This window comes from Phyllobates terribilis, unplaced genomic scaffold, assembly GCF_046119375.1.
Source record: "Phyllobates terribilis strain yellow unplaced genomic scaffold, ASM4611937v1 Scaffold_3__8_contigs__length_932513732, whole genome shotgun sequence".
In the NCBI taxonomy this organism is placed as follows: Eukaryota; Metazoa; Chordata; class Amphibia; order Anura; family Dendrobatidae; genus Phyllobates; species Phyllobates terribilis.
In genome coordinates, this window is record NW_027362763.1 from 922,482,512 (window position 1) to 922,626,690 (window position 144,179).

The following is a 144,179-nucleotide window of genomic DNA, read 5'->3' on the forward strand; positions in this document are numbered from 1 at the left end:
CCAATGAACTCGGCTCACCTCATGCACGTCACTGACAGCGTGGGAAAATTCTCACGCTGAAGCGGTGAGTGCAGGAGAATTCTCCCACGCTGTCAGTGACGTGCATAAGGTGAGCTCATGTCCAATGAACTCAGCTCACCTCCTGCACGTCACTGACAGCGTGGGAGAATTCTCCTGCACTCAGCGCTTCAGCGTGAGAATTCTCCCACGCTGAAGCGCTGACTGCAGGAGAATTTTCCCACGCTGTCAGTGACGTGCATAAGGTGAGCTCATGTCCAATGAACTCAGCTCACCTCCTGCACATCACTGACAGCGTGGGAGAATTCTCCTGCACTCAGCGCTTCAGTGTGAGAATTCTCCCACGCTGAAGCGCTGAGTGCAGGAGAATTTTCCCACGCTGTCAGTGACGTGCATGAGGTGAGCCGAGTTCATTGGACATTAACTCGGCTCATCTGGATGCCCTCACAGAGAGACACTGTGGAGCGCAAGCAAGCCTGCGCTTCTCAGTGTCTGCGGGATGACAGGCTGGATGGCAGCGTTCTGCTGCGGTCCAGCCTGTCATCTCGATGTAGCAGAGCTGAAGCTGTCATGGGAACCATGGAAAGGTAAGGATGATGTTGCTTTATTATTTTTCTTTTATTTCAGGAGATCGTTGGCTTCAGCTGGAATGGGCGTGATGGTAAGTATGGTTTAATTTAGAACAATAAAGAATTGTGTGTTTATTTCAATTAAAGGACTTTTTTCTGGGTGTTGTGTTTTTTTTAAATACTTTACTAGAAATTCATGGTGGTCATGTCTAATATTGGCGTGACCCCATGAATTTCGGGCTTAGGGCCAGCTGATAATGCCAAGCTGGCCCTAACCCCTTTATTACCCAATGAGCCACCGCATCAGGGCCCTGGATGAGTTGGGTACAGCGCCAGAAGATGGCGCTTCTATGAACGCGCCATTTTCCGGGGTGGCTGCGGACTGCAATTTGCAGCGGGAGTGGCCCAGAAAGCTTGGGCCTCCCTGCGCTGCGGATTCCAGCCCCCAGCTGCCTAGTTGTACCTGGCTGGACACAAAAACAGGGCGAAGCCCCACGTCAATTTTCTTTAAATTATTTCATGAAATAATTAAGAAAAAAGGGCTTCCCTATATTGTTGTGTCCGGCCAGGTACAAATAGGCAGCTGGTGGTTGGGGGCAGCCCGTTCCTGCCTGCTGTACCTGGCTGGACACAAATATAGTGCGAAGCCCCACGTCAATTTTTTTTAAATTATTTCATGAATTTCCTGAAATAATTTAAAAAAATTGAAGTGGGGCTTCGCACTATATTTGTGTCCAGCCAGGTACAGCAGGCAGGAACGGGCTGCCCCCATCCACCAGCTGCCTATTTGTACCTGGCCGGACACAACAATATAGGGAAGCCCTTTTTTTCTTAATTATTTCATGAATTTCATGAAATAATTAAAAAAAATTGAAGTGGGGCTTCGCACTATATTTGTGTCCAGCCAGGTACAGCAGGCAGGAACGGGCTGCCCCCATCCACCAGCTGCCTATTTGTACCTGGCCGGACACAACAATATAGGGAAGCCCTTTTTTTCTTATTTCATGAATTTCATGAAATAATTAAAAAAAATTGAAGTGGGGCTTCGCACTATATTTGTGTCCAGCCAGGTACAGCAGGCAGGAACGGGCTGCCCCCAACCACCAGCTGCCTATTTGTACCTGGCCGGACACAACAATATAGGGAAGGCCTTTTTTTCTTAATTATTTCATGAATTTCATGAAATAATTAAAAAAAAAGTACGTGGGGCTTCGCCCTATTTTTGTGTCCAGCCAGGTACAACTAGGCAGCTGGGGGCTGGAATCTGCAGCGCAGGGAGGCCCAAGCTTTCTGGGCCCCCCCCCGCTACAAATTGCAGTCCGCAGCCACCCCGGAAAATGGCGCGTTCATAGAAGCGACATCTTCTGGCGCTGTACCCAACTCATCCAGGGCCCTGGTGCGGTGGCTCACTGGGTAATAAAGGGGTTAGGGCCAGCTTGGTATTATCAGCTGGCCCCAAGCCCAAAATTCATGGGGTCACGCCAGTATTAGACATGACCGCCATGAATTTCTAGTAAAGTATTTAAAAAAAACACAACACCCAGAATAAAGTCCTTTAATTGAAATAAAGACACAATTCTTTATTGTTCTAAATTAAACCATACTTACCATCACGCCCATTCCAGCTGAAGCCAACGATCTCCTGCAATAAAAGAAAAATAATAAACCAACCTCATCCTTACCTTTCCATGGTTCCCACGACAGCTTCAGCTCTGCTACATCGAGATGACTGGCTGGACCGCAGCAGAACGCTGCCATCCAGCCTGTCATGCCGCAGACACTGAGAAGAGCAGGCATGCTTGCGCTCCTCACTGTCTCGCTGTGACGGCATAAAGATGAGCCGAGGTCATGTCCAATGAACTCGGCTCACCTCATGCACGTCACTGACAGCGTGGGAAAATTCTCACGCTGAAGTGCTGAGTGCAGGAGAATTCTCCCACGCTGTCAGTGATGTGCATGAGGTGAGCTCATGTCCAATGAACTCAGCTCACCTCCTGCACGTCACTGACAGCGTGGGAAAATTCTCCTGCAATCAGCGCTTCAGCGTGAGAATTTTCCCACGCTGTCAGTGACGTGCATGAGGTGAGCCGAGTTCATTGGACATGAACTCGGCTCATCTGTATGTCGTCACAGAGAGACGCTGAGCAGCGCAAGCAAGCCTGCTCTTCTCAGTGTCTGCGGGATGACAGGCTGGATGGCAGCGTTCTGCTGCAGTCCAGCCTGTCATCTCGATGTAGCAGAGCTGAAGCTGTCGTGGGAACCATGGAAAGGTAAGGATGAGGTTGCTTTATTATTTTTCTTTTATTGCAGGAGATCGTTGGCTTCAGCTGGAATGGGCGTGATGGTAAGTATGGTTTAATTTAGAACAATAAAGGATTGTGTCTTTTTTTCAATTAAAGGACTTTATTCTGGGTGTTTGTGTTTTTTTTAACTTTGACTATGGGGTTAGTAATGGGGGTGTCTTATAGACGCCTCTCCATTACTAACCTGGGCTTGATGTCAGCTGGCATTATAAGCTGACATCAACCCCAACCCTATTACCCCCTGCCACCGCACCAGGGCAGCGTGGAAGAGCGAGGCTAAGTGCCAGAATTGGCGCATCCTATGAATGCGCCATTTCTGGGGCGGCTGACGGCTGGTGTTTCTAGCCTGGGAGGGGGCCAATATTCATGGCTCCCTTCCTGGGCTATTAATATCAGCCCCCAGCTGTCTGCCTAGCCTTTGCTAGCTATTAAATTAGGGGGAACCCCACGTCATTTTTTTTGGGGGGTCCCCCATTTTAATAGCTAGTAAAGGCTATGTATTCAGCTGGGGGCTGATATTAGTAGCCTGGGAAGCTCCGTGGGTATTACCCCCTTCCCAGGCTTCAAACATCTGCCCCAGCCGTCTGCTTAACCTCCGCTAGAGCCTAAAATTAAGGGGACCCCCACGCCAATTTTTTTAATAATAAATCCTTTATTTTAATACTAAATGACAAGTACAGTAACCAACACTATCACTGTACTTCATATATATGTGACTGACATGTTTCTATCTATCTAATCTATGTGTGATGCTCTATCTTTCTGTTCTAAATTGTCGGGTACCGCTGCTGAATTGCCGGCCGGCTTTTTTAAAGAGACAGTGCATGAAAACACTATTATTTTTTTAAATAAATCCTTTACACTAAATGACAAGTACAGTAAGCAACACTATCACTGTACTTATTATATATGTGACTGACATGTTTCTATCTATCTAATCTATGTGTGAAGCTCTATTCTTTCTGTTCTAAATTGTCGGGTACAGATGCTGAATTGCCGGCCGGCTTTTTTAAAGAGACGGTGCATGAAAACACTAATATTTTTTTAAATAAATCCTTTACACTAAATGACAAGTGCAGTAACCAACACTGTCACTGTGCTTCTTATATGTGTGACTGACATGTTTCTATCTATCTAATCTATGTGTGATGCTCTATTCCTTCTTGTCTAAATTGTCGGGTACCGGTGTATGCCGCTGCTGAATTTGCCGGCCGGCTTTTTTAAAGAGAGTGTCTTCTGAGCAGTTTGTCAGCTTTTGGACACCTTTGCAGGTGTTTTCTATGTGTTTCTATGTGTTTTTGTTTGCCTGCCATTGGTTTTAACGGTGTTCGACGGTGTTCTAAGGTGTTCGACGAACAGTTCGACGAACAGTTCCTCGAACATCCCGGTGTTCGACGAACCGAACCGAACCCGAACACTACGGGGGTGGCTCAACACTAATAGGGAGTTGGGGATTTGGTCAGGATTAATGATGTTCTCAATGTTGTGAAATACAGGCAAATACTTATCTATCATGTAATACCATCAGGGAGGCATCTGATTGGCTCCAAATTTATTCTGCAGCAAGATAACATCCCCTAAAGCCAATGTCATTAAGAAACATCTTCAGCATAAAGAAGAACAAGGAGTCCAGGAAGTGATGTTATGGCTGTCACAGAGCTCTGATGTCAGAATCATTGAATCTGTCTGGGATTACATGAAAACACAAAAGGATGTGCACAAACCTACACCCACAAGAACTGTGGTTCGTTCTTCAAGATGTTTGGCAAAACCTTTGTGATGCAGTGAGGGGAATTATATGCGAGGGACGGTTTGTATCCCCCAGGATGCGCATAGAGGCATATTGAACCCGCTGGAGTGCATTACAATCACAGACATAGCTGTGGTTGCAGTGCAGAATAAAAGTAAGCTTTGACTTGGTCAAGCTATTTGACCAAAGCAGATTTAGTAAAACCCGGCATGGGCTTTTATTATAGGAGTGGACTACAGGATGGCAGTGGGGCGGTTCACTCCCTCCAGCCCGGGTCTTACAAGTGGCTCATGTCCACAGATTTTATTTAAAAACCTGCAGCAAAGGTTTGGATGTGTCAGTATTTGGCTTGCAAACTACAGAACAGGAGGCTCTGTGCTATAGAGGCCTGTGTGAAGTGAAAACAGAGCCCCAGGAAGGCAAAGCTTCTGACACTCCTATTAAAGAACAAGAATATTGACTACTCTCCACGCCCATGGGAGTGGGGAGTAGTGAATATTTATGCTCTTTAATAGTGGGCACACGTGACCACCGAGCCACTGCAGGAGCTGAGGCTGATGCTGACATGCTGACACTGTGCACCCACTATTAAAGACAATGAATATTCAGTGCTCCACACACCCATGGGCATTGGGAGCAGTGAATATAAATTTTCTTTCACAGCGGGCACAGTGTAGACTGCGCAGGGATCTCCTGCTTCCTGTGCCCTGATCCTCCGCCACTGCCGCTCCCACCCGCACCCTCCACCATCCACAGCCAAAGTATAATATAGTACATTCGGACTAGAAGACGCACCCACCACTTTACGCCAACATTTTGGAGGAAAAAAGTGCGTCTTATAGCCCAAAAAATATGATAATTTAGGCTGTGTGCCCACGATGCGTTTTTTAAGAGTTTCCGCAGCGGCAAAAACGCTGCAGAAACGCTTAAATAACGCATGGTAGAAGGCCTGCCATGTTCCCCAATGATAATCCGCATGTACTGTGCACATGCTGCAGAAATTTCCTCTGCGGATTAACATTGCGGAAAAAAACGCAGCACTACAAATTATTTTGCGGAAGTGCTGCGTTTTTGCCGCCATTGACTTGCATTAGAACGCATGGATTACGCATCACTGTATATGTAGATGCGCATTCCATGCGTTCTAATGTGTGGATGGTACCCAGGTCTAGAGAAGAGGAGACTCTCCTCTGGACCTGGGTACCATAGAAAACTGTAAAAAAAAAAAGAATAAAATAAAAAATAAATATATACTTACCTCTGGCGGCCCCCGATGCGCTCCTCCTTGCTTGCCGACAGTTCACGATGGACTTAAAGACCTGCACTGACGTCATAGTCATGTGACGGGTCACGCGACGCTGACGTCGGCAGGTCCTTCAGTGTAACGCGATCTGCCGGCAGCCAGGACGGAGTGAAGCAAGACTGCGGGGGCTATCGGAAGGTTAGTATAGATTTATTTTTTATTTTTTGACATTCTCTCGGGTCACACTATATAAATCCATGCTGTTTGCATGGATTTATATAGTGTGACCAAGTTGACAAGCACTTTCCAAGTAATGCTAAAATCGCTTGGAAAGCGCTTGTCAACCCGCATGCGGAAATGCATGTGAAGAACGCTTCACATCCGCATGCGTTTTTTCTGCCAGGGGAGAAGCAGAAACGCTCAGGAAAAATATGGAGCATTTCTTCATCATGGGGACATAGCCTCATGGACATCTATGGTTTGATTTCTTTGTGTGAATTGGATAAGTTGTCACTGACATCTGGTTATAATTTCATGTTAATCGTACCCTTATCAATATATTTACTTAGAAAATTGGGTGACAATTGTTCAATACTTTTTTCACCCGCTGTATATATACAGTACAGACCAAAAGTTTGGACACACCTTTTCATTTAAAGATTTTTCTGTATTTTCATGACTATGAAAATTGTACATTCACACTGAAGGCATCAAAACTATGAATTAACACATGTGGAATTATATAATAACAAAAAAATGTGAAACAACTGAAAATATGTCTTATATTCTAGGTTCTTCAAAGTAGCCACCTTTTGCTTTGATGACTGCTTTGCACACTCTTGGCATTCTCTTGATGAGCTTCAAGAGGTAGTCACCGGAAATGGTCTTCCAACAATCTTGAAGGAGTTCCTAGAGATGCTTAGCACTTGTTGGCCCTTTTGCCTTCACTCTGCGGTCCAGCTCACCACAAACCATCTCGATTGGGTTCAGGTCTGGTGACTGTGGAGGCCAGGTCATCTGGCGTAGCACCCCATCACTCTCCTTCTTGGTCAAATAGCCCTTACACAGCCTGGAGCCTGGAGGTGTGTTTGGGGTCATTGTCCTGTTGAAAAATAAATGATGGTCCAACAAAACGCAAACCGGATGGAATAGCATGCCTCTGCAAGATGCTGTGGTAGCCATGCTGGTTCATTATGCCTCCAATTTAGAATAAATCCCCAACAGTGTCACCAGCAAAGCACCCCCACACCATCACACCTCCTCCTCCATGCTTCACGGTGGGAACCAGGCATGTAGAGTCCATCCGTTCACCTTTTCTGCGTCGCACAAACACACGGTGGTTGGAACCAAAGATCTCAAATTTGGACTCATCTGACCAAAGCACAGATTTCCACTGGTCTAATGTCCATTCCTTGTGTTCTTTAGCCCAAACAAGTCTCTTCTGCTTGTTGCCTGTCCTTAGCAGTGGTTTCCTAGCAGCTATTTTACCATGAAGGCCTGCTGCACAAAGTCTCCTCTTAACAGTTGTTGCAGAGATGTGTCTGCTACTAGAACTCTGTGTGGCATTGACCTGGTCTCTAATCTGAGCTGCTGTTAACCTGCGATTTCTGAGGCTGGTGACTCGGATAAACTTACCCTCAGAAGCAGAGGTGACTCTTGGTCTTCCTTTACTGGGGCGGTCCTCATGTGAGCCAGTTTCTTTGTAGCGCTTGATGGTTTTTGCAACTGCACTTGGGGATACTTTCAAAGTTTTCCCAATTTTTCGGACTGACTGACCTTCATTTCTTAAAGTAATGATGGCCACGCGTTTTTCTTTACTTAGCTGCTTTTTTCTTGCCATAATACAAATTCTAACAGTCTATTCAGTAGGACTATCAGCTGTGTATCCACCAGACTTCTGCACAACACAACTGATGGTCCCAACCCCATTTATAAGGCAAGAAATCCCACTTATTAAACCTGACAGGGCACACCTGTGAAGTGAAAACCATTTCCGGTGACTACCTCTTGAAGCTCATCAAGAGAATGCCAAGAGTGTGCAAAGCAGTCATCAAAGCAAAAGGTGGCTACTTTGAAGTACCTAGAATATAAGACATATTTTCAGTTGTTTCACACTTTTTTGTTAAGTATATAATTCCACATGAGTTAATTCATAGTTTTGATGCCTTCAGTGTGAATGTACAATTTTCATAGTCATGAAAATACAGAAAAATCTTTAAATGAGAAGGTGTGTCCAAACTTTTGGTCTGTACTGTATAGATATATATATATATCTATACAGTGGTGGCCAAAAGTATTGGCACCTCTGCAATTCTGTCAGAAAATGCTCAGTTTCTTCCTGAAAATGATTGCAATCACAAATTCTTTAGTATTATTATCTTCATTTAATTTGTCTTCAATGAAAAAACACAAAAAGAATTGTCCTAAAGCCAAATTGGATACAATTCCACACCAAACCTAAAAAAGGGGGTGGACAAAAGTATTGGCACTGTTTGAAAAATCATGTGATGCTTCTCTAATTCGTGTAATTAACAGCACCTGTAACTTACCTGTGGCACCTAACAGGTGTTGGCAATAACTAAATCACACTTGCAGCCAGTTAACATGGATTAAAGTTGACTCAACCTCTGTCCTGTGTCCTTGTGTGTACCACATTGAGCATGGAGAAAAGAAAGAAGACCAAAGAACTGTCTGAGGACTTGAGAAACCAAATTGTGAGGAAGCATGAGCAATCTCAAGGCTACAAGTCCATCTCCAAAGACCTGAATGTTCCTGTGTCTTCCGTGCGCAGTGTGGTCAAGAAGTTTAAAGCCCATGGCACTGTGGCTAACCTCCCTAGATGTGGACGGAAAAGAAAAATTGACGAGAGATTTCAACACAAGATTGTGCGGATGGTGGATAAAGAACCTCGACTAACATCCAAACAAGTTCAAGCTGCCCTGCAGTCCGAGGGTACAACAGTGTCAACCCGTACTATCTGTCGGCGTCTGAATGAAAAGGGACTGTATGGTAGGATACCCAGGAAGACCCCACTTCTTACCCCGAGACATAAAAAAGCCAGGCTGGAGTTTGCCAAAACTTACCTGAGAAAGCCTAAAACGTTTTGGAAGAATGTTCTCTGGTCAGATGAGACAAAAGTAGAGCTTTTTGGCAAAAAGCATCAACATAGAGTGTACAAGAAAAAAAAAGAGGCATTCAAAGAAAAGAACACGGCCCCTACAGTCAAACATGGCGGAGGTTCCCTGATGTTTTGGGGTTGCTTTGCTGCCTCTGGCACTGGACTGCTTGACCGTGTGCATGGCATTATGAAGTCTGAAGACTACCAACAAATTTTGCAGCATAATGTTGGGCCCAGTGTGTGAAAGCTGGGTCTCCCTCAGAGGTCATGGGTCTTCCAGCAGGACAATGACCCAAAACACACTTCCAAAAGCACTATAAAATGGTTTGAGAGAAAGCACTGGAGACTTCTAAGGTGGCCAGTAATGAGTCCAGACCTGAATCCCATAGAACACATGTGGAGAGATCTCAAAATGGCAGTTTGGAGAAGGCACCCTTCAAATATCAGGGACTTGGAGCAGTTTGCCAAAGAAGAATGGTCTACAATTCCAGCAGAGCATTGTAAGAAACTCATTGATGGTTATCGGAAGCGGTTGTTCGCAGTTATTTTGGCTAAAGGTTGTGCAACCAAGTATTAGGCTGAGGGTGCCAATACTTTTGTCTGGCCCATTTTTGGAGTTTTGTGTGAAATGATCAATGATTTGATTTTTGCTTCATTCTCTTTTGTGTTTTTTCCTTGCAAGCAAATTAAATGAAGATAATAATACCAAAGAATTTGTGATTGCAATCATTTTCAGGAAGAAATTGAGTATTATCTGACAGAATTGCAGGGGTGCCAATACTTTTGGCCACCACTGTATATATGTATGTATATACATATATATATAGATATATATACACAGTACATAGATTATATGGTACAGTACTATATGTATATATATCTATTTATATATATACGTATATATATATATATGTTCATATCGCCCGCTATCTGTCAGTGTCCCCTAAGGTTCAGTCGTAGGGCTCCTGCTCTTCTCCATTTACGCCTTCGGCCTGGAATAGCTCATAGAGTCTCACAGCTTTCTGTATCACCTCTATGCTGATGACACCGATCTATCTCTCTATCACCTCCTTACTAACCAGTATACCAAAACTATTTCATCCTTCTTCTCTGTTAAATTTCTAAAACTTAACATGGATAAAACCAAATATATCATCTTTCCCTCATCTCACTCAAGCCCCCCACCTGACCTATCCATCAAAGTCAATGGCTGCCCATTCTCCCTGGACTTTAATCTCTCCTTCAAACAACATATCCAAGCCCTTTCCCCTTCCTGCCGACTCCAACTCAAAAATATCTTCCGGATCAGCACACTCCCTTATTAGTTTAGTTTTCCAACCCCTGCTGTCTATTAGTTTAGTTTTCCATGTTCTGGTGTGTATTTGTTTCGTTCTCCAACCCATCCATGCCCACCCCCCCGGGTTAATGTCTGGTGACGAGGGTTTGGATTCTGCTCAGACCCTACTTCGTCTGATTCCAGATCAACTTAAAAGCTACACATGCTTTCCCCCTCTTGAGTCTGTGAAGCTTTGGATCAGACCTCTGATGCCCCGAAATAGAATGTGTGGACAGCTCTGCAGGCTCACTCATCTGTGGTTCCCCACAGTCAGTAAGATGGTTGGAGAGTTGTGACATGGGCGAAAATAAGGTTAATTGGGGTGCCACCTCTGAAGACTGTACTGTGTGTGATGTTAAGGTTGAGGAAGAGGAGCAGAGGCCACTTGATGCAGCACTTGTCATCTACTGAAGCAAATGTTCTTTCTGGCCCTCATCTACAAAGCATTTTGCTGTCTTGGCATCATAGACTTGGCCCTATCTTGGATCTCCTCATACCTAACTGACCGGATATTCAGTGTCTCCCATTCACACACCACATCCTCATCTCGCCCCTATGTGTCGGTGTCCCCCAAGGTTCAGTTCTACGACCCTTGCTCTTCTCCATCTACACCTTCGGCCTGGGACAGCTCATCGGCTTTCAGTATCACCTCTATGCTGATGACACACAGATCTACCTCTCTGGACCTGATATCACCTCCTTACTAACCAGAATCCCACAATGCGTGTCCGCTTTTTCATCTTTCTTCTATGCGAGATTTCTAAAACATAACATGGATAAAACCAAATTCATCATCTTTCCCTCATCTCACTCAAACCCCCCACCTGACCTATCCATCAAAGTCAATGGCTGCCCATTCTCCCTGGACTTTAATCTCTCCTTCAAACAACATATCCAAGCCCTTTCCCCTTCCTGCCGACTCCAACTCAAAAATATCTTCCGGATCCGCACACTCCTCAACCATGGATCTTCAAAAACACTACTGCATGCCCACATCATGTTATGCCTTGACTACTGCAACCTCCTGTGCTGTGCCTTCCTTCTAACACTCTCGCACCCCTCTAATCTATCCTAAACTCTGCTGCCTGACTAAATGACAGCTGAATGCATTCTGTAACAAATATATTGTGGGCCAGGAGTCTGTGTCAGACTTTAGTCTGTGTCCATTACCTTAAGTGTGTCCATTAGCTGAAGTGTGAGAAACATGAATTAATCCTGAATAATATGATGCATGCAGACTGTACCTTACCTGCCACCACCGCACTCTAATAAGCAACTCTGTTTATCCATTCCTCTTACAGGTACGTGACCCAACTTTCCCATCCTGATTTCCATGCAGACCTCTCTATACCTCTCTGCTCCTATTTACTAATGGTATGTTCTTCAAGTTATACCAGCTACCCCCCACTTTCATTTATGACCTTGTTTACTTAGCCTTTGAGTATCCAGCATCTGGTTCAGCCTTAATCAGCTGATCAAGATGAGCACACACCACTCCCTCTGGTTCACAGCTGAATGCATTTTGTTACAAATATATTGTGGGCCAGGAGTCTGTGTCAGACTTTAGTTTGTGTCCATTACCTTAAGTGTGGCCATTAGCTGAAGTGTGAGAAACATTAATTAATCCTGAATTGGTACTGAAGGGAACTGGATACTAAATCACAGTAAACAATGTTTGTGTTTGTTTTCACTCTCACTTCCTTAATCCTTCACTTCTTACAACCACCCCTAATCCCTACACCTGGTACGGAATTCTTCATCTCTCCCTCCATTCTCTCCATCCATCTCACCTCCTCCTCAGAGCTATTCCTCAACATGCAATCCTTTGCCTCCAAACACAGACAGCCATCTCATGCCCTCTCCTGCTCCCACCTAACACTTTCTTTGCTCCTCCTCACTGCCGGCGACATCTCTACACATCCCGGCCCTCCTCACCACAAACCTACAATCACTTCCACCTCCTACCCACGATCTATCCCGAACCCTTCTAACCTTATACCCATCCGCCCAGCCCCCGCTTCCCCAGTCGCCCTAACAGGAGCTCTATGGAACGCTCGCTCTGTCTGCAACAAACTTTCCTATATTCACGATCTCTTCATCACTAACAAGCTTTCCTTCCTCGGCATCACTGAAACCTGGCTCACTCCGACACGCCCTCTCCTGCTGCACTTTCATACGGCGGATTCCACCTCTCCCATACCCCCGCCCCACCGGCAAGCACGGTGGAGGAATAGGTTTCCTCCTCTTAGATAATTGCTTCTTCACCCATATCCCACTGCCACCCTCAATTACTCTCCCCTCTTTTGAAGTGCACTGCGTGCGCATCTACTCCACCTCCAACCTCCAACTGGCTGTCATCTACAGCCCCCCAGGATCAGCCACCACTTTCTTTGACCACTTCACCACTTGGCTACTTCATTTCCTCTCTGTTGACATCCCCACTATCCTCATGGGTGACTTCAACATCCCCATTGACACTTCCCTCTCAGCTGCCTCAAAGCTTCTATCCCTCACTTACTCCTTCGGTCTTACCCAGTGGTCTTCCACACCCACCCACAAAGACGGCCACACGCTGGACCTCATCTTCACCCGCCTCTGTTCCCTATCTAACCTCTCTAACTCACCTCTCCCTCTCTCTGACCACAACCTACTTACAGTCTTTACCCTCTCCTCTCCAGGGCAACAATCCCCAGTCCACAAACTTGCATACCCTCGCAGAAATCTCAAACACCTTGACCTACACTCACTCTCTGAATCCCTTCTCCCTCTTACAGACATTAGTTCCTTAGTAGTGTTGAGCGAACAAGCTCGACACTGCTCGGTACTCGCCCAAGCATCACGCTACTCGGGATGTTCAGCGAGCACCGAGCATTTCCGGGTTACTCGGGCGGGAGCTCAGGTCTCCGCCCTGCATGTTTGGCGCTCTATACAGAGCCAATGAACATGCAGGGATTGCCAGCCAGTCACTGTAATGCCGCAGCCAGGTTGGTTGTGGGCATTACATTGATTGGCTGGCCACACAGCGTCACCTCGAGTATTTAAAACCTGGCGCCGCCATCTTGGACACAGACGGCTGGGATCAGACAGTGTAGGGACAGCGCTGCTGATTTAGGGAGAGATATATACTGCGAAATAGTTAGTGTAGGGTCTGTAAAGGCTGCCAGATCAAACAAACAGTCCTTCTCAGGACTAATATGCATCCGAGATATCAGGCAGGCAGGCAGGCTGTATAGGAGACGCAGTGGTTATACCAGCAAACGCTGCATTACAGTCCTGTGTGCGCCTGTTGCTGAAATTGCTAGTTCAGACACAAATATATCTGTTGAAAATAGTCTGGTGTAGGCCAGAGAAACAGAAGTGTGGTTTTGCAGTTCCACAGTTCAAACCTCTGTATTATCCACTTTTGGGCCATTTGTATCTAAAAAAAAAACAGTTTGAGTGTGTTGCTCACTGTTAAGCCGCAAATATATATATTTAAAAAAGTCAGGTATACACAAGTAAATTATAACTGTGGTTTTGTTGTTCCACAGTAAAAAATCTCTATTATCCTGCTTTTGGCATTTTTTGCCGTAAAAAAAAAACTAATAGTGTCTCCCTGATTTTTCAGACACAAATATATCTGTTGAAAATAGTCTGGTGTAGGCCAGAGAAACAGAAGTGTGGTTTTGCAGTTCCACGGTTCAAACCTCTGTATTATTCATTTTTGGGCCATTTGTATCTAAAAAAAAACAGTTTGAGTGTGTCGCTCACTGTTCAGCCGCAAATATACATATTTAAAAAAGTCAGGTATACACCAGTAAATTATAACTGTGGTTTTGCCGTTCCATGGTAAAAAATCTCTATTATCCAGCTTTTGTTATTTTTTCCGCAAAGAAAAACAGTAATAGTTTCTCCCTGATTGTTCAGATTGTTTAAAAGAGTCGGGTGTAGGCCAGAGAAATAGAACTGTGGTTTTCCTCTTCCACGGTTCTAATCTACTTTATATTACCCTTTTTCCATTGATAGTGCGAGTGTAAGCTATTTTACTTCCTTTACAATGGGCAAGGCACGTGGCAAGGGACGTGGAAGTGGACGTTCTGGTGATGGTTCATGCAGAGGACGGGGCCGTGGCCAAGGTGAAAATGTGCCACAACCAACAGCCACATCTTCTCGCTCCCACTTCTTGACCGAATTACTAGGGAAGCACAGAACAACACCAGTATTGTGAACTGATCAGTGTGAACAGGTTATTAATTGGATAGCAGATAATACTTCCAGTTACCTGGGCACCACCACCTCCGGTCTGTCTTCCACACGGTCAAATCTTAGTAGCCGTGAGTCTCGACCGTATACTCCTCCTCACCCTGATGCTCCTTCCTCCCACCATGCCGAGTGTCATCAGACAGCAACTGATCCCACACTTGGACACTCTGAAGAGCTGATCCATTTCCAGATTTGAGCCCCTCGCCTGCTCCGCTTGAAGTGGTGGAAGAGGAGATCTGTCACAAGAGGTGGACGATGAAGAGACACAATTGCCAGGAAGCGAGGAGGAAGATCGTGGTGCACAAGTGGTAGAGGAGGAGATGGTGGATGATCTAGTAACTGACCCAAAGTGGCAGGAGGACATGCAGAGCGAGGCCAGCAGCACACAGGGTGAGGGAGGCAGAGTATCCCAACAGGCAGGAAGAAGCAGTATGGTGGCCGCACACAGAAGGCAGGCAACAGTTCCCCGTAACACCAGCACGAGGGACGTTGCCAGTACAACCTGTAGGTCTTCCAGAGTCTGGAATTTTTTTAAAGACTCTGCTGATAACCCCAAAAAGGCCATTTGTACCACCTGCCATGCCAGCATCAGCAGGGGTGACAAAACTACCAGCCTGACCACCACCAGCATGATCAGGCACATGGCAGCAAAGCACCCGACTTTGTGGGGCGAACCCCAGGGTCCACGACCAGTGTCAGCGGGTGTCACCACTGTTTCTTCCGCTGTTGTGCGTGCAATAGAACCCCCTGTTGTGTGTGCAAGGCAATCCCCTGTTCATACTGCATGCAAAGATGCCCCCTCCTCTCAGTCTTCACTTGTTATGGCAGTTTCTCAAGAAACAGCATCAACGTCCATGTCCACGTCCCACCGCAGCGTTCAATTGTACATATCCCAGACCTATGAACGAAAGTGGAAATTTGCAGCTAACGCCCACAGGCCACAGTCCTAAATTCACACATTTCACGACTGCTTGCGTTGGAAATGCTGCCTTTTAGGCTGGTGGAGACGGAATCCTTCCGCAACCTTATGGTGGTGGCCGTCCCTCGGTACTCGGTCCCCAGCCGACACTATTTTGCCCAGTGTGCCATCCCCGCACTACACAAGTACGTGTCCCAAAACATCTGCCGTGCCCTCAACAACGCAGTTACTTGGAGAGTCCGCCTGACAACGGACACGTGGACAAGTGCTTGTAGCCAGGGACGGTACATCTCCCTGATGGCACGCTGGGTAAACATAGTGGAAGCCGGGACCCAGTAGGACCTTGGGACGGAACACATCCTCCCCACACCGAGGATTGCAGGCCCTATGTCAGTCAGAGTTGCCCCCACAGTGTACAGCTCCTGCGCATCATCCTCCTCCTCCTCCTCATGTTCAGCCTCCATCTCAGATATCACCACATCAGTTACAAGCTGGAAGCATTGCAGTACTGCCTCCGCCAAGCGGCAACAGGCTGTGCTAAAAACTCATATGCTTAGGTGAGAAACCTCACACTGCTTGTGAGTTGTGGACAGCTGTGAAAGAGCAGGCACATCTGTGGCTGAGACCGCTGAACCTACATCCAGGCATGGTCATGTGTGACAATGGCCGTAACCTGGTGGCGGCTCTGAGGCGAGGCGAGATCACAAACGTACCATGCCTGGCTCATGTGCTTAACCTCGTGGTTCAGCGGTTTCTTAAATTGTACCCCGAGTTGCCAGATCTGCTCGTCAAAGTACGCTCATTTTCGCAAGTTTCCGCCGCCCTTGCTGTGTTTCCGCAGCGTTTACAGCTTCCGTCACACCGACTGGTGTGTGATGTCCCCACACGTTGGAACTCTACCCTCCACATGTTGCAAAGGATTTGTGAGCAGAAGAGAGCAGTTGTGGAGTACCAGCTGCAACAAGGCCGTCGATATTCAGGTCAGACTCCACACATAAGACCTCAGGAGTGGACCTGGATGTCTGACATGTGTACCATCTTGACAAACTTTGAGGAGTCCACCAAGATGGTGAGTGGCGATGACGCCATCATTAGCATCAGCATTCCACTTGTCTGTCTTTTGCAACGCTCTCTGCAGAGAATTAAAGAGGAGGCATTGCAGCCAGAGAATGATGCGATGGATCAAGAAGCCGTAGCGGTCGATTACGCACAGCCCAGCCTCATCTCATCCCAACATGCATTGGGGGACAATGAGGGAGAGGAGGAGGAGTAGGAGGAAGAACAGGAGCTTGTATCATGCGCTGTAGACCGTAGTACCTGTACAACTGTCATACTGTTGGTTCAGCGTGGGTGACCTGAGGACAGGGGGGAGGAAGAGGAGGAGGAGGAGAGGATGGTCAGTCGTCATCTTGGTGAAGACACGAAAGTCTTGCCCGTTACCCGTCTGGCACGCATGGCTGACTTTATGTTACGCTGCCTTAACCGTGACCCTCGCATTGTCAAAATGTTGGGTGACAGTCATTACTGGTTGGTGACACTTTTAGACCCCCGCTACAAGGAGAACTTTCACTCTCTTATTCCTGAGGTGGAGAGGTCTACAAAAATGGGGCAGTACCAGAAGGCCCTTGCTGCAGAACTGTTAAAAAAATTCCCATCTGAACACGCTAGCGGCAGAGGTCACAGTTCGTTGCCCAACCAAGGCGTACATGCAAGAGAGACCCAACTCCAATCCAGCAGAGGCAGGGGAACACTGTCAACGTTCTGGGACAGTTTTCTCAGACCCTCCCTTCGGACAGACCCTGAGGCGCGGGGTACTCTCACAAGGAGTGGAAAGTTTCAAAAGATGGTGAGGGAGTACCTTGCTGACCGTACCAGCGTCCTCCGTGATTCCTCTGTGCTTTTTAATTATTGGGTATCCAAGCTGGACACTTGGAATGAACTCGCTCTGTATGCCTTGGAGGTCCTGGCCTGCCCTGCCGCTAGCGTGTTATCGGAGCGTGTTTTTAGTGCCGCTGGGGGAATTATAACTGATAAGCGCACTCGCCTGTCAACTGACAATGCTGACAAGCTGACCCTTATCAAAATGAACAAGGCCTGGATAGGGCCAGACTTCTCATCACCACCAAATGACTGCAGAGTAACATAAAGTCAAATACACTGTGTTATTTTGGGAGGTTTATTCACATGCACAGATTCACACCCACACATGGGTATACGCTTCCTCATTTTGGCTGTTTTATGTTCTTCTCCTTATCCTCAGCCTCCACCACCACTATACGACCAGGGTGACCATGGTATGTGTTGCCATTATTGAAAATTCCTCCATCCTTGTTTTTGTCAGCTTTTGCTTGGAAGGCATAAGCAAAGACTGTGGGAGACCCACTACCCAATAATGGGAATAATATTTTTAAGATGCTGTACTGTATGGCTCTTGTAAGGGGCATTAAAACCGTCCTGCTAAGCTACTGCGACTTCCACCACTTTTCCAAGGCGCATTATATCCGTCTTGTTAAGCTACTGGGACCTCCATGTCTCTTCCGAGGGGCATTAAAAGCGTCTTGTTAAACCACTCTGAACTCCACAGCTCTTCCAAGGGGCATTGAAATGTTGTTTTTAATTAACTCTAACCTCCACGACTCTTTGAACGGGCATTGCATTTCCTCCTAATTTTTGGCAGCTTTTGCTTGGAAGGCATAAGCAAAGACTATGGGAGACCCACTCCCCAATAATGGGAATAATGTTTGTAATATGCTGTACTGCATGGCTCTTGTAAGGGGCATTGAAAGTTCCTCCATCCTACTTTTTGGCAGCTTTTGCTTGGAAGGCATAAGCAAAGACTATGGGAGACTCACACCCCAATAATGGGAATAATGTTTGTAATATGCTGTACTTTATGGCTCTTGTAAGGGGCATTGCAAGTTCCTCCGTCCTAATTTTTGGCAGATTTTGCTTGGAAGGAAGGCATAAGCAAAGAATATTGGAGACCCACTCCCCAATAATGGGAATAATGTTTTTAAGATGCTGTACTGTATGGTTCTTGTAAGGGGCATTGAAACCATCTTGTTAAGCTACTGGGACCTCCACGTCTCTTCCGAGGGGCATTAAAACCGTCTTGTTAAGCTACTGTGACCTCCACGTCTCTTCCGAGGGGCATTAAAACCGTCTTGTTAAGCTACTGTGACCTCTACCACTTTTCCAAGGGGCATTAAAACCATCTTGTTAGGCTACTGCGACCTCCACCACTTTTCCAAGGGGCATTAAAACCGTCTTGTTAAGCTACTGGGATCTCCACGTCTCTTCCGAGGGGCATTAAAACCATCTTGTTAAGCTACTGTGACCTCCACAACTTTTCCAAGGGGCATTAAAACCGTCTTGTTAAGCTACTGGGACCTCCACGTCTCTTCCGAGGGGCATTAAAACCGTCTTCTTAAACCACTCTGAACTCCAAAGCTCTTCCAAGGGGCATTGAAATATTGTTTTTAATTACCTCTAACCTCCACGAGTCTTCCAACGGGCATTGCATTTCCTCCTAATTTTAGTCAGCTTTTGCTTTTCAATGCAAAGGTGAAAACTAAGGGAGACCCACTCCCCAATAATGGGTAGAAGATTTTTAGTACGCTGTAATCCACATCTGTTTCAAGGGGCATTGCAGTTCCTCATAATTTTTGGAAAGCCTTCCATTCACTGCTTAGGCCAACAGTGTACAGGAGACCCAGTTGCTATAAATGGAAAAAATGGTTTAGTTAAGGCCCTCTGACCTCCGTGTCATTTCCAAGGGGCATTGGAGTGCCTCGAAATTTCTGGTAGGCATTGCACTCACTGTATGCCCTATAACTGTGCAGCTGAACTGCTCCTTTTGTTACAGAAACATATCCTACAAGACATATGTGGTTGACTGGCCTGATATTGATGTGAATGGTCCCTGTTCCTCCTGCTCTTTCTCCTTTGCCACCACCTCATCCATCATTTATCACCTGAAGCTTTGTTTTAACGGGAGTCATAGAACTGGGATAGTAGCAGGAAAACATCCAGCAATCTTCGGAGGAGGTAGGATATGCGCCAAAACGCTGACCACCTCAGGCCTAGCCGCTACTTCATACATGCACTTACATTCCAAGAAAACAAAGCAGATGCTATCTTCTATCATCATCATCATGTTCCTCACCTTGGCACTCTCAACTCCCCTGATGGAGAAGCCAGGGCCCACCGGAGGAGTCTGGTTCTCTGGTGGGCTCGTCCAATGCTGCCCTAAAGCAGGCGAGGCTAAGAAAAGTGTGTGGGAAGGTGACAGGAGAAATAGGGGCGGCTGGGGACCGTTTATGGACACCCGGCTGCCCCCAGGCGGCTGGTGACCGTGTGTGGACACCCGGCCGCCGGGCGGCTGGGGACTGAGTATGGATACCTGGCCGCCAACGCAGCCATGACGTGGTGGCCAGATTCCGCCTCCACATGCCTAAAAGGCCCAATTTAAAGTGCAAGGAAGCAGTATGGTATTGCAGCCTGGGGGTGGGTGGGTGGCAGGCTGCATACCTGCGCTTGCATTGCAAGGAATGTGAGAGGTACAATTGAACACTGCCCTGGGACAAGGACTTGAACGGGGATAGTTGCAAGTCTGCAACGACAGGTGCAGGGTGGGAGGCATCTTCGCATGCACCATGAACAGGGGTTTGGCATGCACAAACTGCAGCGGAATAGGCTGTCCTTCCCACTAAATGCACTGGAGGGGCACAGGTAATGTTTTGGTATGCGCGCTTAATCTTATGTATAAGGCGCACCTGGACAAATAGGGGCGGCTGGGGACCGAGTATGGATACCTCGCTGCCGAAGCAGCCATGAGGTAGTGGCCAGCTTCGGGCTCCTCCAAACTGAAAGGCCCCATTTCAAGTGCAAGCTAGTAGTATGGTATTGCAGCCTGGGGGTGGGTGGGTGGCAGGCTGCACACTTACGCTTGCATTCCAAGAAAGCCAAGCAGATGCTAACTTCTATCATCATCATCATGCTCCTCACCTTGGCACTCTCAACTCATCTGATGGAGAAGCTAGGGCCCACCGGAGGAGTCTCTGGTTGTCTGGTGGGCTCGTCCAATGATGCCCTAAAGCAGGCCAGGCTAAGAAAAGTGTGGGGAAGGTTTCTGGGACAAATAGTGGCGGCTGGGGAGTGAGTATGGAGACCTCGCCGCCGACGCAGCCATGAGGTAGTGGCCAGCTTGGGCCTCCTCCAAACTAAAAGGCCCTATTTCAAGTGCATGCTAGCAGTATAGTATTTCAGCCTGCAGTTGGGTGGGTGGGTGGTTGGCTGCATATTTGCGCTTGCATTGCAAGGAATGGGGGAGGTACAATTGAACACTGCCCTGGGACAAGGACTTGCACAGGGATAGTTGCAAGTCTGCATCTTCTGATGCGGCAAGGATGACTTCTGATGGGCACACTTTTAGGCAGTGACCTGGATGTCAGAGATGCTTCCAGTGGTCTTCCCCATGCTGTTCCCATGTCTTTTCAGCACTGTATGCATGTATCACACAGCACATGGCCAGATAAGGTTGTAAAATGTTAAAATGACATTTCCCGGTGAATGCATTTGTCACGGTTGAAAGTAATACAAAAGTGCAAAAACGCATAAAAATGCTATTTGTGAACATAGCCCAAGGTGTGGAGGAGTATTTTTTTGGGGGTTATTTATTTTACCTTATACACAAGTCTTTACCCTGGAAAGGAACTTCCTTAACATATATCCCAGGAAAGCAGTTTCAGTTTCGTTTTTAAACGTTTTATTGTGAGCCCTTAAATGTGGCTTAATACCTCTGACCACGTTGTTGACAGCAGTGACCTGGGGGTCAGAAATGCTTCCTGGGGCGATCCCCATGCTGTCCCCATGTCATTTGAGCACTGTCACTATCGTTTTGGGCACTTGTTAGGCTTTTAAAAGACTGCCGGGGGTGCGCCGCAAAAATGCTCTGTTCTCCCATAGACTAACATTGGGCTCATTGCTCGGGTCGAGCACCCTAGTATCACGGCGAGCTCGGCCCGTGCTTCGAGCACCCGCTCACTCAACACTATTCCTTAAATGATGCAGATGTTGCTGCCACTTTATACAACACCACAACAGCTGCAGCTCTCGATTCAGTTGCCCCCCTCACACATACCAAAGCTCGCACAATCAACAGACAACCCTGGCACACCAGCCTAACTAAAGAACTGCGACGGGCCTCCAGGGTTGCTGAGCGTAGATGGAAAAGGTCCCACTCCAATGAGAACTTCATCGCATTCAAACAGTCCCTCACTACCTTCAAGTCCACACTCACTGCAGCAAAACAAACATATTTCTCATCTCTCATGTCCTCCCTGTCTCACAACCCCAAACAACTATTCAACACCTTCAATTCTCTCCTCCGTCCCCCAGTGCCTCCTCCCTCTCCTCTTATTTCAGCCGAAGACTTTGCCTCATTCTTCAAGCAGAAGATTGTGTAATGTAGCGGCTTGCGGCATTACTGTAATGGTCCAGGATGTGTTTTGGCTGACCATGTAACTCCCCCTCAGGTGACTGGTCACATGACTGTGACATAGCACAGGTCCTGTGCACACAAAAGGTCTGATCACATGACTGTGACATCAGCACAGGTCCTGTGTGCATTGGAAGATAAATAAACCCTGGTAGATTTGAGACAGGGTGTGTAAGGCGTGAGGCCTGTTCCCGTGTGGGACACCGCTAGAGTGTGAGGCCTAGTGAGGCCAATTGAAGCCTGGTAAAGCCTGAAAGGCGGAGGCTGGATCCTTAGGTGTAAGCGATCCCAGTAGCCTTGGAGGGCCAGAGGCTGGGAAGGCAAGAGTCCTGGAAGGCAAAGGCTGGATGTGAGGTGAGATCACATACCAGTAGCCTTTGAAGGAACGAGGGCTGGAGACCCCCATCCGGGAAGCCGTAAAGCCACAGTGGTGGCAGAACAAGTCAGAAGCAGCTAAAACCCGGCAAAGGTAAAACACTGTGTTATATGGACATTGATAAGTGACTTTGCTGGAGGCTGATACTGGAGCCAAGTGGGCCTGTCTGCCACTTGAAAGGCTCCTGGAGATTATATGTAATATGTCGGCGAGCCACTGAGTTGGACTCGGTTATAGCAGTTATGTTGTATAATAAACTGCTGGAGTGTGAAAACTGGAAAAACGTGGCTGGTGTGCTTTAATTGACCCGGTGCAGCGAGTATCCCCCAGTATGATGACTAGCGCTGCCTTACAATTGACACCATCAGATAAAGCTTTTGCCTAAAGCCCCCACAGCCCCTCCTCACACCTACTCAACCCTCCTCCTCCAAAACCACATTCTCCACCATTACGGAAGATTCTTTACTCTCCAAATCACACCTCACCACCTGTAAACTTGACCCAATCCCGTCCCACCTCATCCCAAACCTTACCACTATCTTCATCCCACCCCTAGCCCACCTCTTCAACCTGTCACTAACAACTGGTGTCTTCCCCTCATGCTTCAAACATGCCTCAATCACACCAATCCTCAAAAAGCCCTCCCTTGACCCATCCTCTCTGACTAGCTATCGCCCCATATCACTTCTTCCCTATGCCTCAAAACTACTGGAACAACACGTCCATTCTGAAATGTCCTCCCACCTCTCCTCCTGCTCCCTCTTCGACTGCCTACAATCTGGTTTCCGACCGCACGATTCTACTCAAACTGCACTGACTAAAGTCACCAACGACCTACTAACCGCCAAATATAAGGGCCACTACTCTGTCCTCCTCCTCCTAGACTTGTCATCTGCCTTCGACACAGTGGACCATTCCCTCTTACTACAAACTCTCTCATCTCTCGACAGCACAGACTTGGCCCTATCCTGAATCTCCTCATACCTAACAGACAGGACATTCAGTGTCTCTCACTCACAGACCACCTCCTCATCTCGCCCCCTATCTGTCGGTGTCCCCCAAGGTTCAGTTCTAGGACCCCTGCTCTTCTCCATCTACACCTTAGGCCTGGGACAACTCATAGATTCTCATGGCTTTCATTATCACCTCTATGCTGATGACACACAGATCTACCTCTCTGGACCTGATATCACCTCCTTACTAACCAAAATCCCACAATGGCTGTCTGCTACTTCATCCTTCTTCTCTGCTAGATTTCTAAAACTTAACATGGACAAAGCAGAATTCATCATCTTTCCGCCAGCTCATTCAACCCCCCCAACTAACCTATCCATCATAGTCAATGGCTGCCCACTCTACTCAGTCCCACAGGCTTGCAGCCTTGGGGTAACCCTGGACTCTGAACTCTCCTTCAAACCACATATCCAAGCCCTTTCCACTTCCTGCCAACTCCAACTCAAAAATATCTCCCGGATCCGCACATTCCTCAACCATGAATCTGCAAAGACACTAGTGCACGCCCTCATCATCTTCCGCCTTGACTACTGCAACCTCCTGCTCTGTTGCTTCCCTTCCAACACTCTCGCACCCCTCCAATCCAACCTAAACTCTGCTGCCCGACTAGTCCACCTGTCCCCCCGCTATTCCCCGGCCTCTCCTCTCTGTCAATCTCTTCACTGGCTCCCCATTGCCCAGAGACTCTAGTTCAAAACCCTAACCATGACATACAAAGCCATTCACAACCTGTCTCCTCCATATATCTCTGACCTAGTCTCCCGCTACATACCCGCACGCAACCTCCGATCCTCACAAGATCTCCTTCTCTACTCCCCTCTAATCTCCTCCTCCCACAATCGCATACAAGATTTCTCCCCTGCTTCACCCCTACTCTGGAACTCTCTACCCCAACACATCAGACTCTCATCAACCATTGAAATCTTCAAAAAGAGCCTGAAGACCCACCTCTTTCGAGAAGCCTACAACCTGCAGTAACCACCACTCCACCAATAACGCTGCACGACCAGCTCTACCCTCACCTACTGTATCCTCACCCATCCCTTGTAGACTGTGAGCCCTCATGGGCAGGGTCCTCCCTCCTCCTGTACCAGTCGCCCTCACATTGTGTTCAAGATTATTGTAATTGGTCTTGTATGTATACCCCTTCTTCACATGTAAAGTGCCATGGAATAAATGGCGCTATAATAATAAATAATAATAATAATCCACCTGTCCCACCGCTATTCCTCAGCCTCTCCTCTGTCAATCCCTGCACTGGCTCCCCATTGCCCAGAGACTCCAGTTCAAAACCCTAACTTTGGCATACAGAGCCATCCACAACCTGTCTCCTCCATACATCTGTGACCTAGTCTCTCGGTACTTACCTTCGATCTTCACAAAATCTCCTTCTCTGCTCCCCTCTTATCTCCTTTTCATCCAATCGCATACAAGATTTCTCCCGTGCATCTCCCCTACTCTTGATCTCTCTACCCCAACACATCAGACTCTCACCTACTGTGGAAACCTTCAAAAGGAATCTGAAGACCCATCTCTTCGGACAAATCTACAACCTGCAGTAACCCTCACCCCACCATACCGCTGCGCAACCACCTCTACCCTCACCTACTGTATCCTCCCCTATCCCTTGTAGATTGTGAGCCCTTGCGGGCTGGGCCCTCTCTTCTCCTGCACCAGTCACAACTCGTTTTTGTTCAAGATTATTGTAATTGTTTTTGCTGTATATAGCCCCCTTTTCACTTGTAAAGCGCCATGGAATAAATGGCGCAATAATAATAAATAATAATAATATATGTTATGGAATTCATGGAAATTATGAGATTGATTGTCATGTAAATGAAATTTTATGAAAATGATTAAACAGTGGAAACACAATCTTCAAAACATCTCAATTAATTCAGTTTCAAGAATGAGAATCTTGTGCAGAAATCCATGTTCTCACACATCTTTTCATGTTATCAATGTGGTTATTAATAGCTATCTAAGGAATGTTCTCCCCGCTGAATGCACTTGGCCATGCAAATAATCAAGATTCACTGCTGGAGCTCCCTATGTAATTGCCGACCAATGACATCTCTAATGTGATCATTGGAAGACAACTCTGGAGACGCGGCAGGCCATTGTAGCACGTTTAGGCCATGCAGGCTGCTCACAGCAGCATGAGTAACATGAAAATAAGATTTAAAATACTGATCAAAATCGTTCTACACTGTGTGCAGAATTATTAGGCAAGTTGTATTTTAGAGGATTAGTTTTATTATTGATCAACAACTATGTTCTCAATCAACCCAAAAGACTCATAAATATCCAAGCTTAATATTCTTGGAAGTTGGAGTGGGTTTTTTTTAGATTTGGCTATCTTAGGAGGATATCTGTTTGTGCAGGTAACTATTACTGTGTAGAATTATTAGGCAACTTAATAAAAACCAAATATAATCCCATCTCACTTGTTTATTTTCACCAGTTAAACCAATATCAGTGCACAAAATTTAGAAATAAACATTTCTGACATGCAAAAACAAAAAACAAAAAAATTAGTGATAAATATAGCCACCTTTCTTTATGATGACACTCAACAGCCTTCCATCCATAGATTCTGTCAGTTGCTTGATATGTTTTCTCTCAACATTGCATGCAGCAGCCACCACAGCCTCCCAGACACTGTTCCCAGAGGTGTACTGTTTTCCCTCCATGTAGATCTCACATTTTATAATGGACCACAGGTTCTCTATGGGGTTCAGATCAGGTGAACAAGGGGGCCATGTCATTATTTTTTCTTCGTTTAGACCTTTACTGGCCAGCCACGCTGTGGAGTAGTTGGATGCATGTGATGGAGCATTGTCCTGCATGAAAATCATGTTTTTCTTGAACGATACCGACTTCTTCCTGTGCCACGGCTTGAAGAAGTTGTCTTCCAGAAACTGGCAGTAGGTCTGGGAGCTGAGCTTCACTCCATCTTCAACCCGAAAAGGTCCCACAAGTTCATCTTTGATGATACCAGCCCATACCAGTACCCCACCTCCACCTTGCTGGCATCTGAGTCGGAGTGAAGCTCTCTGCCCTTTACTGATCCAGCCTCTGGCCCATCCATCTGGCCCATCAAGAGTCACTCTCATTTCATCAGTCTATAAAACCTTTGAAATATCAGTCTTGAGATATTTCTTGGCCCATTCTTGACGTTTTATCTTATGTTTCTTGTTCAAAGGTGGTCGTTTTTTAGCCTTCCTTAACTTGGCCATGTCCCTGAGTATTGCACACCTTGTGCTTTTTGATACTCCAGTAACGTTGCAGCTCTGAAATATGGCAAAACTGGTGGCGAATGGCATCTTGGCAGCTTCACGCTTGATTTTCCTCAATTCATGGGCAGTTATTTTGCGCCTTTTTTGGCCAACACGCTTCTTGCGACCCTGTTGGCTATTTGCCATGATATGCTTGATTGTTCGGTGATCACGCTTCAAAAGTTTGGAAATTTCAAGACTGCTGCATCCCTCTGCAAAACATCTCACAATTTTGGACTTTCAAAGCCCATCAAATCTCTCTTCTGACCCATTTTGCCAAAGGAAAGGAAGTTGCCTAATAATTAAGCACACCTTATATAGAGGGTTGATGTCATTAGTCAACACCCCTCCTCATTACAGAGATGACCATCACCAGATTTACTTAATTGGTGGTTGGCTCTCAAGCCTATGCAGCTTAGAGTAGGACAACATGTATAAAAAGTATCATGTGATCAAAATACTCATTTGCCTAATAATTCTGCACACAGTGTATAGTTGAAAAAAATCCTGATGTTTGAATGAAGCTTAACTTTGGATAAAATCGCCACTAACCCCTGTAACATTTTAATTCATTTTTATACTGTTTTGCATGCTTGTTTATGAATGCTATTTATATTAAATTCACTTATAAATCTCATGCTGTAAAACTAATGCTCTGTTTTCCAGAAAATTGAATATATAGTACTAATTTGTTATTCTTTTTTCTTTCATGTACACGTTAAAGTATAGTGAAGTTTTAGATTGACCTTTATATATAGTACTCTTGTAACAATAGAAAATGTGTACATGCTGGGCATAAGAAGAGCACCCAATATAAAGAAGTATATTAATTTGGAAAATGCAGATGTCACTATTAACTACATGCAATCTGGAAGTTGCAAGACCATATTGAACCTTTCTTGTACGATATGTGAGAGAGCATGCTACAGTATGTGTGGTCTAGGCTAAAGATGCCCTATGGATCAAAGATGAAGCTGAAAAAAGGAACACCATCTGTGCTCATTTTACACAATATAATATATTATAATCTGTTCTGCTTATTTAATCACTTGCATGCTATCAGAAACTTTAGGTGCCTTAAAATTATAAATGACTACATTTTATCAGAGCTGAAGAGACATTTAAAAATAAACCATTCACGCCACTTTCAGACAGCAGTATTTTGCATCAGAATATGCATACCAATATCAGGTGTGAATTCAGCTTAAAACATGTAGAATGAAGATATTTCTATTAGGGCTCACTCACACGACCGTATAACACTGCCGAGAGCTATCCAATGTTTTACCATGCACGCCTAAAAAGTTGCTTAAAAAGATGGACGCTGCCAGATCATAGGTCAGAAATAGTCCAAACTGACCCAATTTGCCTCATTATAGGGAATATTCTACCAGAGGTTCTGTCTGAATCATGTCTTTCACAGATTTACATGGCAGCCCCGGTTTAAGCGCTCAGTGTAAACGCAGGATAAATGTGAGCTGAGCCTTACTGTGATCTTTGGGAGGCAGAATGAACAAATCAACAGCAGATGAAGAATTGGTTTTATTTTATTTTTTTTGCATTGGAATAATAATAAGTTCCACAATTGGATGTGTTTAAATAAAATGTTCCTGTGCTTAGATAATCTTATAAATGTGCCCCTGTGTAATTGCCGTGTCTGACCCTGTACGGAACACGGTCTGATCATACCACATCTCCTGGGCAGGGGAAGAAGGAGAAGAGTATACAGACATTACAGCAGGGGATCGTAGCTAGTGTTGAGCAATACCTTCCGATATCGGGAAATATCGGATCGGATTGGATCGGACAGATAGCCAAAAAATATCGGATATCGCCGATTCCGATACCAGAAACCAATGCAAGTCAATGGAAAACAAATATCGGAATGAAAATAAACCCTTTCTTTCCTTGTAAGTTAATTCTACATGAAGGAAAACAACTAAGAATAATGTAGAATGTATTACATGAAAAGCCGGCAATTCAGCAGCGGCATACACCGGTACCCGACAATTTAGAACAGAAAGAATAGAGCATCACACATAGATTAGATAGATAGAAACATGTCAGTCACATATATATGAAGTACAGTGACAGTGTTGCTTACTGTACTTGTCATTTAGTGTTAAAGGATTTATTAAAAAAAATAATAGTGTTTTCATGCACCGTCTCTTTAAAAAAGCTTGCCAGCAATTCAGCATCGGTACCCGACAATTTAGAACAGAAAGAATAGAGCATCACACATAGATTAGATAGATAGAAACATGTCAGTCACATATATAAGAAGTACAGGGATAGTGTTGATTACTGTACTTGTCATTTAGTGTTAAAATAAAGGATTTATTTAAAAAAAAATTGGCGTGGGGTTCCCCCATAATTTTAGTCTCTAGCGGAGGTTAAGCAGACGGCTGGGGCAGATGTTTGAAGCCTGGGAAGGGGGTAATACCCATGGAGCTTCCCAGGCTACTAATATCATCCCCCAGCTGAATACCTAGCCTTTACTAGCTATTAAAATGGGGACCCCCAAAAGAATGATGTGGGGTCCCCCCTATTTTAATAGCTAGCAAAGGCTAGGCAGACAGCTGGGGGCTGATATTAATAGTCCAGGAAGGGTGCCATGAATATTGTCCCCCTCCCAAGCTAGAAACACCAGCCATCAGCTGCCCCAGAAATGGCGCATCCATAGGATGCGCCAATTCTGGCACTTAGCCTCGCTCTTCCCACTGCCCTGTAGTGGTGGCAGTGGGGTAATAGGGCTAGGGTTGATGTCAGCTTATAATGCCAGCTGACATCAAGCCCAGGTTAGTAATGGAGAGGCGTCTATAAGACATCCCCATTACTAACCCCATAGTCAAAGTTAAAAAAAACACAACACCCAGAATAAACTTCTTTAATTAAAATAAACACACAATTCTTTATTGTTCTAAATTAAACCATACTTACCATCACGCCCATTCCAGCTGAAGCCAAAGTCTTCTGCAATAAAAGTAAAATAATAAAGCAAACTCATCCTTACCTTTCCATGGTTCCCAGGATGGCTCCAGCTCTGCTACATTCACATGACAGGCTGGATCGCAGCCGAAAGCTGCCATCAAGCTTGCCATGCTGGAAGACACTGAGAAGTGCAGGCATGCTTGCACTCCTCAGTGTCTGGCTGTGACGGCATCCAGATGAGCCGAGTTCATGTCCAATTTTCCCACGCTGTCAGTGACGTGCATGAGGTGAGCTGAGTTCATTGGACATGATCTCAGCTCATCTGGATGCCGTCACAGCCAGACACTGAGGAGCGCAAGCATGCCTGCGCTTCTCAGTGTCTGCGGCATGGCAAGCTTGATGGCAGCTTTCGGCTGCGATCCAGCCTGTCATGTGAATGTAGCAGAGCTGAAGCCATCCTGGGAACCATGGAAAGGTAAGGATGAGGTTGCTTTATTATTTTACTTTTATTGCAGAAGACATTGGCTTCAGCAGGAATGGGTGTGATGGCAAGTATGGTTTAATTTAGAACATTAAAAAATTGTGTGTTTATTTCAATTAAAGGACTTTATTCTGGGTGTTGTGTTTTTTTTAAATACTTTACTAGAAATTCATGGCGGTCACGTCTAATATTGTCGTGACCCCATGAATTTAGGGCTTAGGGGCAGCTGATAATACCAAGCTGGCCCTAACCCCTTTATTACCCAGTGAGCCACCACACCAGGGCCCTGGATGAGTTGGGTACAGCGCCAGAAGATGGCGCTTCTATGAACGCGCCATTTTCTGGGGTGGCTGCGGACTGCAATTTGCAGCGGAGGAGGGGGGCCAGAAAGCTTGGGCCTCCCTGCGCTGCGGATTCCAGCCCCCAGCTGTCTAGTTGTACCTGGCTGGACACAAAAATAGGATGAAGCCCCACGTATTTTTTTTTTAAATTATTTCATGAAATTCAAGAAATAATTAAAAAAAAAATGCCATGAGCACAGGAGAATTCTCTCACGCTGGGATGGCATTCTGATGACACACTGGATCGCAGCTGAGTGCTGCCATCCAGCTTGTCATCCTTCAGAGACACTGCAGAGCACAGGCATTATGGGAACTTCCGATTCCGGTATTCGATATTCTGAAAGTATCGGAACTCAGTATCGGAACTCCGATACCGTGAATATCGGTCAATACCCGATATTTCAGTATCGGAATGCTCAACACTAATCGTAGCTGATTCTTTTTTTGAGGTAAAAAAATTTCCCTGCCTGTTTTTAAACAATGTTTTACATCAAAGAAAGAATCAGCTGCAATCCTCTGCTGAAACTTCTGTATACTATTTTGCTTCCTCCCCTGCCCAAGAGATGTGGTATAATCAGACCATGCTCCTGTACGGTAAGACACAGACATTACACAGCATACAGCAGGGGCACATTTATAAGATTATCTCAGCACAGTAACATTTTATTTAAATACATCCAACTGTGGAAGTTATTATTATTCCAAGATCTACTGAATAAAATTAACTTCTGTTCATGGAAAAACCCCTTTAAGCTATGTGCCCATGATGCAGAAATGCTCTGGATTTTTCCTGAGCGTTTCTGCATCTCCCTGGCAGAAAAAACGTATGCGGATTTTACATGCGTTTTTCCTGCCAGAGACAAGCAGAAGTGAAGCGTTTTTCACATGCATTTCCGCATGCGGGTTGTCAAGCGCTTTCCAAGCGATTTTAGCATTACTTGGAAAGTGCTTGACAACTTGGTCACACAATATAAATCCATGCAACCAGCATGTATTTATATAGTGTGACAGTAAAAGAATGGTAAAAAATAAAAAATAAATATTATACTTACCTTCTGATGACCCCCGGTGTCCTTATCTGATCTGTCCGGTGTCCCCGATGTCAGCGGTCGCGTGACCCGTCACATGACTAAATGACGTCATGGCAGGTCCTTTTACACCATCGCAAGCTGCCGGCGAGCCAGGACGGATCGCTATGGAGACTGGGGGCCATCAGAAGGTGAGTATAATGTATATTTTTTATTTTATTCTTTTTTTTTCAGGTACTATGGTACCTGTGTCTGGAGGAGAGTCTCCTCTTCTCCAAACCCGGGTACCATCTGCACATTGAACCGCATGATATTAGCATGTGCACTTGTAGTGATGCGGATATTATGCGATTCAATGCAAGTCAATGGCGGCGAAAACGCCTCGATTCCACAAAATAATTGGTAGTGCTGCGGATTTTTACACAATGATAATCTGCCGTGGAAATTTCCGCAGCATGTGCACAGCACATGCGGATTATCATTGGGGAACATGGCAGACCTTCTATCAAGAGTTTTTTAAGCGTTTCTGCAGCGGAATTGCCGCTGCGAAAACGCTTAAAAAGCGCATAGTAGGCACACAGTCTAAAGCTGAATTCTGAACGACCCGCATGATCACCAAGACGTACTGTTACATCCATTTGTGGGAACGCACTGCAAAATAAGACTTTTTTGTGTTTAAGGAGACATGCAAATTGTACTTCAAACTTCGTCCCTACTCCTCCGGTAATGAGGAGAAACGGGTTAGCATTGTGATCTCTCTACTGATGGGCAATCCTCAGTTATGGGCGTTTTCATTACCGCAGGATTCAGTTTGTCTCCAATCTGTGGAGGGGTTTTTTGGAGCTCTTGCCCTCATCTATGATGACCCTGACCGAGTCGCCTTGGCTGCGTCTAAAATACGTCGCCTTGAGCAGGGGATTCTGTCAGTGGAAGCACACAGGTCGGAATTCCGTAGATGGGCAACGGATTCCAAATGGAATGATTCAGCCTTTAGAAGTCAATTTTGTGAGGGTTTTACTGAAAGGTTGAAATAAGCCTTGGCACTATATGAAACCCCTCATTCCTTGGAGGCTGCCATGTCGTTGGCCATGCGTCTTGATAGAGGCCTTCGGATAGGCAGGTGAGACCACCTTCTCCGGGGCCTTCTTGACAGCGTTATGTACCTCTGCCAGGGGAGCGGTCTGGCGGTGAACCAGTACAGGGGGAAGTGGAGAAACCTATGCAGTTAGGCAGTGTCTCTAGATCATACATCTTCTCGGAGATTCGCAAGAAAAAAGGCGTATGTTTTTCTTGTGGGGAAAAGGGACACTTTGCTGGGACCTGACCTTCAATTCCTAAACAAAAAGAGACTCGATTAACTCTCGGTAGTCTGGAGTTGGATAAACAAGGGGTGCATTTGTTGCCAACCTGCAGTTCCCGGTTTGTCCTGACAGCAGAGGTGGTGCTAGAGAGCAAAACCGAGAAAATTTCTTTGTCTTCCCACATCCATTGTTTTGGTTCTTCCCTGGCTGGTGAAACATACTCCGTTGGTGGATTGGCAAGCCGAGGAGATTATTGAATGGGGAGATTACTGCCATGAGAACTGTTTAGATATTTCCCTTGCTACTGTCTCTACGGAAATATTACCTGCTTTTCTGTCTGGTTTTGAGGACTTTTTTTTGAAAGGGGATGTCAGGATTTGCCTCCTCATCGTGCATATGACTGTCCTATTAACCTAACCCCCGGAGCTCAATTACCGAAGTCCAAACTGTATAATCTTTCTGGCCCTGAGAGACAAGCATGAAGGATTTCATTGCGGAAAGTCTGGAGAAGGGACATATCAGACCCTCATCTTTGCACTTGGTGGCAGGGTTCTTCTTTGTGGAGAAAAAAGATGGCCGTCTACGTCCCTGTTTAGATTTCCGTTTTGGGTGGCCTGGGTTGCATCGGGATGTGATTGAACACGTATCTGCTTGTAGTATTTGCGTGCGTTCTAAAGTTTCGCATACCCGTCCGTCTGGTATTCTTCTTCCGCTACCTATCCCTAGTAGACCATGGACACACTTATCCATGGATTTTATTACTGACCTACCGGTTTCTGCGCACAAAATGGGGGTTTTGGTGGTTGTATATAGGTTCAGTAAAATGGTTCACTTTGTAGCATTACCTGCACTTTCAAATGCCAAGACTCTTGCTCAGATGTTCATAAATGAGATTGTGAAGCTTCACAGGGTTTTCTTCGATGTGGTGTCAGATCGGCGGACCCAGTTTGTTTCCAAGTTCTGGAAGGCATTCTGTTCTCGACTGGGGGTGCAGCTGTCCTTTTCCTCTGCCTTCCATCTTCAGTCAAATGGACAGACTAAGTGTGTCAATCAGAATTTGGGGACCTACCTCAGGTGTTTCGTCTCCGAACATCAGGAGGATTGGGCATCCTACTTACCGCTGGCAGAATTTTCCATTAATAATCATCATCAAGAATCCACTGGCAGGTTCTTTGGTGCATACGTTTACCACCCACAATTTGGTACCTTTAGTGGGGGAGGAGCTTTCGGAGTTCCTGAGGAGGAACGTTTTGCTTTGTCGCTCTCCTCGGTGTGGTGGGGGGTCCTGAGTAATTTAAAGATCATGGGAGACAGGTATAAACATATGGCTGACAGAAAATGCTTGCCAGGTCTGGACCTGAATATGAATGACTTTATGTGGTTGTCTACCAGGAATATCAAGTTGAAAAGTTGAAGGTCCCTTCTTGGAAGCTGGGACCTAGGTTTATTGGTCCCTATAACTTAACCGCTGTCATTAACCCAGCAGCATTTCAGCTTGAGCTTCCTCAGGCCCTTAAGGTCCACAATATTTTTCACAGGTCCTTACTCACAAAATATGTGGAATCTCTTGAGCCCTAACCCCTACCACCGCCCCTAGTAATGGTTGATGGTAATCTTGAGTTTCAGACTTCGAAGATTGTAGATTATCATCTCCAACGTCGTTCCCTACAATACTTGGTACACTGGAAGGGTTATGGTCCAGAAGAGAGGATGTGGGTTTCAGCATCAGAGGTGAATGCTCCCAGGTTGGTTCTTTCATTTCACACCTCTTACTCTGAGAAACCTGGTCCTGAGTGTCCAGAGGCCATTCGTAGAGGAGGGGGTACTGTCACGGGTGTGTCAGATGTGCCAGACAGTCGCCCTGCAGTTGGTTGCATGAGATCTCTTCGTTTGGCATTACAGACACCTTTTTAGATCTGTCTCACTCTAAGACCCGGCGGCTACCTTACTCTTGCTAATTAACACCCTGGTCTGGGTGTATAAATACCTTCACTTTGCAATAGGGAGGCGCCGGTGATATTCGCATGACCCCCTTGTGAAGGCTTGGAGCAAGTGCAGTTCTTACTTCCTCTCTGGTGCTTAGAGGACATGTGTGCAATCTCTCTGAAGTTGACTCAAGTTAAGCTACTTCCCCCGTGTCTGTCTCCCCTTGCTGTCTTTAGAGTTAGTGGGGACTGACTAGCACTAATCCCCTCCCTGTTCCCTAGCCAGACCCTAGCTCTAGGGAGAGACAGGGTTTTAGGTTCCAGCTCGGCGATTGGTGAGCAACCAATATAGGGACAGGGAAGGAGAGGGTGATATCAGATCAGCTTAGGCGATTTCCACCCCCTCTGTCCTTAGTGTCTGGGCTCCCTTCCCCTCAGCCCTTCGTGCTGCACTTTGTCTTTCCTTCACTGTGCGTGACAGGAACTGGGGATACCAAATGTAAATGGGGCATGTTTAAGGAAATACTACTAGAATCCTGTAGAAAATGTATACCTTCTGGTAATAAAATGTCAAGGAATAAAAGGAAACCATTATGGATGAATAAGACAGTACAAAGTTTAATAAGACAAAAACAAAGGGCATTCAAAATCTTGAAGGCCGAGAATACAGAAATAGCATTTCAGGAGTATAAAGACCTAAATAAGAAATGTAAAAAAGAAATCAAGCTAGCAAAATTATCTACAGTGCAACAAATTCCCAGGGACATTAAAATAAATGCCAAAGCCGGAGATTCACTCAAGGAGTTTTCACAGATACAAAATGAATATGGACTGCCCAACACCGAATTTTCTAAGTACCTTCAGTTACGACATGCATATCAGGCAGAGAGTCTTGTCCTAAGTAACGGAGTTCCTCAAAATGCTATAATACAGAGAATGGCTAGCTCACATAATTCTGGGGGGCTAATCACATTGCTTTATAGGGGTCTGCTGGACCTAGTATTAGCAAAACACCCCATAAGATCAAAAGAAAAATGGGAAGGCATGATAGGCCCTATTGAAGATGGGCTGTGGTCTGAAATACTGGAAAGAGTTCCCCAGTTATCTCTGAGTGAGTCCCATAGATTCTCCCACTTACAGGTGCTGCACCAGTCATATAGAACACCCCAATTTCTCCATGATATAGGGCTTCGACCAGACTCCTTATGTGCTAGATGTAAAACATCCCCGGCTAACATGCCTCATATGATGTGGACCTGCCCTGCTCTGGAAAACTTCTGGAGGGATGTAATAGCGATCATTGATAGAACATACTCAGTCGATTCAGATCCCTCACCATTAGTATGTATACTGGGATATATAGAAGATCTGAGCACTGACGAACATGGCAAAATAGCGGTGGCACGCATGTTTTACATGGCTAGGAAACTAATAGCCCAACATTGGTTATCAGAGCAGGCGCCCACGGTGACAGAATTTATAAATAAGATTAATTGGTTATTAAATCTGGAAAAAAGTAATATCTGAAAAGGAAGGCCATCTCCAAATTTGAAAAAATATGGGCTCCATGGATTGACGGCTCCAGCCTAGCATCCAGAGAACTGCATAGATTTCGACTTGGTCTGCTATGATTCGTGTATAGATTACTTGACAGGTGCAAAATCCTACATTGGACTGCTTTAGGCACGTATACAACTGCTCCAAAGCAAGAGTTAGATACCCCTTAATACAATTGTGACTATTCATACTGTAAGATTGTTAATTTGCTGTGGACAGAACTGTGGAACATTTAATTCAAAATGTTTTGTTTGAAAGGGCAATGTGTTGTGGGGAAAGGGACAGAATAGGGACTGGGTCCCTTCTTTGGTTGGGTTGTTTTATTTGTTTCGCTGTTGTGATACAAAAAAAGTTTTAACAATAAAAGAATATTTGATTTAAAAAAAAAATAAATCCCAAAAATTTGTATACATAAATCAATGCCAAAAAGAGAAAATCAGATGGTATCGGCCCGTTAAAAGACGATAATAGCAAAATAATTATAGACGACCAAGAAAAGGCTGAGATATTATAGAGGCACTATTCATCCATGTTCACCAACAGTCTGCTCCAGGGATCTTTCAACAGGGCAAAAATCAAAGTTCACCATGTGATATAACTAGTTTGTCACAAAAAGAAGCAAGCCTGCGTCTGAGCAAATTAAACTTTGACAAATCCCCCGGCCCAGATGGTATTCATCCATGGATACTGAGGGAATTGAGCTCAGTAATTGACAAACCGCTGTATCTCATATTTTTAGACTCTCTGGTAACAGGCATAGTGCCACAGGATTGGAGGATAGCCAATGTGATATCGATATTTAAGAAAGGTAAGATGGTGGATCCAGGTAACTACCGTCCAGTGACATCAGTAGCGTGCAAAGTTTTTGAGGGCATCATAAGAGATGACCTGCAGAGTTATATCACAGAGAATAATATAATAAATGATAATCAGCATGGATTCATGAAAAATAGGTCTTGTCTAACCAACATGTTGGGTTTCTATGAGGAGGTAAGTGTAAATCTGGATGTTGATAATGCGGCTGATGTGATTTATCTGGACTTTGCAAAGGCATTTGATACTGTATCACATAGCAGCCTTATACTGAAGCTTCAGAAGCGAGGACTTGGGGGAACTATATGTTGATGGGTAAGAAATTGGCTAAATGATAGGAAACAAAGAGTCGTCATAAATTGTACTTTCTCTAAATGGGACATAGTCAGCAGTGGGGTGCCACAGGGATCTGTGCTATGACCGATTCTCTCCAACCTCTTTATTAATGACCTTGGGGATGGCATTGAGAGTAAAGTGTCAGTTTTTGCTGACGATACCAAACTATGTAGGATATTAAAATCTGATCTTGACATTACGATATTTCAGAACGATCTGGATAAGATGACTGAATGGGCAAACACTTGGCAGATGAGGTTTAATGTAGATAAATGTAGAGTAATGCAGCTAGGACGGAATAACTATATTGCTACATATACATTAAATGGGAGTATACTCGGGACTACAGAACAGGAGAAGGACTTGGGCATTCTGTTTACAAGTAAGCTGAGCAGCAGTACTCAATGTCAAGCAGCTGCCACAAAAGCAAACAAGATTTTAGGATGTATAAAAAGAGAAATAAAATCCCGCGATCTCAAAGTATTGTTACCCCTTTATAAATCACTGGTGATGCCACATCTGGAATATGGAATCCAGTTTTGGGCTCCAGATTTTAAAAAGGATATTCAGAAGTTAGTGTCAGTTCACAGGCAACTAGATTATTACAAGGGATGAAAGGCCTCTCATATGATGGGAGGTTGAAAAAGTTGAGCTTGTTTAGCTTAGAAAAGCGACGCCTTAGAAGGGATCTCATTTACATCTATAAATATATGTGTGGTCAGTACAAACGAATATCACAAGACTTATTCCTTCCAAAGACCATACTCAGAACCAGGGGTCACTCATTAAGGCGATTCCGGCATCTAGCCAGGAAAGTGTTCTTTACAGTCAGAGCAGCCGGACCGTGGAATGCCCTACCACAAGAGGTAGTAATTAGCGTTGAGCGAGCACTAAAATGCTCGGGTGCTCGAAGCTTGGGCCGAGCTCGCCGTGATACTCGGGTGCTCGACCCGAGCAACGAAACCAATGTTAGTCTATGGGAGACTCGAGCATTTTTGCGGTGGCACCCCCGGCAGTCTTTTAAAAGCCTAACAAGTGCCCAAAACGATAGTGACAGTGCTCACATGACATGGGGACAGCATGGGGATCGCCCCAGGAAGCAATTCTGACCCCCAGGTCACTGCTGTCAACAACGTGGTCAGAGGTATTAAGCCACTTTTACGGGCTCACAATAAAAGGTTCAAAAACGAAAGTGAAACTTTTTTCCTGTGAAATATGTTAAGGAACATCCTTTCCAGGGAAAAGACTTGTGTATAAGTTAAAATAAATGACCAAAAACAAAAATACTCCTCCACACCTTCGGCTATGTTCACAAGTAGCATTTTTTATGCGTTTTTGCACTTTTGTATTGCTTTCAACTATGACAAATGCATTCACCGGGAAATGTTATTTTAACATTTTACAACCTTATCTGGCCATGTGCTGTGTGACACATGCATAAAGTGCTGAAAAGACATGGGAACAGCATGGGGGAGACCCCTGGAAGCATCTCTGACTCCCAGGTCACTGTCTAAAAGTGTGCCCATCATAAGTGATCCTTGCCGCATCAGAAGATGCAGACTTGCAACTATCCCCATGCAAGTTCTAGTCCCAGGGCAGTGTTCAATTGTACCTCCCCCATTCCTTGCAATACAAGCGCAAGTATGCAGCCTGCCAACCAGGCTGCAATACCATACTGCTTGCATGCTTGAACTTGAAATTGGGCCTTTTAGGCATGTGGAGGCGGAATCTGGCCACCACGTCATGGCTGTGTTGGCGGCCTGGAATCCATACTTAGTCCCCATCCGCCCGGCTGCCGGGTGTCTATACTCGGTCCCCAGCCGCCCCACGGCCAGGTGTCCACACACGGTCCCCAGCCACCTGGGGTCAGCCGGGTGTCCATAAACGGTCCCCAGCCGCCCCTATTTCTCCTTGGAACATCCCCCCACACACTTTTCTTAGCCCGGCCTGCTTTAGGCAGCATTGGACGAGCCCACCAGAGAACCAGACTCCTCCGGTGGGCCCTGACTTCTCCATCGGTGGAGTTGAGAGTGCCAAGGTGAGGAGCATGATGATGATGACAGAAGTTAGCATCTGCTATGTTTTCTTTTAATGCAAGTGTAAGTATGCAGCCTGCCACCCACCCACCCCCAGACTGCAATTCCATACTGCTAGCTTGCACTTGAAATGGGGCCTTTTAGTTTGGAGGAGGCCGAAGCTGGCCACTACCTCATGGCTGCTTCGGCAGCGAGGTATCCATACTCAGTCCCCAGCCGCCCCTATTTGTCCTGGTGTGCCTTATACATAAGATTAAGCGCATATACCAAAACATTACCTGTGCCCTCCCCAGTGCATTTAGTGGGAAAGAGAGCCTATTCCGCTGTAGTGTGTGCATGCCAAACCCCTGTTCATGGTACATGCGAAGATGCCTCCCACCTTGCACCTGTCGTTGCAGACTTGCAACTATCCCCATTCAAGTCCTTGTCCCAGGGCAGTGTTCAATTGTATCTCTCCCATTCCTTGCAATGCAAGCGCAAGTATGCAGCCTGCCACCCACCCACCCCCAGGCTGCAATACCATACTGCTTGCTTGCTTTCACTTTAAATTTGGCCTTTTAGGCATGTGGAGGCGGAATCTGGCCACCACGCCATGGCTGTTTCGGCGGCCTGGTATCCATACTCAGTCCCCAGCCGCCTGGTGGCCGGGTGTCCCCGCTTGCTCCCCAGCCTCCAGGGGGTGGCCGGGTGTCCATACTCCGTCCCCAGCCACCCCAATTTGTCCCGGTAACCTTTCCCACACTTTTATTAGCCTGGCCTGCTTTAGGGCAGCATTGGCCGAGCCCACCGGACTATCAGACTCCTCCGGTGGGCTCTGGCTTCTCTATCAGGGGAGTTGAGAGTGTCAAGGTGAGGAGCATGATGAGGATGATAGAAGTTAGCATCTGCTTTGTTTTGTTGTAATGCAAGCGCATGTATGTAGTAGCGGCAAGGCCTGAGGTGGTCAGCGTTTTGGCGCATATCCTACCTCCTCCGAGGATTGCTGGATGTTTTCCTGCTACTATCCAAGTTCTATGACTCCCGTTAAAACAAAGTTTCAGGTGATAAATGATGGATGATGTAGTGGCAAAGGAGAAAGAGCAGGAGGAACAGGGACCATTCACATCAATATCAGGCCAGTCAACCAGATATGTCTTGTAGGATATGTTTCTGTAACAAAAGGAGCGGTTTGGCTACACAGTTATAGGGCATACAGTGAGTGCAATGCCTACCAAAAATTTCAAGGCACTCCAATGCCCCTTGGAAATGACATGGAGGTCAGAGGGCGTTAACTAAACCTTTTTTTCCATTTATAGCAACTGGGTCTCCTGTGCACTGTTGGCCTAAGCAGTGAATGGAAGGCTTTCCAAAAATTATGAGGAACTGCAATGCCCCTTACAAGAGCCATGTGTGGCACCCCAGGGGTCTGGTCACCACAGTAATAGAGATATTACGTCTGAGAGCAAGTGTGAGGTTTCCTGGTCAGGATCCCTTAAACATGCAACATCCTCCTGCCCCAGTCCTGGGAGGGGAGAATTCTGCCCTTATAAACTGGATCTGGGGCGGGGTTGAGTGAGTCAGAGTACAGAGAACAGTCAGAGTCAGAGTGAGAGCAAGGGAAAGTAACAGCAAGGAGCTCTGTAGGAGCTAGGAGCTAAAGACCAGGGGCTGGAAGCTGAGCAGAGCTCGCCCTGGCAGAAGACAATAGGAACCGGACACAGGAGTCCGAGGCTGTGAGGACTTATATATCCAGCAGCAGAAACCAGCCGGCAGGGGATTTCAGGTCCTCTGGCCATAGAAGCCCGGAGGCTCAGTCACAAGCAAGGGACCAGCACCACTGTCGTGGAGCGGAGGCTAACAGAAGGCCCCAAGTCACCAGCCATACGGGTGAGCACTACACGGTACACTCAGGGACGTGGGCTACTTCTACCCGCTTACAGCAAGGTAGCCAGGAATAGTGCAGACAGACGGAGAGGCCTACAACTCCACCTGGCCAGGGGAACTCCTGCTTGCTCATAGACTGACCAAGCCTCTTATGCTAGCCAGTACTTCCGGGAGGGTTTACCTTATAATCATCAGTAAAGACCCTGAACTGCACTGCAAAGACTCTGAGTCGTTCCTGCTGCGCTCATGCACCATCACCCCCATCATCCACACTCACTGAACTGAGGCTATACTCCTCCCGTGGGGAGTTATCCCATTCTCTGCTGCGTACACAACACCAGCCTCAGCGGTCTGCCTCGCAGCGGTGGTACTCCCTGACAGCAATCCACGGGTGGCGCAGTTGGACAATTAACCTCAAAACCTAAGAAAGACTGCCACTGGTTTGACCAGCCTGAGCCATGGGACCGGGTCACCGCCACGGAGACTACAGACCCCAGAGACCCAGCACCGGGTATCCCACACATGTGTACACACGGCCCAGGGGGCGCGTCACATGCAGTACAGCATATTACAAACATAAGTCCCATTATTGGGGAGTGGGTGTCCCATAGTATTTGCTTATGCCTTGCAAGCAAAAGCTGCCAAAAATTAGGACGGAGCAACTTGCAATGCCCCTTACAAGAGCCATGCAGTACAGCATATTACAAACATAAGTCCCATTATTGGGGAATGGGTGTCCCATAGTATTTGCTTATGCCTTGCAAGCAAAAGCTGCCAAAAATTAGGACGGAGCAACTTGCAATGCCCCTTACAAGAGCCATGCAGTACAGCATATTACAAACATAAGTTCCATTATTGGGGAGTGGGTCTCCCATAGTATTTGCTTATGCTTTCCAAGCAAAAGCTGCCAAAAATTAGGACGGAGCAACTTGCTATGCCCCTTACAAGAGCCATGCAGTACAGCATATTACAAACATAAGTCCCATTATTGGGGAGTGGGTGTCCCATAGTATTTGCTTATGCGTTGCAAGCAAAAGCTGCCAAAAATTAGGATGGAGCAACTTGCAATGCCCCTTACAAGAGCCATGCAGTACAGCATATTACAAACATAAGTCCCATTATTGGGGCGTGGGTGTCCCATAGTATTTGCTTATGCCTTGCAAGCAAAAGCTGCCAAAAATAAGGACGGAGGAACTTGCAATGCTGGCACCCTGGTAGTATAGTGGTGGTGGAGGCTGAGGATAAGGAGAAGAAGATAAAACAGCCGAAACAAGGAAGCGTATACCCATGTGTGGGTGTGAAGCGGTGCATGTGAATACACCTCCCGAAATAACACAGTGGATTTGACTTTATGTTACTCTGCTGTCATTTGGTGGTGATGAGAAGTCTGGCCCAATCCAGCCCTTGTTCATTTTGATAAGGGTCAGCTTGTCAGTATTGTCAGTTGACAGGCGAGTGCGCTTATCAGTTATAATTCCCCCAGCGGCACTAAAAACACTCTCCGATAACACAATAGCGGCAGGGCAGGCCAGGACCTCCAAGGGGTACAGAGCGAGTTCATTCCAAGTGTCCAGCTTGGATACCCAATAATTAAAAGGCACAGAGGAATCACGGAGGACACTGGTACGGTCAGCAAGGTACTCCCTCACCATCTTTTGAAACTTTCCACTCCTTGTGAGAGTACCCCGCGCCTCAGGGCCTGTAAGCTGGGCGGGTGTCAGAAAACTGTCCCAGAACGTTGACAGTGTTCCCCTGCCTCTGCTGGATTGGAGTTGCATCTCTCTCGCCTGTACGCCTTGGTTGGGCAACGAACTGTGACCTCTGCCGCTAGCGTGTTCAGATGGGAATTTTTTTAAGAGATCTGCAGCAAGGGCCTTCTGGTACTGCCCCATTTTTGTAGACCTCTCCACCTCAGGAATAAGAGAGTGAAAGTTCTCCTTGTAGTGGGGGTCTACAAGCGTCACCAACCAGTAATGACTGTCACCCAACATTTTGACAATGCGAGGGTCACGGTTAAGGCAGCGTAACATAAAGTCAGCCATGCGTGCCAGACTGGTAACGGGCAAGATTTCCGTGTCCTCACCAAGATGATGACTGACCATGCTCTCCTCCTCCCCCTCCTCCTCCTCTTCCTCCTCCCCCCTGTCCTCAGGCCACCCACGCTGGACCGACGGTATGACACTTGTACAGGTACTACCGTCTACAATGCATCATAGCAGCTCCTGTTCTTCCTCCTCCTCCTCCTCCTCTCCCTCATTGTCCCCAATGCACATTGGGATGAGATGAGGCTGGGTTATGTGTAATCGCCCGCTACGGCTTCTTGATCCATCACATCATACTCTGGCTGCAATACCTCCTCTTTAATTCTCTGCAGAGAGCGTTGCAAAAGACAGACAAGTGGGATGCTGACACTAATGATGGCGTCATCGCCACTCACCATCTTGGTGGCCTCCTCAAAGTTTCTCAGGATGGTACATATGTCAGACATCCAGGTCCACTCCTGAGGTCTTATGTGTGGAGTCTGACCTAAATATCGACGGCCTAGTTGCAGCTGGTACTCCACAACTGCTCTCTTCTGCTCACAAATCCTTTACAACATGTGGAGGGTAGAGTTCCAACGTGTGGGGACATCACACACCAGTCGGTGTGCCGGAAGCTGCAAACGCTGCTGCAACAGAGCAAGGGCGGCGGAAGCTGTAGCCGACTTGCGAAAATGAGCTGACAGGCGGTGTACTTTCACGAGCAGATCTGGCAACTCGGGGTACGATTTAAGAAACCGCTGAACCACGAGGTTAAGCACATGGTACGTGTTTGATCTCACCTCGCCTCAGAGCCGCCACCAGGTTAAGGCCATTGTCACACACGACCATGCCGGGATGTAGGTTCAGCGGTCTCAGCCACAGATCTGCCTGCTCTTTCACAGCTGTCCACAGCTCACAAGCAGTGTGAGGTTTATCACCTAAGCTTATGAGTTTCAGCATAGCCTGTTGCCGCTTTGCGGAGGCAGTACTGCAATGCTTCCAGCTTGCAAGTTGTAACTGATGTGGTGATATCTGAGATGGAGGCTGAACATGAGGAGGAGGAGGAGGAGGATGCGCAGGAGCTATACACTGTGGGGGCAACTCTGACTGACATAGGGCCCGCAATCCTCGGTGTGGGGAGGATGTGTTCCGTCCCAAGGTCTGACTGGGTCCCGGCTTCCACTATGTTTACCCAGTGTGCCGTCAGAGAGATGTACCGTCCCTGGCCACAAGCACTTGTCCACGTGTCCGTTGTCAGGTGGACTCTCCCAGTAACTGCATTGTTGAGGGCATGGCAGATGCTTTGGAACACGTGCTTGTGTAGTGCAGGGATGGCACACCGGGCAAAATAGTATCGGCTGGGGACCGAGTACTGAGGGACGGCCACCGCCATAAGATTGCGGAAGGATTCCGTCTACACCAGCCTAAAAGGCAGCATTTCCAACGCAAGCAGTCGTGAAATGTGCGAATTTAGGATTGTGGCCTGTGGGGCGTTAGCTGCGAATTTCCGCTTTCGTTCACAGGTCTGGGATATGGACAATTGAACGCTGCGGTGGGACGTGGACGTGGACGTTGATGCTGTTTCTTGAGAAACTGCCATAACAAGTGAAGACTGAGAGGAGGGGGCATCTTTACATGCAGTATGGACAGGGGATTGCCTTGCACACACAACTGGGGGTTCTATTGCACGCACAACAGTGGAAGAAGCAGTGGTGACACCCGCCGACACTGGTCGTGGACCCTGGGTTTCGCCCCACAAAGTCGGGTGCTTTGCTGCCATGTGCCTGATCATGCTGGTGGTGGTCAGGCTGGTAGTTTTGTCACCCCTGCTGATGCTGGCATGGCAGGTGGAACATATGGCCTTTTTGGGGTTATCAGCAGAGTCTTTAAAAAATTTCCAGACTCTGGAAGACCTACCGCTTGTACTGGCAACGTCCCTCGTGTTGGTGTTACGGGGAACGGTTGCCTGCCTTCTGTCTGCGGCCACCACACTGCTTCTTCCTGCCTGTTGGGGTACTCTGCCTCCCTCCCCCTGTGTGCTGCTGGCCTCATTCTGCATGTCCTCCTTCCACGTTGGGTCAGTTACTAGATCATCCACCACCTCCTCCTCTTCCACTTGCGCACCACGATCCTCGTCCTCACTTCCTGGCAATTGTGTCTTGTCATCGTCCACCTCTTGTGACAGATTGCCAACGTCGACTTCCTGTGGCCGTGGCTGTTCAAATATTTGGGCATCGCAACATGGGATCTCCTCTTCCACCACTTCAAGCGTATCAGGCGAGGGGCCCAAATATGGAAATGGACCAGTGAACAGCTCTTCAGAGTGTCCAAGTGTGGGATCACTTGCTGTCTGACGACACTCGGCATGGTGGGAGGAAGGAGCATCAGGGTGAGGAGGAGTATGCGGTCGAGACTCACGGCTACTAAGAGTTGACCGTGTGGAAGACAGACCGGAGGTGGTGGTGCCCAGGTAACTGGAAGTATTATCTGCTATCCAATTAATAACCTGTTCACACTGATCAGTTCTCAATACTGGTGTTGTTCTGTGCTTCCCTAGTAATTCGGTCAAGAAGTGGGAGTGAGAAGATGTGGCTGTTGGTTGTGGCACATTTTAACCTTGGCCACGGCCCCGTCCTCTGCACGAACCATCACCAGAACGTCCACTTCCACGTCCCTTGTCACGCGCCTTGCCCATTGTAAATGAAGTAAAATAGCTTACACTTGCACTATCAATGGAAAAAGGGAAATAAAGAGTAGATTAGAACTGTGGAAGAGGAAACCCACAGTTATTGTTTACTGGAGTATACCACACTTTTTTAAATAGAGATATTTGCGGCTGAACAGTGAGCGACACACTCAATCTGCTTTTTTTTAGATACCAAAGGCCCAATACTGGATAGTACAGCGATTTGACCCGTGGAACTGCGAAACCACACTGGGATGTCGGGCCTACACAAGACTATTTTCAACAGATATATTTTTGTGTCACAACAGTCAGTAGACACTACTGTTTTTCTTTACGGAAAAAACTACCAAAAGTTGAATAATAGAGAATTTTTACTGTGGGATGGCAAAACCACAGTTATTGTTTACTGGGGTATACCACACTTTTTTAAATAGAGATATTTGCGGCTGAACAGTGAGCGACACACTCAAACTGCTTTTTTTTTAGATACCAAAGGCCCAAAACTGGATAGTACAGCGATTTGACCCGTGGAACTGCGAAACCACACTGGGATGTCGGGCCTACACAAGACTATTTTCAACAGATATATTTTTGTGTCACAACAGTCAGGAGACACTACTGTTTTTCTTTACGGAAAAAACTACCAAAAGCTGAATAATAGAGATTTTTTACCATGGGATGGCAAAACCACAGTTATTGTTTACTGGGGTATACCACACTTTTTTAAATAGAGATATTTGCGGCTGAACTGTGAGCGACACACTCAAACTGCTTTTTTTTTAGATACCAAAGGCCCAAAACTGGATAGTACAGCGATTTGACCCATGGAACTGCGAAACCACACTGGGATATCGGGCCTACACAAGACTATTTTCAACAGATATATTTTTGTGTCACAACAGTCAGGAGACACTACTGTTTTTCTTTACGGAAAAAAACTACCAAAAGCTGAATAATAGAGATTTTTTACCGTGGGATGGCAAAACCACATTTATTGTTTACTGGGGTATACCACACTTTTTTAAATAGAGATATTTGCGGCTGAACAGTGAGCGACACACTCAAACTGCTTTTTTTTTAGATACCAAAGGCCCAAAGCTGGATAGTACAGCGATTTGACCCGTGGAACTGCGAAACCACACTGGGATGTCGGGCCTACACAAGACTATTTTCAACAGATATATTTTTGTGTCACAACAGTCAGGAGACATTACTGTTTTTCTTTACGGAAAAAACTACCAAAAGTTGAATAATAGAGAATTTTTACTGTGGGATGGCAAAAACCACAGTTATTGTTTACTGGGGTATACCACACTTTTTTAAATAGAGATATTTGCGGCTGAACAGTGAGCGACACACTCAAACTGCTTTTTTTTTAGATACCAAAGGCCCAAAACTGGATAGTACAGCGATTTGACCCGTGGAACTGTGAAACCACACTGGGATGTCGGGCCTACACAAGACTATTTTCAACAGATATATTTTTGTGTCACAACAGTCAGGAGACACTACTGTTTTTCTTTACGGAAAAAACTACCAAAAGCTGAATAATAGAGATTTTTTACCATGGGATGGCAAAACCACAGTTATTGTTTACTGGGGTATACCACACTTTTTTAAATAGAGATATTTGCGGCTGAACTGTGAGCGACACACTCAAACTGCTTTTTTTTTAGATATCAAAGGCCCAAAACTGGATAGTACAGCGATTTGACCCATGGAACTGCGAAACCACACTGGGATATCGGGCCTACACAAGACTATTTTCAACAGATATATTTTTGTGTCACAACAGTCAGGAGACACTACTGTTTTTCTTTACGGAAAAAAACTACCAAAAGCTGAATAATAGAGATTTTTTACCGTGGGATGGCAAAACCACAGTTATTGTTTACTGGGATATACCACACTTTTTTAAATAGAGATATTTGTGGCTGAACAGTGAGCGACACACTCAAACTGCTTTTTTTTTAGATACCAAAGGCCCAAAACTGGATAGTACAGCGATTTGACCCGTGGAACTGCGAAACCACACTGGGATGTCGGGCCTACACAAGACTATTTTCAACAGATATATTTTTGTGTCACAACAGTCAGGAGACACTACTGTTTTTCTTTACGGAAAAAAACTACCAAAAGCTGAATAATAGAGATTTTTTACCGTGGGATGGCAAAACCACAGTTATTGTTTACTGGGGTATACCACACTTTTTTAAATAGAGATATTTGCGGCTGAACAGTGAGCGACACACTCAAACTGCTTTTTTTTTAGATACCAAAGGCCCAAAACTGGATAGTACAGCGATTTGACCCTTGGAACTGCGAAACCACACAGGGATGTTGGGCCTACACAAGACTATTTTCAACAGATATATTTTTGTATCACAACAGTCAGGAGACACTACTGTTTTTCTTTACGGAAAATATACCAAAACCTGAATAATAGAGATTTTTTACCGTGGGATGGCAAAACCACAGTTATTGTTTACTGGGGTATACCACACTTTTTAAAATAGAGATATTTGCGGCTGAACAGTGAGCGACACACTCAAACTACTTTTTTTTTTACATACCAAGGGCCCAAAACTGGATAGTACAGCGATTTGACCCGTGAAACTGCGAAACCACACTGGGATGTCGGGCCTATACAAGACTATTTTCAACAGATATATTTTTGTGTCACAACAGTCAGGAGACACTACTGTTTTTCATCACGGAAAAAACTACCAAAAGCTGAATAATAGAGATTTTTTACCGTGGGATGGCAAAACCACAGTTATTGTTTACTGGGGTATACCACACTTTTTTAAATAGAGATATTTGTGGCTGAACAGTGAGCGACACACTCAAACTGCTTTTTTTTAGATACCAAAGGCCCAAAACTGGACAGTACAGTGATTTGACCCGTGGAACTGCGAAACCACACTGGGATGTCGGGCCTACACAAGACTATTTTCAACAGATATATTTTTGTGTCACAACAGTCAGGAGACACTACTGTTTTTCTTTACGGAAAAAACTACCAAAAGCTGAATAATAGAGATTTTTTACCGTGGGATGGCAAAACCACAGTAATTGTTTACTTGGGTATACCACACTTTTTTAAATAGAGATATTTTCGGCTGAACAGTGAGCGACACACTCAAACCGCTTTTTTTTTAGATACCAAAGGCCCAAAACTGGATAGTACAGCAATTTGACCCGTGGAACTGCGAAACCACACTGGGATGTCGGGCCTACACAAGACTTTTCAACAGATATATTTTTGTGTCACAACAGTCAGGAGACACTACTGTTTTTCTTTACGGAAAAAACTGCCAAAAGCTGAATAATAGAGATTTTTTTACCATGGGATGGCAAAACCACAGTTATTGTTTACTGGGGTATACCACACTTTTTTAAATAGAGATATTTGCGGCTGAACTGTGAGCGACACACTCAAACTGCTTTTTTTTTAGATACCAAAGGCCCAAAACTGGATAGTACAGCGATTTGACCCATGGAACTGCGAAACCACACTGGGATATCGGGCCTACACAAGACTATTTTCAACAGATATATTTTTGTGTCACAACAGTCAGGAGACACTACTGTTTTTCTTTACGGAAAAAAACTACCAAAAGCTGAATAATAGAGATTTTTTACCGTGGGATGGCAAAACCACATTTATTGTTTACTGGGGTATACCACACTTTTTTAAATAGAGATATTTGCGGCTGAACAGTGAGCGACACACTCAAACTGCTTTTTTTTTAGATACCAAAGGCCCAAAGCTGGATAGTACAGCGATTTGACCCGTGGAACTGCGAAACCACACTGGGATGTCGGGCCTACACAAGACTATTTTCAACAGATATATTTTTGTGTCACAACAGTCAGGAGACACTACTGTTTTTCTTTACGGAAAAAACTGCCAAAAGCTGAATAATAGAGATTTTTTTACCATGGGATGGCAAAACCACAGTTATTGTTTACTGGGGTATACCACACTTTTTTAAATAGAGATATTTGCGGCTGAACTGTGAGCGACACACTCAAACTGCTTTTTTTTTAGATACCAAAGGCCCAAAACTGGATAGTACAGCGATTTGACCCATGGAACTGCGAAACCACACTGGGATATCGGGCCTACACAAGACTATTTTCAACAGATATATTTTTGTGTCACAACAGTCAGGAGACACTACTGTTTTTCTTTACGGAAAAAAACTACCAAAAGCTGAATAATAGAGATTTTTTACCGTGGGATGGCAAAACCACATTTATTGTTTACTGGGGTATACCACACTTTTTTAAATAGAGATATTTGCGGCTGAACAGTGAGCGACACACTCAAACTGCTTTTTTTTTAGATACCAAAGGCCCAAAGCTGGATAGTACAGCGATTTGACCCGTGGAACTGCGAAACCACACTGGGATGTCGGGCCTACACAAGACTATTTTCAACAGATATATTTTTGTGTCACAACAGTCAGGAGACACTACTGTTTTTCTTTACGGAAAAAACTACCAAAAGTTGAATAATAGAGAATTTTTACTGTGGGATGGCAAAACCACAGTTATTGTTTACTGGGGTATACCACACTTTTTTAAATAGAGATATTTGCGGCTGAACAGTGAGCGACACACTCAAACTGCTTTTTTTTTAGATACCAAAGGCCCAAAACTGGATAGTACAGCGATTTGACCCGTGGAACTGTGAAACCACACTGGGATGTCGGGCCTACACAAGACTATTTTCAACAGATATATTTTTGTGTCACAACAGTCAGGAGACACTACTGTTTTTCTTTACGGAAAAAACTACCAAAAGCTGAATAATAGAGATTTTTTACCATGGGATGGCAAAACCACAGTTATTGTTTACTGGGGTATACCACACTTTTTTAAATAGAGATATTTGCGGCTGAACTGTGAGCGACACACTCAAACTGCTTTTTTTTTAGATATCAAAGGCCCAATACTGGATAGTACAGCGATTTGACCCGTGGAACTGCGAAACCACACTGGGATGTCGGGCCTACACAAGACTATTTTCAACAGATATATTTTTGTGTCACAACAGTCAGTAGACACTACTGTTTTTCTTTACGGAAAAAACTACCAAAAGTTGAATAATAGAGAATTTTTACTGTGGGATGGCAAAACCACAGTTATTGTTTACTGGGGTATACCACACTTTTTTAAATAGAGATATTTGCGGCTGAACAGTGAGCGACACACTCAAACTGCTTTTTTTTTAGATACCAAAGGCCCAAAACTGGATAGTACAGCGATTTGACCCGTGGAACTGCGAAACCACACTGGGATGTCGGGCCTACACAAGACTATTTTCAACAGATATATTTTTGTGTCACAACAGTCAGGAGACACTACTGTTTTTCTTTACGGAAAAAACTACCAAAAGCTGAATAATAGAGATTTTTTACCATGGGATGGCAAAACCACAGTTATTGTTTACTGGGGTATACCACACTTTTTTAAATAGAGATATTTGCGGCTGAACTGTGAGCGACACACTCAAACTGCTTTTTTTTTAGATACCAAAGGCCCAAAACTGGATAGCACAGCGATTTGACCCATGGAACTGCGAAACCACACTGGGATATCGGGCCTACACAAGACTATTTTCAACAGATATATTTTTGTGTCACAACAGTCAGGAGACACTACTGTTTTTCTTTACGGAAAAAAACTACCAAAAGCTGAATAATAGAGATTTTTTACCGTGGGATGGCAAAACCACATTTATTGTTTACTGGGGTATACCACACTTTTTTAAATAGAGATATTTGCGGCTGAACAGTGAGCGACACACTCAAACTGCTTTTTTTTTAGATACCAAAGGCCCAAAGCTGGATAGTACAGCGATTTGACCCGTGGAACTGCGAAACCACACTGGGATGTCGGGCCTACACAAGACTATTTTCAACAGATATATTTTTGTGTCACAACAGTCAGGAGACACTACTGTTTTTCTTTACGGAAAAAACTACCAAAAGTTGAATAATAGAGAATTTTTACTGTGGGATGGCAAAAACCACAGTTATTGTTTACTGGGGTATACCACACTTTTTTAAATAGAGATATTTGCGGCTGAACAGTGAGCGACACACTCAAACTGCTTTTTTTTTAGATACCAAAGGCCCAAAACTGGATAGTACAGCGATTTGACCCGTGGAACTGTGAAACCACACTGGGATGTCGGGCCTACACAAGACTATTTTCAACAGATATATTTTTGTGTCACAACAGTCAGGAGACACTACTGTTTTTCTTTACGGAAAAAACTACCAAAAGCTGAATAATAGAGATTTTTTACCATGGGATGGCAAAACCACAGTTATTGTTTACTGGGGTATACCACACTTTTTTAAATAGAGATATTTGCGGCTGAACTGTGAGCGACACACTCAAACTGCTTTTTTTTTAGATATCAAAGGCCCAAAACTGGATAGTACAGCGATTTGACCCATGGAACTGCGAAACCACACTGGGATATCGGGCCTACACAAGACTATTTTCAACAGATATATTTTTGTGTCACAACAGTCAGGAGACACTACTGTTTTTCTTTACGGAAAAAAACTACCAAAAGCTGAATAATAGAGATTTTTTACCGTGGGATGGCAAAACCACAGTTATTGTTTACTGGGATATACCACACTTTTTTAAATAGAGATATTTGTGGCTGAACAGTGAGCGACACACTCAAACTGCTTTTTTTTTAGATACCAAAGGCCCAAAACTGGATAGTACAGCGATTTGACCCGTGGAACTGCGAAACCACACTGGGATGTCGGGCCTACACAAGACTATTTTCAACAGATATATTTTTGTGTCACAACAGTCAGGAGACACTACTGTTTTTCTTTACGGAAAAAAACTACCAAAAGCTGAATAATAGAGATTTTTTACCGTGGGATGGCAAAACCACAGTTATTGTTTACTGGGGTATACCACACTTTTTTAAATAGAGATATTTGCGGCTGAACAGTGAGCGACACACTCAAACTGCTTTTTTTTTAGATACCAAAGGCCCAAAACTGGATAGTACAGCGATTTGACCCTTGGAACTGCGAAACCACACAGGGATGTTGGGCCTACACAAGACTATTTTCAACAGATATATTTTTGTATCACAACAGTCAGGAGACACTACTGTTTTTCTTTACGGAAAATATACCAAAACCTGAATAATAGAGATTTTTTACCGTGGGATGGCAAAACCACAGTTATTGTTTACTGGGGTATACCACACTTTTTAAAATAGAGATATTTGCGGCTGAACAGTGAGCGACACACTCAAACTGCTTTTTTTTTTACATACCAAGGGCCCAAAACTGGATAGTACAGCGATTTGACCCGTGAAACTGCGAAACCACACTGGGATGTCGGGCCTATACAAGACTATTTTCAACAGATATATTTTTGTGTCACAACAGTCAGGAGACACTACTGTTTTTCATCACGGAAAAAACTACCAAAAGCTGAATAATAGAGATTTTTTACCGTGGGATGGCAAAACCACAGTTATTGTTTACTGGGGTATACCACACTTTTTTAAATAGAGATATTTGTGGCTGAACAGTGAGCGACACACTCAAACTGCTTTTTTTTAGATACCAAAGGCCCAAAACTGGACAGTACAGTGATTTGACCCGTGGAACTGCGAAACCACACTGGGATGTCGGGCCTACACAAGACTATTTTCAACAGATATATTTTTGTGTCACAACAGTCAGGAGACACTACTGTTTTTCTTTACGGAAAAAACTACCAAAAGCTGAATAATAGAGATTTTTTACCGTGGGATGGCAAAACCACAGTAATTGTTTACTTGGGTATACCACACTTTTTTAAATAGAGATATTTTCGGCTGAACAGTGAGCGACACACTCAAACCGCTTTTTTTTTAGATACCAAAGGCCCAAAACTGGATAGTACAGCAATTTGACCCGTGGAACTGCGAAACCACACTGGGATGTCGGGCCTACACAAGACTTTTCAACAGATATATTTTTGTGTCACAACAGTCAGGAGACACTACTGTTTTTCTTTACGGAAAAAACTACCAAAAGCTGAATAATAGAGATTTTTTTACCATGGGATGGCAAAACCACAGTTATTGTTTACTGGGGTATACCACACTTTTTTAAATAGAGATATTTGCGGCTGAACTGTGAGCGACACACTCAAACTGCTTTTTTTTTAGATACCAAAGGCCCAAAACTGGATAGTACAGCGATTTGACCCATGGAACTGCGAAACCACACTGGGATATCGGGCCTACACAAGACTATTTTCAACAGATATATTTTTGTATCACAACAGTCAGGAGACACTACTGTTTTTCTTTACGGAAAAAAACTACCAAAAGCTGAATAATAGAGATTTTTTACCGTGGGATGGCAAAACCACATTTATTGTTTACTGGGGTATACCACACTTTTTTAAATAGAGATATTTGCGGCTGAACAGTGAGCGACACACTCAAACTGCTTTTTTTTTAGATACCAAAGGCCCAAAGCTGGATAGTACAGCGATTTGACCCGTGGAACTGCGAAACCACACTGGGATGTCGGCCCTACACAAGACTATTTTCAACAGATATATTTTTGTGTCACAACAGTCAGGAGACACTACTGTTTTTCTTTACGGAAAAAACTACCAAAAGTTGAATAATAGAGAATTTTTACTGTGGGATGGCAAAACCACAGTTATTGTTTACTGGGGTATACCACACTTTTTTAAATAGAGATATTTGCGGCTGAACAGTGAGCGACACACTCAAACTGCTTTTTTTTTAGATACCAAAGGCCCAAAACTGGATAGTACAGCGATTTGACCCGTGGAACTGTGAAACCACACTGGGATGTCGGGCCTACACAAGACTATTTTCAACAGATATATTTTTGTGTCACAACAGTCAGGAGACACTACTGTTTTTCTTTACGGAAAAAACTACCAAAAGCTGAATAATAGAGATTTTTTACCATGGGATGGCAAAACCACAGTTATTGTTTACTGGGGTATACCACACTTTTTTAAATAGAGATATTTGCGGCTGAACTGTGAGCGACACACTCAAACTGCTTTTTTTTTAGATATCAAAGGCCCAAAACTGGATAGTACAGCGATTTGACCCATGGAACTGCGAAACCACACTGGGATATCGGGCCTACACAAGACTATTTTCAACAGATATATTTTTGTGTCACAACAGTCAGGAGACACTACTGTTTTTCTTTACGGAAAAAAACTACCAAAAGCTGAATAATAGAGATTTTTTACCGTGGGATGGCAAAACCACAGTTATTGTTTACTGGGGTATACCACACTTTTTTAAATAGAGATATTTGTGGCTGAACAGTGAGCGACACACTCAAACTGCTTTTTTTTTAGATACCAAAGGCCCAAAACTGGATAGTACAGCGATTTGACCCGTGGAACTGCGAAACCACACTGGGATGTCGGGCCTACACAAGACTATTTTCAACAGATATATTTTTGTGTCACAACAGTCAGGAGACACTACTGTTTTTCTTTACGGAAAAAAACTACCAAAAGCTGAATAATAGAGATTTTTTACCGTGGGATGGCAAAACCACAGTTATTGTTTACTGGGGTATACCACACTTTTTTAAATAGAGATATTTGCGGCTGAACAGTGAGCGACACACTCAAACTGCTTTTTTTTTAGATACCAAAGGCCCAAAACTGGATAGTACAGCGATTTGACCCTTGGAACTGCGAAACCACACAGGGATGTTGGGCCTACACAAGACTATTTTCAACAGATATATTTTTGTATCACAACAGTCAGGAGACACTACTGTTTTTCTTTACGGAAAATATACCAAAACCTGAATAATAGAGATTTTTTACCGTGGGATGGCAAAACCACAGTTATTGTTTACTGGGGTATACCACACTTTTTAAAATAGAGATATTTGCGGCTGAACAGTGAGCGACACACTCAAACTACTTTTTTTTTTACATACCAAGGGCCCAAAACTGGATAGTACAGCGATTTGACCCGTGAAACTGCGAAACCACACTGGGATGTCGGGCCTATACAAGACTATTTTCAACAGATATATTTTTGTGTCACAACAGTCAGGAGACACTACTGTTTTTCATCACGGAAAAAACTACCAAAAGCTGAATAATAGAGATTTTTTACCGTGGGATGGCAAAACCACAGTTATTGTTTACTGGGGTATACCACACTTTTTTAAATAGAGATATTTGTGGCTGAACAGTGAGCGACACACTCAAACTGCTTTTTTTTAGATACCAAAGGCCCAAAACTGGACAGTACAGTGATTTGACCCGTGGAACTGCGAAACCACACTGGGATGTCGGGCCTACACAAGACTATTTTCAACAGATATATTTTTGTGTCACAACAGTCAGGAGACACTACTGTTTTTCTTTACGGAAAAAACTACCAAAAGCTGAATAATAGAGATTTTTTACCGTGGGATGGCAAAACCACAGTAATTGTTTACTTGGGTATACCACACTTTTTTAAATAGAGATATTTGCGGCTGAACAGTGAGCGACACACTCAAACCGCTTTTTTTTTAGATACCAAAGGCCCAAAACTGGATAGTACAGCAATTTGACCCGTGGAACTGCGAAACCACACTGGGATGTCGGGCCTACACAAGACTTTTCAACAGATATATTTTTGTGTCACAACAGTCAGGAGACACTACTGTTTTTCTTTACGGAAAAAACTACCAAAAGCTGAATAATAGAGATTTTTTACCGTGGGATGGCAAAACCACAGTTATTGTTTACTGGGGTATACCACACTTTTTTAAATAGAGATATTTGCGGCTGAACAGTGAACGACACACTCAACTGCTTTTTTTTTAGATACCAAAGGCCCAAAACTGGATAGTACAGCGATTTGACCCGTGGAACTGCGAAACCACACTGGGATGTCGGGCCTACACAGGACTATTTTCAACAGATATAATTTTTTATCACAACAGTCAGGAGACCCTACTGTTTTTCTTCACGGAAAAAACTACCAAAAGCTGAATAATAGAGATTTTTTACCGTGGGATGGCAAAACCACAGTTATTGTTTACTGGGGTATACCACACTTTTTTAAATAGAGATATTTGTGGCTGAACAGTGAGCGACACACTCAAACTGCTTTTTTTTTAGATACCAAAGGCCCAAAACTGGATAGTACAGCGATTTGACCCGTGGAACTGCGAAACCACACTGGGACGTCGGGCCTACACAAGACTATTTTCAACAGATATATTTTTGTGTCACAACAGTCAGGAGACACTACTGTTTTTCTTTACGGAAAAAAACTACCAAAAGCTGAATAATAGAGATTTTTTACCGTGGGATGGCAAAACCACAGTTATTGTTTACTGGGGTTTACCACACTTTTTTAAATAGAGATATTTGCGGCTGAACAGTGAGCGACACACTCAAACTGCTTTTTTTTTAGATACCAAAGGCCCAAAACTGGATAGTACAGCGATTTGACCCTTGGAACTGCGAAACCACACAGGGATGTTGGGCCTACACAAGACTATTTTCAACAGATATATTTTTGTATCACAACAGTCAGGAGACACTACTGTTTTTCTTTACGGAAAATATACCAAAACCTGAATAATAGAGATTTTTTACCGTGGGATGGCAAAACCACAGTTATTGTTTACTGGGGTATACCACACTTTTTAAAATAGAGATATTTGCGGCTGAACAGTGAGCGACACACTCAAACTACTTTTTTTTTTACATACCAAGGGCCCAAAACTGGATAGTACAGCGATTTGACCCGTGAAACTGCGAAACCACACTGGGATGTCGGGCCTATACAAGACTATTTTCAACAGATATATTTTTGTGTCACAACAGTCAGGAGACACTACTGTTTTTCATCACGGAAAAAACTACCAAAAGCTGAATAATAGAGATTTTTTACCGTGGGATGGCAAAACCACAGTTATTGTTTACTGGGGTATACCACACTTTTTTAAATAGAGATATTTGCGGCTGAACAGTGAACGACACACTCAACTGCTTTTTTTTTAGATACCAAAGGCCCAAAACTGGACAGTACAGCGATTTGACCCGTGGAACTGCGAAACCACACTGGGATGTCGGGCCTACACAGGAATATTTTCAACAGATATAATTTTTTATCACAACAGTCAGGAGACCCTACTGTTTTTCTTCACGGAAAAAACTACCAAAAGCTGAATAATAGAGATTTTTTACCGTGGGATGGCAAAACCACAGTTATTGTTTACTGGGGTATACCACACTTTTTTAAATAGAGATATTTGCGGCTGAACAGTGAGCGACACATTCAAACTGCATTTTTTTTAGATACCAAAGGTCCAAAACTGGATAGTACAGCGATTTGACCCGTGGAACTGCGAAACCACACTGGGATGTCGGGCCTACACAAGACTATTTTCAACAGATATATTTTTATGTCACAACAGTCAGGAGACACTACTGTTTTTCTTTACGGAAAATATACCAAAACCTGAATAAACAAGATTTTTTACCGTGGGATGGCAAAACCACAGTTATTGTTTACTGGGGTATACCACACTTTTTTAAATAGAGATATTTGCGGCTGAACAGTGAGCGACACACTCAAACTGCTTTCTTTTTAGATACCAAAGGCCCAAAACTGGATAGTACAGCGATTTGACCCATGGAACTGCGAAACCACACTGGGATGTCGGGCCTACACAAGACTATTTTCAACAGATATATTTTTGTGTCACAGCAGTCAGCAGACACTACTGTTTTTCTTTACGGAAAAAAACTACCAAAAGCTGAATAATACAGATTTTTTACCGTGGGATGGCAAAACCACAGTTATTGTTTACTGGGGTATACCACACTTTTTTAAATAGAGATATTTGCGGCTGAACAGTGAGCGACACACTCAAACTGCTTTTTTTTTAGATACCAAAGGCCCAAAACTGGATAGTACAGCGATTTGACCTGTGGAACTGCGAATCCACACTGGGATGTCGGGCCTACACAAGACTATTTTCAACAGATATATTTTTGTGTCACAACAGTCAGGAGACCCTACTGTTTTTCTTTTCGGAAAAAACTACCAAAAGTTGAATAATAGAGATTTTTTACCGTGAGATGGCAAAACCACAGTTATTGTTTACTGGGGTATACCACACTTTTTAAAATAGAGATATTTGCGGCTGAACAGTGAGCGACACACTCAAACTGCTTTTTTTTTAGATACCAAAGGGCCAAAACTGGATAGTACAGTGATTTGACCCGTGGAACTGCGAAGCCACACTGGGATGTCGGGCCTACACAAGACTATTTTCAACAGATATATTTTTGTGTCACAACAGTCAGGAGACACTACTGTTTTTCTTTACGGAAAAAACTACCAAAAGCTGAATAATAGAGATTTTTTACCATGGGATGGCAAAACCACAGTTATTGTTTACTGGGGTATACCACACTTTTTAAAATAGAGATATTTGCGGCTGAACTGTGAGCGACACACTCAAACTGCTTTTTTTTTAGATACCAAAGGCCCAAAACTGGATAGCACAGCGATTTGACCCATGGAACTGCGAAACCACACTGGGATGTCGGGCCTACACAAGACTATTTTCAACAGATATATTTTTGTGTCACAACAGTCAGGAGACACTACTGTTTTTCTTTACGGAAAAAACTACCAAAAGCTGAATAATAGAGATTTTTTACCGTGGGATGGCAAAACCACAGTTATTGTTTACTGGGGTATACCACAGTTTTTTAAATAGAGATATTTGCGGCTGAACAGTGAGCGACACACTCAAACTGCTTTTTTTTTTAGATACCAAAGGCCCAAAACTGGATAGCACAGCGATTTGACCCATGGAACTGCGAAACCACACAGGGATGTTGGGCCTACACAAGACTATTTTCAACAGATATATTTTTGTATCACAACAGTCAGGAGACACTACTGTTTTTCTTTACGGAAAATATACCAAAACCTGAATAATAGAGATTTTTTACCGTGGGATGGCAAAACCACAGTTATTGTTTACTGGGGTATACCACACTTTTTTAAATAGAGATATTTGCGGCTGAACAGTGAGCGACACACTCAAACTACTTTTTTTTAGATACCAAGGGCCCAAAACTGGATAGTACAGCGATTTGACCCGTGAAACTGCGAAACCACACTGGGATGTCGGGCCTATACAAGACTTTTCAACAGATATATTTTTGTGTCACAACAGTCAGGAGACACTACTGTTTTTCTTTACGGAAAAAACTACCAAAAGCTGAATAATAGAGATTTTTTACCGTGGGATGGCAAAACCACAGTTATTGTTTACTGGGGTATACCACACTTTTTTAAATAGAGATATTTGTGGCTGAACAGTGAACGACACACTCAACTGCTTTTTTTTTAGATACGAAAGGCCCAAAACTGGATAGTACAGCGATTTGACCCGTGGAACTGCGAAACCACACTGGGATGTCGGGCCTACACAGGACTATTTTCAACAGATATAATTTTGTGTCACAACAGTCAGGAGACCCTACTGTTTTTCTTCACGGAAAAAACTACCAAAAGCTGAATAATAGAGATTTTTTACCGTGGGATGGCAAAACCACAGTTATTGTTTACTGGGGTATACCACACTTTTTTAAATAGAGATATTTGTGGCTGAACAGTGAGCGACACATTCAAACTGCATTTTTTTTAGATACCAAAGGTCCAAAACTGGATAGTACAGCGATTTGACCCGTGGAACTGCGAAACCACACTGGGATGTCGGGCCTACACAAGACTATTTTCAACAGATATATTTTTATGTCACAACAGTCAGGAGACACTACTGTTTTTCTTTACGGAAAATATACCAAAACCTGAATAAACAAGATTTTTTACCGTGGGATGGCAAAACCACAGTTATTGTTTACTGGGGTATACCACACTTTTTTAAATAGAGATATTTGCGGCTGAACAGTGAGCGACACACTTAAACTGCTTTCTTTTTAGATACCAAAGGCCCAAAACTGGATAGTACAGCGATTTGACCCATGGAACTGCGAAACCACACTGGGATGTCGGGCCTACACAAGACTATTTTCAACAGATATATTTTTGTGTCACAACAGTCAGGAGACACTACTGTTTTTCTTTACGGAAAAAAACTACCAAAAGCTGAATAATACAGATTTTTTACCGTGGGATGGCAAAACCACAGTTATTGTTTACTGGGGTATACCACACTTTTTTAAATAGAGATATTTGCGGCTGAACAGTGAGCGACACACTCAAACTGCTTTTTTTTTAGATACCAAAGGGCCAAAACTGGATAGTACAGTGATTTGACCCGTGGAACTGCGAAGCCACACTGGGATGTCGGGCCTACACAAGACTATTTTCAACAGATATATTTTTGTGTCACAACAGTCAGGAGACACTACTGTTTTTCTTTACGGAAAAAACTACCAAAAGCTGAATAATAGAGATTTTTTACCATGGGATGGCAAAACCACAGTTATTGTTTACTGGGGTATACCACACTTTTTAAAATAGAGATATTTGCGGCTGAACTGTGAGCGACACACTCAAACTGCTTTTTTTTTAGATACCAAAGGCCCAAAACTGGATAGCACAGCGATTTGACCCATGGAACTGCGAAACCACACTGGGATGTCGGGCCTACACAAGACTATTTTCAACAGATATATTTTTGTGTCACAACAGTCAGGAGACACTACTGTTTTTCTTTACGGAAAAAAACTACCAAAAGCTGAATAATAGAGATTTTTTACCGTGGGATGGCAAAACCACAGTTATTGTTTACTGGGGTATACCACACTTTTTTAAATAGAGATATTTGCGGCTGAACAGTGAGCGACACACTCAAACTGCTTTTTTTTTAGATACCAAAGGCCCAAAACTGGATAGTACAGCGATTTGACCCTTGGAACTGCGAAACCACACAGGGATGTTGGGCCTACACAAGACTATTTTCAACAGATATATTTTTGTATCACAACAGTCAGGAGACACTACTGTTTTTCTTTACGGAAAATATACCGAAACCTGAATAATAGAGATTTTTTACCGTGGGATGGCAAAACCACAGTTATTGTTTACTGGGTTATACCACACTTTTTTAAATAGAGATATTTGCGGCTGAACAGTGAGCGACACACTCAAACTACTTTTTTTTTAGATACCAAGGGCCCAAAACTGGATAGTACAGCGATTTGACCCGTGAAACTGCGAAACCACACTGGGATGTCGGGCCTATACAAGACTATTTTCAACAGATATATTTTTGTGTCACAACAGTCAGGAGACACTACTGTTTTTCATCACGGAAAAAACTACCAAAAGCTGAATAATAGAGATTTTTTACCGTGGGATGGCAAAACCACAGTTATTGTTTACTGGGGTATACCAGACTTTTTTAAATAGAGATATTTGTGGCTGAACAGTGAGCGACACAGTCAAACTGCTTTTTTTTAGATACCAAAGGACAAAAACTGGACAGTACAGCGATTTGACCCGTGGAACTGCGAAACCACACTGGGATGTCGGGCCTACACAAGACTATTTTCAACAGATATATTTTTGTGTCACAACAGTCAGGAGACACTACTGTTTTTCTTTAAGGAAAAAACTACCAAAAGCTGAATAATAGAGATTTTTTACCGTGGGATGGCAAAACCACAGTTATTGTTTACTGGGGTATACCACACTTTTTTAAATAGAGATATTTGCGGCTGAACAGTGAGCGACACACTCAAACCGCTTTTTTTTTAGATACCAAAGGCCCAAAACTGGATAGTACAGCGATTTGACCCGTGGAACTGCGAAACCACACTGGGATGTCGGGCCTACACAAGACTTTTCAACAGATATATTTTTGTGTCACAACAGTCAGGAGACACTACTGTTTTTCTTTACGGAAAAAACTACCAAAAGCTGAATAATAGAGATTTTTTACCATGGGATGGCGAAACCACAGTTATTGTTTACTGGGGTATACCACACTTTTTTAAATAGAGATATTTGCGGCTGAACAGTGAACGACACACTTAAACTGCTTTTTTTTTTAGATACCAAAGGCCCAAAACTGGATAGTACAGCGATTTGACCCGTGGAACTGCGAAACCACACTGGGATGTCGGGCCTACACAGGACTATTTTCAACAGATATATTTTTGTGTCACAACAGTCAGGAGACCCTACTGTTTTTCTTCACGGAAAAAACTACCAAAAGCTGAATAATAGAGATTTTTTACCGTGGGATGGCAAAACCACAGTTATTGTTTACTGGGGTATACCACACTTTTTTAAATAGAGATATTTGCGGCTGAACAGTGAGCGACACATTCAAACTGCATTTTTTTTAGATACCAAAGGTCCAAAACTGGATAGTACAGCGATTTGACCCGTGGAACTGCGAAACCACACTGGGATGTCGGGCCTACACAAGACTATTTTCAACAGATATATTTTTATGTCACAACAGTCAGGAGACACTACTGTTTTTCTTTACGGAAAAACTACCAAAAGCTGAATAATAGAGATTTTTTACCGTGGGATGGCAAAACCACAGTTATTGTTTACTGGGGTATACCACACGTTTTTAAATAGAGATATTAGCGGCTGAACAGTGAGCGACACACTCAAACTGCTTTTTTTTTAGATACCAAAGGCCCAAAACTGGATAGTACAGCGATTTGACCCATGGAACTGCGAAACCACACTGGGATGTCGGGCCTACACAAGACTATTTTCAACAGATATATTTTTGTGTCACAACAGTCAGGAGACACTACTGTTTTTCTTTACGGAAAAAAACTACCAAAAGCTGAATAATACAGATTTTTTACCGTGGGATGGCAAAACCACAGTTATTGTTTACTGGGGTATACCACACTTTTTTAAATAGAGATATTTGCGGCTGAACAGTGAGCGACACACTCAAACTGCTTTTTTTTTAGATACCAAAGGCCCAAAACTGGATAGTACAGCGATTTGACCTGTGGAACTGCGAAACCACACTGGGATGTCGGGCCTACACAAGACTATTTTCAACAGATATATTTTTGTGTCACAACAGTCAGGAGACCCTACTGTTTTTCTTCACGGAAAAAACTACCAAAAGCTGAATAATAGAGATTTTTTACCGTGAGATGGCAAAACCACAGTTATTGTTTACTGGGGTATACCACACTTTTTAAAATAGAGATATTTGCGGCTGAACAGTGAGCGACACACTCAAACTGCTTTTTTTTTAGATACCAAAGGGCCAAAACTGGATAGTACAGTGATTTGACCCGTGGAACTGCGAAGCCACACTGGGATGTCGGGCCTACACAAGACTATTTTCAACAGATATATTTTTGTGTCACAACAGTCAGGAGAATCTACTGTTTTTCTTTACGGAAAAAACTACCAAAAGCTGAATAATAGAGATTTTTTACCATGGGATGGCAAAACCACAGTTATTGTTTACTAGGGTATACCACACTTTTTTAAATAGAGATATTTGCGGCTGAACTGTGAGCGACACACTCAAACTGCTTTTTTTTTTAGATACCAAAGGCCCAAAACTGGATAGCACAGCGATTTGACCCATGGAACTGCGAAACCACACTGGGATGTCGGGCCTACACAAGACTATTTTCAACAGATATATTTTTGTGTCACAACAGTCAGGAGACCCTACTGTTTTTCTTTACGGAAAAAACTACCAAAAGCTGAATAATAGAGATTTTTTACCGTGAGATGGCAAAACCACAGTTATTGTTCACTGGGGTATACCACACTTTTTAAAATAGAAATATTTGCGGCTGAACAGTGAGCGACACACTCAAACTGCTTTTTTTTTAGATACCAAAGGGCCAAAACTGGATAGTACAGCGATTTGACCCGTGGAACTGCGAAGCCACACTGGGATGTCGGGCCTACACAAGACTATTTTCAACAGATATATTTTTGTGTCACAACAGTCAGGAGACCCTACTGTTTTTCTTTACGGAAAAAACTACCAAAAGCTGAATAATAGAGATTTTTTACCGTGAGATGGCAAAACCACAGTTATTGTTTACTGGGGTATACCACACTTTTTAAAATAGAGATATTTGCGGCTGAACAGTGAGCGACACACTCAAACTGCTTTTTTTTTAGATACCAAAGGGCAAAAACTGGATAGTACAGCGATTTGACCCGTGGAACTGCGAAGCCACACTGGGATGTCGGGCCTACACAAGACTATTTTCAACAGATATATTTTTGTGTCACAACAGTCAGGAGACACTACTGTTTTTCTTTACGGAAAAAAACTACCAAAAGCTGAATAATAGAGATTTTTTACCGTGGGATGGCAAAACCACAGTTATTGTTTACTGGGGTATACCACACTTTTTTAAATAGAGATATTTGCGGCTGAACAGTGAGCGACACACTCAAACTGCTTTTTTTTTAGATACCAAAGGCCCAAAACTGGATAGTACAGCGATTTGACCCGTGGAACTGCGAAACCACACAGGGATTTTGGGCCTACACAAGACTATTTTCAACAGATATATTTTTGTATCACAACAGTCAGGAGACACTACTGTTTTTCTTTACGGAAAATATACCAAAACCTGAATAATAGAGATTTTTTACCGTGGGATGGCAAAACCACAGTTATTGTTTACTGGGGTATACCACACTTTTTTAAATAGAGATATTTGCGGCTGAACAGTGAGCGACACACCCAAACTACTTTTTTTTTAGATACCAAGGGCCCAAAACTGGATAGTACAGCGATTTGACCCGTGAAATTGCGAAACCACACTGGGATGTTGGGCCTATACAAGACTATTTTCAACAGATATATTTTTGTGTCACAACAGTCAGGAGACACTACTGTTTTTCATCACGGAAAAAACTACCAAAAGCTGAATAATAGAGATTTTTTACCGTGGGATGGCAAAACCACAGTTATTGTTTACTGGGGTATACCATACTTTTTTAAATAGAGATATTTGTGGCTGAACAGTGAGCGACACACTCAAACTGCTTTTTTTTAGATACCAAAGGCCCAAAACTGGATAGTACAACGATTTGACCCGTGGAACTGCGAAACCACACTGGGATGTCGGGCCTACACAAGACTATTTTCAACAGATATATTTTTGTGTCACAACAGTCAGGAGACACTACTGTTTTTCTTTACGGAAAAAACTACCAAAAGCTGAATAATAGAGATTTTTTACCGTGGGATGGCAAAACAACAGTTATTGTTTACTGGGGTATACCACACTTTTTTAAATAGAGATATTTGCGGCTGAACAGTGAGCGACACACTCAAACCGCTTTTTTTTTTAGATACTAAAGGCCCAAAACTGGATAGTACAGCGATTTGACCCGTGGAACTGCGAAACCACACTGGGATGTCGGGCCTACACAAGACTGCTTTCAACAGATATATTTTTGTGTCACAACAGTCAGGAGACACTACTGTTTTTCTTCACGGAAAAAACTACCAAAAGCTGAATAATAGAGATTTTTTACCGTGAGATGGCAAAACCACAGTTATTGTTTACTGGGGTATACCACACTTTTTAAAATAGAGATATTTGCGGCTGAACAGTGAGCGACACACTCAAACTGCTTTTTTTTTAGATACCAAAGGCCCAAAGCTGGATAGTACAGCGATTTGACCCGTGGAACTGCGAAACCACACTGGGATGTCGGGCCTACACAAGAATATTTTCAACAGATATATTTTTGTGTCACAACAGTCAGGAGACACTACTGTTTTTCTTTACGGAAAAAACTACCAAAAGTTGAATAATAGAGAATTTATACTGTGGGATGGCAAAACCACAGTTATTGTTTACTGGGGTATACCACACTTTTTTAAATAGAGATATTTGCGGCTGAACAGTGAGCGACACACTCAAACTGCTTTTTTTTTAGATACCAAAGGCCCAAAACTGGATAGTACAGCGATTTGACCCGTGGAACTGCGAAACCACACTGGGATGTCGGGCCTACACAAGACTATTTTCAACAGATATATTTTTGTGTCACAACAGTCAGGAGACACTACTGTTTTTCTTTACGGAAAAAACTACCAAAAGCTGAATAATAGAGATTTTTTACCATGGGATGGCAAAACCACAGTTATTGTTTACTGGGGTATACCACACTTTTTTAAATAGAGATATTTGCAGCTGAACTGTGAGTGACACACTCAAACTGCTTTTTTTTTAGATATCAAAGGCCCAAAACTGGATAGTACAGCGATTTGACCCATGGAACTGCGAAACCACACTGGGATATCGGGCCTACACAAGACTATTTTCAACAGATATATTTTTGTGTCACAACAGTCAGGAGACACTACTGTTTTTCTTTACGGAAAAAAACTACCAAAAGCTGAATAATAGAGATTTTTTACCGTGGGATGGCAAAACCACAGTTATTGTTTACTGGGGTATACCACACTTTTTTAAATAGAGATATTTGTGGCTGAACAGTGAGCGACACACTCAAACTGCTTTTTTTTTAGATACCAAAGGCCCAAAACTGGATAGTACAGCGATTTGACCCGTGGAACTGCGAAACCACACTGGGATGTCGGGCCTACACAAGACTATTTTCAACAGATATATTTTTGTGTCACAACAGTCAGGAGACACTACTGTTTTTCTTTACGGAAAAAAACTACCAAAAGCTGAATAATAGAGATTTTTTACCGTGGGATGGCAAAACCACAGTTATTGTTTACTGGGGTATACCACACTTTTTTAAATAGAGATATTTGCGGCTGAACAGTGAGCGACACACTCAAACTGCTTTTTTTTTAGATACCAAAGGCCCAAAACTGGATAGTACAGCGATTTGACCCTTGGAACTGCGAAACCACACAGGGATGTTGGGCCTACACAAGACTATTTTCAACAGATATATTTTTGTATCACAACAGTCAGGAGACACTACTGTTTTTCTTTACGGAAAATATACCAAAACCTGAATAATAGAGATTTTTTACCGTGGGATGGCAAAACCACAGTTATTGTTTACTGGGGTATACCACACTTTTTAAAATAGAGATATTTGCGGCTGAACAGTGAGCGACACACTCAAACTACTTTTTTTTTTACATACCAAGGGCCCAAAACTGGATAGTACAGCGATTTGACCCGTGAAACTGCGAAACCACACTGGGATGTCGGGCCTATACAAGACTATTTTCAACAGATATATTTTTGTGTCACAACAGTCAGGAGACACTACTGTTTTTCATCACGGAAAAAAGTACCAAAAGCTGAATAATAGAGATTTTTTACCGTGGGATGGCAAAACCACAGTTATTGTTTACTGGGGTATACCACACTTTTTTAAATAGAGATATTTGTGGCTGAACAGTGAGCGACACACTCAAACTGCTTTTTTTTAGATACCAAAGGCCCAAAACTGGACAGTACAGTGATTTGACCCGTGGAACTGCGAAACCACACTGGGATGTCGGGCCTACACAAGACTATTTTCAACAGATATATTTTTGTGTCACAACAGTCAGGAGACACTACTGTTTTTCTTTACGGAAAAAACTACCAAAAGCTGAATAATAGAGATTTTTTACCGTGGGATGGCAAAACCACAGTAATTGTTTACTTGGGTATACCACACTTTTTTAAATAGAGATATTTGCGGCTGAACAGTGAGCGACACACTCAAACCGCTTTTTTTTTAGATACCAAAGGCCCAAAACTGGATAGTACAGCGATTTGACCCGTGGAACTGCGAAACCACACTGGGATGTCGGGCCTACACAAGACTTTTCAACAGATATATTTTTGTGTCACAACAGTCAGAAGACACTACTGTTTTTCTTTACGGAAAAAACTACCAAAAGCTGAATAATAGAGATTTTTTACCGTGGGATGGCAAAACCACAGTTATTGTTTACTGGGGTATACCACACTTTTTTAAATAGAGATATTTGCGGCTGAACAGTGAACGACACACTCAACTGCTTTTTTTTTAGATACCAAAGGCCCAAAACTGGATAGTACAGCGATTTGACCCGTGGAACTGCGAAACCACACTGGGATGTCGGGCCTACACAGGACTATTTTCAACAGATATAATTTTGTGTCACAACAGTCAGGAGACCCTACTGTTTTTCTTCACGGAAAAAACTACCAAAAGCTGAATAATAGAGATTTTTTACCGTGGGATGGCAAAACCACAGTTATTGTTTACTGGGGTATACCACACTTTTTTAAATAGAGATATTTGCGGCTGAACAGTGAGCGACACATTCAAACTGCATTTTTTTTAGATACCAAAGGTCCAAAACTGGATAGTACAGCGATTTGACCCATGGAACTGCGAAACCACACTGGGATGTCGGGCCTACACAAGACTATTTTCAACAGATATATTTTTATGTCACAACAGTCAGGAGACACTACTGTTTTTCTTTACGGAAAATATACCAAAACCTGAATAAACAAGATTTTTTACCGTGGGATGGCAAAACCACAGTTATTGTTTACTGGGGTATACCACACTTTTTTAAATAGAGATATTTGCGGCTGAACAGTGAGCGACACACTCAAACTGTTTTCTTTTTAGATACCAAAGGCCCAAAACTGGATAGTACAGCGATTTGACCCATGGAACTGCGAAACCACACTGGGATGTCGGGCCTACACAAGACTATTTTCAACAGATATATTTTTGTGTCACAGCAGTCAGCAGACACTACTGTTTTTCTTTACGGAAAAAAACTACCAAAAGCTGAATAATACAGATTTTTTACCGTGGGATGGCAAAACCACAATTATTGTTTACTGGGGTATACCACACATTTTTAAATAGAGATATTTGCGGCTGAACAGTGAGCGACACACTCAAACTGCTTTTTTTTCAGATACCAAAGGCCCAAGACTGGATAGTACAGCGATTTGACCTGTGGAACTGCGAAACCACACTGGGATGTTGGGCCTACACAAGACTATTTTCAACAGATATATTTTTGTGTCACAACAGTCAGGAGACACTACTGTTTTTCTTTACGGAAAAAACTACCAAAAGTTGAATAATAGAGATTTTTTACCGTGAGATGGCAAAACCACAGTTATTGTTTACTGGGGTATACCACACTTTTTAAAATAGAGATATTTGCGGCTGAACAGTGAGCTACACACTCAAACTGCTTTTTTTTTAGATACCAAAGGGCCAAAACTGGATAGTACAGTGATTTGACCCGTGGAACTGCGAAGCCACACTGGGATGTCGGGCCTACACAAGACTATTTTCAACAGATATATTTTTGTATCACAACAGTCAGGAGACACTACTGTTTTTCTTTACGGAAAAAACTACCAAAAGCTGAATAATAGAGATTTTTTACCATGGGATGGCAAAACCACAGTTATTGTTTACTGGGGTATACCACACTTTTTAAAATAGAGATATTTGCGGCCGAACTGTGAGCGACACACTCAAACTGCTTTTTTTTAGATACCAAAGGCCCAAAACTGGATAGCACAGCGATTTGACCCATGGAACTGCGAAACCACACTGGGATGTCGGGCCTACACAAGACTATTTTCAACAGATATATTTTTGTGTCACAACAGTCAGGAGACACTACTGTTTTTCTTTACGGAAAAAAACTACAAAAAGCTGAATAATAGAGATTTTTTACCGTGGGATGGCAAAACCACAGTTATTGTTTACTGGGGTATACCACACTTTTTTAAATAGAGATATTTGCGGCTGAACAGTGAGCGAGACACTCAAACTGCTTTTTTTTTAGATACCAAAGGCCCAAAACTGGATAGTACAGCGATTTGACCCTTGGAACTGCGAAACCACACAGGGATGTTGGGCCTACACAAGACTATTTTCAACAGATATATTTTTGTATCACAACAGTCAGGAGACACTACTGTTTTTCTTTACGGAAAATATACCAAAACCTGAATAATAGAGATTTTTTACCGTGGGATGGCAAAACCACAGTTATTGTTTACTGGGGTATACCACACTTTTTTAAATAGAGATATTTGCGGCTGAACAGTGAGCGACACACTCAAACTACTTTTTTTTAGATACCAAGGGCCCAAAACTGGATAGTACAGCGATTTGACCCGTGAAACTGCGAAACCACACTGGGATGTCGGGCCTATACAAGACTATTTTCAACAGATATATTTTTGTGTCACAACAGTCAGGAGACACTACTGTTTTTAATCACGGAAAAAACTACCAAAAGCTGAATAATAGAGATTTTTTACCGTGGGATGGCAAAACCACAGTTATTGTTTACTGGGGTATACCACACTTTTTTAAATAGAGATATTTGTGGCTGAACAGTGAGCGACACACTTAAACTGCTTTTTTTTAGATACCAAAGGCCCAAAACTGGACAGTACAGCGATTTGACCCGTGGAACTGCGAAACCACACTGGGATGTCGGGCCTACACAAGACTATTTTCAACAGATATATTTTTGTGTCACAACAGTCAGGAGACACTACTGTTTTTCTTTACGGAAAAAACTACCAAAAGCTGAATAATAGAGATTTTTTACCGTGGGATGGCAAAACCACAGTAATTGTTTACTTGGGTATACCACACTTTTTTAAATAGAGATATTTGCGGCTGAACAGTGAGCGACACACTCAAACCGCTTTTTTTTTAGATACCAAAGGCCCAAAACTGGATAGTACAGCGATTTGACCCGTGGAACTGCGAAACCACACTGGGATGTCGGGCCTACACAAGACTTTTCAACAGATATATTTTTGTGTCACAACAGTCAGGAGACACTACTGTTTTTCTTTACGGAAAAAACTACCAAAAGCTGAATAATAGAGATTTTTTACCGTGGGATGGCAAAACCACAGTTATTGTTTACTGGGGTATACCACACTTTTTTAAATAGAGATATTTGCGGCTGAACAGTGAGCGACACATTCAAACTGCATTTTTTTTAGATACCAAAGGTCCAAAACTGGATAGTACAGCGATTTGACCAATGGAACTGCGAAACCACACTGGGATGTCGGGCCTACACAAGACTATTTTCAACAGATATATTTTTATGTCACAACAGTCAGGAGACACTACTGTTTTTCTTTACGGAAAATATACCAAAACCTGAATAAACAAGATTTTTTACCGTGGGATGGCAAAACCACAGTTATTGTTTACTGGGAAATACCACACTATTTTAAATAGAGATATTTGCGGCTGAACAGTGAGCGACACACTCAAACTGCTTTCTTTTTAGATACCAAAGGCCCAAAACTGGATAGTACAGCGATTTGACCCATGGAACTGCGAAACCACACTGGGATGTCGGGCCTACACAAGACTATTTTCAACAGATATATTTTTGTGTCACAGCAGTCAGCAGACACTACTGTTTTTCTTTACGGAAAAAAACTACCAAAAGCTGAATAATACAGATTTTTTACCGTGGGATGGCAAAACCACAGTTATTGTTTACTGGGGTATACCACACTTTTTTAAATAGAGATATTTGCGGCTGAACAGTGAGCGACACACTCAAACTGCTTTTTTTTAGATACCAAAGGCCCAAAACTGGATAGTACAGTGATTTGACCTGTGGAACTGCGAAACCACACTGGGATGTTGGGCCTACACAAGACTATTTTCAACAGATATATTTTTGTGTCACAACAGTCAGGAAACCCTACTGTTTTTCTTTACGGAAAAAACTACCAAAAGTTGAATAATAGAGATTTTTTACCGTGAGATGGCAAAACCACAGTTATTGTTTACTGGGGTATACCACACTTTTTAAAATAGAGATATTTGCGGCTGAACAGTGAGCGACACACTCAAACTGCTTTTTTTTTAGATACCAAAGGGCCAAAACTGGATAGTACAGCGATTTGACCCGTGGAACTGCGAAGCCACACTGGGATGTCGGGCCTACACAAGACTATTTTCAACAGATATATTTTTGTGTCACAACAGTCAGGAGACACTACTGTTTTTCTTTACGGAAAAAACTACCAAAAGCTGAATAATAGAGATTTTTTACCATGGGATGGCAAAACCACAGTTATTGTTTACTGGGGTATACCACACTTTTTAAAATAGAGATATTTGCGGCTGAACTGTGAGCGACACACTCAAACTGCTTTTTTTTTAGATACCAAAGGCCCAAAACTGGATAGCACAGCGATTTGACCCATGGAACTGCGAAACCACACTGGGATGTCGGGCCTACACAAGACTATTTTCAATAGATATATTTTTGTGTCACAACAGTCAGGAGACACTACTGTTTTTCTTTACGGAAAAAAACTACAAAAAGCTGAATAATAGAGATTTTTTACCGTGGGATGGCAAAACCACAGTTATTGTTTACTGGGGTATACCACACTTTTTTAAATAGAGATATTTGCGGCTGAACAGTGAGCGACACACTCAAACTGCTTTTTTTTTAGATACCAAAGGCCCAAAACTGGATAGTACAGCGATTTGACCCTTGGAACTGCGAAACCACACAGGGATTTTGGGCCTACACAAGACTATTTTCAACAGATATATTTTTGTATCACAACAGTCAGGAGACACTACTGTTTTTCTTTACGGAAAATATACCAAAACCTGAATAATAGAGATTTTTTACCGTGGGATGGCAAAACCACAGTTATTGTTTACTGGGGTATACCACACTTTTTTAAATAGAGATATTTGCGGCTGAACAGTGAGCGACACACTCAAACTACTTTTTTTTAGATACCAAGGGCCCAAAACTGGATAGTACAGCGATTTGACCCGTGAAACTGCGAAACCACACTGGGATGTCGGGCCTATACAAGACTATTTTCAACAGATATATTTTTGTGTCACAACAGTCAGGAGACACTACTGTTTTTCATCACGGAAAAAACTACCAAAAGCTGAATAATAGAGATTTTTTACCGTGGGATGGCAAAACCACAGTTATTGTTTACTGGGGTATACCACACTTTTTTAAATAGAGATATTTGTGGCTGAACAGTGAGCGACACACTTAAACTGCTTTTTTTTAGATACCAAAGGCCCAAAACTGGACAGTACAGCGATTTGACCCGTGGAACTGCGAAACCACACTGGGATGTCGGGCCTACACAAGACTATTTTCAACAGATATATTTTTGTGTCACAACAGTCAGGAGACACTACTGTTTTTCTTTACGGAAAAAACTACCAAAAGCTGAATAATAGAGATTTTTTACCGTGGGATGGCAAAACCACAGTAATTGTTTACTTGGGTATACCACACTTTTTTAAATAGAGATATTTGCGGCTGAACAGTGAGCGACACACTCAAACCGCTTTTTTTTTAGATACCAAAGGCCCAAAACTGGATAGTACAGCGATTCGACCCGTGGAACTGCGAAACCACACTGGGATGTCGGGCCTACACAAGACTTTTCAACAGATATATTTTTGTGTCACAACAGTCAGGAGACACTACTGTTTTTCTTTACGGAAAAAACTACCAAAAGCTGAATAATAGAGATTTTTTACCGTGGGATGGCAAAACCACAGTTATTGTTTACTGGGGTATACCACACTTTTTTAAATAGAGATATTTGTGGCTGAACAGTGAACGACACACTCAACTGCTTTTTTTTTAGATACCAGAGGCCCAAAACTGGATAGTACAGCGATTTGACCCGTGGAACTGCGAAACCACACTGGGATGTCGGGCCTACACAGGACTATTTTCAACAGATATAATTTTGTGTCACAACAGTCAGGAGACCCTACTGTTTTTCTTCACGGAAAAAACTACCAAAAGCTGAATAATAGAGATTTTTTACCGTGGGATGGCAAAACCACAGTTATTGTTTACTGGGGTATACCACACTTTTTAAAATAGAGATATTTGCGGCTGAACAGTGAGCGACACATTCAAACTGCATTTTTTTTAGATACCAAAGGTCCAAAACTGGATAGTACAGCGATTTGACCCGTGGAACTGCGAAACCACACTGGGATGTCGGGCCTACACAAGACTATTTTCAACAGATATATTTTTATGTCACAACAGTCAGGAGACACTACTGTTTTTCTTTACGGAAAATATACCAAAACCTGAATAAACAAGATTTTTTACCGTGGGATGGCAAAACCACAGTTATTGTTTACTGGGGTATACCACACTTTTTTAAATAGAGATATTTGCGGCTGAACAGTGAGCGACACACTCAAACTGCTTTCTTTTTAGATACCAAAGGCCCAAAACTGGATAGTACAGCGATTTGACCCATGGAACTGCGAAACCACACTGGGATGTCGGGCCTACACAAGACTATTTTCAACAGATATATTTTTGTGTCACAACAGTCAGGAGACACTACTGTTTTTCTTTACGGAAAAAAACTACCAAAAGCTGAATAATACAGATTTTTTACCGTGGGATGGCAAAACCACAGTTATTGTTTACTGGGGTATACCACACTTTTTTAAATAGAGATATTTGCGGCTGAACAGTGAGCGACACACTCAAACTGCTTTTTTTTTAGATACCAAAGGGCCAAAACTGGATAGTACAGTGATTTGACCCGTGGAACTGCGAAGCCACACTGGGATGTCGGGCCTACACAAGACTATTTTCAACAGATATATTTTTGTGTCACAACAGTCAGGAGACACTACTGTATTTCTTTACGGAAAAAACTACCAAAAGCTGAATAATAGAGATTTTTTACCATGGGATGGCAAAACCACAGTTATTGTTTACTGGGGTATACCACACTTTTTAAAATAGAGATATTTGCGGCTGAACTGTGAGCGACACACTCAAACTGCTTTTTTTTTAGATACCAAAGGCCCAAAACTGGATAGCACAGCGATTTGACCCTTGGAACTGCGAAACCACACAGGGATGTTGGGCCTACACAAGACTATTTTCAACAGATATATTTTTGTATCACAACAGTCAGGAGACACTACTGTTTTTCTTTACGGAAAATATACCAAAACCTGAATAATAGAGATTTTTTACCGTGGGATGGCAAAACCACAGTTATTGTTTACTGGGGTATACCACACTTTTTTAAATAGAGATATTTGCGGCTGAACAGTGAGCGACACACTCAAACTACTTTTTTTTTAGATACCAAGGGCCCAAAACTGGATAGTACAGCGATTTGACCCGTGAAACTGCGAAACCACACTGGGATGTCGGGCCTATACAAGACTATTTTCAACAGATATATTTTTGTGTCACAACAGTCAGGAGACACTACTGTTTTTCATCACGGAAAAAACGACCAAAAGCTGAATAATAGAGATTTTTTACCGTGGGATGGCAAAACCACAGTTATTGTTTACTGGGGTATACCACACTTTTTTAAATAGAGATATTTGTGGCTGAACAGTGAGCGACACACTTAAACTGCTTTTTTTTAGATACCAAAGGCCCAAAACTGGACAGTACAGCGATTTGACCCGTGGAACTGCGAAACCACACTGGGATGTCGGGCCTACACAAGACTATTTTCAACAGATATATTTTTGTGTCACAACAGTCAGGAGACACTACTGTTTTTCTTTAAGGAAAAAACTACCAAAAGCTGAATAATAGAGATTTTTTACCGTGGGATGGCAAAACCACAGTTATTGTTTACTGGGGTATACCACACTTTTTTAAATAGAGATATTTGCGGCTGAACAGTGAGCGACACACTCAAACCGCTTTTTTTTTAGATACCAAAGGCCCAAAACTGGATAGTACAGCGATTTGACCCGTGGAACTGCGAAACCACACTTGGATGTCGGGCCTACACAAGACTTTTCAACAGATATATTTTTGTGTCACAACAGTCAGGAGACACTACTGTTTTTCTTTACGGAAAAAACTACCAAAAGCTGAATAATAGAGATTTTTTACCGTGGGATGGCAAAACCACAGTTATTGTTTACTGGGGTATACCACACTTTTTTAAATAGGGATATTTGCGGCTGAACAGTGAACGACACACTCAAACTGCTTTTTTTTTAGATACCAAAGGCCCAAAACTGGATAGTACAGCGATTTGACCCGTGGAACTGCGAAACCACACTGGGATGTCGGGCCTACACAGGACTATTTTCAACAGATATATTTTTGTGTCACAACAGTCAGGAGACCCTACTGTTTTTCTTCACGGAAAAAACTACCAAAAGCTGAATAATAGAGATTTTTTACCGTGGGATGGCAAAACCACAGTTATTGTTTACTGGGGTATACCACACTTTTTTAAATAGAGATATTTGCGGCTGAACAGTGAGCGACACATTCAAACTGCATTTTTTTTAGATACCAAAGGTCCAAAACTGGATAGTACAGCGATTTGACCCGTGGAACTGCGAAACCACACTGGGATGTCGGGCCTACACAAGACTATTTTCAACAGATATATTTTTATGTCACAACAGTCAGGAGACACTACTGTTTTTCTTTACGGAAAATATACCAAAACCTGAATAAACGAGATTTTTTACCGTGGGATGGCAAAACCACAGTTATTGTTTACTGGGGTATGCCACACTTTTTTAAATAGAGATATTAGCGGCTGAACAGTGAGCGACACACTCAAACTGCTTTTTTTTTAGATACCAAAGGCCCAAAACTGGATAGTACAGCGATTTGACCCATGGAACTGCGAAACCACACTGGGATGTCGGGCCTACACAAGACTATTTTCAACAGATATATTTTTGTGTCACAACAGTCAGGAGACACTACTGTTTTTCTTTACGGAAAAAAACTACCAAAAGCTGAATAATACAGATTTTTTACCGTGGGATGGCAAAACCACAGTTATTGTTTACTGGGGTATACCACACTTTTTTAAATAGAGATATTTGTGGCTGAACAGTGAGCGACACACTTAAACTGCTTTTTTTTAGATACCAAAGGCCCAAAACTGGACAGTACAGCGATTTGACCCGTGGAACTGCGAAACCACACTGGGATGTCGGGCCTACACAAGACTATTTTCAACAGATATATTTTTGTGTCACAACAGTCAGGAGACACTACTGTTTTTCTTTAAGGAAAAAACTACCAAAAGCTGAATAATAGAGATTTTTTACCGTGGGATGGCAAAACCACAGTTATTGTTTACTGGGGTATACCACACTTTATTAAATAGAGATATTTGCGGCTGAACAGTGAGCGACACACTCAAACCGCTTTTTTTTTAGATACCAAAGGCCCAAAACTGGATAGTACAGCGATTTGACCCGTGGAACTGCGAAACCACACTGGGATGTCGGGCCTACACAAGACTTTTCAACAGATATATTTTTGTGTCACAACAGTCAGGAGACACTACTGTTTTTCTTTACGGAAAAAACTACCAAAAGCTGAATAATAGAGATTTTTTACCGTGGGATGGCAAAACCACAGTTATTGTTTACTGGGGTATACCACACTTTTTTAAATAGAGATATTTGCGGCTGAACAGTGAACGACACACTCAAACTGCTTTTTTTTTAGATACCAAAGGCCCAAAACTGGATAGTACAGCGATTTGACCCGTGGAACTGCGAAACCACACTGGGATGTCGGGCCTACACAGGACTATTTTCAACAGATATATTTTTGTGTCACAACAGTCAGGAGACCCTACTGTTTTTCTTCACGGAAAAAACTACCAAAAGCTGAATAATAGAGATTTTTTACCGTGGGATGGCAAAACCACAGTTATTGTTTACTGGGGTATACCACACTTTTTTAAATAGAGATATTTGCGGCTGAACAGTGAGCGACACATTCAAACTGCATTTTTTTTAGATACCAAAGGTCCAAAACTGGATAGTACAGCGATTTGACCCGTGGAACTGCGAAACCACACTGGGATGTCGGGCCTACACAAGACTATTTTCAACAGATATATTTTTATGTCACAACAGTCAGGAGACACTACTGTTTTTCTTTACGGAAAATATACCAAAACCTGAATAAACGAGATTTTTTACCGTGGGATGGCAAAACCACAGTTATTGTTTACTGGGGTATACCACACTTTTTTAAATAGAGATATTAGCGGCTGAACAGTGAGCGACACACTCAAACTGCTTTTTTTTTAGATACCAAAGGCCCAAAACTGGATAGTACAGCGATTTGACCCATGGAACTGCGAAACCACACTGGGATGTCGGGCCTACACAAGACTATTTTCAACAGATATATTTTTGTGTCACAACAGTCAGGAGACACTACTGTTTTTCTTTACGGAAAAAAACTACCAAAAGCTGAATAATACAGATTTTTTACCGTGGGATGGCAAAACCACAGTTATTGTTTACTGGGGTATACCACACTTTTTTAAATAGAGATATTTGCGGCTGAACAGTGAGCGACACACTCAAACTGCTTTTTTTTTAGATACCAAAGGCCCAAAACTGGATAGTACAGCGATTTGACCTGTGGAACTGCGAAACCACACTGGGATGTCGGGCCTACACAAGACTATTTTCAACAGATATATTTTTGTGTCACAACAGTCAGGAGACCCTACTGTTTTTCTTTACGGAAAAAACTACCAAAAGCTGAATAATAGAGATTTTTTACCGTGAGATGGCAAAACCACAGTTATTGTTTACTGGGGTATACCACACTTTTTAAAATAGAGATATTTGCGGCTGAACAGTGAGCGACACACTCAAACTGCTTTTTTTTTAGATACCAAAGGGCCAAAACTGGATAGTACAGTGATTTGACCCGTGGAACTGCGAAGCCACACTGGGATGTCGGGCCTACACAAGACTATTTTCAACAGATATATTTTTGTGTCACAACAGTCAGGAGACACTACTGTTTTTCCTTACGGAAAAAACTACCAAAAGCTGAATAATAGAGATTTTTTACCATGGGATGGCAAAACCACAGTTATTGTTTACTAGGGTATACCACACTTTTTTAAATAGAGATATTTGCGGCTGAACTGTGAGCGACACACTCAAACTGCTTTTTTTTTAGATACCAAAGGGCCAAAACTGGATAGTACAGTGATTTGACCCGTGGAACTGCGAAGCCACACTGGGATGTCGGGCCTACACAAGACTATTTTCAACAGATATATTTTTGTGTCACAACAGTCAGGAGACACTACTGTTTTTCTTTACGGAAAAAACTACCAAAAGCTGAATAATAGAGATTTTTTACCATGGGATGGCAAAACCACAGTTATTGTTTACTAGGGTATACCACACTTTTTTAAATAGAGATATTTGCGGCTGAACTGTGAGCGACACACTCAAACTGCTTTTTTTTTAGATACCAAAGGCCCAAAACTGGATAGCACAGCGATTTGACCCATGGAACTGCGAAACCACACTGGGATGTCGGGCCTACACAAGACTATTTTCAACAGATATATTTTTGTGTCACAACAGTCAGGAGACCCTACTGTTTTTCTTTACGGAAAAAACTACCAAAAGCTGAATAATAGAGATTTTTTACCGTGAGATGGCAAAACCACAGTTATTGTTTACTGGGGTATACCACACTTTTTAAAATAGAAATATTTGCGGCTGAACAGTGAGCGACACACTCAAACTGCTTTTTTTTTAGATACCAAAGGGCCAAAACTGGATAGTACAGCGATTTGACCCGTGGAACTGCGAAGCCACACTGGGATGTCGGGCCTACACAAGACTATTTTCAACAGATATATTTTTGTGTCACAACAGTCAGGAGACCCTACTGTTTTTCTTTACGGAAAAAACTACCAAAAGCTGAATAATTGAGATTTTTTACCGTGAGATGGCAAAACCACAGTTATTGTTTACTGGGGTATACCACACTTTTTAAAATAGAGATATTTGCGGCTGAACAGTGAGCGACACACTCAAACTGCTTTTTTTTTAGATACCAAAGGGCAAAAACTGGATAGTACAGCGATTTGACCCGTGGAACTGCGAAGCCACACTGGGATGTCGGGCCTACACAAGACTATTTTCAACAGATATATTTTTGTGTCACAACAGTCAGGAGACACTACTGTTTTTCTTTACGGAAAAAAACTACCAAAAGCTGAATAATAGAGATTTTTTACCGTGGGATGGCAAAACCACAGTTATTGTTTACTGGGGTATACCACACTTTTTTAAATAGAGATATTTGCGGCTGAACAGTGAGCGACACACTCAAACTGCTTTTTTTTTAGATACCAAAGGCCCAAAACTGGATAGTACAGCGATTTGACCCGTGGAACTGCGAAACCACACAGGGATTTTGGGCCTACACAAGACTATTTTCAACAGATATATTTTTGTATCACAACAGTCAGGAGACACTACTGTTTTTCTTTACGGAAAATATACCAAAACCTGAATAATAGAGATTTTTTACCGTGGGATGGCAAAACCACAGTTATTGTTTACTGGGGTATACCACACTTTTTTAAATAGAGATATTTGCGGCTGAACAGTGAGCGACACACCCAAACTACTTTTTTTTTAGATACCAAGGGCCCAAAACTGGATAGTACAGCGATTTGACCCGTGAAATTGCGAAACCACACTGGGATGTTGGGCCTATACAAGACTATTTTCAACAGATATATTTTTGTGTCACAACAGTCAGGAGACACTACTGTTTTTCATCACGGAAAAAACTACCAAAAGCTGAATAATAGAGATTTTTTACCGTGGGATGGCAAAACCACAGTTATTGTTTACTGGGGTATACCATACTTTTTTAAATAGAGATATTTGTGGCTGAACAGTGAGCGACACACTCAAACTGCTTTTTTTTAGATACCAAAGGCCCAAAACTGGATAGTACAACGATTTGACCCGTGGAACTGCGAAACCACACTGGGATGTCGGGCCTACACAAGACTATTTTCAACAGATATATTTTTGTGTCACAACAGTCAGGAGACACTACTGTTTTTCTTAACGAAAAAACTACCAAAAGCTGAATAATAGAGATTTTTTACCGTGGGATGGCAAAACCACAGTTATTGTTTACTGGGGTATACCACACTTTTTTAAATAGAGATATTTGCGGCTGAAAAGTGAACGACACACTCAAACTGCTTTTTTTTTAGATACCAAAGGCCCAAAACTGGATAGTACAGCGATTTGACCCGTGGAACTGCGAAACCACACTGGGATGTCGGGCCTACACAGGACTATTTTCAACAGATATATTTTTGTGTCACAACAGTCAGGAGACCCTACTGTTTTTCTTCACGGAAAAAACTACCAAAAGCTGAATAATAGAGATTTTTTACCGTGGGATGGCAAAACCACAGTTATTGTTTACTGGGGTATACCACACTTTTTTAAATAGAGATATTTGCGGCTGAACAGTGAGCGACACATTCAAACTGCATTTTTTTTAGATACCAAAGGCCCAAAACTGGATAGTACAGCGATTTGACCCGTGGAACTGCGAAACCACACTGGGATGTTGGGCCTACACAAGACTATTTTCAACAGATATATTTTTGTGTCACAACAGTCAGGAGACACTACTGTTTTTCTTTACGGAAAATATACCAAAACCTGAATAAACGAGATTTTTTACCGTGGGATAGCAAAACCACAGTTATTGTTTACTGGGGTATACCACACTTTTTTAAATAGAGATATTTGCGGCTGAACAGTGAGCGACACACTCAAACTGCTTTTTTTTTAGATACCAAAGGCCCAAAACTGGATAGTACAGCAATTTGACCCATGGAACTGCGAAACCACACTGGGATGTCGGGCCTACACAAGACTGCTTTCAACAGATATATTTTTGTGTCACAACAGTCAGGAGACACTACTGTTTTTCTTCACGGAAAAAACTACCAAAAGCTGAATAATAGAGATTTTTTACCGTGAGATGGCAAAACCACAGTTATTGTTCACTGGGGTATACCACACTTTTTAAAATAGAGATATTTGCGGCTGAACAGTGAGCGACACACTCAAACTGCTTTTTTTTTAGATACCAAAGGGCCAAAACTGGATAGTACAGCGATTTGACCCGTGGAACTGCGAAGCCACACTGGGATGTCGGGCCTACACAAGACTATTTTCAACAGATATATTTTTGTGTCACAACAGTCAGGAGACACTACTGTTTTTCTTTACGGAAAAAACTACCAAAAGCTAAATAATAGAGATTTTTTACGATGGGATGGCAAAACCACAGTTATTGTTTACTGGGGTATACCACACTTTTTTAAATAGAGATATTTGCGGCTGAACTGTGAGCGACACACTTAAACTGCTTTTTTTTTAAATACCAAAGGCCCAAAACTGGATAGCACAGCGATTTGACCCATGAAACTGCGAAACCACACTGGGATGTCGGGCCTACACAAGACTATTTTCAACAGATATATTTTTGTGTCACAACAGTCAGGAGACACTACTGTTTTTCTTTACGGAAAAAAACGACCAAAAGCTGAATAATAGAGATTTTTTACCGTGGGATGGCAAAACCACAGTTATTGTTTACTGGGGTATACCACACTTTTTTAAATAGAGATATTTGCGGCTGAACAGTGAGCAACACACTCAAACTGCTTTTTTTTTAGATACCAAAGGCCCAAAACTGGATAGTACAGCGATTTGACCCGTGGAACTGCGAAACCACACAGGGATGTTGGGCCTACACAAGACTATTTTCAACAGATATATTTTTGTATCACAACAGTCAGGAGACACTACTGTTTTTCTTTACGGAAAATATACCAAAACCTGAATAATAGAGATTTTTTACCGTGGGATGGCAAAACCACAGTTATTGTTTACTGGGGTATACCACACTTTTTTAAATAGAGATTTTTGCGGCTGAACAGTGAGCGACACACTCAAACTACTTTTTTTTTAGATACCAAGGGCCCAAAACTGGATAGTACAGCGATTTGACCCGTAAAACTGCGAAACCACACTGGGATGTTGGGCCTATACAAGACTATTTTCAACAGATATATTTTTGTGTCACAACAGTCAGGAGACACTACTGTTTTTCATCACGGAAAAAACTACCAATAGCTGAATAATAGAGATTTTTTTACCGTGGGATGGCAAAACCACAGTTATTGTTTACTGGGGTATACCATACTTTTTTAAAAAGAGATATTTGTGGCTGAACAGTGAGCGACACACTCAAACTCCTTTTTTTTAGATACCAAAGGCCCAAAACTGGATAGTACAGCGATTTGACCCATGGAACTGCATAACCACACTGGGATGTCGGGCCTACACAAGACTATTTTCAACAGATATATTTTTGTGTCACAACAGTCAGGAGACACTACTGTTTTTCTTTACGGAAAAAACTACCAAAAGCTGAATAATAGAGATTTTTCACCGTGGGATGGCAAAACCACAGTTATTGTTTACTGGGGTATACCACACTTTTTTAAATAGATATATTTGCGGCTGAACAGTGAGCGACACACTCAAACCGCTTTTTTTTTAGATACCAAAGGCCCAAAACTGGATAGTACAGCGATTTGACCCGTGGAACTGCGAAACCACACTGGGATGTCGGGCCTACACAAGACTTTTCAACAGATATATTTTTGTGTCACAACAGTCAGGAGACACTACTGTTTTTCTTAACGAAAAAACTACCAAAAGCTGAATAACAGAGATTTTTTACCGTGGGATGGCAAAACCACAGTTATTGTTTACTGGGGTATACCACACTTTTTTAAATAGAGATATTTGCGGCTGAACAGTGAGCGACACATTCAAACTGCATTTTTTTTAGATACCAAAGGCCCAAAACTGGATAGTACAGCGATTTGACCCGTGGAACTGCGAAGCCACACTGGGATGTCGGGCCTACACAAGACTATTTTCAACAGATATATTTTTGTGTCACAACAGTCAGGAGACCCTACTGTTTTTCTTTACGGAAAAAACTACCAAAAGCTGAATAATAGAGATTTTTTACCGTGAGATGGCAAAACCACAGTTATTGTTTACTGGGGTATACCACACTTTTTAAAATAGAGATATTTGCGGCTGAACAGTGAGCGACACACTCAAACTGCTTTTTTTTTAGATACCAAAGGGCAAAAACTGGATAGTACAGCGATTTGACCCGTGGAACTGCGAAGCCACACTGGGATGTCGGGCCTACACAAGACTATTTTCAACAGATATATTTTTGTATCACAACAGTCAGGAGACACTACTGTTTTTCTTTACGGAAAATATACCAAAACCTGAATAATAGAGATTTTTTACCGTGGGATGGCAAAACCACAGTTATTGTTTACTGGGGTATACCACACTTTTTTAAATAGAGATATTTGCGGCTAAACAGTGAGCGACACACCCAAACTACTTTTTTTTTAGATAATAAGGGCCCAAAACTGGATAGTACAGCGATTTGACCCGTGAAATTGCGAAACCACACTGGGATGTCGGGCCTATACAAGACTATTTTCAACAGATATATTTTTGTGTCACAACAGTCAGGAGACACTACTGTTTTTCATCACGGAAAAAACTACCAAAAGCTGAATAATAGAGATTTTTTACCGTGGGATGGCAAAACCACAGTTATTGTTTACTGGGGTATACCATCCTTTTTTAAATAGAGATATTTGTGGCTGAACAGTGAGCGACACACTCAAACTGCTTTTTTTTAGATACCAAAGGCCCAAAACTGGATAGTACAATGATTTGACCCGTGGAACTGCGAAACCACACTGGGATGTCGGGCCTACACAAGACTATTTTCAACAGATATATTTTTGTGTCACAACAGTCAGGAGACACTACTGTTTTTCTTAACGAAAAAACTACCAAAAGCTGAATAATAGAGATTTTTTACCGTGGGATGGCAAAACCAAAGTTATTGTTTACTGGGGTATACCACACTTTTTTAAATAGAGATATTTGCGGCTGAAAAGTGAACGACACACTCAAACTGCTTTTTTTTTAGATACCAAAGGCCCAAAACTGGAAAGTACAGCGATTTGACCCGTGGAACTGCGAAACCACACTGGGATGTCGGGCCTACACAGGACTATTTTCAACAGATATATTTTTGTGTCACAACAGTCAGGAGACCCTACTGTTTTTCTTCACGGAAAAAACTACCAAAAGCTGAATAATAGAGATTTTTTACCGTGGGATGGCAAAACCACAGTTATTGTTTACTGGGGTATACCACACTTTTTTAAATAGAGATATTTGCGGCTGAACAGTGAGCGACACATTCAAACTGCATTTTTTTTAGATACCAAAGGCCCAAAACTGGATAGTACAGCGATTTGACCCGTGGAACTGCGAAACCACACTGGGATGTTGGGCCTACACAAGACTATTTTCAACAGATATATTTTTGTGTCACAACAGTCAGGAGACACTACTGTTTTTCTTTACGGAAAATATACCAAAACCTGAATAAACGAGATTTTTTACCGTGGGATAGCAAAACCACAGTTATTGTTTACTGGGGTATACCACACTTTTTTAAATAGAGATATTTGCGGCTGAACAGTGAGCGACACACTCAAACTGCTTTTTTTTTAGATACCAAAGGCCCAAAACTGGATAGTACAGCAATTTGACCCATGGAACTGCGAAACCACACTGGGATGTCGGGCCTACACAAGACTGCTTTCAACAGATATATTTTTGTGTCACAACAGTCAGGAGACACTACTGTTTTTCTTCACGGAAAAAACTACCAAAAGCTGAATAATAGAGATTTTTTACCGTGAGATGGCAAAACCACAGTTATTGTTTACTGGGGTATACCACACTTTTTAAAAATAGAGATATTTGCGGCTGAACAGTGAGCGACACACTCAAACTGCTTTTTTTTTAGATACCAAAGGGCCAAAACTGGATAGTACAGCGATTTGACCCGTGGAACTGCGAAGCCACACTGGGATGTCGGGCCTACACAAGACTATTTTCAACAGATATATTTTTGTGTCACAACAGTCAGGAGACACTACTGTTTTTCTTTACGGAAAAAACTACCAAAAGCTAAATAATAGAGATTTTTTACCATGGGATGGCAAAACCACAGTTATTGTTTACTGGGGTATACCACACTTTTTTAAATAGAGATATTTGCGGCTGAACTGTGAGCGACACACTTAAACTGCTTTTTTTTTATATACCAAAGGCCCAAAACTGGATAGCACAGCGATTTGACCCATGAAACTGCGAAACCACACTGGGATGTCGGGCCTACACAAGACTATTTTCAACAGATATATTTTTGTGTCACAACAGTCAGGAGACACTACTGTTTTTCTTTACGGAAAAAACTACCAAAAGCTGAATAATAGAGATTTTTCACCGTGGGATGGCAAAACCACAGTTATTGTTTACTGGGGTATACCACACTTTTTTAAATAGAGATATTTGCGGCTGAACAGTGAGCGACACACTCAAACCGCTTTTTTTTTAGATACCAAAGGCCCAAAACTGGATAGTACAGCGATTTGTCCCGTGGAACTGCGAAACCACACTGGGATGTCGGGCCTACACAAGACTATTTTCAACAGATATATTTTTGTGTCACAACAGTCAGGAGACACTACTGTTTTTCTTTACGGAAAATATACCAAAACCTGAATAATAGAAATTTTTTACCGTGGGATGGCAAAACCATAGTTATTGTTTACTGGGGTATACCATACTTTTTTAAATAGAGATATATTTGAGGCTGAACAGTGAGCGACACACTCAAACTGCTTTTTTTTTAGATACCAAACGCCCAAAACTGGATAGTACAGTGATTTGACCCGTGGAACTGCGAAACCACACTGGGATGTCGGGCCTACACAAGACTATTTTCAACAGATATATTTTTGTGTCACAACAGTCAGGAGACACTACTGTTTTTCTTTACGGAAAAACCTACCAAAAGCTGAATAATAGAGATTTTTTACCGTGGTATGGCAAAACCACAGTTATTGTTCACTGGGGTATACCACACTTTTTTAAATAGAGATATTCGTGGCTGAATAGTGAGCGACACACTCAAACTGCTTTTTTTTTAGATGCCAAAGGCCCAAAACTGTATAGTACAGCGATTTGACCCGTGGAACTGCGAAACCACACTGGGATGTCGGGCCTACACAAGACTATTTTCAACAGATATATTTTTGTGTCCAACAGTCAGGAGACAGTACTGTTTTTCTTTACGGAAAATATACCAAAACCTGAATAATAGAGATTTTATACCGTGGGATGGCAAAACCACAGTTATTGTTTACTGGGGTATACCACACTTTTTTAAATAGAGATATTTGCGGCTGAACAGTGAGCAACACACTCATACTGCTTTTTTTTTAAATACCAAAGGCCCAAAACTGGATAGTACAGCGATTTGACCCGTGGAACTGCGAAACCACACTGGGATGTCGGGCCTACACAAGACTATTTTCAACAGATATATTTTTGTGTCACAACAGTCAGGAGACACTACTGTTTTTCTTCACGGAAAAAACTACCAAAAGCTGAATAATAGAGATTTTTTACCGTGGGATGGCAAAACCACAGTTATTGTTTACTGGGGTATACCATACTTTTTTAAACAGAGATATATTTGAGGCTGAACAGTGAGCGACACACTCAAACTGCTTTTTTTTTAGATACCAAAGGCCCAAAACTGGATAGTACAGCGATTTGACCCGTGGAACTGCGAAACCACACTGGGATGTCGGGCCTACACAAGACTATTTTCAACAGATATATTTTTGTGTCACAACAGTCAGGAGACACTACTGTTTTTCTTCACGGAAAAAACTACCAAAAGCTGAATAATAGAGATTTTTTACCGTGGGATGGAAAAACCACAGTTACTGTTTACTGGGGTATACCACACTTTTTTAAATAGAGATATTTGCGGCTGAACAGTGAGCGACACACTCAAACTGCATTTTTTTTAGATACCAAAGGCCCAAAACTGGATAGTACAGCGATTTGACCCGTGGAACTGCGAAACCACACTGGGATGTTGGACCTACACAAGACTATTTTCAACAGATATATTTTTGGGTCACAACAGTCAGGAGACACTACTGTTTTTCTTTACGGAAAAAATACCAAAACCTGAATAATAGAGATTTTTTACCGTGGGATGGCAAAACCACAGTTATTGTTTACTGGGGTATACCACACTTTTTTAAATAGAGATATTTGTGGCTGAACAGTGAGCGACACACTCAAACTGCTTTTTTTTTAGATATCAAAGGCCCAAAACTGGATAGTACAGCGATTTGACCCGTGGAACTGCGAAACCACACTGGGATGTCGGGCCTACACAAGACTATTTTCAACAGATATATTTTTGTGTCACAACAGTCAGGAGACACTACTGTTTTTCTTTACGGAAAAACCTACCAAAAGCTGAATAATAGAGATTTTTTACCGTGGGATGGCAAAACCACAGTTATTGTTTACTGGGGAATACCACACTTTTTTAAATAGAGATATTTGCGGCTGAACAGTGAGCGACACACTCAAACTGCATTTTTTTTAGATACCAAAGGCCCAAAACTGGATAGTACAGCGATTTGACCCGTGGAACTGCGAAACCACACTGGGATGTTGGGCCTACACAAGACTATTTTCAACAGATATATTTTTGGGTCACAACAGTCAGGAGACACTACTGTTTTTCTTTACGGAAAAAATACCAAAACCTGAATAATAGAGATTTTTTACCGTGGGATGGCAAAACCACAGTTATTGTTTACTGGGGTATACCACACTTTTTTAAATAGAGATATTTGTGGCTGAACAGTGAGCGACACACTCAAACTGCTTTTTTTTTAGATATCAAAGGCCCAAAACTGGATAGTACAGCGATTTGACCCGTGGAACTGCGAAACCACACTGGGATGTCGGGCCTACACAAGACTATTTTCAACAGATATATTTTTGTGTCACAACAGTCAGGAGACACTACTGTTTTTCTTTACGGAAAAACCTACCAAAAGCTGAATAATAGAGATTTTTTACCGTGGGATGGCAAAACCACAGTTATTGTTTACTGGGGTATACCACACTTTTTTAAATAGAGATATTTGCGGCTGAACAGTGAGCGACACACTCAAACTGCTTTTTTTTTTGATGCCAAAGGCCCAAAACTGGATAGTACAGCAATTTGACCCGTGGAAATGCAAAACCACACTGGGATGTCGGGCCTACACAAGACTATTTTCAACAGATATATTTTTGTGTCACAACAGTCAGGAGACACTGCTGTTTTTCTTTACGGAAAATATACCAAAACCTGAATAATAGAGATTTTTTACCGTGGGATGGCAAAACCACAGTTATTGTTCACTGGGGTATACCACACTTTTTTAAATAGAGATATTTGCGGCTGAACAGTGAGCGACACATTCAAACTGCATTTTTTTTAGATACCAAAGGCCCAAAACTGGATAGTACAGCGATTTGACCCGTGGAACTGCGAAACCACACTGGGATGTCGGGCCTACACAAGACTATTTTCAACAGATATATTTTTGTGTCACAACAGTCAGGAGACACTACTGTTTTTCTTTACGGAAAATATACCAAAACCTGAATAAACGAGATTTTTTACCGTGGGATGGCAAAACCACAGTTATTGTTTACTGGGGTATACCACACTTTTTTAAATAGAGATATCTGCGGCTGAACAGTGAGCGACACACTCAAACTGCTTTTTTTTTAGATACCAAAGGCCCAAAACTGGATAGTACAGCGATTTGATCCATGGAACTGCGAAACCACACTGGGATGTCGGGCCTACACAAGATTACTTTCATCAGATATATTTTTGTGTCACAACAGTCAGGAGACACTACTGTTTTTCTTTACGGAAAAAACTACCAAAAGCTGAATAATAGAGATTTTTTACCGTGGGATGGCAAAACCACAGTTACTGTTTACTGGGGTATACCACACTTTTTTAAATAGAGATATTTGCAGCTGAACAGTGAGCGACACACTCAAACTGCATTTTTTTTAGATACCAAAGGCCCAAAACTGGATAGTACAGCGATTTGACCCGTGGAACTGCGAAACCACACTGGGATGTCGGGCCTACACAAGACTATTTTCAACAGATATATTTTTGTGTCACAACAGTCAGGAGACACTACTGTTTTTCTTTACGGAAAAACCTACCAAAAGCTGAATAATAGAGATTTTTTACCGTGGGATGGCAAAAACACAGTTACTGTTTACTGGGGTATACCACACTTTTTTAAATAGAGATATTTGCAGCTGAACAGTGAGCGACACACTCAAACTGCATTTTTTTTAGATACCAAAGGCCCAAAACTGGATAGTACAGCGATTTGACCCGTGGAACTGCGAAACCACACTGGGATGTCGGGCCTACACAAGACTATTTTCAACAGATATATTTTTGTGTCACAACAGTCAGGAGACACTACTGTTTTTCTTTACGGAAAAACCTACCAAAAGCTGAATAATAGAGATTTTTTACCGTGGGATGGCAAAACCACAGTTATTGTTTACTGGGGTATACCACACTTTTTTAAATAGAGATATTTGCGGCTGAACAGTGAGCGACACACTCAAACTGCTTTTTTTTTTGATGCCAAAGGCCCAAAACTGGATAGTACAGCAATTTGACCCGTGGAAATGCAAAACCACACTGGGATGTCGGGCCTACACAAGACTATTTTCAACAGATATATTTTTGTGTCACAACAGTCAGGAGACACTGCTGTTTTTCTTTACGGAAAATATACCAAAACCTGAATAATAGAGATTTTTTACCGTGGGATGGCAAAACCACAGTTATTGTTCACTGGGGTATACCACACTTTTTTAAATAGAGATATTTGCGGCTGAACAGTGAGCGACACATTCAAACTGCATTTTTTTTAGATACCAAAGGCCCAAAACTGGATAGTACAGCGATTTGACCCGTGGAACTGCGAAACCACACTGGGATGTCGGGCCTACACAAGACTATTTTCAACAGATATATTTTTGTGTCACAACAGTCAGGAGACACTACTGTTTTTCTTTACGGAAAATATACCAAAACCTGAATAAACGAGATTTTTTACCGTGGGATGGCAAAACCACAGTTATTGTTTACTGGGGTATACCACACTTTTTTAAATAGAGATATCTGCGGCTGAACAGTGAGCGACACACTCAAACTGCTTTTTTTTTAGATACCAAAGGCCCAAAACTGGATAGTACAGCGATTTGATCCATGGAACTGCGAAACCACACTGGGATGTCGGGCCTACACAAGACTACTTTCATCAGATATATTTTTGTGTCACAACAGTCAGGAGACACTACTGTTTTTCTTTACGGAAAAAACTACCAAAAGCTGAATAATAGAGATTTTTTACCGTGGGATGGCAAAACCACAGTTACTGTTTACTGGGGTATACCACACTTTTTTAAATAGAGATATTTGCAGCTGAACAGTGAGCGACACACTCAAACTGCATTTTTTTTAGATACCAAAGGCCCAAAACTGGATAGTACAGCAATTTGACCCGTGGAACTGCGAAACCACACTGGGATGTCGGGCCTACACAAGACTATTTTCAACAGATATATTTTTGTGTCACAACAGTCAGGAGACACTACTGTTTTTCTTTACGGAAAATATACCAAAACCTGAATGAAAGAGATTTTTTACCGTGGGATGGCAAAACCACAGTTATTGTTTACTGGGGTATACCATACTTTTTTAAATAGAGATATATTTGAGGCTGAACAGTGAGCGACACACTCAAAATGCTTTTTTTTTAGATGCCAAAGGCCCAAAACTGGATAGTACAGGAATTTGACCCGTGGAACTGTGAAATCTCACTGGGATGTCGGGCCTACACAAGACTATTTTCAACAGATATATTTTTGTGTCACAACAGTCAGGAGACACTACTGTTTTTCTTTACGGAAAATATACCAAAACCTGAATAATAGAGATTTTTTACCGTGGGATGGCAAAACCACAGTTATTGTTCACTGGGGTATACCACACTTTTTTAAATAGAGATATTCGTGGCTGAATAGTGAGCGACACACTCAAACTGCTTTTTTTTTAGATACCAAAGGCCCAAAACTGGAGAGTACAGCGATTTGACCCGTGGAACTGCGAAACCACACTGGGATGTCGGGCCTACACAAGACTATTTTCAACAGATATATTTTTGTGTCCAACAGTCAGGAGACAGTACTGTTTTTCTTTACGGAAAATATACCAAAACCTGAATAATAGAGATTTTTTACCGTGGGATGGCAAAACCACAGTTATTGTTTACTGGGGTATACCACACTTTTTTAAATAGAGATATTTGCGGCTGAACAGTGAGCAACACACTCAAACTGCTTTTTTTTTAAATACCAAAGGCCCAAAACTGGATAGTACAGCGATTTGACCCGTGGAACTGCGAAACCACACTGGGATGTCGGGCCTACACAAGACTATTTTCAACAGATATATTTTTGTGTCACAACAGTCAGGAGACACTACTGTTTTTCTTCACGGAAAAAACTACCAAAAGCTGAATAATAGAGATTTTTTACCGTGGGATGGCAAAACCACAGTTATTGTTTACTGGGGTATACCATACTTTTTTAAACAGAGATATATTTGAGGCTGAACAGTGAGCGACACACTCAAACTGCTTTTTTTTTAGATACCAAAGGCCCAAAACTGGATAGTACAGCGATTTGACCCGTGGAACTGCGAAACCACACTGGGATGTCGGGCCTACACAAGACTATTTTCAACAGATATATTTTTGTGTCACAACAGTCAGGAGACACTACTGTTTTTCTTTACGGAAAATATACCAAAACCTGAATAAAAGAGATTTTTTACCGTGGGATGGCAAAACCACAGTTATTGTTTACTGGGGTATACCATACTTTTTTAAATAGAGATATATTTGAGGCTGAACAGTGAGCGACACACTCAAACTGCTTTTTTTTTAGATACCAAACGCCCAAAACTGGATAGTACAGCGATTTGACCCGTGGAACTGCGAAACCACACTGGGATGTCGGGCCTACACAAGACTATTTTCAACAGATATATTTTTGTGTCACAACAGTCAGGAGACACTACTGTTTTTCTTTACGGAAAAAATACCAAAACCTGAATAATAGAGATTTTTTACCGTGGGATGGCAAAACCACAGTTATTGTTTACTGGGGTATACCACACTTTTTTAAATAGAGATATTTGTGGCTGAACAGTGAGCGACACACTCAAACTGCTTTTTTTTTAAATACCAAAGGCCCAAAACTGGATAGTACAGCGATTTGACCTGTGGAACTGCGAAACCACACTGGGATGTCGGGCCTACACAGGACTATTTTCAACAGATATATTTTTGTGTCACAACAGTCAGGAGACACTACTGTTTTTCCTTACGGAAAAAACTACCAAAAGCTGAATAATAGAGATTTTTTACCGTGGGATGGCAAAACCACAGTTATTGTTTACTGGGTTATACCACACTTTTTTAAATAGAGATATTTGCGGTTGAACAGTGAGCGACACACTCAAACTGCTTTTTTTTTAGATACCAAAGGCCCAAAACTGGATAGTACAGCGATTTGACCCGTGGAACTGCGAAACCACACTGGGATGTCGGGCCTACACAAGACTATTTTCAACAGATATATTTTTGTGTCACAACAGTCAGGAAACACTACTGTTTTTCTTAACGGAAAAAACTACCAAAAGCTGAATAATAGAGATTAATTACCGTGGGATGGCAAAACCACAGTTATTGTTTACTGGGGTATACCACACTTTTTTAAATAGAGATATTTGCGGATTAACAGTGAGCGACACACTCAAACTGCTTTTTTTTTAGATAGCAAAGGCCCAAAACTGGATAGTACAGCGATTTGACCCGTGGAACTGCGAAACCACACTGGGATGTCGGGCCTACACAAGACTATTTTCAACAGATATATTTTTGTGTCACAACAGTCAGGAGACACTACTGTTTTTCTTCACGGAAAAACCTACCAAAAGCTGAATAATAGAGATTTTTTACCGTGGGATGGCGAAACCACAGTTATTGTTTACTGGGGTATACCACACTTTTTAAATAGAGATATTTGCGGCTGAACAGTGAGCGACACACTCAAACTGCTTTTTTTTTAGATACCAAAGGCCCAAAACTGGATAGTACAGCGATTTGACCCGTGGAACTGCGAAACCACACTGGGATGTCGGGCCTACACAAGACTATTTTCAACAGATATATTTTTGTGTCACAACAGTCAGGAGACACTACTGTTTTTCTTCACAGAAACAACTACCAAAAGCTGAATAATAGAGATTTTTTACCGTGGGATGGCAAAACCACAGTTATTGTTTACTGGGGTACACCATACTTTTTTAAACAGAGATATATTTGAGGCTGAACAGTGAGCGACACACTCAAACTGCTTTTTTTTTAGATACCAAAGGCCCAAAACTGGATAGTACAGCGATTTGACCCGTGGAACTGCGAAACCACACTGGGATGTCGGGCCTACACAAGACTATTTTCAACAGATATATTTTTGTGTCACAACAGTCAGGAGACACTACTGTTTTTCTTTACGGAAAAACCTACAAAAAGCTGAATAATAGAGATTTTTTACCGTGGGATGGCAAAACCACAGTTATTGTTTACTGGGGTATACCACACTTTTTTAAATAGAGATATTTGCGGCTGAACAGTGAGCGACACACTCAAACTGCTTTTTTTTTAGATGCCAAAGGCCCAAAACTGGATAGTACAGCAATTTGACCCGTGGAAATGCGAAACCACACTGGGATGTCGGGCCTACACAAGACAATTTTCAACAGATATATTTTTGTGTCACAACAGTCAGGAGACACTGCTGTTTTTCTTTACGGAAAATATACCAAAACCTGAATAATAGAGATTTTTTACCGTGGGATGGCAAAATAACAGTTATTGTTCACTGGGGTATACCACACTTTTTTAAATAGAGATATTTGTGGCTGAATAGTGAGCGCACACTCAAACTGCTTTTTTTTAGATACCAAAGGCCCAAAACTGGATAGTACAGCGATTTGACCGGTGGAACTGCGAAACCACACTGGGATGTCGGGCCTACACAAGAATATTTTCAACAGATATATTTTTGTGTCACAACAGTCAGGAGACAGTACTGTTTTTCTTTACGGAAAACATACCAAAACCTGAATAATAGAGATTTTTTACCGTGGGATGGCAAAACCACAGTTATTGTTTACTGGGGTATACCACACTTTTTTAAATAGAGATATTTGCGGCTGAACAGTGAGCGACACACTCAAACTGCTTTTTTTTTAAGTACCAAAGGCCCAAAACTGGATAGTACAGCGATTTGACCCGTGGAACTGCGAAACCACACTGGGATGTCGGGCCTACACAGGACTATTTTCAACAGATATATTTTTGTGTCACAACAGTCAGGAGACACTACTGTTTTTCCTTACGGAAAAAACTACCAAAAGCTGAATAATAGAGATTTTTTACCGTGGGATGGCAAAACCACAGTTATTGTTTACTGGGGTATACCACACTTTTTTAAATAGAGATATTTGCGGATTAACAGTGAGCGACACACTCAAACTGCTTTTTTTTTAGATACCAAAGGCCCAAAACTGGATAGTACAGCGATTTGACCCGTGGAACTGCGAAACCACACTGGGATGTCGGGCCTACACAAGACTATTTTCAACAGATATATTTTTGTGTCACAACAGTCAGGAGACACTACTGTTTTTCTTCACGGAAAAAACTACCAAAAGCTGAATAATAGAGATTTTTTACCGTGGGATGGCAAAACCACAGTTACTGTTTACTGGGGTATACCACACTTTTTTAAATAGAAATATTTGCGGCTGAACAGTGAGCGACACACTCATACTGCATTTTTTTTAGGTACCAAAGGCCCAAAAATGGATAGTACAGCGATTTGACCCGTGGAACTGCGAAACCACACTGGGATGTCGGGCCTACACAAGACTATTTTCAACAGATATATTTTTGTGTCACAACAGTCAGGAGACACTACTGTTTTTCTTTACGGAAAATATACCAAAACCTGAATAATAGAGATTTTTTACCGTGGGATGGCAAAACCACAGTTATTGTTTACTGGGGTATACCACACTTTTTTAAATAGAGATATATTTGCGGCTGAACTGTGAGCGACTCACTCAAACTGCTTTTTTTTTAGATACCAAAGGCCCAAAACTGGATAGTACAGCGATTTGACCCGTGGAACTGCGAAACCACACTGGGATGTCGGGCCTACACAAGACTATTTTCAACAGAAATATTTTTGTGTCAGAACAGTCAGGAGACACTACTGTTTTTCTTTGCGGAAAAAACTACCAAAAGCTGAATAATAGCGATTTTTTACCGTGGGATGGCAAAACCACAGTTAATGTTTACTGGGGTATACCACACTTTTTTAAATAGAGATATTTGCAGCTGAACAGTGAGCGACACACTCAAACTGCTTTTTTTTTAGATACCAAAGGCCCAAAACTGGATAGTACAGCGATTTGACCCGTGGAACTGCGAAACCACACTTGGATGTCGGGCCTACACAAGACTATTTTCAACAGATATATTTTTGTGTCACAACAGTCAGGAGACACTACTGTTTTTCTTCACGGAAAATATACCAAAACCTGAATAATAGAGATTTTTTACCGTGGGATGGCAAAACCACAGTTATTGTTCACTGGGGTATACCACACTTTTTTAAATAGAGATATGTGTGGCTGAATAGTGAGCGACACACTCAAACTGCTTTTTTTTTAGATACCAAAGGCCCAAAACTGGATAGTACAGCGATTTGACCCGTGGAACTGCGAAACCACACTGGGATGTCGGGCCTACACAAGACTATTTTCAACAGATATATTTTTGTGTCACAATAGTCAGGAGACACTACTGTTTTTCTTCACGGAAAATATACCAAAACCTGAATAATAGAGATTTTTTACTGTGGGATGGCAAAACCACAGTTATTGTTCACTGGGGTATACCACACTTTTTTAAATAGAGATATTTGTGGCGGAATAGTGAGCGACACACTCAAACTGCTTTTTTTTTAGATACCAAAGGCCCAAAACTGGATAGTACAGCGATTTGACCCGTGGAACTGCGAAACCACACTGGGATGTCGGGCCTACACAAGACTATTTTCAACAGATATATTTTTGTGTCACAACAGTCAGGAGACCCTACTGTTTTTCTTCACGGAAAAAACTACCAAAAGCTGAATAATAGAGATTTTTTACCGTGGGATGGCAAAACCACAGTTATTGTTTACTGGGGTATACCACACTTTTTTAAATAGAGATATTTGCGGCTGAACAGTGAGCGACACACTCAAACTGCTTTTTTTTTAGATGCCAAAGGCCCAAAACTGGATAGTACAGCAATTTGACCCGTGGAACTGCGAAACCAGACTGGGAAGTCGGGCCTACACAAGACTATTTTCAACAGATATATTTTTGTGTCACAACAGTCAGGAGACACTACTATTTTTCTTTACGGAAAATATACCAAAACCTGAATAATAGAGATTTTTTACTGTGGGATGGCAAAACCACAGTTATTGTTCACTGGGGTATACCACACTTTTTTAAATAGAGATATTTGTGGCTGAATAGTGAGCGACACACTCAAACTGCTTTTTTTTTAGATACCAAAGACCCAAAACTGGATAGTACAGCGATTTGACCCGTGGAACTGCGAAACCACACTGGAATGTCGGGCCTACACAAGACTATTTTCAACAGATATATTTTTGTGTCACAACAGTCAGGAGACCCTACTGTTTTTCTTCACGGAAAAAACTACCAAAAGCTGAATAATAGAGATTTTTTACCGTGGGATGGCAAAACCACAGTTATTGTTTACTGGGGTATACCACACTTTTTTAAATAGAGATATTTGCCGCTGAACAGTGAGCGACACACTCATACTGCATTTTTTTTAGATACCAAAGGCCCAAAACTGGATAGTACAGCGATTTGACCCGTGGAACTGCGAAACCACACTGGGATGTCGGGCCTACACAAGACTATTTTCAACAGATATATTTTTGTGTCACAACAGTCAGGAGACACTACTGTTTTTCTTTACGGGAAATATACCAAAACCTGAATAATAGAGATTTTTTACCGTGGGATGGCAAAACCACAGTTATTGTTTACTGGGGTATACCACACTTTTTTAAATAGAGATGTATTTGCGGCTGAACTGTGAGCGACTCACTCAAACTGCTTTTTTTTTAGATACCAAAGGCCCAAAACTGGATAGTACAGCGATTTGACCCGTGGAACTGCGAAACCACACTGGGATGTCGGGCCTACACAAGACTATTTTCAACAGATATATTTTTGTGTCAGAACAGTCAGGAGACAGTACTGTTTTTCTTTACGGAAAAAACTACCAAAAGCTGAATAATAGCGATTTTTTACCGTGGGATGGCAAAACCACAGTTATTGTTTACTGGGGTATACCACACTTTTTTAAATAGAGATATTTGCAGCTGAACAGTGAGCGACACACTCAAACTGCTTTTTTTTTAGATACCAAAGGCCCAAAACTGGATAGTACAGCGATTTGACCCGTGGAACTGCGAAACCACACTTGGATGTCGGGCCTACACAAGACTATTTTCAACAGATATATTTTTGTGTCACAATAGTCAGGAGACACTACTGTTTTTCTTCACGCAAAATATACCAAAACCTGAATAATAGAGATTTTTTACCGTGGGATGGCAAAACCACAGTTATTGTTCACTGGGGTATACCACACTTTTTTAAATAGAGATATTTGTGGCTGAATAGTGAGCGACACACTCAAACTGCTTTTTTTTTAGATACCAAAGGCCCAAAACTGGATAGTACAGCGATTTGACCCGTGGAACTGCGAAACCACACTGGAATGTCGGGCCTACACAAGACTATTTTCAACAGATATATTTTTGTGTCACAACAGTCAGGAGACCCTACTGTTTTTCTTCACGGAAAAAACTACCAAAAGCTGAATAATAGAGATTTTTTACCGTGGGATGGCAAAACCACAGTTATTGTTTACTGGGGTATACCACACTTTTTTAAATAGAGATATTTGCCGCTGAACAGTGAGCGACACACTCATACTGCATTTTTTTTAGATACCAAAGGCCCAAAACTGGATAGTACAGCGATTTGACCCGTGGAACTGCGAAACCACACTGGGATGTCGGGCCTACACAAGACTATTTTCAACAGATATATTTTTGTGTCACAACAGTCAGGAGACACTACTGTTTTTCTTTACGGGAAATATACCAAAACCTGAATAATAGAGATTTTTTACCGTGGGATGGCAAAACCACAGTTATTGTTTACTGGGGTATACCACACTTTTTTAAATAGAGATGTATTTGCGGCTGAACTGTGAGCGACTCACTCAAACTGCTTTTTTTTTAGATACCAAAGGCCCAAAACTGGATAGTACAGCGATTTGACCCGTGGAACTGCGAAACCACACTGGGATGTCGGGCCTACACAAGACTATTTTCAACAGATATATTTTTGTGTCAGAACAGTCAGGAGACAGTACTGTTTTTCTTTACGGAAAAAACTACCAAAAGCTGAATAATAGCGATTTTTTACCGTGGGATGGCAAAACCACAGTTATTGTTTACTGGGGTATACCACACTTTTTTAAATAGAGATATTTGCAGCTGAACAGTGAGCGACACACTCAAACTGCTTTTTTTTTAGATACCAAAGGCCCAAAACTGGATAGTACAGCGATTTGACCCGTGGAACTGCGAAACCACACTTGGATGTCGGGCCTACACAAGACTATTTTCAACAGATATATTTTTGTGTCACAATAGTCAGGAGACACTACTGTTTTTCTTCACGCAAAATATACCAAAACCTGAATAATAGAGATTTTTTACCGTGGGATGGCAAAACCACAGTTATTGTTCACTGGGGTATACCACACTTTTTTAAATAGAGATATTTGTGGCTGAATAGTGAGCGACACACTCAAACTGCTTTTTTTTTAGATACCAAAGGCCCAAAACTGGATAGTACAGCGATTTGACCCGTGGAACTGCGAAACCACACTGGGATGTCGGGCCTACACAAGACTATTTTCAACAGATATATTTTTGTGTCACAACAGTCAGGAGACCCTACTGTTTTTCTTCACGGAAAAAACTACCAAAAGCTGAATAATAGAGATTTTTTACCGTGGGATGGCAAAACCACAGTTATTGTTTACTGGGGTATACCACACTTTTTTAAATAGAGATATTTGCGGCTGAACAGTGAGCAACACACTCAAACTGCTTTTTTTTTAGATGCCAAAGGCCCAAAACTGGATAGTACAGCAATTTGACCCGTGGAACTGCGAAACCACACTGGGATGTCGGGCCTACACAAGACTATTTTCAACAGATATATTTTTGTGTCACAACAGTCAGGAGACACTACTGTTTTTCTTTACGGAAAATATACCAAAACCTGAATAATAGAGATTTTTTACTGTGGGATGGCAAAACCACAGTTATTGTTCACTGGGGTATACCACACTTTTTTAAATAGAGATATTTGTGGCTGAATAGTGAGCGACACACTCAAACTGCTTTTTTTTTAGATACCAAAGACCCAAAACTGGATAGTACAGTGATTTGACCCGTGGAACTGCGAAACCACACTGGAATGTCGGGCCTACACAAGACTATTTTCAACAGATATATTTTTGTGTCACAACAGTCAGGAGACAGTACTGTTTTTCTTTATGGAAAATATACCAAAACCTGAATAATAGAGATTTTTTACCGTGGGATGGCAAAACCACAGTTATTGTTTACTGGGGTATACCACACTTTTTTAAATAGAGATATTTGCGGCTGAACAGTGAGCGACACACTCAAACTGCTTATTTTTTAAATACCAAAGGCCCAAAACTGGATAGTACAGCGATTTGACCCGTGGAACTGCGAAACCACACTGGGATGTCGGGCCTACACAAGACTATTTTCAACAGATATATTTTTGTGTCACAACAGTCAGGAGACACTACTGTTTTTCTTCACGGAAAAAACTACCAAAAGCTGAATAATAGAGATTTTTTACCGTGGGATGGCAAAACCACAGTTACTGTTTACTGGGGTATACCACACTTTTTTAAATAGAGATATTTGCAGCTGAACAGTGAGCGAAACACTCAAACTGCATTTTTTTTAGATACCAAAGGCCCAAAACTGGATAGTACAGCGATTTGACCCGTGGAACTGCGAAACCACACTGGGATGTCGGGCCTACACAAGACTATTTTCAACAGATATATTTTTGTGTCACAACAGTCAGGAGACACTACTGTTTTTCTTTACGGAAAATATACCAAAACCTGAATAATAGAGATTTTTTACCGTGAGATGGCAAAACCACAGTTATTGTTTACTGGGGTATACCATACTTTTTTAAATAGAGATATATTTGAGGCTGAACAGTGAGCGACACACTCAAACTGCTTTTTTTTTAGATACCAAAGGCCCAAAACTGGATAGTACAGCGATTTGACCCATGGAACTGCGAAACCACACTGGGATGTCGGGCCTACACAAGACTATTTTCAACAGATATATTTTTGTGTCACAACAGTCAGGAGACACTACTGTTTTTCTTTACGGAAAAACCTACCAAAAGCTGAATAATAGAGATTTTTTACCGTGGGATGGCAAAACCACAGTTATTGTTTACTGGGGTATAGCATACTTTTTTAAATAGAGATATTTGTGGCTGAATAGTGAGCGACACACTCAAACTGCTTTTTTTTTAGATATCAAAGGCCCAAAACTGGATAGTACAGTGATTTGACCCGTGGAACTGCGAAACCACACTGGGATGTCGGGCCTACACAAGACTATTTTCAACAGATATATTTTTGTGTCACAACAGTCAGGAGACACTACTGTTTTTCTTCACGGAAAAAACTACCAAAAGCTGAATAATAGAGATTTTTTTACCGTGGGATGGCAAAACCACAGTTACTGTTTACTGGGGTATACCACACTTTTTTAAATAGAGATATTTGCGGCTGAACAGTGAGTGAAACACTCAAACTGCATTTTTTTTAGATACCAAAGGCCCAAAACTGGATAGTACAGCGATTTGACCCGTGGAACTGCGAAACCACACTGGGATGTCGGGCCTACACAAGACTATTTTCAACAGATATATTTTTGTGTCACAACAGTCAGGAGACACTACTGTTTTTCTTTACGGAAAATATACCAAAACCTGAATAATAGAGATTTTTTACCGTGAGATGGCAAAACCACAGTTATTGTTTACTGGGGTATACCATACTTTTTTAAATAGAGATATATTTGAGGCTGAACAGTGAGCGACACACTCAAACTGCTTTTTTTTTAGATACCAAAGGCCCAAAACTGGATAGTACAGCGATTTGACCCGTGGAACTGCGAAACCACACTGGGATGTCGGGCCTACACAAGACTATTTTCAACAGATATATTTTTGTGTCACAACAGTCAGGAGACACTACTGTTTTTCTTTACGGAAAAACCTACCAAAAGCTGAATAATCGAGATTTTTTACCATGGGATGGCAAAACCACAATTATTGTTTACTGGGGTATACCACACTTTTTTAAATAGAGATATTTGCGGCTGAACAGTGAGCGACACACTCAAACTGCTTTTTTTTTAGATGCCAAAGGCCCAAAACTGGATAGTACAGCAATTTGACCCGTGGAACTGCGAAACCACACTGGGATGTCGGGCCTACACAAGACTATTTTCAACAGATATATTTTTGTGTCACAACAGTCAGGAGACACTACTGTTTTTCTTTACGGAAAATATACCAAAACTTGAATAATAGAGATTTTTTACCGTGGGATGGCAAAACCACAGTTATTGTTCACTGGGGTATACCACACTTTTTTAAATAGAGATATTTGTGGCTGAATAGTGAGTGACACACTCAAAGTGCTTTTTTTTAGATACCAAAGGCCCAAAACTGGATAGTACAGCGATTTGACCCGTGGAACTGCGAAACCACACTGGGATGTCGGGCCTACACAAGACTATTTTCAACAGATATATTTTTGTGTCACAACAGTCAGGAGACAGTACTGTTTTTCTTTACGGAAAATATACCAAAACCTGAATAATAGAGATTTTTTACCATGGGATGGCAAAACCACAGTTATTGTTTACTGGGGTATACCACACTTTTTTAAATAGAGATATTTGCGGCTGAATAGTGAGCGACACACTCAAACTGCTTTTTTTTTAGATACCAAAGGCCCAAAACTGGATAGTACAGCGATTTGACCCGTGGAACTGCGAAACCACACTGGGATGTCGGGCCTACACAAGACTATTTTCAACAGATATATTTTTGTGTCACAACAGTCAGGAGACACTACTGTTTTTCTTTATGGAAAATATACCAAAACCTGAATAATAGAGATTTTTTACCGTGGGATGGCAAAACCACAGTTATTGTTTACTGGGGTATACCACACTTTTTTAAATAGAGATATTTGCGGCTGAACAGTGAGCGACACACTCAAACTGCTTTTTTTTTAAATACCAAAGGCCCAATACTGGATAGTACAGTGTTTTGACCCGTGGAACTGCGAAACCACACTGGGATGTTGGGCCTACACAAGACTATTTTCAACAGATATATTTTTGTGTCACAACAGTCAGGAGACACTACTGAATTTCTTTACGGAAAAAACTACCAAAAGCTGAATAATAGAGATTTTTTACCATGGGATGGCAAAACCACAGTTACTGTTTACTGGGGTATACCACACTTTTTTAAATAGAGATATTTGCGGCTGAACAGTGAGCGACACGCTCAAACTGCATTTTTTTTAGATACCAAAGGCCCAAAACTGGATAGTACAGCGATTTGACCCGTGGAACTGCGAAACCACACTGGGATGTCGGGCCTACACAAGACTATTTTCAACAGATATATTTTTGTGTCACAACAGTCAGGAGACACTACTGTTTTTCTTTACGGAAAATATACCAAAACCTGAATAATAGAGATTTTTTACCGTGTGATGGCAAAACCACAGTTATTGTTTACTGGGGTATACCATACTTTTTTAAATAGATATATGTTTGAGGCTGAACAGTGAGCGACACACTCAAACTGCTTTTTTTTTAGATGCCAAAGGCCCAAAACTGGATAGTACAGCAATTTGACCCGTGGAACTGCGAAACCACACTGGGATGTCGGGCCTACACAAGACTATTTTCAACAGATATATTTTTGTGTCACAACAGTCAGGAGACACTACTGTTTTTCTTTACGGAAAATATACCAAAACCTGAATAATAGAGATTTTTTACCGTGGGATGGCAAAACCACAGTTATTGTTCACTGGGGTATACCACACTTTTTTAAATAGAGATATTTGTGGCTGATTAGTGAGCGACACACTCAAACTGCTTTTTTTTAGATACCAAAGGCCCAAAACTGGATAGTACAGCGATTTGACCCGTGGAACTGTGAAACCACACTGGGATGTCGGGCCTACACAAGACTATTTTCAACAGATATATTTTTGTGTCACAACAGTCAGGAGACAGTACTGTTTTTCTTTACGGAAAATATACCAAAAACTGAATAATAGAGATTTTTTACCATGGGATGGCAAAACCACAGTTATTGTTTACTGGGGTATACCACACTTTTTTAAATAGAGATATTTGCGGCTGAATAGTGAGCGACACACTCAAACTGCTTTTTTTTTAGATACCAAAGGCCCAAAACTGGATAGTACAGCGATTTGACCCGTGGAACTGCGAAACCACACTGGGATGTCGGGCCTACACAAGACTATTTTCAACAGATATATTTTTGTGTCACAACAGTCAGGAGACAGTACTGTTTTTCTTTATGGAAAATATACCAAAACCTGAATAATAGAGATTTTTTACCGTGGGATGGCAAAACCACAGTTATTGTTTACTGGGGTATACCACACTTTTTTAAATAGAGATATTTGCGGCTGAACAGTGAGCGACACACTCAAACTGCTTATTTTTTAAATACCAAAGGCCCAAAACTGGATAGTACAGCGATTTGACCCGTGGAACTGCGAAACCACACTGGGATGTCGGGCCTACACAAGACTATTTTCAACAGATATATTTTTGTGTCACAACAGTCAGGAGACACTACTGTTTTTCTTCACGGAAAAAACTACCAAAAGCTGAATAATAGAGATTTTTTACCGTGGGATGGCAAAACCACAGTTACTGTTTACTGGGGTATACCACACTTTTTTAAATAGAGATATTTGCGGCTGAACAGTGAGCGAAACACTCAAACTGCATTTTTTTTAGATACCAAAGGCCCAAAACTGGATAGTACAGCGATTTGACCCGTGGAACTGCGAAACCACACTGGGATGTCGGGCCTACACAAGACTATTTTCAACAGATATATTTTTGTGTCACAACAGTCAGGAGACACTACTGTTTTTCTTTACGGAAAATATACCAAAACCTGAATAATAGAGATTTTTTACCGTGAGATGGCAAAACCACAGTTATTGTTTACTGGGGTATATCATACTTTTTTAAATAGAGATATATTTGAGGCTGAACAGTGAGCGACACACTCAAACTGCTTTTTTTTTAGATACCAAAGGCCCAAAACTGGATAGTACAGCGATTTGACCCATGGAACTGCGAAACCACACTGGGATGTCGGGCCTACACAAGACTATTTTCAACAGATATATTTTTGTGTCACAACAGTGAGGAGACACTACTGTTTTTCTTTACGGAAAAACCTACCAAAAGCTGAATAATAGAGATTTTTTACCGTGGGATGGCAAAACCACAGTTATTGTTTACTGGGGTATACCACACTTTTTTAAATAGAGATATTTGTGGCTGAATAGTGAGCGACACACTCAAACTGCTTTTTTTTTAGATATCAAAGGCCCAAAACTGGATAGTACAGCGATTTGACCCGTGGAACTGCGAAACCACACTGGGATGTCGGGCCTACACAAGACTATTTTCAACAGATATATTTTTGTGTCACAACAGTCAGGAGACAGTACTGTTTTTCTTTATGGAAAATATACCAAAACCTGAATAATAGAGATTTTTTACTGTGGGATGGCAAAACCACAGTTATTGTTTACTGGGGTATACCACACTTTTTTAAATAGAGATATTTGCGGCTGAACAGTGAGCGACACACTCAAACTGCTTTTTTTTAAATACCAAAGGCCCAAAACTGGATAGTACAGTGATTTGACCCGTGGAACTGCGAAACCACACTGGGATGTCGGGCCTACACAAGACTATTTTCAACAGATATATTTTTGTGTCACAACAGTCAGGAGACACTACTGTTTTTCTTCACGGAAAAAACTACCAAAAGCTGAATAATAGAGATTTTTTTACCGTGGGATGGCAAAACCACAGTTACTGTTTACTGGGGTATACCACACTTTTTTAAATAGAGATATTTGCGGCTGAACAGTGAGTGAAACACTCAAACTGCATTTTTTTTAGATACCAAAGGCCCAAAACTGGATAGTACAGCGATTTGACCCATGGAACTGCGAAACCACACTGGGATGTCGGGCCTACACAAGACTATTTTCAACAGATATATTTTTGTGTCACAACAGTCAGGAGACACTACTGTTTTTCTTTACGGAAAATATACCAAAACCTGAATAATAGAGATTTTTTACCGTGAGATGGCAAAACCACAGTTATTGTTTACTGGGGTATACCATACTTTTTTAAATAGAGATATATTTGAGGCTGAACAGTGAGCGACACACTCAAACTGCTTTTTTTTTAGATACCAAAGGCCCAAAACTGGATAGTACAGCGATTTGACCCGTGGAACTGCGAAACCACACTGGGATGTCGGGCCTACACAAGACTATTTTCAACAGATATATTTTTGTGTCACAACAGTCAGGAGACACTACTGTTTTTCTTTACGGAAAAACCTACCAAAAGCTGAATAATAGAGATTTTTTACCATGGGATGGCAAAACCACAGTTATTGTTTACTGGGGTATACCACACTTTTTTAAATAGAGATATTTGCGGCTGAACAGTGAGCGACACACTCAAACTGCTTTTTTTTTAGATGCCAAAGGCCCAAAACTGGATAGTACAGCAATTTGACCCGTGGAACTGCGAAACCACACTGGGATGTCGGGCCTACACAAGACTATTTTCAACAGATATATTTTTGTGTCACAACAGTCAGGAGACACTACTGTTTTTCTTTACGGAAAATATACCAAAACTTGAATAATAGAGATTTTTTACCGTGGGATGGCAAAACCACAGTTATTGTTCACTGGGGTATACCACACTTTTTTAAATAGAGATATTTGTGGCTGAATAGTGAGTGACACACTCAAAGTGCTTTTTTTTAGATACCAAAGGCCCAAAACTGGATAGTACAGCGATTTGACCCGTGGAACTGCGAAACCACACTGGGATGTCGGGCCTACACAAGACTATTTTCAACAGATATATTTTTGTGTCACAACAGTCAGGAGTCAGTACTGTTTTTCTTTACGGAAAATATACCAAAACCTGAATAATAGAGATTTTTTACCATGGGATGGCAAAACCACAGTTATTGTTTACTGGGGTATACCACACTTTTTTAAATAGAGATATTTGCGGCTGAATAGTGAGCGACACACTCAAACTGCTTTTTTTTTAGATACCAAAGGCCCAAAACTGGATAGTACAGCGATTTGACCCGTGGAACTGCGAAACCACACTGGGATGTCGGGCCTACACAAGACTATTTTCAACAGATATATTTTTGTGTCACAACAGTCAGGAGACACTACTGTTTTTCTTTATGGAAAATATACCAAAACCTGAATAATAGAGATTTTTTACCGTGGGATGGCAAAACCACAGTTATTGTTTACTGGGGTATACCACACTTTTTTAAATAGAGATATTTGCGGCTGAACAGTGAGCGACACACTCAAACTGCTTTTTTTTTAAATACCAAAGGCCCAATACTGGATAGTACAGTGTTTTGACCCGTGGAACTGCGAAACCACACTGGGATGTTGGGCCTACACAAGACTATTTTCAACAGATATATTTTTGTGTCACAACAGTCAGGAGACACTACTGAATTTCTTTACGGAAAAAACTACCAAAAGCTGAATAATAGAGATTTTTTACCATGGGATGGCAAAACCACAGTTACTGTTTACTGGGGTATACCACACTTTTTTAAATAGAGATATTTGCGGCTGAACAGTGAGCGACACGCTCAAACTGCATTTTTTTTAGATACCAAAGGCCCAAAACTGGATAGTACAGCGATTTGACCCGTGGAACTGCGAAACCACACTGGGATGTCGGGCCTACACAAGACTATTTTCAACAGATATATTTTTGTGTCACAACAGTCAGGAGACACTACTGTTTTTCTTTACGGAAAATATAACAAAACCTGAATAATAGAGATTTTTTACCGTGTGATGGCAAAACCACAGTTATTGTTTACTGGGGTATACCATGCTTTTTTAAATAGATATATGTTTGAGGCTGAACAGTGAGCGACACACTCAAACTGCTTTTTTTTTAGATGCCAAAGGCCCAAAACTGGATAGTACAGCAATTTGACCCGTGGAACTGCGAAACCACACTGGGATGTCGGGCCTACACAAGACTATTTTCAACAGATATATTTTTGTGTCACAACAGTCAGGAGACACTACTGTTTTTCTTTACGGAAAATATACCAAAACCTGAATAATAGAGATTTTTTACCGTGGGATGGCAAAACCACAGTTATTGTTCACTGGGGTATACCACACTTTTTTAAATAGAGATATTTGTGGCTGATTAGTGAGCGACACACTCAAACTGCTTTTTTTTAGATACCAAAGGCCCAAAACTGGATAGTACAGCGATTTGACCCGTGGAACTGTGAAACCACACTGGGATGTCGGGCCTACACAAGACTATTTTCAACAGATATATTTTTGTGTCACAACAGTCAGGAGACAGTACTGTTTTTCTTTACGGAAAATATACCAAAAACTGAATAATAGAGATTTTTTACCATGGGATGGCAAAACCACAGTTATTGTTTACTGGGGTATACCACACTTTTTTAAATAGAGATATTTGCGGCTGAATGGTGAGCGACACACTCAAACTGCTTTTTTTTTAGATACCAAAGGCCCAAAACTGGATAGTACAGCGATTTGACCCGTGGAACTGCGAAACCACACTGGGATGTCGGGCCTACACAAGACTATTTTCAACAGATATATTTTTGTGTCACAACAGTCAGGAGACAGTACTGTTTTTCTTTATGGAAAATATACCAAAACCTGAATAATAGAGATTTTTTACCGTGGAAAGGCAAAACCACAGTTATTGTTTACTGGGGTATACCACACTTTTTTAAATATAGATATTTGCGGCTGAACAGTGAGCGACACACTCAAACTGCTTTTTTTTTACATACCAAAGGCCCAAAACTGGATAGTACAGCGATTTGACCCGTGGAACTGCGAAACCACACTGGGATGTCGGGCCTACACAAGACTATTTTCAACAGATATATTTTTGTGTCACAACAGTCAGGAGACACTACTGTTTTTCTTCACGGAAAAAACTACCAAAAGCTGAATAATAGAGATTTTTTACCGTGGGATGGCAAAACCACAGTTACTGTTTACTGCGGTATACCACACTTTTTTAAATAGAGATATTTGCGGCTGAACAGTGAGCGACACACTCAAACTGCATTTTTTTTAGATACCAAAGGTCCAAAACTGGATAGTACAGCGATTTGACCCGTGGAACTGCGAAACCACACTGGGATGTCGGGCCTACACAAGACTATTTTCAACAGATATATTTTTGTGTCACAACAGTCAGGAGACACTACTGTTTTTCTTTACGGAAAAACCTACCAAAAGCTGAATAATAGAGATTTTTTACCGTGGGATGGCAAAACCACAGTTATTGTTTACTGGGGTATACCACACTTTTTTAAATAGAGATATTTGCGGCTGAACAGTGAGCGACACACTCAAACTGCTTTTTTTTTAGATGCCAAAGGCCCAAAACTGGATAGTACAGCAATTTGACCCGTGGAACTGCGAAAACACACTGGGATGTCGGGCCTACACAAGACTATTTTCAACAGATATATTTTTGTGTCACAACAGTCAGGAGACACTACTGTTTTTCTTTACGGAAAAAAATACCAAAAGCTGAATAATAGAAATTTTTTACCGTGGGATGGCAAAACCACAGTTATTGTTCACTGGGGTATACCACAGTTTTTTAAATAGAGATATTTGCGGCTGAACAGTGAGCGACACACTCAAACTGCTTTTTTTTTAGATACCAAAGGCCCAAAACTGGATAGTACAGCGATTTGACCCGTGGAACTGCGAAACCACACTGGGATGTCGGGCCTACACAAGACTATTTTCAACAGATATATTTTTGTGTCACAACAGTCAGGAGACACTACTGTTTTTCTTCACGGAAAAAACTACCAAAAGCTGAATAAAAGAGATTTTTTACCGTGGGATGGCAAAACCACAGTTACTGTTTACTGGGGTATACCACAGTTTTTTAAATAGAGATATTTGCGGCTGAACAGTGAGCGACACACTCATACTGCATTTTTTTTAGATACCAAAGGCCCAAAACTGGATAGTACAGCGATTTGACCCGTGGAACTGCGAAACCACACTGGGATGTCGGGCCTACACAAGACTATTTTCAACAGATATATTTTTGTGTCACAACAGTCAGGAGACACTACTGTTTTTCTTTACGGAAAATATACCAAAACCTGAATAATAGAGATTTTTTACCGTGGGATGGCAAAACCACAGTTATTGTTTTCTGGGGTATACCACACTTTTTTAAATAGAGATATTTGCGGCTGAACAGTGAGCGACACACTCAAACTGCTTTTTTTTTAGATACCAAAGGCCCAAAACTGGATAGTACAGCGATTTGACCCATGGAACTGCGAAACCACACTGGGATGTCGGGCCTACACAAGACTATTTTCAACAGATATATTTTTGTGTCACAACAGTCAGGAAACACTACTGTTTTTCTTCACGGAAAAAACTACCAAAAGCTGAATAATAGAGATTTTTTACCGTGGGATGGCAAAACCACAGTTATTGTTTACTGGGGTATACCACACTTTTTTAAATAGAGATATTTGCGGCTTAACAGTGAGCGACACACTCAAACTGCTTTTTTTTTAGATACCAAAGGCCCAAAACTGGATAGTACAGCGATTTGACCCGTGGAACTGCGAAACCACACTGGGATGTCGGGCCTACACAAGACTATTTTCAACAGATATATTTTTGTGTCACAACAGTCAGGAGACACTACTGTTTTTCTTCATGGAAAAAACTACCAAAAGCTGAATAAAAGAGATTTTTTACCGTGGGATGGCAAAACCACAGTTACTGTTTACTGGGGTATACCACAGTTTTTTAAATAGAGATATTTGCGGCTGAACAGTGAGCGACACACTCATACTGCATTTTTTTTATATACCAAAGGCCCAAAACTGGATAGTACAGCGATTTGACCCGTGGAACTGCGAAACCACACTGGGATGTCGGGCCTACACAAGACTATTTTCAACAGATATATTTTTGTGTCACAACAGTCAGGAAACACTACTGTTTTTCTTCACGGAAAAAACTACCAAAAGCTGAATAATAGAGATTTTTTACCGTGGGATGGCAAAACCACAGTTATTGTTTACTGGGGTATACCACACTTTTTTAAATAGAGATATTTGCGGCTTAACAGTGAGCGACACACTCAAACTGCTTTTTTTTTAGATACCAAAGGCCCAAAACTGGATAGTACAGCGATTTGACCCGTGGAACTGCGAAACCACACTGGGATGTCGGGCCTACACAAGACTATTTTCAACAGATATATTTTTGTGTCACAACAGTCAGGATACACTTCTGTTTTTCTTCACGGAAAAAACAACCAAAAGCTGAATAAAAGAGATTTTTTACCGTGGGATGGCAAAACCACAGTTACTGTTTACTGGGGTATACCACAGTTTTTTAAATAGAGATATTTGCGGCTGAACAGTGAGCGACACACTCATACTGCATTTTTTTTATATACCAAAGGCCCAAAACTGGATAGTACAGCGATTTGACCCGTGGAACTGCGAAACCACACTGGGATGTCGGGCCTACACAAGACTATTTTCAACAGATATATTTTTGTGTCGCAACAGTCAGGAGACACTACTGTTTTTCTTCACGGAAAAAACTACCAAAAGCGAAATAAAAGAGATTTTTTACCGTGGGATGGCAAAACCACAGTTACTGTTTACTGGGGTATACCACACTTTTTTAAATAGAGATATTTGCGGCTGAACAGTGAGCGACACACTCATACTGCATTTTTTTTAGATACCAAAGGCCCAAAACTGGATAGTACAGCGATTTGACCCGTGGAACTGCGAAACCACACTGGGATGTCGGGCCTACACAAGACTATTTTCAACAGATATATTTTTGTGTCACAACAGTCAGGAAACACTACTGTTTTTCTTCACGGAAAAAACTACCAAAAGCTGAATAATAGAGATTTTTTACCGTGGGATGGCAAAACCACAGTTATTGTTTACTGGGGTATACCACACTTTTTTAAATAGAGATATTTGCGGCTTAACAGTGAGCGACACACTCAAACTGCTTTTTTTTTAGATACCAAAGGCCCAAAACTGGATAGTACAGCGATTTGACCCGTGGAACTGCGAAACCACACTGGGATGTCGGGCCTACACAAGACTATTTTCAACAGATATATTTTTGTGTCACAACAGTCAGGAGACACTACTGTTTTTCTTCACGGAAAAAACTACCAAAAGCTGAATAAAAGAGATTTTTTACCGTGGGATGGCAAAACCACAGTTACTGTTTACTGGGGTATACCACAGTTTTTTAAATAGAGATATTTGCGGCTGAACAGTGAGCGACACACTCATACTGCATTTTTTTTATATACCAAAGGCCCAAAACTGGATAGTACAGCGATTTGACCCGTGGAACTGCGAAACCACACTGGGATGTCGGGCCTACACAAGACTATTTTCAACAGATATATTTTTGTGTCACAACAGTCAGGAGACACTACTGTTTTTCTTCACGGAAAAAACTACCAAAAGCTAAATAAAAGAGATTTTTTACCGTGGGATGGCAAAACCACAGTTACTGTTTACTGGGGTATACCACACTTTTTTAAATAGAGATATTTGCGGCTGAACAGTGAGCGACACACTCATACTGCATTTTTTTTAGATACCAAAGGCCCAAAACTGGATAGTACAGCGATTTGACCCGTGGAACTGCGAAACCACACTGGGATGTCGGGCCTACACAAGACTATTTTCAACAGATATATTTTTGTGTCACAACAGTCAGGAGACACTACTGTTTTTCTTCACGGAAAAAACTACCAAAAGCTGAATAAAAGAGATTTTTTACCGTGGGATGGCAAAACCACAGTTATTGTTTACTGGGGTATACCACACTTTTTTAAATAGAGATATTTGCGGCTTAACAGTGAGCGACACACTCAAACTGCTTTTTTTTTAGATACCAAAGGCCCAAAACTGGATAGTACAGCGATTTGACCCGTGGAACTGCGAAACCACACTGGGATGTCGGGCCTACACAAGACTATTTTCAACAGATATATTTTTGTGTCACAACAGTCAGGAGACACTTCTGTTTTTCTTCACGGAAAAAACTACCAAAAGCTGAATAAAAGAGATTTTTTACCGTGGGATGGCAAAACCACAGTTACTGTTTACTGGGGTATACCACAGTTTTTTAAATAGAGATATTTGCGGCTGAACAGTGAGCGACACACTCATACTGCATTTTTTTTATATACCAAAGGCCCAAAACTGGATAGTACAGCGATTTGACCCGTGGAACTGCGAAACCACACTGGGATGTCGGGCCTACACAAGACTATTTTCAACAGATATATTTTTGTGTCGCAACAGTCAGGAGACACTACTGTTTTTCTTCACGGAAAAAACTACCAAAAGCGAAATAAAAGAGATTTTTTACCGTGGGATGGCAAAACCACAGTTACTGTTTACTGGGGTATACCACACTTTTTTAAATAGAGATATTTGCGGCTGAACAGTGAGCGACACACTCATACTGCATTTTTTTTAGATACCAAAGGCCCAAAACTGGATAGTACAGCGATTTGACCCGTGGAACTGCGAAACCACACTGGGATGTCGGGCCTACACAAGACTATTTTCAACAGATATATTTTTGTGTCACAACAGTCAGGAAACACTACTGTTTTTCTTCACGGAAAAAACTACCAAAAGCTGAATAATAGAGATTTTTTACCGTGGGATGGCAAAACCACAGTTATTGTTTACTGGGGTATACCACACTTTTTTAAATAGAGATATTTGCGGCTTAACAGTGAGCGACACACTCAAACTGCTTTTTTTTTAGATACCAAAGGCCCAAAACTGGATAGTACAGCGATTTGACCCGTGGAACTGCGAAACCACACTGGGATGTCGGGCCTACACAAGACTATTTTCAACAGATATATTTTTGTGTCACAACAGTCAGGAGACACTACTGTTTTTCTTCACGGAAAAAACTACCAAAAGCTGAATAAAAGAGATTTTTTACCGTGGGATGGCAAAACCACAGTTACTGTTTACTGGGGTATACCACAGTTTTTTAAATAGAGATATTTGCGGCTGAACAGTGAGCGACACACTCATACTGCATTTTTTTTATATACCAAAGGCCCAAAACTGGATAGTACAGCGATTTGACCCGTGGAACTGCGAAACCACACTGGGATGTCGGGCCTACACAAGACTATTTTCAACAGATATATTTTTGTGTCACAACAGTCAGGAGACACTACTGTTTTTCTTCACGGAAAAAACTACCAAAAGCTAAATAAAAGAGATTTTTTACCGTGGGATGGCAAAACCACAGTTACTGTTTACTGGGGTATACCACACTTTTTTAAATAGAGATATTTGCGGCTGAACAGTGAGCGACACACTCATACTGCATTTTTTTTAGATACCAAAGGCCCAAAACTGGATAGTACAGCGATTTGACCCGTGGAACTGCGAAACCACACTGGGATGTCGGGCCTACACAAGACTATTTTCAACAGATATATTTTTGTGTCACAACAGTCAGGAGACACTACTGTTTTTCTTCACGGAAAAAACTACCAAAAGCTGAATAAAAGAGATTTTTTACCGTGGGATGGCAAAACCACAGTTATTGTTTACTGGGGTATACCACACTTTTTAAAATAGAGATATTTGCGGCTGAACAGTGAGCGACACACTCATACTGCATTTTTTTTAGATACCAAAGGCCCAAAACTGGATAGTACAGCGATTTGACCCGTGGAACTGCGAAACCACACTGGGATGTCGGGCCTACACAAGACTATTTTCAACAGATATATTTTTGTGTCACAACAGTCAGGAGACACTACTGTTTTTCTTCACGGAAAAAACTACCAAAAGCTAAATAAAAGAGATTTTTTACCGTGGGATGGCAAAACCACAGTTACTGTTTACTGGGGTATACCACACTTTTTTAAATAGAGATATTTGCGGCTGAACAGTGAGCGACACACTCATACTGCATTTTTTTTAGATACCAAAGGCCCAAAACTGGATAGTACAGCGATTTGACCCGTGGAACTGCGAAACCACACTGGGATGTCGGGCCTACACAAGACTATTTTCAACAGATATATTTTTGTGTCACAACAGTCAGGAGACACTACTGTTTTTCTTCACGGAAAAAACTACCAAAAGCTGAATAAAAGAGATTTTTTACCGTGGGATGGCAAAACCACAGTTACTGTTTACTGGGGTATACCACACTTTTTTAAATAGAGATATTTGCGGCTGAACAGTGAGCGAGACACTCATACTGCATTTTTTTTAGATACCAAAGGCCCAAAACTGGATAGTACAGCGATTTGACCCGTGGAACTGCGAAACCACACTGGGATGTCGGGCCTACACAAGACTATTTTCAACAGATATATTTTTGTGTCACAACAGTCAGGAGACACTACTGTTTATCTTTACGGAAAATATACCAAAACCTGAATAATAGAGATTTTTTACCGTGGGACTGCAAAACCACAGTTATTGTTTACTGGGGTATACCACACTTTTTTAAATAGAGATATATTTGCGGCTGAACTGTGAGCGACACACTCAAACTGCTTTTTTTTTAGATACCAAAGGCCCAAAACTGGATAGTACAGCGATTTGACCCGTGGAACTGCGAAACCACACTGGGATGTTGGGCCTACACAAGCCTATTTTCAACAGATATATTTTTGTGTCACAACAGTCAGGAGACACTACTGTTTTTCTTCACGGAAAAAACTACAAAAAGCTGAATAATAGAGATTTTTTACCGTGGGATGGCAAAACCACAGTTATTGTTTACTGGGGTATACCACACTTTTTTAAATAGAGATATTTGAGGCTGAACAGTGAATGACACACTCAAACTGCTTTTTTTTTAGATACCAAAGGCCAAAAACTGGATAGTACAGCGATTTGACCCGTGGAACTGCGAAACCACACTTGGATGTCGGGCCTACACAAGACTATTTTCAACAGATATATTTTTGTGTCACAACAGTCAGGAGACACTGTAACATACCTGGCGGCGTCCTTGCATGGTGGTCCATCTCCCACTGTGCAAGAGCTCGCACTTGATCTCCAGTCCAGAATGTCTCTCTGGCTTCCCTCCATGCTGTCTGTTTGTGTCTGTTTCTGCTGCTTAAGGGCGGCGCCCGATCACTTCCTGCTTTTTGTACCTGCTGTGGGTCACACCCCTTGTGCGTCCTCAGCCTATTGCTGTCTGTCACCTGGTATATAGCTCAGCTGCTCCCATCTATCCCTGCCTGAGCATAGTGTTTCATTCAGTGTGTGCCTGCACTCTGAAGATGCCAGGTCCCGTTCTTTGTCTCCTGTCTTGCGGTATCAGTTCCCGTGTCTGAACTGAGTCCTGTCTATGTCTCCTGCCTTGCGGTATCAGTTCCCGTGTCTGAACTGAGTCCTGTCTGTGTACTCTTGCCTGCTGCCTTTCCTGGAGGCTGTATTTCCAGGCCTGTCTGAACATGCTCCTAGCCTGTTTCTCCCGCCTTCTAGGGGCCGATTACCTAGATCCGTTCCTGTATCTTGTCTGTCCTGTCTGAACACGCTCCTAGCCTGTTCCTCCCGCCTTCTAGGGGCCGATTACCTAGATCCGTTCCTGTATCTTGTCTGTCCTGTCTGAACACGCTCCTTGCCTGTTTGTCCCGCCTCTCTGGAGGCCGATTACCCAGACCTGCTCCTGTATCTTGTCTGTTCTGACTGAACACGCTCCTTGCCTGTTCGTCCTGCCTCTCTGGGGGCCGTATTCCCAGACCCGCTCCTGTGTCCCGCTCCTGTGTCGGTCTCGTCCGTACACTCAGTTCCAGTCTGTACTCTCTCCTATCTTTCATCTGTCTTTTCTCTATGTCCGTTCCTTTCCTTTTTCTGCAGAGTCTGAACTCGTACCTAACTCCTGCCTGTTGTCTCTGTACTCCCGTTTGTGAGTTTGTGGTCCACTCGCTACTTCACTGCAAGTACCCTGTGGGTGTCTGGCTCTGCCTTTCCCTTCCTGTCTGTTCCGTGTGAACAGAGCCCTGTCCCCCCTACTCAGTCTTGCCTGCTCTGACTCCTTTGCTCACTGCTCCGGCGATTCTAGCCTGCTCTGACTCCTTTGCTCACCGCTCCGGCGGTTCTAGTCTGCTCTGACTCCTTTGCTCACCGCTCCGGCGGTTATAGTCTGCTCTGACTCCTTTGCTCACCGCTCCGGCGGATCTAGTCTGCTCTGACTCCTTTGCTCACTGTTCCGGCGGTTCTAGTCTGCTCTGACTCCTTTGCTTACCGCTCCGGCGGTTCTAGCCTGCTCTGACTCCTTTGCTCGCTGCTCCGGCAGCCTTGCTCCGCTCTGACCCTTTTGCTCGCTGCTCCGGCAGTCTCGCTCCACTCTTGCTCACCGCTCCAGGCGGCCTCGTCCTGCTTTACTCTTGCTCACTGCTCCAGCAGTCTCGCTCAGCTTTGATCCTTTGTTCACCGCTCCTGGCGGCCTTGTCCTGCTCTACTCTTGCTCACCGCTCCAGGCGGCCTTGTCCTGCCCTGTTCTCGCTCACCTCTCTGGGCGGCCTCACTCTGCTGTGTTTGTCCGCCACATCTGTGGCTCTGTTCCTGAGTCCCAGTGTGTACTGGGTCCTATCCCGCCAGTTTCCCTACCTGCTAGTGCCTCCCTGTCTGCACTCTAGCTGTGCTTGCCTGTACCCCTCTGCCTGTATTGTTCCTGAGTCCCAGTGTGTACTGGGTCCTATCCCGCCTGTGTTCCTACCTGCTAGTGCCTCCCTGTCTGCACTTTAGCTGTGCTTGCCTGTACCCCCCTGCCTGCTTACCCGCCTGCCTGCATACCAGTCGTGCCTGCCTATACCCACCAGTCTGTGTGCCAGCCTACCAGTCTGTTCCTGTATTCCCCTGTGTGGGTCAACAGCCGTGTCCGGGGTCTGTCCTGGAGTAGCACCTGGTCCCTTTGCTCGGTTCCTCCTTGGTGCACTGGCGTCGTATGCCGTCGTGCGACCCTGGTCGGATCGGGTGAATACCTAGTTAAGCCCCTCCAGGCATTCACTCTCCGGCACGGTCCAGTGGAATCACTACAATCACACGCACACGCCGCTCAGCCCGGGCGTGTGCATAACAGCATGCTCAGGCCATGGTTCCCGTTGAGCCCCACGGCCTTCGCTCTCTGAGAAGTTTTCCAGCGAATACATGCATTAAAATAAATAAATAAATTTTTTTTCCTTAGCTGAGTTCCAGGCGAATTACGCACCGTCCAGATGGATCTATCAGCTCTCGTTCCTGCGGATCCGCCACGTTACTATGGGGATCCAAGACAGTGTCGTGCATTTGTGGAGCAATGCATGCTACACTTTAAGGCCTACCCTCTCTATTTTCCTTCCGATTGGGCTAAAGTGGCCTTTATGATTGACTACCTAGCGGGTGATGCCTTGAAATGGGTCACCCCCCTATGGGAAGCATGGGATCCTGTCGTCCTTGACCTGCAGGCCTTCCTGGTGGCCTTTCGTATGGTCTTCGAGGACCCTAACCCTGAAGCCCCTGCTGAAGCTTCACTTCCCAATATCCCGGAGCAGCCCCGACGGGTAATGTGTGTGGGTAGCGCAATAGTCCTCCAGCCCAATGAGACTACTGCCCACCCAGAATCCTCACAGGGTGACTACACTTTCCGGAATACTTCTCCCAACCTCAAGAGGCAGTCCAGACGTGCTAGACGTAGAGGCAAGCCGTCACGCCAGGGTCTGTCCTCCCTGAGACCTCCTGACCCCAACCTTGAAGTCCCTACTGAAGCTTCATCTCCCTGTATCCCGGAGAAGCCCCAACGGGTAATGTGCGTGGGTAGTGCACCAGTTCTCCTGCCCGAAGAGACTTCTGCCCATCCAGACTCCACACAGAAGAACTTCCTGCACCCGGCATCAGATGCTTCACCCACTTTAACCGGTGTGCATGTCCAAGGATGCTCCAAAGCTGTGGTTACCTCAGAGTCTGTGCACCTCTACTACCTGGTGGAGGACCCCCTGTTGCCTCCTGAATCCTCCGGGATACCACTCGATGACAAATGGAGAGAGACTTCTCTACACCCGGTACTCGATACTTTGTCCGCTTCGTCCTGTGAGCCTGACAATGGGTACCCCAAAGTGGTAGTTACCCCCGAGTCTCTACACCCCTCCGACCAGGCGGAGGACCTCCAGTTGTCTCCTGAACCCTTCGGGGTGCTACCTGGTAGCGAAAGGACAGAGACTCTCCTATACTCTGTACCTGATACCTCGCTCGCTTCGTCCACTGAGTCCAACCTAGTGTACCCCGAAGCAGTGGTTACTCCCGAGTCTCTACACCCCTCCGACCAGGCGGAGGACCTCCAGTTGTCCCCAGAACCCTTCGGGGTGCTACCTGGTAGCGAAAGGACAGAGACTCTCCTATACTCTGTACCTGATACCTCGCTCGCTTCGTCCACTGAGTCCAACCTAGTGTACTCCGAAGCAGTGGTTACTCCCGAGTCTCTACACCCCTCCGACCAGGCGGAGGACCTCCAGTTGTCTCCAGAACCCTTCTGGGTGCCACCTGGTGGTGAATGGACAGAGACTCTCCTATATCCTAGATCTGATACCTCGCTTGCTTCGTCCAGTGAGTCCGACCTAGTGTACTCTGAAGCAGAGGTTACCCGTGAGTCTCTACACCCCTCTGACCAGGCGGAGGACCGCCAGTTGTCTCCAGAACCCTTCGGGGTGCCACCTGGTGGTGAATGGACAGAGACTTTCCTATACTCGGTACCCGATACCTCGCCTGCTTCGTCCAGTGAGTCCGACCTAGTGTACTCTGAAGCAGATGTTTTCTCTGAGCCTCTGCACTCTTCTGACCCGGCGGAGGACCTCCAGTTGTTTCCTGAATCCTCCGGGGTACCACCAGATAACAAAGAAACAGTGACTTTTCCTCATTATGTACCTGATAACCCGTCTATTTCTTCCCGTGAGCTTGACAAGATGTACCTCGAAGCAGAGATTACCCCCAAGTCTCTGTCCCCCTCCAACCCGGTGAAGGACTTCCAGTTGTCTCCTGTACCCTCTGGGGTGCCACCTGAAAATATGTGGAGAGAGACTTCCTTGTGTGCTGTTCCTGGTACTCCACCCGTTTCGTCTGTTGTTGAGGATGGCTGGATAGGAGGTAGCATCCTAGCTAACCAGATGAGATCAGTTTTTCCTGTGGACAGTGGAAGTGAGCTCCTTGAAGTGAACGACTGGTCCTCGAATTCCCTGCGGAAGATTCTGGCAGGCCTGAAGAAGAGGGGGCGTAAGGGGGGGGTACTGTAACATACCTGGCGGCGTCCTTGCATGGTGGTCCATCTCCCACTGTGCAAGAGCGCGCACTTGATCTCCAGTCCAGAATGTCTCTCTGGCTTCCCTCCATGCTGTCTGTTTGTGTCTGTTTCTGCTGCTTAAGGGCGGCGCCCGATCACTTCCTGCTTTTTGTACCTGCTGTGGGTCACACCCCTTGTGCGTCCTCAGCCTATTGCTGTCTGTCACCTGGTATATAGCTCAGCTGCTCCCATCTATCCCTGCCTGAGCATAGTGTTTCATTCAGTGTGTGCCTGCACTCTGAAGATGCCAGGTCCCGTTCTTTGTCTCCTGTCTTGCGGTATCAGTTCCCGTGTCTGAACTGAGTCCTGTCTATGTCTCCTGCCTTGCGGTATCAGTTCCCGTGTCTGAACTGAGTCCTGTCTGTGTACTCTTGCCTGCTGCCTTTCCTGGAGGCTGTATTTCCAGGCCTGTCTGAACATGCTCCTAGCCTGTTCCTCCCGCCTTCTAGGGGCCGATTACCTAGATCCGTTCCTGTATCTTGTCTGTCCTGTCTGAACACGCTCCTAGCCTGTTCCTCCCGCCTTCTAGGGGCCGATTACCTAGATCCGTTCCTGTATCTTGTCTGTCCTGTCTGAACACGCTCCTTGCCTGTTTGTCCCGCCTCTCTGGGGGCCGATTACCCAGACCTGCTCCTGTATCTTGTCTGTTCTGTCTGAACACGCTCCTTGCCTGTTCGTCCTGCCTCTCTGGGGGCCGTATTCCCAGACCCGCTCCTGTGTCCCGCTCCTGTGTCGGTCTCGTCCGTACACTCAGTTCCAGTCTGTACTCTCTCCTATCTTTCATCTGTCTTTTCTCTATGTCCGTTCCTTTCCTTTTTCTGCAGAGTCTGAACTCGTACCTAACTCCTGCCTGTTGTCTCTGTACTCCCGTTTGTGAGTTTGTGGTCCACTCGCTACTTCACTGCAAGTACCCTGTGGGTGTCTGGCTCTGCCTTTCCCTTCCTGTCTGTTCCGTGTGAACAGAGCCCTGTCCCCCCTACTCAGCCTTGCCTGCTCTGACTCCTTTGCTCACTGCTCCGGCGGTTCTAGCCTGCTCTGACTCCTTTGCTCACCGCTCCGGCGGTTCTAGTCTGCTCTGACTCCTTTGCTCACCGCTCCGGCGGTTCTAGTCTGCTCTGACTCCTTTGCTCACCGCTCCGGCGGTTCTAGTCTGCTCTGACTCCTTTGCTCACTGCTCCGGCGGTTCTAGTCTGCTCTGACTCCTTTGCTTACCGCTCCGGCGGTTCTAGCCTGCTCTGACTCCTTTGCTCGCTGCTCCGGCAGCCTTGCTCCGCTCTGACCCTTTTGCTCGCTGCTCCGGCAGTCTCGCTCCACTCTTGCTCACCGCTCCAGGCGGCCTCGTCCTGCTTTACTCTTGCTCACTGCTCCAGCAGTCTCGCTCAGCTTTGATCCTTTGTTCACCGCTCCTGGCGGCCTTGTCCTGTTCTACTCTTGCTCACCGCTCCAGGCGGCCTTGTCCTGCCCTGTTCTCGCTCACCTCTCTGGGCGGCCTCACTCTGCTGTGTTTGTCCGCCACATCTGCGGCTCTGTTCCTGAGTCCCAGTGTGTACTGGGTCCTATCCCGCCAGTGTCGCTACCTGCTAGTGCCTCCCTGTCTGCACTCTAGCTGTGCTTGCCTGTACCCCTCTGCCTGTATTGTTCCTGAGTCCCAGTGTGTACTGGGTCCCATCCCGCCTGTGTTCCTACCTGCTAGTGCCTCCCTGTCTGCACTTTAGCTGTGCTTGCCTGTACCCCCCTGCCTGCTTACCCGCCTGCCTGCATACCAGTCGTGCCTGCCTATACCCACCAGTCTGTGTGCCAGCCTACCAGTCTGTTCCTGTATTCCCCTGTGTGGGTCAACAGCCGTGTCCGGGGTCTGTCCTGGAGTAGCACCTGGTCCCTTTGCTCGGTTCCTCCTTGGTGCACTGGGGTCGTATGCCGTCGTGCGACCCTGGTCAGATCGGGTGAATATCTAGTTAAGCCCCTCCAGGCATTCACACTCCGGCACGGTCCAGTGGAATCACTACAATCACACGCACACGCCGCTCAGCCCGGGCGTGTGCATAACAGACACTACTGTTTTTCTTCATGGAAATAACTACCAAAAGCTGAATAATAGAGATTTTTTACCGTGGGATGGCAAAACCACAGTTATTGTTTACTGGGGTATACCACACTTTTTTAAAAAGAGATATTTGCGGCTGAACAGTGAGCGACACACTCAAACTGCTTTTTTTTTAGATACCAAAGGCCCAAAACTGGATAGTACAACGATTTGACCCGTGGAACTGCGAAACCACACTGGGATGTCGGGCCTACACAAGACTATTTTCAACAGATATATTTTTGTGTCACAACAGTCAGGAGACAGTACTGTTTTTCTTTACGGAAAATATACCAAAACCTGAATAATAGAGATTTTTTACCATGGGATGGCAAAACCACAGTTATTGTTTACTGGTGTATACCACACTTTTTTAAATAGAGATATTTGCGGCTGAACAGTGAGCGACACACTCAAACTGCTTTTTTTTTAAATACCAAAGGCCCAAAATTGGATAGTACAGCGATTTGACCCGTGGAACTGCGAAACCACACTGGGATGTCGGGCCTACACAAGACTATTTTCAACAGATATATTTTTGTGTCACAACAGTCAGGAGACACTACTGTTTTTCTTTACGGAAAATATACCAAACCTGAATAATAGAGATTTTTTACCGTGGGATGGCAAAACCACAGTTATTGTTTACTGGGGTATACCACACTTTTTTAAATAGAGATATTTGCGGCTGAACAGTGAGCGACACACTCAAACTGCTTTTTTTTTAGATACCAAAGGCCCAAAACTGGATAGTACAGCGATTTGACCCATGGAACTGCGAAACCACACTGGGATGTCGGGCCTACACAAGACTATTTTCAACAGATATATTTTTGTGTCACAACAGTCAGGAAACACTACTGTTTTTCTTCACGGAAAAAACTACCAAAAGCTGAATAATAGAGATTTTTTACCGTGGGATGGCAAAACCACAGTTATTGTTTACTGGGGTATACCACACTTTTTTAAATAGAGATATTTGCGGCTTAACAGTGAGCGACACACTCAAACTGCTTTTTTTTTAGATACCAAAGGCCCAAAACTGGATAGTACAGCGATTTGACCTGTGGAACTGCGAAACCACACTGGGATGTCGGGCCTACACAAGACTATTTTCAACAGATATATTTTTGTGTCAGAACAGTCAGGAGACAATACTGTTTTTCTTTACGGAAAAAACTACCAAAAGCTGAATAATAGAGATTTTTTACCGTGGGATGGCGAAACCACAGTTATTGTTTACTGGGGTATACCACACTTTTTAAATAGAGATATTTGCGGCTGAACAGTGAGCGACACACTCAAACTGCTTTTTTTTTAGATACCAAAGGCCCAAAACTGGATAGTACAGCGATTTGACCCATGGAACTGCGAAACCACACTGGGATGTCGGGCCTACACAAGACTATTTTCAACAGATATATTTTTGTGTCACAACAGTCAGGAGACACTACTGTTTTTCTTCACGGAAAAAACTACAAAAAGCTTAATAATAGCGATTTTTTACCGTGGGATGGCAAAACCACAGTTATTGTTTACTGGGGTATACCACACTTTTTTAAATAGAGATATTTGAGGCTGAACAGTGAGCGACACACTCAAACTGCTTTTTTTTTAGATACCAAAGGCCCAAAACTGGATAGTACAGCGATTTGACCCGTCAAACTGCGAAACCGCACTTGGATGTAGGGCCAACACAAGACTATTTTCAACAGATATATTTTTGTGTCACAACAGTCAGGAGACACTACTGTTTTTCTTCACGGAAATAACTACCAAAAGCTGAATAATAGAGATTTTTTACCGTGGGATGGCAAAACCACAGTTATTGTTTACTGGGGTATACCACACTTTTTTAAATAGAGATATTTGCGGCTGAACAGTGAGCGACACACTCAAACTGCTTTTTTTTTAGATACCAAAAGCCCAAAACTGGATAGTACAACGATTTGACCCGTGGAACTGCGAAACCACACTGGGATGTCGGGCCTACACAAGACTATTTTCAACAGATATATTTTTGTGTCACAACAGTCAGGAGACAGTACTGTTTTTCTTTATGGAAAATATACCAAAACCTGAATAATAGAGATTTTTTACCATGGGATGGCAAAACCACAGTTATTGTTTACTGGGGTATACCACACTTTTTTAAATAGAGATATTTGCGGCTGAACAGTGAGCGACACACTCAAAGTGCTTTTTTTTTAAATACCAAAGGCCCAAAACTGGATAGTACAGCGATTTGACCCGTGGAACTGCAAAACCACACTGGGATGTCGGGCCTACACAAGACTATTTTCAACAGATATATTTTTGTGTCACAACAGTCAGGAGACACTACTGTTTTTCTTTACGGAAAAAAATACCAAAAGCTGAATAATAGAGATTTTTTACCGTGGGATGGCAAAACCACAGTTATTGTTTACTGGGGTATACCACACTTTTTTAAATAGAGATATTTGGGGTTGAACAGTGAGCGACACACTCAAACTGCTTTTTTTTTAGATACCAAAGGCCCAAAACTGGATAGTACAGCGATTTGACCCGTGGAACTGCGAAACCACACTGGGATGTCGGGCCTACACAAGACTATTTTCAACAGATATATTTTTGTGTCACAACAGTCAGGAGACACTACTGTTTTTCTTTACGGAAAATATACCAAACCTGAATAATAGAGATTTTTTACCGTGGGATGGCAAAACCACAGTTATTGTTTACTGGGGTATACCACACTTTTTTAAATAGAGATATTTGCGGCTGAACAGTGAGCGACACACTCAAACTGCTTTTTTTTTAAATACCAAAGGCCCAAAACTGGATAGTACAGCGATTTGACCCGTGGAACTGCGAAACCACACTGGGATGTCGGGCCTACACAAGACTATTTTCAACAGATATATTTTTGTGTCACAACAGTCAGGAGACACTACTGTTTTTCTTTACGGAAAAAAATACCAAAAGCTGAATAATAGAGATTTTTTACCGTGGGATGGCAAAACCACAGTTATTGTTTACTGGGGTATACCACACTTTTTAAAATAGAGATATTTAGGGTTGAACAGTGAGCGACACACTCAAACTGCTTTTTTTTTAGATACCAAAGGCGCAAAACTGGATAGTACAGCGATTTGACCCGTGGAACTGCGAAACCACACTGGGATGTCGGGCCTACACAAGACTATTTTCAACAGATATATTTTTGTGTCACAACAGTCAGGAGACACTACTGTTTTTCTTTACGGAAAATATACCAAAGCTGAATAATAGAGATTTTTTACCGTGGGATGGCAAAACCACAGTTATTGTTTACTGGGGTATACCACACTTTTTTAAATAGAGATATTTGCGGCTGAACAGTGAGCGACACACTCAAACTGCTTTTTTTTTAGATACCAAAGGCCCAAAACTGGATAGTACAGCGATTTGACCCATGGAACTGCGAAACCACACTGGGATGTCGGGCCTACACAAGACTATTTTCAACAGATATATTTTTGTGTCACAACAGTCAGGAAACACTACTGTTTTTCTTCACGGAAAAAACTACCAAAAGCTGAATAATAGAGATTTTTTACCGTGGGATGGCAAAACCACAGTTATTGTTTACTGGGGTATACCACACTTTTTTAAATAGAGATATTTGCGGCTTAACAGTGAGCGACACACTCAAACTGCTTTTTTTTTAGATACCAAAGGCCCAAAACTGGATAGTACAGCGATTTGACCCGTGGAACTGCGAAACCACACTGGGATGTCGGGCCTACACAAGACTATTTTCAACAGATATATTTTTGTGTCAGAACAGTCAGGAGACAATACTGTTTTTCTTTACGGAAAAAACTACCAAAAGCTGAATAATAGAGATTTTTTACCGTGGGATGGCGAAACCATAGTTATTGTTTACTGGGGTATACCACACTTTTTAAATAGAGATATTTGCGGCTGAACAGTGAGCGACACACTCAAACTGCTTTTTTTTTTAGATACCAAAGGCCCAAAACTGGATAGTACAGCGATTTGACCCGTGGAACTACGAAACCACACTGGGATCTTGGGCCTACACAAGACTATTTTCAACAGATATATTTTTGTGTCACAACAGTCAGGAGACACTACTGTTTTTCTTCACGGAAAAAACTACAAAAAGCTTAATAATAGCGATTTTTTACCGTGGGATGGCAAAACCACAGTTATTGTTTACTGGGGTATACCACACTTTTTTAAATAGAGATATTTGCGGCTGAACAGTGAGCGACACACTCAAACTGCTTTTTTTTTAGATACCAAAGGCCCAAAACTGGATAGTACAGCGATTTGACCCGTCAAACTGCGAAACCACACTTGGATGTCGGGCCTACACAAGACTATTTTCAACAGATAGATTTTTGTGTCACAACAGTCAGGAGACACTACTGTTTTTCTTCACGGAAATAACTACCAAAAGCTGAATAATAGAGATTTTTTACCGTGGGATGGCAAAACCACAGTTATTGTTTACTGGGGTATACCACACTTTTTTAAATAGAGATATTTGCGGCTGAACAGTGAGCGACACACTCAAACTGCTTTTTTTTTAGACACCAAAGGCCCAAAACTGGATAGTACAACGATTTGACCCGTGGAACTGCGAAACCACACTGGGATGTCGGGCCTACACAAGACTATTTTCAACAGATATATTTTTGTGTCACAACAGTCAGGAGACAGTACTGTTTTTCTTTACGGAAAATATACCAAAACCTGAATAATAGAGATTTTTTACCATGGGATGGCAAAACCACAGTTATTGTTTACTGGGGTATACCACACTTTTTTAAATAGAGATATTTGCGGCTGAACAGTGAGCGACACACTCAAACTGCTTTTTTTTTAAATACCAAAGGCCCAAAACTGGATAGTACAGCGATTTGCCCCGTGGAACTGCGAAACCACACTGGGATGTCGGGCCTACACAAGACTATTTTCAACAGATATATTTTTGTGTCACAACAGTCAGGAGACACTACTGTTTTTCTTTACGGAAAAAAATACCAAAAGCTGAATAATAGAGATTTTTTACCGTGGGATGGCAAAACCACAGTTATTGTTTACTGGGGTATACCACACTTTTTTAAATAGAGATATTTGGGGTTGAACAGTGAGCGACACACTCAAACTGCTTTTTTTTTAGATACCAAAGGCCCAAAACTGGATAGTACAGCGATTTCACCCGTGGAACTGCGAAACCACACTGGGATGTCGGGCCTACACAAGACTATTTTCAACAGATATATTTTTGTGTCACAACAGTCAGGAGACACTACTGTTTTTCTTTACGGAAAATATACCAAACCTGAATAATAGAGATTTTTTACCGTGGGATGGCAAAACCACAGTTATTGTTTACTGGGGTATACCACACTTTTTTAAATAGAGATATTTGCGGCTGAACAGTGAGCGACACACTCAAACTGCTTTTTTTTTAGATACCAAAGGCCCAAAACTGGATAGTACAGCGATTTGACCCATGGAACTGCGAAACCACACTGGGATGTCGGGCCTACACAAGACTATTTTCAACAGATATATTTTTGTGTCACAACAGTCAGGAGACACTACTGTTTTTCTTTACGGAAAAAAATACCAAAAGCTGAATAATAGAGATTTTTTACCGTGGGATGGCAAAACCACAGTTATTGTTTACTGGGGTATACCACACTTTTTTAAATAGAGATATTTGGGGTTGAACAGTGAGCGACACACTCAAACTGCTTTTTTTTTAGATACCAAAGGCGCAAAACTGGATAGTACAGCGATTTGACCCGTGGAACTGCGAAACCACACTGGGATGTCGGGCCTACACAAGACTATTTTCAACAGATATATTTTTGTGTCACAACAGTCAGGAGACACTACTGTTTTTCTTTACGGAAAATATACCAAAGCTGAATAATAGAGATTTTTTACCGTGGGATGGCAAAACCACAGTTATTGTTTACTGGGGTATACCACACTTTTTTAAATAGAGATATTTGCGGCTGAACAGTGAGCGACACACTCAAACTGCTTTTTTTTTAGATACCAAAGGCCCAAAACTGGATAGTACAGCGATTTGACCCATGGAACTGCGAAACCACACAGGGATGTCGGGCCTACACAAGACTATTTTCAACAGATATATTTTTGTGTCACAACAGTCAGGAAACACTACTGTTTTTCTTCACGGAAAAAACTACCAAAAGCTGAATAATAGAGATTTTTTAAAGTGGGATGGCAAAACCACAGTTATTGTTTACTGGGGTATACCACACTTTTTTAAATAGAGATATTTGCGGCTTAACAGTGAGCGACACACTCAAACTGCTTTTTTTTTAGATACCAAAGGCCCAAAACTGGATAGTACAGCGATTTGACCCGTGGAACTGCGAAACCACACTGGGATGTCGGGCCTACACAAGACTATTTTCAACAGATATATTTTTGTGTCAGAACAGTCAGGAGAGAATACTGTTTTTCTTTACGGAAAAAACTACCAAAAGCTGAATAATAGAGATTTTTTACCGTGGGATGGCGAAACCACAGTTATTGTTTACTGGGGTATACCACACTTTTTTAAATAGAGATATTTGAGGCTGAACAGTGAGCGACACACTCAAACTGCTTTTTTTTTAGATACCAAAGGCCCAAAACTGGATAGTACAGCGATTTGACCCGTCAAACTGCGAAACCACACTTGGATGTCGGGCCTACACAAGACTATTTTCAACAGATATATTTTTGTGTCACAACAGTCAGGAGACACTACTGTTTTTCTTCACGGAAAAAACTACAAAAAGCTGAATAATAGCGATTTTTTACCGTGGGATGGCAAAACCACAGTTATTGTTTACTGGGGTATACCACACTTTTTTAAATAGAGATATTTGAGGCTGAACAGTGAGCGACACACTCAAACTGCTTTTTTTTTAGATACCAAAGGCCCAAAACTGGATAGTACAGCGATTTGACCCGTCAAACTGCGAAACCACACTTGGATGTCGGGCCTACACAAGACTATTTTCAACAGATATATTTTTGTGTCACAACAGTCAGGAGACACTACTGTTTTTCTTCACGGAAATAACTACCAAAAGCTGAATAATAGAGATTTTTTACCGTGGGATGGCAAAACCACAGTTATTGTTTACTGGGGTATACCACACTTTTTTAAATAGAGATATTTGCGGCTGAACAGTGAGCGACACACTCAAACTGCTTTTTTTTTAGACACCAAAGGCCCAAAACTGGATAGTACAACGATTTGACCCGTGGAACTGCGAAACCACACTGGGATGTCGGGCCTATACAAGACTATTTTCAACAGATATATTTTTGTGTCACAACAGTCAGGAGACAGTACTGTTTTTCTTTACGGAAAATATACCAAAACCTGAATAATAGAGATTTTTTACCATGGGATGGCAAAACCACAGTTATTGTTTACTGGGGTATACCACACTTTTTTAAATAGAGATATTTGCGGCTGAACAGTGAGCGACACACTCAAACTGCTTTTTTTTTAAATACCAAAGGCCCAAAACTGGATAATACAGCGATTTGCCCCGTGGAACTGCGAAACCACACTGGGATGTCGGGCCTACACAAGACTATTTTCAACAGATATATTTTTGTGTCACAACAGTCAGGAGACACTACTGTTTTTCTTTACGGAAAAAAATACCAAAAGCTGAATAATAGAGATTTTTTACCGTGGGATGGCAAAACCACAGTTATTGTTTACTGGGGTATACCACACTTTTTTAAATAGAGATATTTGGGGTTGAACAGTGAGCGACACACTCAAACTGCTTTTTTTTTAGATACCAAAGGCCCAAAACTGGATAGTACAGCGATTTGACCCGTGGAACTGCGAAACCACACTGGGATGTCGGGCCTACACAAGACTATTTTCAACAGATATATTTTTGTGTCACAACAGTCAGGAGACACTACTGTTTTTCTTTACGGAAAATATACCAAACCTGAATAATAGAGATTTTTTACCGTGGGATGGCAAAACCACAGTTATTGTTTACTGGGGTATACCACACTTTTTTAAATAGAGATATTTGCGGCTGAACAGTGAGCGACACACTCAAACTGCTTTTTTTTTAGATACCAAAGGCCCAAAACTGGATAGTACAGCGATTTGACCCATGGAACTGCGAAACCACACTGGGATGTCGGGCCTACACAAGACTATTTTCAACAGATATATTTTTGTGTCACAACAGTCAGGAAACACTACTGTTTTTCTTCACGGAAAAAACTACCAAAAGCTGAATAATAGAGATTTTTTACCGTGGGATGGCAAAACCACAGTTATTTGATTACTGGGGTATACCACACTTTTTTAAATAGAGATATTTGCGGCTTAACAGTGAGCGACACACTCAAACTGCTTTTTTTTTAGATACCAAAGGCCCAAAACTGGATAGTACAGCGATTTGACCCGTCAAACTGCGAAACCACACTTGGATGTCGGGCCTACACAAGACTATTTTCAACAGATATATTTTTGTGTCACAACAGTCAGGAGACACTACTGTTTTTCTTCACGGAAATAACTACCAAAAGCTGAATAATAGAGATTTTTTACCGTGGGATGGCAAAACCACAGTTATTGTTTACTGGGGTATACCACACTTTTTTAAATAGAGATATTTGCGGCTGAACAGTGAGCGACACACTCAAACTGCTTTTTTTTTAGATACCAAAGGCCCAAAACTGGATAGTACAATGATTTGACCCGTGGAACTGCGAAACCACACTGGGATGTCGGGCCTACACAAGACTATTTTCAACAGATATATTTTTGTGTCACAACAGTCAGGAGACAGTACTGTTTTTCTTTACGGAAAATATACCAAAACCTGAATAATAGAGATTTTTTACCATGGGATGGCAAAACCACAGTTATTGTTTACTGGGGTATACCACACTTTTTTAAATAGAGATATTTGCGGCTGAACAGTGAGCGACACACTCAAACTGCTTTTTTTTTAAATACCAAAGGCCCAAAACTGGATAGTACAGCGATTTGACCCGTGGAACTGCGAAACCACACTGGGATGTCGGGCCTACACAAGACTATTTTCAGCAGATATATTTTTGTGTCACAACAGTCAGGAGACACTACTGTTTTTCTTTACGGAAAAAAATACCAAAAGCTGAATAATAGAGATTTTTTACCGTGGGATGGCAAAACCACAGTTATTGTTTACTGGGGTATACCACACTTTTTTAAATAGAGATATTTGGGGTTGAACAGTGAGCGACACACTCAAACTGCTTTTTTTTTAGATACCAAAGGCCCAAAACTGGATAGTACAGCGATTTGACCCGTGGAACTGCGAAACCACACTGGGATGTCGGGCCTACACAAGACTATTTTCAACTGATATATTTTTGTGTCACAACAGTCAGGAGACACTACTGTTTTTCTTTACGGAAAATATACCAAACCTGAATAATAGAGATTTTTTACTATGGGATGGCAAAACCACAGTTATTGTTTACTGGGCTATACCACACTTTTTTAAATAGAGATATTTGCGGCTGAACAGTGAGCGACACACTCAAACTGCTTTTTTTTTAGATACCAAAGGCCCAAAACTGGATAGTACAGCGATTTGACCCATGGAACTGCGAAACCACACTGGGATGTCGGGCCTACACAAGACTATTTTCAACAGATATATTTTTGTGTCACAACAGTCAGGAAACACTACTGTTTTTCTTTACGGAAAATATACCAAAACCTGAATAATAGAGATTTTTTACCATGGGATGGCAAAACCACAGTTATTGTTTACTGAGGTATACCACACTTTTTTAAATAGAGATATTTGCGGCTGAACAGTGAGCGACACACTCAAACTGCTTTTTTTTTAAATACCAAAGGCCCAAAACTGGATAATACAGCGATTTGCCCCGTGGAACTGCGAAACCACACTGGGATGTCGGGCCTACACAAGACTATTTTCAACAGATATATTTTTGTGTCACAACAGTCAGGAGACACTACTGTTTTTCTTTACGGAAAAAAATACCAAAAGCTGAATAATAGAGATTTTTTACCGTGGGATGGCAAAACCACAGTTATTGTTAACTGGGGTATACCACACTTTTTTAAATAGAGATATTTGGGGTTGAACAGTGAGCGACACACTCAAACTGCTTTTTTTTTAGATACCAAAGGCCCAAAACTGGATAGTACAGCGATTTGACCCGTGGAACTGCGAAACCACACTGGGATGTCGGGCCTACACAAGACTATTTTCAACAGATATATTTCTGTGTCACAACAGTCAGGAGACACTACTGTTTTTCTTTACGGAAAATATACCAAACCTGAATAATAGAGATTTTTTACCGTGGGATGGCAAAACCACAGTTATTGTTTACTGGGGTATACCACACTTTTTTAAATAGAGATATTTGCGGCTGAACAGTGAGCGACACACTCAAACTGCTTTTTTTTTAGATACCAAAGGCCCAAAACTGGATAGTACAGCGATTTGACCCATGGAACTGCGAAACCACACTGGGATGTCGGGCCTACACAAGACTATTTTCAACAGATATATTTTTGTGTCACAACAGTCAGGAAACACTACTGTTTTTCTTCACGGAAAAAACTACCAAAAGCTGAATAATAGAGATTTTTTACCGTGGGATGGCAAAACCACAGTTATTGTTTACTGGGGTATACCACACTTTTTTAAATAGAGATATTTGCGGCTTAACAGTGAGCGACACACTCAAACTGCTTTTTTTTTAGATACCAAAGGCCCAAAACTGGATAGTACAGCGATTTGACCCGTCAAACTGCGAAACCACTCTTGGATGTCGGGCCTACACAAGACTATTTTCAACAGATATATTTTTGTGTCACAACAGTCAGGAGACACTACTGTTTTTCTTCACGGAAATAACTACCAAAAGCTGAATAATAGAGATTTTTTACCGTGGGATGGCAAAACCACAGTTATTGTTTACTGGGGTATACCACACTTTTTTAAATAGAGATATTTGCGGCTGAACAGTGAGCGACACACTCAAACTGCTTTTTTTTTAGATACCAAAGGCCCAAAACTGGATAGTACAATGATTTTACCCGTGGAACTGCGAAACCACACTGGGATGTCGGGCCTACACAAGACTATTTTCAACAGATATATTTTTGTGTCACAACATTCAGGAGACAGTACTGTTTTTCTTTACGGAAAATATACCAAAACCTGAATAATAGAGATTTTTTACCATGGGATGGCAAAACCACAGTTATTGTTTACTGGGGTATACAACACTTTTTTAAATAGAGATATTTGCGGCTGAACAGTGAGCGACACACTCAAACTGCTTTTTTTTTAAATACCAAAGGCCCAAAACTGGATAGTACATAGATTTGACCCGTGGAACTGCGAAACCACACTGGGATGTCGGGCCTACACAAGACTATTTTCAGCAGATATATTTTTGTGTCACAACAGTCAGGAGACACTACTGTTTTTCTTTACGGAAAAAAATACCAAAAGCTGAATAATAGAGATTTTTTACCGTGGGATGGCAAAACCACAGTTATTGTTTACTGGGGTATACCACACTTTTTTAAATAGAGATATTTGGGGTTGAACAGTGAGCGACACACTCAAACTGCTTTTTTTTTAGATACCAAAGGCCCAAAACTGGATAGTACAGCGATTTGACCCGTGGAACTGCGAAACCACACTGGGATGTCAGGCCTACACAAGACTATTTTCAACAGATATATTTTTGTGTCACAACAGTCAGGAGACACTACTGTTTTTCTTCACGGAAATAACTACCAAAAGCTGAATAATAGAGATTTTTTACCGTGGGATGGCAAAACCACAGTTATTGTTTACTGGGGTATACCACACTTTTTTAAATAGAGATATTTGCGGCTGAACAGTGAGCGACACACTCAAACTGCTTTTTTTTTAGATACCAAAGGCCCAAAACTGGATAGTACAATGATTTGACCCGTGGAACTGCGAAACCACACTGGGATGTCGGGCCTACACAAGACTATTTTCAACAGATATATTTTTGTGTCACAACAGTCAGGAGACAGTACTGTTTTTCTTTACGGAAAATATACCAAAACCTGAATAATAGAGATTTTTTACCATGGGATGGCAAAACCACAGTTATTGTTTACTGGGGTATACCACACTTTTTTAAATAGAGATATTTGCGGCTGAACAGTGAGCGACACACTCAAACTGCTTTTTTTTTAAATACCAAAGGCCCAAAACTGGATAGTACATAGATTTGACCCGTGGAACTGCGAAACCACACTGGGATGTCGGGCCTACACAAGACTATTTTCAGCAGATATATTTTTGTGTCACAACAGTCAGGAGACACTACTGTTTTCTTTACGGAAAAAAATACCAAAAGCTGAATAATAGAGATTTTTTACCGTGGGATGGCAAAACCACAGTTATTGTTTACTGGGGTATACCACACTTTTTTAAATAGAGATATTTGGGGTTGAACAGTGAGCGACACACTCAAACTGCTTTTTTTTTAGATACCAAAGGCCCAAAACTGGATAGTACAGCGATTTGACCCGTGGAACTGCGAAACCACACTGGGATGTCGGGCCTACACAAGACTATTTTCAACAGATATATTTTTGTGTCACAACAGTCAGGAGACACTACTGTTTTTCTTTACGGAAAATATACCAAACCTGAATAATAGAGATTTTTTACTATGGGATGGCAAAACCACAGTTATTGTTTACTGGGCTATACCACACTTTTTTAAATAGAGATATTTGCGGCTGAACAGTGAGCGACACACTCAAACTGCTTTTTTTTAGATACCAAAGGCCCAAAACTGGATAGTACAGCGATTTGACCCATGGAACTGCGAAACCACACTGGGATGTCGGGCCTACACAAGACTATTTTCAACAGATATATTTTTGTGTCACAACAGTCAGGAAACACTACTGTTTTTCTTTACGGAAAATATACCAAAACCTGAATAATAGAGATTTTTTACCATGGGATGGCAAAACCACAGTTATTGTTTACTGGGGTATACCACACTTTTTTAAATAGAGATATTTGCGGCTGAACAGTGAGCGACACACTCAAACTGCTTTTTTTTTAAATACCAAAGGCCCAAAACTGGATAATACAGCGATTTGCCCCGTGGAACTGCGAAACCACACTGGGATGTCGGGCCTACACAAGACTATTTTCAACAGATATATTTTTGTGTCACAACAGTCAGGAGACACTACTGTTTTTCTTTACGGAAAAAAATACCAAAAGCTGAATAATAGAGATTTTTTACCGTGGGATGGCAAAACCACAGTTATTGTTTACTGGGGTATACCACACTTTTTTAAATAGAGATATTTGGGGTTGAACAGTGAGCGACACACTCAAACTGCTTTTTTTTTAGATACCAAAGGCCCAAAACTGGATAGTACAGCGATTTGACCCGTGGAACTGCGAAACCACACTGGGATGTCGGGCCTACACAAGACTATTTTCAACAGATATATTTCTGTGTCACAACAGTCAGGAGACACTACTGTTTTTCTTTACGGAAAATATACCAAACCTGAATAATAGAGATTTTTTACCGTGGGATGGCAAAACCACAGTTATTGTTTACTGGGGTATACCACACTTTTTTAAATAGAGATATTTGCGGCTGAACAGTGAGCGACACACTCAAACTGCTTTTTTTTTAGATACCAAAGGCCCAAAACTGGATAGTACAGCGATTTGACCCATGGAACTGCGAAACCACACTGGGATGTCGGGCCTACACAAGACTATTTTCAACAGATATAATTTTGTGTCACAACAGTCAGGAAACACTACTGTTTTTCTTCACGGAAAAAACTACCAAAAGCTGAATAATAGAGATTTTTTACCGTGGGATGGCAAAACCACAGTTATTGTTTACTGGGGTATACCACACTTTTTTAAATAGAGATATTTGCGGCTTAACAGTGAGCGACACACTCAAACTGCTTTTTTTTTAGATACCAAAGGCCCAAAACTGGATAGTACAGCGATTTGACCCGTCAAACTGCGAAACCACACTTGGATGTCGGGCCTACACAAGACTATTTTCAACAGATATATTTTTGTGTCACAACAGTCAGGAGACACTACTGTTTTTCTTCACGGAAATAACTACCAAAAGCTGAATAATAGAGATTTTTTACCGTGGGATGGCAAAACCACAGTTATTGTTTACTGGGGTATACCACACTTTTTTAAATAGAGATATTTGCGGCTGAACAGTGAGCGACACACTCAAACTGCTTTTTTTTTAGATACCAAAGGCCCAAAACTGGATAGTACAATGATTTGACCCGTGGAACTGCGAAACCACACTGGGATGTCGGGCCTACACAAGACTATTTTCAACAGATATATTTTTGTGTCACAACAGTCAGGAGACAGTACTGTTTTTCTTTACGGAAAATATACCAAAACCTGAATAATAGAGATTTTTTACCATGGGATGGCAAAACCACAGTTATTGTTTACTGGGGTATACCACACTTTTTTAAATAGAGATATTTGCGGCTGAACAGTGAGCGACACACTCAAACTGCTTTTTTTTTAAATACCAAAGGCCCAAAACTGGATAGTACATAGATTTGACCCGTGGAACTGCGAAACCACACTGGGATGTCGGGCCTACACAAGACTATTTTCAGCAGATATATTTTTGTGTCACAACAGTCAGGAGACACTACTGTTTTTCTTTACGGAAAAAAATACCAAAAGCTGAATAATAGAGATTTTTTACCGTGGGATGGCAAAACCACAGTTATTGTTTACTGGGGTATACCACACTTTTTTAAATAGAGATATTTGGGGTTGAACAGTGAGCGACACACTCAAACTGCTTTTTTTTTAGATACCAAAGGCCCAAAACTGGATAGTACAGCGATTTGACCCGTGGAACTGCGAAACCACACTGGGATGTCGGGCCTACACAAGACTATTTTCAACAGATATATTTTTGTGTCACAACAGTCAGGAGACACTACTGTTTTTCTTTACGGAAAATATACCAAACCTGAATAATAAAGATTTTTTACTGTGGGATGGCAAAACCACAGTTATTGTTTACTGGGCTATACCACACTTTTTTAAATAGAGATATTTGCGGCTGAACAGTGAGCGACACACTCAAACTGCTTTTTTTTTAGATACCAAAGGCCCAAAACTGGATAGTACAGCGATTTGACCCATGGAACTGCGAAACCACACTGGGATGTCGGGCCTACACAAGACTATTTTCAACAGATATATTTTTGTGTCACAACAGTCAGGAAACACTACTGTTTTTCTTTACGGAAAATATACCAAAACCTGAATAATAGAGATTTTTTACCATGGGATGGCAAAACCACAGTTATTGTTTACTGGGGTATACCACACTTTTTTAAATAGAGATATTTGCGGCTGAACAGTGAGCGACACACTCAAACTGCTTTTTTTTTAAATACCAAAGGCCCAAAACTGGATAGTACAGCGATTTGACCCGTCAAACTGCGAAACCACACTTGGATGTCGGGCCTACACAAGACTATTTTCAACAGATATATTTTTGTGTCACAACAGTCAGGAGACACTACTGTTTTTCTTCACGGAAATAACTACCAAAAGCTGAATAATAGAGATTTTTTACCGTGGGATGGCAAAACCACAGTTATTGTTTACTGGGGTATACCACACTTTTTTAAATAGAGATATTTGCGGCTGAACAGTGAGCGACACACTCAAACTGCTTTTTTTTTAGATACCAAAGGCCCAAAACTGGATAGTACAATGATTTGACCCGTGGAACTGCGAAACCACACTGGGATGTCGGGCCTACACAAGACTATTTTCAACAGATATATTTTTGTGTCACAACAGTCAGGAGACAGTACTGTTTTTCTTTACGGAAAATATATCAAAACCTGAATAATAGAGATTTTTTACCATGGGATGGCAAAACCACAGTTATTGTTTACTGGGGTATACCACACTTTTTTAAATAGAGATATTTGCGGCTGAACAGTGAGCGACACACTCAAACTGCTTTTTTTTTAAATACCAAAGGCCCAAAACTGGATAGTACAGCGATTTGACCCGTGGAACTGCGAAACCACACTGGGATGTCGGGCCTACACAAGACTATTTTCAGCAGATATATTTTTGTGTCACAACAGTCAGGAGACACTACTGTTTTTCTTTACGGAAAAAAATACCAAAAGCTGAATAATAGAGATTTTTTACCGTGGGATGGCAAAACCACAGTTATTGTTTACTGGGGTATACCACACTTTTTTAAATAGAGATATTTGGGGTTGAACAGTGAGCGACACACTCAAACTGCTTTTTTTTTAGATACCAAAGGCCCAAAACTGGATAGTACAGCGATTTGACCCGTGGAACTGCGAAACCACACTGGGATGTCGGGCCTACACAAGACTATTTTCAACAGATATATTTTTGTGTCACAACAGTCAGGAGACACTACTGTTTTTCTTTACGGAAAATATACCAAACCTGAATAATAGAGATTTTTTACTGTGGGATGGCAAAACCACAGTTATTGTTTACTGGGCTATACCACACTTTTTTAAATAGAGATATTTGCGGCTGAACAGTGAGCGACACACTCAAACTGCTTTTTTTTTAGATACCAAAGGCCCAAAACTGGATAGTACAGCGATTTGACCCATGGAACTGCGAAACCACACTGGGATGTCGGGCCTACACAAGACTATTTTCAACAGATATATTTTTGTGTCACAACAGTCAGGAAACACTACTGTTTTTCTTTACGGAAAATATACCAAAACCTGAATAATAGAGATTTTTTACCATGGGATGGCAAAACCACAGTTATTGTTTACTGGGGTATACCACACTTTTTTAAATAGAGATATTTGCGGCTGAACAGTGAGCGACACACTCAAACTGCTTTTTTTTTAAATACCAAAGGCCCAAAACTGGATAATACAGCGATTTGCCCCGTGGAACTGCGAAACCACACTGGGATGTCGGGCCTACACAAAACTATTTTCAACAGATATATTTTTGTGTCACAACAGTCAGGAGACACTACTGTTTTTCTTTACGGAAAAAAATACCAAAAGCTGAATAATAGAGATTTTTTACCGTGGGATGGCAAAACCACAGTTATTGTTTACTGGGGTATACCACACTTTTTTAAATAGAGATATTTGGGGTTGAACAGTGAGCGACACACTCAAACTGCTTTTTTTTTAGATACCAAAGGCCCAAAACTGGATAGTACAGCGATTTGACCTGTGGAACTGCGAAACCACACTGGGATGTCGGGCCTACACAAGACTATTTTCAACAGATATATTTTTGTGTCACAACAGTCAGGAGACACTACTGTTTTTCTTTACGGAAAATACACCAAACCTGAATAATAGAGATTTTTTACCGTGGGATGGCAAAACCACAGTTATTGTTTACTGGGGTATACCACACTTTTTTAAATAGAGATATTTGCGGCTGAACAGTGAGCGACACACTCAAACTGCTTTTTTTTTAGATACCAAAGGCCCAAAACTGGATAGTACAGCGATTTGACCCATGGAACTGCGAAACCACACTGGGATGTTGGGCCTACACAAGACTATTTTCAACAGATATATTTTTGTGTCACAACAGTCAGGAAACACTACTGTTTTTCTTCACGGAAAAAACTACCAAAAGCTGAATAATAGAGATTTTTTACCGTGGGATGGCAAAACCACAGTTATTGTTTACTGGGGTATACCACACTTTTTTAAATAGAGATATTTGCGGCTTAACAGTGAGCGACACACTCAAACTGCTTTTTTTTTAGATACCAAAGGCCCAAAACTGGATAGTACAGCGATTTGACCCGTCAAACTGCGAAACCACACTTGGATGTCGGGCCTACACAAGACTATTTTCAACAGATATATTTTTGTGTCACAACAGTCAGGAGACACTACTGTTTTTCTTCACGGAAATAACTACCAAAAGCTGAATAATAGAGATTTTTTACCGTGGGATGGCAAAACCACAGTTATTGTTTACTGGGGTATACCACACTTTTTTAAATAGAGATATTTGCGGCTGAACAGTGAGCGACACACTCAAACTGCTTTTTTTTTTAGATACCAAAGGCCCAAAACTGGATAGTACAATGATTTGACCCGTGGAACTGTGAAACCGCACTGGGATGTCGGGCCTACACAAGACTATTTTTAACAGATATATTTTTGTGTCACAACAGTCAGGAGACAGTACTGTTTTTCTTTACGGAAAATATACCAAAACCTGAATAATAGAGATTTTTTACCATGGGATGGCAAAACCACAGTTATTGTTTACTGGGGTATACCACACTTTTTTAAATAGAGATATTTGCGGCTGAACAGTGAGCGACACACTCAAACTGCTTTTTTTTTTAAATACCAAAGGCCCAAAACTGGATAGTACAGCGATTTGACCCGTGGAACTGCGAAACCACACTGGGATGTCGGGCCTACACAAGACTATTTTCAACAGATATATTTTTGTGTCACAACAGTCAGGAGACACTACTGTTTTTCTTTACGGAAAAAAATACCAAAAGCTGAATAATAGAGATTTTTTACCGTGGGATGGCAAAACCACAGTTATTGTTTACTGGGGTATACCACACTTTTTTAAATAGAGATATTTGGGGTTGAACAGTGAGCGACACACTCAAACTGCTTTTTTTTAGATACCAAAGGCCCAAAACTGGATAGTACAGCGATTTGACCCGTGAAACTGCGAAACCACACTGGGATGTCGGGCCTACACAAGACTATTTTCAACAGATATATTTTTGTGTCACAACAGTCAGGAGACACTACTGTTTTTCTTTACGGAAAATATACCAAACCTGAATAATAGAGATTTTTTACCGTGGGATGGCAAAACCACAGTTATTGTTTACTGGGGTATACCACACTTTTTTAAATAGAGATATTTGCGGCTGAACAGTGAGCGACACACTCAAACTGCTTTTTTTTTAGATACCAAAGGCCCAAAACTGGATAGTACAGCGATTTGACCCATGGAACTGCGAAACCACACTGGGATGTCGGGCCTACACAAGACTATTTTCAACAGATATATTTTTGTGTCACAACAGTCAGGAAACACTACTGTTTTTCTTCACGGAAAAACTACCAAAAGCTGAATAATAGAGATTTTTTACCGTGGGATGGCAAAACCACAGTTATTGTTTAGTGGGGTATACCACACTTTTTTAAATAGAGATATTTGCGGCTTAACAGTGAGCGACGCACTCAAACTACTTTTTTTTTAGATACCAAAGGCCTAAAACTGGATAGTACAGCGATTTGACCCGTGGAACTGCGAAACCACACTGGGATGTCGGGCCTACACAAGACTATTTTCAACAGATATATTTTTGTGTCACAACAGTCAGGAGACACTACTGTTTTTCTTCACGGAAAAAACTACAAAAAGCTGAATAATAGCGATTTTTTACCGTGGGATGGCAAAACCACAGTTATTGTTTACTTGGGTATACCACACTTTTTTAAATAGAGATATTTGAGGCTGAACAGTGAGCGACACACTCAAACTGCTTTTTTTTTAGATACCAAAGGCCCAAAACTGGATAGTACAGCGATTTGACCCGTCAAACTGCGAAACCACACTTGGATGTCGGGCCTACACAAGACTATTTTCAACAGATATATTTTTGTGTCACAACAGTCAGGAGACACTACTGTTTTTCTACACGGAAATAACTACCAAAAGCTGAATAATAGAGATTTTTTACCGTGGGATGGCAAAACCACAGTTATTGTTTACTGGGGTATACCACACTTTTTTAA